Raw genomic sequence first — 137,656 nt, 5'->3', positions numbered from 1 at the left:
TGCCCCGACTGTGCCCTGTGCCCCAACTTCCCAGATCAGCACCCAGATCCGCACCATCACCGAGGAGATCAGAGATGGGAAGGTCATTTCCTCCCGGGAGCATGTGCAGGCCCGCCCGCTGTAACCACCCCTTGCCCACCCAGACAGGCTGCAGGAAGGACACCCTGTGGCTTCTGGCTCTGAACAACCCCCCCCCCCGCCTTCCCCAGGGGCTCCCCGCTCAGCAGGTTTTCTGCCAAAATACCTCTTAGACTGTGTTCCTCCACTTAATTGCTTTTACGATGTGCAAAACTAGGTTTTCCTGGAAATTTACCCAATAAAGTGTGTTCTCTTGGCATAGCAAACTCGGCTCTCTCTATTCTCATGTGGGTAGTTAGTGGGGGATGTTGAGGGGGTCATGGATTGCGGCAAAGTTACGGGTTTAATTTAAGGTCCTTCTTTGTTCTTGCTGATATGGGGTTCTTGGTAATTATTTTGTTCTATTAAAAAGAATGCTAAGACGAAATAGAAACAGACCAGAACAATTCATAGGATACGTCATAGCTTGAAAAATATTACTTGTATAGTTTCTAAAATTATCTACAAAAGCTTATCAAGAAGATAACACATTCAGCTCTGGCTTATGCGTCCTGCCTTCCTTTGGGCAGTGACTTTTGTCCCAGAAAATACTTGGTTCTCTGCCAAAGGGACTGGTTATGATGTGCCCACCTGCTCAGAAATGCCTATTCTCTTGCCATTTCTGAGCCTTGGTTTGCTCACTGTAAGAGCCAGACTGACTTTGGAAGTTTCTTTCCTTATCCACTTTGTATTTTTCTTTCTTTCTCTGCTTGTATTTCCTTCCTCTCAAAAACCTTTCTTTGCTCCCTTCAATTTGCCAATGGAAAAGCATTTATCCACCCACCCACCCATCCACTCACCTGATCATCCATCCACCCATCCACTCACCCACCCACCCATTATGAGACATCTAGAATCCCAGCACTGTGCTTAACACTATACAGGTTTCAAAAGTAATTCAAGGCAATTTTGCCCCCCTCCCCATCCCAGAGCTTAGTTTCCCTGGCAAGATAAGGTTGAAACATAAGACAATCCAAGGACATCGGTAAATGGAAGACCAGCGGATCAACCACCAGTCACTGCCATGGGCAGTGGGAGTTGGGAGGGCCTAGGAGGGCAGGAGGAGGGAGCAGTCTTCAGGGAGAAGGCCAGGCTGGGACTAGAACCCAGCTTCAGTAGTGTGGGGCTCAGGTCTTGAGCCGGACAGTCTGGGGGTCTGTCTCCCAGGGAAGGCTGAGTGGACACTGGGTGACATTCAGCACCCTGGAAGTCAGCATCCTACTGGCCACGGCTGTGCTGCAGGGTGTGTAGGAGCTATGAGGAGAGGGTGCACCTCAAACGGTTGGGCAAATGCTAGGTCTGTCGGCTCTGCTGTGCACAAGCTGTGTGGCCTTGGGCAGCCTCCTGAAACTTTCCAAGTCTCAGTTTACTCATCTGTTAAATGGGGGTATTGGTGATGCTGCTCTCATGAAGTTGTGAGGAGTGATTGAGAGAATGTATGGGGAGAGCTCAGCAGGGGGTCCAGGGGAGGAAACCCCCTCCTGGGCAGCTTAGGTGAGGTTGCCTGGTAGACCAGGCCCTGGCTGCTGCAGCTTCTCTGTGTCCCCAGGGTGGCCCTTATTGAGCCCAGAGTACACGCCCGGGACACTGTGACTGAGTAAGTCTTGGGTGGAGCCCTGTAAACACCCAGGCAGCACAGCTGGCCTCCCAGCTCAGCGTGTCCTTTGCATCAGGGCATGGATTTTCAGGGAGGGAGCCTTGGGCCCAGGGTTGGGCAGGTGCAGCACGCCAGGCCCTGGGGTGTGGGAACGGCATGGTGACTCACGAGGACTCTCTATCTGGGGCCTGGACACAGGCACCTGGCCTGTGGCATGATGTCCTGTGGGCTCAGAACTGTCCACACTGCCAGGCAACAGTGCTCGGCCTCGCCGGTCAGGGCACAAGATGCCGCTGGCTTGGGCCCTGCAGTGATGGCAGCGGCTGTCCTGCCCCGGAGCAGTTCTTGGGAGCGGGTGCTGTTCTAAACGCCTCACGCTCAGGTCGTCCCCACCACAGCTGGAGGAGGAAGGGATTCACATCCATTTTCCATTTCCAGAGGAGAACGCAGAGAGACTGAAAGAAGTCACGCCACACGGCTGGTACGCGGAGGGAACTGAAATCCCCAGCAGGTGGGATTTGAGCCCACGGAGTACTCATATAGCCACGAAGCTGGGCTGCTTCTCCAGGGACACAGGGGCTGTTGCCATCCCCAGTTCTGCCCTCCCCTCTCTCACAGAGCCCACGTTGTCTGGCCAGGGGTGTTATTCTGGACAGAGGTGGAGGTGGGTCAAGAGGGTGAGGTCAGGCGTGGGCGTCTCAGCTGGTGGCACTTCAGCGAGCTCTCATTGGCCCCAGGCTGGGAGGATGGGGTGAGAAGATGGGGTGAGAAGCTGTGGGGTGAGAAGCTGGGGTGCACAGGCAGGGGATGAAGCCAGATGAAGGTTGGGAAAGTGCTGAGGTCTTGCCTGAGTATCACTGTGGCGGGCTTCCGGTGGTTTCCCGATGGCACACGCCTAAACAAGCAAGCATGGCCCCCAGCCCGGAGGACATCAGGAGGCGGGTTCTCGGACTTCACCTGATGAGGCCTATCTGCGTCCACCTTGCCCTCTGCTCAGCCACCAGCTCCTCTTTCAGGTTTTATTTGCTTGGCAGATTAGATTTGCAGTAAAAATAGCCTCCCCCACCCCAAGTCAACCTTTCTGGGTGTCAGACCAGAGAACTGTAGCGGAAATAAAACTGAAGATCAGTCTCTCTGAGCCTTCCAAGGAAGCCTGGGAGTCAAGGTTACTCCCCCTGTTCCCACAAAACCAGAAGAAAAGGTGTTTCCATTTTCCAACCAGGGCTGGAGAAGACATACCTTCCTGCACGAGGGAGGTGTCGCCACATAAATCTGAAGCTGCATGATCAGAACAGATTTCCTGTAAGAAGGGGAGAGAGGGTGAGTCTGGTGGGGCTCTGCTGTGTCCGGGGTGACCAGCTCTCCCAATTTTCCCAGGACTGAAGGGCTTTTACCACTATCACCTGGGGAAGCTGGGATGGCTGGTTACCATCACCATATTTTCTGGCCATTCTAGAACCTTCTGTGTCTGCTTGGGTGTGAGGCCCTTGCCTTCCTGCACCCACAGACTTGCTTTTCTAGGGCCCAGGAGTCAGTCCGCAGCCTCCTTTACTCCCTGGGGGCCCATAAAAGGAGACAATGCGGGAGAAAGTCAGGATGGGGCTGCGCTCCCACACCCTTTAATGAGGAGGCTGAGGTCTGGCCTGATGACAGTGCCCTTTGAAGAACTGACAGAGACTTGGTCTTCCCGGCGACATGGGGTGGTGGAGATGAGTCTCGACTCAGCCACTAGCCCAACGGGGCTCCTTTTTTACGAGGCCGGGAAATGTTCACAGAAAGCTAAAGAACAGGTTAATGAGGGGTTCTGATAGAAAGTGGTATTAACTTTAATGAGGGGAAAACACTTTGTAAAGGCCAACGCCCACTGGGGCAGAGATATAAACTGGGCGCGAGGACCTGCGCTCCCATTGGGGGTGTCGACTCAGAGCTGTCATCGTGTCGGGGCTGCTGAGATATGGCTTCCAAGTGCCTCAAGGCCAGCTTCTCCTCGGGGTCTCTCAAGGGCCCAGGCGGGGGCACTCGCATGTCCACCATGTACTCCAGCAGCTCTTGCAAGCTCCCGAGTCTCGCCCGCGGGACCCGGAACTTCTCTGCGTGCTCGGCTGGGGTGGGCAGGAGTAGTTGCAGGGCCGCCAGCTGCCTCCCTGCTCTCTGCCTCCCCTCCGGAGGCTTTGCCACCAGCTACAGCCTGGGAGGGGGCTGGTTTGGGGAGGGCATCCTCACGGGCAGTGAGAAGGAGACCATGCAGTCCCTGAACGACCGCCTGGCCAGCTACCTGGAGAAGGTGCGCCAGCTGGAGCAGGAGAACGCCAGCCTGGAGAGCCGCATCCGGGAGTGGTGTGAGCAGCAGGTGCCCTACTTGTGCCCTGACTACCAGTCCTACTTCCGCACCATCGAGGAGCTACAAAAGAAGGTGAGGGTGTGGTGACTTCGGGGTCTCCAGCACTGACTGGAAGCCAGAACGTCTGTGGTGGTGGCGGCCACCTTCCCCCCGAGCACGTCAGAGGTCTCACGCTCACACCTGTGGGTCCTTTCTTCCTCCTGGTAAACCAGGGAAGGGCATATGACCAGCCCCCTCTGCAGATGTGAACACTGAAGCCCAGGCTGGCTAAGTCACTTATTCAGGGGCACCTAGTTGGCATGAGTGGACCCAGAACTTAAGCGCAGATTCTATGGACTAACCGGTCATGTAACCTTTCGTACCACAACCTACCTCTCTGTTAATTTCTTCACTTTTCTTTTTTAAGGTCAGGGGTTGAGTTTGTGTGTTTGGTGAAGATCAGCCTTCTAATAACTAGCTCAGGCAAGGAAAAGCTTCTCAGAAGTTTCCCACTTGTCCAGCCCACATCCACGAGCGTCCTGGGGCTCCTGAGAGGGACCATTTATGCCGGGGCATCAGAGGGTGCTGTTGGTGCTGGCTTGCCCTGAGCCCCCTGCAGACTGGGAGTTAGATAGGAGAACTCCATGCCAGCCCTTCCCTGCAGCATTTCCAGGCCTCCCTCTCTCAGACCCAGGTTACAGGGGCCAGACCAAAGCACTGTGGGGACCGTGGGTGTTTCCCATCACGGCTTCAGCCTCCTGGAGCCTCATTTGCCAAGAGCCCAGGTTGGGTGACCCCATCCCTCCAAGGGCATCCCAGGCCTGCTTTGGGGACCTCTAAAGAGCAGAAAGTCCTTCCTTTCACTCAAGGCACTTCTTCATCCCCCAGACCCTGTGCACCAAGGCGGAGAACGCCAGGCTGGTGGTGCAGATCGACAATGCCAAGCTGGCCGCGGACGACTTCAGGACCAAGTGAGTTGTCCTGCTCATCCTTTGCTTGGGGCTGGTAGAGCTGCATGGGAGAGAAGCCTGGACTTGGGGTTTTGGCTGCACAGACTTTCTGAGGCACTAAGGCAGTACACACAGCACCAGGCAGCCTGGGGTGGGAGACGACTTCGATATAAAATGGAAATGAGGCTTCAGGGGTCTCGTCTCGTGGGGTATCTGCTAGGTACGAGATGGAGCTGTCCATGCGGCAGCTGGTGGAGTCGGACATGAATGGCCTGCGCAGGATCCTGGATGATCTGACCCTGTGCAAGGCTGACCTGGAGGCCCAGGTGGAGTCCCTGAAGGAGGAGCTGCTGTGTCTCAAGAAGAACCATGAGGAGGTGAGTGTGTGGGGGGAAAGTGAGCATGGGGAGGAGGTGAGCATGGGGAGGAAGTGAGCATGGGGAGGAGGTGAGCACAAGAGCAGGTAGGCACATGTGGGAGCAGGTGGGTGACAGCGCTGATCCTGGTCTGTGCCACAGGAAGTGAACTCCCTGCGCTGCCAGCTCGGTGACCGGCTCAACGTCGAGGTGGATGCTGCTCCGCCTGTTGACCTGAACCGTGTTCTGGATGAGATGAGGAGCCAGTATGAGACCCTGGTGGAGAACAACCGCCGGGACGCCGAAGACTGGTTCACCACCCAGGTGGGCACTGGAAATGGTGTGGGAGACATGGGCTGGGTCCCGTGGAAATGACTTTGGGGCTCTGAAGCCAGAAACCTGGGCCTGAGTTCCAGCTGTTTTGACCTCACTGTGCACCTCGGGCAGGTCGCTGTCCTCTCAGTTAGTGTCCTCAGGCATGAATGAATGGGTTGGTCGGGGCGATCTGGAAGGTCTTTCTTGGCTCATGATGCCACACAGCCTCTGGAGAGCTCTAATGCCCAGTACCAGGGTTCCTGAGTCCCAGGTCCCCAGGGGCCCCCAGGTTCCTCACAGTTTCGCTGTGTGAATGTTGCAGACCGAGGAGCTGAACCAGCAGGTGGTGTCGAGCTCCGAGCAGCTGCAGACGTGCCAGGCAGAGATCATCGAGCTGAGACGCACGGTCAACGCCCTGGAGATTGAGCTTCAGGCCCAGCAGAGCATGGTGAGGCCCAAGGCTGGAGTGGGCTGCCCAGGTCAAAGTCAGGGCACACTGGACCTGTTCTCCTCGCTCTGACCACTTAGCCAGCCGCAGAGGTGCAGTTCTTGAGCATCATGGATTTTCTGTGCAGAGAAGAGTGAAGGCCCAGCCCCCACTCACAAATGTCCCAACGGACAAAGATAGGAGGCTTGTAGCAACTGACACATCCTGCTGCAGCTCCTGTATTTGTGTGTGCAGAAACAGTCTGAGTAACTATGGCTCCTGGGGGTTATCATTAGTGGGGGAGATACTCTAGATCAGGGAGGATTCAGGGGCTACTCGGTTCTGTGGTTCATCCTGATGTCTAAATTTTCATTCTTGTATTTGAGGTCCTTTGAGATCCAGATGGATTTGGTGCATTTTATTTGCTCCTTCTCTGACCCCTAAATTCCTTTCTGACACATACCTTGCCTCACAGAGAGATGCCTTGGAGTCCACCCTGGCAGAGACAGAGGCTCGCTACAGCTCCCAGCTGTCCCAGATGCAGTGCATGATCACCAATGTGGAGTCCCAGCTCGCTGAGATCCGGGCTGACCTGGAGCGGCAGAACCAGGAGTACCAGGTGCTGCTGGACGTGCGGGCCCGGCTGGAGAGCGAGATCAATACATACCGGGGCCTGCTGGAGAGCGAGGACTGCAAGTGAGTATTGCTGCCCACTGCCTTCTAAAAGCAATGCATGCGGTTCTGGGGAGGCAGCATGGAGCCTGGGAAGAGCCCAGCATCCAGAGTCAGAGCCCTGGGTTTTAGTTCAGAGCCCTGGGTTTTAGTTCTGGTCTTGTTACAATTTCACCAAGTGACTCTGGCAAGCCCCCTTTCACTCTGGACCACTGTTTCCTCATTGGAAGAAGATGTGATTTTAAGGTGCTCTGAGTGATTGAGAACAGCAACTGGAGAATCGTTGCAATCTGACCTTTCTGTCTTTCTCCTAGGCTCCCTTGTAACCCGTGTGCTCCTGACCACTCGCCCTCCAAGGCATGCCTGCCCTGTCTTCCTGCGGCCCGCACAACCTGCAGCCCCCGCCCTATCTGTGTGCCCTGCCCTGGGGGCCGGTACTGAGAGCAACTGAGCCAGAAAGCCAAGGCTATGGTCTCCAGGCCTTGGCCTCTATTCAACCCTAACCCTCAAAACCTAACCCCCCTTCTCTGGGCAGAGCCCGGGCCCTGGGCCTGGCCTTGGAAAGACTTATTGCAAATATACATCTCAAAGTTCCTCAAGTCTGTCACTCAGGCTCCAGCCCTAAGGCTTCAACTCCTCATCATTTCAACAGGCCCAGGGTCTCAGACTGCCTCCTGGTCGGGCTTCCCTGTGGGTGCTGTTTCAGTGGGTTTGAAATGCGATGGATGATGTCCATGAGCACAACAATAAAGCATGCTTGCTCTCATCACTCTGCTCTTGTTGCTTTGTGTCTCTGCAAGGGGAAGGAGTGGCCCTTTGGCAGATGAGTGGGGGCTGTTTGATCTATGACCCTGGGAATGGCAGGGCCTCTAAACCCCTGTTCAGAGTAGTGGAGAGGGGCCCACCATGGAGATTGTTGCTCAGTTTTCTGTTGAAGAACTTTCTCTAAGACTCCAGGATGATGACAGGCATTATCAAACCTCTCCCACAATAGCCTTAGTGTACCTGGTCATCTAGATCCCAGAGGAGGAAGACAAAGCTGAGAGCCTCTCAACCAGGGTGAAGCATCTCAGACTTGATCCCCCCGCACCCTTGGTTGTTATAAGGGCAGTTGTGGAGCCCCACGCCCAGGGGCCTTTGGGAGCATGTTCACACCCACCCCCTTCGTCCACTGTGCTCCATTCATGTAATCCTTCCCCTTCAGCAGCCCTCTTAACAGCCCTTTCCTTGCTGCTCTATGTGCCTTGGTGTCCTGTGGCCGTGATCGGTGATGTTATGATGTGGCAGTGACCTGGGGTGTCTGTGGCTCCCACACAAGAGGGGACTTAATGGATGCTGTGTTGTCTGTGTTGACAGCTCCATTGGCCATCCCCTGCCTCTCCTCTCCTTGGGCATCTCCTCCCTGAGACACAGTACTAAAGCTAGCTCAATTAATAACTCTACAATGGCCTTGAAGTGTTCAAATGAAGAGTCACATGACCCTCCTTATAAATTGAAAACTAGATATGATTTAGCTTAGTGACAAAGGCACATCGACAGCCAAGGCAGCTAGAGGCTTGGAACTGCACCATGTGAAAGCCAAGGAAAGTTCTCGAAGGGAGTTAAAAGTGCTACTCCAGTGAACACGTGAATAATAAGAAAATGGTACAGCCTGATTGCTGATAGGGAGAAAATTTAAGCAGTCTAGATAGAAGATCAAATCTGCCACAACATTTCCTTAAGCCAAAGCAAGACCCTAAATTTCTTCAATTCTACGAAGGCTGAGAGAGGTGAGGAAGATCATCTAAAATCATTTGAATTATTGATTAGCTAGCTTGTCCTAGTGTATTTGGTTATGAGGAAATCAATTCCAAACAAATCATAATAGGTAGCAAAGAAGGGGAAATTATGCACTCTGTGTCTGGTCATGTTCACACAGCTTTGATTATGAGGAAGCATTCTAGTTATTGAACTTTAAAATGATGTATCTGAAAATCGCCCCATAGCTTCTCTACCTTGAGTTGATAGGACTTGATGGCCTTCCCCCGCCCTCACTAACACTTCGAGGAACATATGAAAATTAAGACAAGAACTTACATCCCAATATTAAATCAATATTAATGTGCGTACATTAAACCTGGAGTGTGAGAGCCCACAGCATTGAGCAGGACTGAAAATCAGAGGTGCTGCATGGTACTTTCCCAAGGAATGCCCAGGGCTTCTGTGCCTGGAGACACCTGCTCCTTGTCTCCTGGCTTAGCTAATCTCGGGGGTGGCAGGAGCTGATACACAGCAAGGACCCAAGTGAGTCCTCCCTGTCCATTGCAGAAAGTGACAGCAGGGTCTGATCTAGCCTGTCAACCTCAGCCAGTCCAACCTTAGCCAGTCCAACCTTAGCCTATCCAACCTCAGCCTGTCCAACCTCTGCCTGTCCAACCTCTGCCTGTCCAACCTTAGCCTGTCCAACCTCAGCCTGTCCAACCTCTGCCTGTCCAACCTCTGCCTGTCCAACCAATAATCAACCTCTCAACAGCTCCATACGTGTAGGTGACCAACAAGGGAGAGGACCAGGAGATGGAGCATCTTCCTTGCAGAGATGTTCATGATATTGAATTCTTTCCCCCGAGTAGGGTCCTTCCTCTTTCTCAATAATGTCCAGCTAATAAAGTATCCCTGATTCATGGGCTTTCTCCCTGTGCCTCCAGTTCACTCTTTCTTCCCTGATATTATTTCTCCTGCTCGGTATGACGATGATGCAGGTTAAGAAGCTTCAGCAGATCTTTCCCTGGATTTATACCACTGCTGGTATCGATGCAGCTTCTGTCACCCACACATTTCCTTGTTAGGGGGCCAGGCCTCTTCCCACAGGGAATGCTCTCATTAATTGGAGCAGCTGTTGGCCCATGGGATTGTGGACTTTCTCAGGGTGGGAGTGGGCGGGGGTGCAGGTGGCCAGGCCACCATGGTCTCCTGGAGCCCCGCCCTGATAATGAAAGCCCAGACACAGAGCTGGTCCTTTGAAGATGTGTCCTGAAGCTCTGCCCTGGTGGTCAATGACAGGAGCCCAGAGTCCTGCGTGAGCCAAATGACATGCTTGGTCCCTTTTATGAGGAAAAGAACTCCTCGTTGGAAACTCAATTATAAATTAATTAGCAGCTTCCTGTGGGGCTCAGGATCAACAGTAACACCCCCCATGATGACTTTCTAGCGTGAGCCCCCTCACTCCAAGGGTATAAAAAGGCCTGAGCGGATGGAGTCTACAGACGCTGGTGATCCCGGGAGCTGCAGACAAGATCTATCCAACATGACATCCAGCTGCTCACCAGCCTCCGTCAAGAGCTGCCCCCGGCCCTCCTCTGTCTGCTCCAGCAACATGAGCTGCCGACCCGAGCTGTGCCTGGGCTACGTCTGCCAGCCCATGACCTGTGTGCCTTCTGTCTGCATGCCCACCAGCTACCGGCCAGCCAGTTGCTTCCCCAAGACCTACCTCTCCAGCTCCTGCCGGCCCAGCAGCTGCCGGCCCACCAGCTCCATGGGGACCTGCAGTTGGTTCTGTGAAGGGACCTTCAATGGCAATGAGAAGGAGACCATGCAGGTCCTGAACGACCGCCTGGCCAACTACCTGGAGAAGGTGCGCCAGCTGGAGCAGGAGAACGCCAGCCTGGAGAGCAAGATCCAGGAGGCCTGTCAGTCCCAGGTGCCCACCATGTGTCCTGACTACCAGTCCTATTTCAGGACCATCGAGGAGCTGCAGCAGAAGGTGAGGGCCCGCAGTGAGCAGACTCTCTGGGGAGGCGACCGGAGTGGCTGCCATTCCAGATCTGAATCTCGTGAATGACTAAGCTGTGTTCATGGAAAAGAGAGTCCCCAGGGCAGAGGAGCCTCTCATGATCTAGCACTCAGGCACAGCCCTGCCTGCAGAAGGAGGCTGGGGTCTCCTTTCAGTTCTATTAGTGGTTTTGAGAGTATGGCTTTGGGGGGGTCCCTTCTCTTCTTGAAGCCTCAGTTTCCTCTTCTGGAAAATGGGGATAATAGTGGTCCTTGTCTGATAGGGCTGTTCAGTGTACCCATGGGTTGCTGCAGGTAAGTGCTCGGCAGGGCCCCGGCACAGGTGCCTTTCCAGGAAGTGTTAGTATTCAGGACTAGCGCCAGTTCTGGACTAGTTCTGTCACGTGAATGACTTCAGACTGAATGAGATTCTTTCCCTCCACATGGCTCACTGCATTTCGGAATCAGAAGACCCAGGTGCTCAGAAAATAAATCGCAAGTTCTCCAAGGCTGGCAGTTCACTAAACAGCCCCCAAGTTCCAGGGAAAGGGCTTCTGCAGGGATGGGTGCCAGGCTGCTGAGCCCCCCCGCCCCAGGCTATCATATTCTCATTCAGCTTCTTTTTCTTTCTTCTCCGCCCGGACTAACCCTGTGTGTTGGCCCCCAGGTTCTGTGCACCAAGGCCGAGAACGCCAGGATGGTCGTGCACATTGATAATGCCAAGCTGGCTGCCGATGACTTCAGGACCAAGTGAGTTTGGCCAGGGGCAGGGCAACCCTCTCCCTGCACATGCTGGGGGGCAGCTTTGCATTGGCTTCACAGGGAGTGGGCAGAGCACTAGCAGTTCAAGGTCTTCCCTGGGTCTGCGCTCAGTTCCAGCCCTCAGCGGCTGACCCTGTCTCCTCACAGGTACGAGACGGAGCTGGCCCTGCGGCAGCTGGTGGAGGCTGACACCAACGGCCTGCGCAGGATCCTGGACGAGCTGACCCTGTGCAAGGCTGACCTGGAGGCCCAGGTGGAGTCCCTGAAGGAGGAGCTGCTGTGTCTCAAGAAGAACCATGAGGAGGTGAGTCCCCAAGTCGAGCTGAGGTGGCCCTTTAAGGCCGAGTGGGAAGTGTGTGTGGTTTGGGGCCATTCCCAGGCCTGCCACATACTGCTTCTGTGACTCTGCCCATTTACTTGACCTTTGTGAGCCTCCTCTTTTGTAAAGCAGGGATAAGCCTATCACACACAGTTGCTGCAAGGAGTAACGTCGGTTATGGGCACAAAGCCCCAATCACCTGGTCAGTGCTCAGAAATACCGGCAACCTCCTCTCTGCATTTCCTAGCTCTGGGTGATGCCAAAGGCTGTGGCCATTGTATTTGCTTTGCTCACAAGAGCTGCACACAGGGGTAGGTGGTCTTGGGGCCAGAGCAGACTTGTGTTCTTGAATGCCCCATGCCATGGCCTGTCCCTCCTGCTGGGGGGCCCCATCTGTCTTTTCTAAGAAGAGCTGAACTGCAGTATTTTTTTATTTTTCCTATCCCCGTCCTTGTTTTACCTCTTCTCTTCTGCTTGCTTATGATATACATTGTCCAAAAGCCCCAGGTCAACCCTTTACTTTCTGATTTTCCCTGGACTCCTGCAGGTCCCTGGAGGGAAGGCCCTCCCCTGGCATCTGTGTGTGCAGCGCCCACCTGAGCTTTGGAGTTTTTCCTTCTGCTCTGGGTTGACTCTTAACCTCCTGACTTGAGATCTGCAGGAGTAGGTGCTCTGAGTCCTGGCTGAGTTCCTTTGGCTTAAGTGTAGCGCAACTATCAGTCACCACCCACTCCCTGCGCACCCTAAGGCGCCTGAGTCATCCCATTTGAATCAGAGAACTGGGAACTGCACCAAAAAGCCACTAATGAGGCTTACTGCACGCTCCGCAGCCTCAGCGACAACTTTCTCTCTCTGGCAGCGAAGCCTGGCGAGATGCCTGCTTTAACTTGGGCCTGGCACTAAGGGAAACTGGGTTCCTGCTGCCCTCCTTCCCAGATGAACACACACTGGGTGGGGGGAGGCTGGAAAAACAGGGGCCCAGGTTCCCCATTTTAGCTCAAATGGACCAAACAACTCCTGCTGCTGTTCTTGGCTTCTGCCTAAGTGACCAGAGGACTGTGCTGGGACGCAGCTCCCATCAGGGGTGTCCAGCTGGAGCAGGGAGGCCCTGAGCTAGTGGGGAGAGGACGCAGGTCTTTGGGGTCCCTCTAGCACAGCGACATTGAGCATCTTTGGAACCAAGCACTTATGTCTTCGTGGGGCAGAAAGCTAGAATCCTGTGACTTCCCACTTGCTCGGGACTCCTGTGCCTTTTCAGGAAGTCAGTGCTCTCCGCTGCCAGCTTGGGGACCGCCTCAACATCGAGGTGGATGCCGCGCCCCCCGTGGACCTGAACAGGATGCTGGAGGAGATGCGGTGTCAGTACGAGACCATGGTGGAGACCAACCACAGGGACGTGGAGGAGTGGTTCAACATGCAGGTGGGCCTCTCACATGGGGGTGGCCGCCCAGTGTCCCCGAGGGGGCACCCAGCTTCTCCTTCTCTCCCCCTTGCAGATGGAGGAGCTGAACCAGCAGGTGGCCACGAGCTCCGAGCAGCTCCAGAGCTATCAGTCAGACATCATCGACCTGAGACGCACGGTCAACACACTGGAGATCGAGCTGCAGGCCCAGCACAGTCTGGTGAGTCTTGGCAGGGGGTGCTCTCTGGCTCTGCCTCCCAGTCTGGGTGCAGGCAGGAGGAAAGAGGGGGAGGAGGCCCAGATCCAGTCCCCAAGGAGGCTTGTTCTCAGCTTGGCCTGCCCTTCCAAACCCGTGCTCCTTGGGCGTACCTGCAGTTCTCCATGCCCAGGCTCCTCCCTGGATAAGTTCAGCTGGAGTCTCTGGAGGTGGGACTGGCCTGGGCATTTTTCAAAGGCTCCCATAGGACTCTAAGGTGTAGGCAGCCTTGAAGGCCACTGCTCTAATGGTGTTCTGCTGGAGGAGCCTGGAGGACCTCAGATCCAAAAGAATTTCGGATTACCTGGACCTTCAAACCCTAGTCTGGTCATTTACCAGTGGCTAAATCATGATACATTCCTTAATCTCTCTGGGCTTGAGTTTTCACAGTGGCTTAGGTAGGGAGGAGTCATTCCCAGCCCCAACGAGTGACTTGGCTCTGGATCCTTTCTGAACCAGGGCGTGGAAAGCAGTTCTACCTCTTATAGCCATTTTGCTATCCTTTTGCATTAGAGGGACTCCTTAGAGAACACCCTGACCGAGACCGAGGCCCGCTACAGTTCCCAGCTGGCCCAGATGCAGTGCATGATCACCAACGTGGAGTCCTCACTGGCTGACATCCGGGCTGACCTGGAGCGGCAGAACCTGGAGTACAAGGTGCTGCTGGATGTCAAGGCCCGGCTGGAGTGCGAGATCAACACGTATCGGGGCCTGCTGGAGAGTGAGGACTGCAAGTATGTGGGCCCCGCTGGGGCTGCACAGAGACACGTGTGCGAGGGCCGCGGAAGTTTCTAGGAAGGTTCTGGTCTCCCATGAGCTAGACCTTGTCATGACCATGGCATGGTTAGGAAGCTGGTATGATCTGGAGGCAGCCAGGCAGGTATTCGTGCTACCACCCCAAACCTGGCCCCTTGGAGACTCCCTTCCAAGTAGACAAGCCCCTTTCAAGTGCCTACCATGTGCCAAAGGCCTTGAGAGATACTGAGATAGATGATCCAAGTGTTGTTGGGTCTCCTGATGATCCAGGAATCTGAATTTCTTTTAAGTGTTAACTTCTCCTGATTTTTGAATATTTTAAACAAATTAATGAAAAGACAGTATTAACCAAATCAAAACACATTCCAGGCTTGATGCGGCCCCTGAAGCCTGCCCAGTCTCAGGGCAGGGCATCACGGTCTCCATCCAATGTCCAGTGTGTTGTTTCTGTCCGCCTCTGAGCTTGCCCTTTCCCTTTGGCCTTGCAGTTCTGCTTATGAATTCATCTTATCCAGCACAGCCTTAAGACCTTCTCCGTGCTAGTCTGCGTCCATGCATGGCACCTGACCTGAATGCCTAGTGGCCAGACAAACCCACTAGGCCTTGGATGAGGCCAATATGGATGAGATACAGGCTACCAGAGGGGGATTGGAAGGGAGAGATCAGGGGAGGCTTCAAGGAGGGAGCTGCTCTTCATCCTCTGTACAAATGGGAGCCACTGCAGGTTTCAGTTAGGAGAGGGCAATGATTGGATTTGTGTTTGTAGATCACTTGGTCACTAAGTTGACGATGGTCAGTTGAGGCAAGAGTGGAGTTGGGAGATAAGGTAGGAGGCCACATGGGTGAAGATGATAGCGGCTGGGCCTGGAGCCTCCTGCATCCAGACTTGCTGCTGGGTTGGGTTTCTCTGACGCTGCCATTCTTTTGCAGGTTGCCCTGTAACCCGTGCTCCACTCCCTCCTGCCCGCCGTGTGCGCCGTCCCCTTGCCTGCCCCGCACTGTCCTTGTGCCATGTGTGCCCTGCCCCCAGGGCCGCTACTGAGGACTCTCAGGGCAGTGGATCCTGGACGGGGGCAGCAGGCTGACACAGCCCCGCCAGGAGGAGGACCAAGCAGTGCCAGGAGTTGGGCCACCTGCAACATACCCTGGTGCCACAGGGGGCACTGTAGCCCCCATCTCTTAGGTGCTGCCTCTCATTTCATGGGCAAATTATTCTCTTTGCTGATGTTTCTGGTTGTCTCTGCTGCTTTGAAGAGCCTGTATTCTGTGTTAATGGCAAATAAGGCCTCATTCAGTGGCCCTGCAGAGGCACCTTTCTCTATTTGTCATTTAGGCTGCTGTATCAGCCTAAATGTATCATAGAATTGTATGAGCCCAATTCTACTTGGTTGGGTTCAAGAGTAATGTGGCTAAACTTTATATTTTTATGCCCCTTCTGCTTCCTTAAAGGCTTGAGAGTTGTTCACTGAAAGACTTGCTAGTCACAAACCAGTTAAAAACAGGCAATTGATCCAGATCCAAGTGATGAAAGAATAAAGAGAGGAAGGAGATAATCATGCCAGAAACGGAGGCCAAACTACTGTAACTGGGATTAATACTGCAATAACCCCACCCCAAGCCTCATTACAGCCACTACAATGGGATCACTCATTCGAAACAGACCTAATCCCAGTGTGTGCGAAGCCCCACTCCTTCCTAAACGAGGGCCAGATGAGGATGATGCAGCCATTTCTACCACTTCCAGAGCACTTGTGATGCCCCTGGCACTACACCAGGCTCTTACATAAACTCAGTCTTCATGGCCACCTGTAAGGCAGTGTCATTTCCCTCTCAAAGGTGGTGGACGGAACTGTGGAAGAGGTTTAGTCAGTGGCCTGAGGTTATAAAGATTGGAACTCAAGTCTGGCCACTGCCAGCAGCTTTATCCTAACCACTCTGCTACACTCCCGAATGCCTGCCTAGCAAGAGCTCACGCAACAGAGATTGCGAGAAAGTACTAGTTTGGGGGAGAGAAGAAAAGCCTCCACGTAGCTGGGGGGATCGAGATAGCCTTGAGGGATGAGTAGGATGTCTGTAGAGCAACAGAGCCATGGCGTGTGGGGTCTGCAGGAAAGTCCTCCTAGGAGGCCGCAAGTGGCCCTACTGGGGAGCAGGTGCCTGTAAATACTTCTGGGAAGAAAGCCCAGATGGCCAGGAGGTATCAGATCTTGGGGGGCCTTTGTACTCCCCAAAGAGTCTGGATGGCAGTGGGAGGGTGGCTGCGGGATCTGAGCCTGAGGATGACATGACTGGAGTGGTATTTTAGAAGAGTAGACAGGTTGGCTGAGAGGCAGGGAGGAAACCAACTAACAGAGGGTAGAAGAAGCTGACAGGGTCTCAACCAAGGCAGTGGGTGGGGACAGAAATATAAGGGATCTGGTTGGGAGACTCAGTGAAGGGCTGACCTGGCACAGGATTGGTCAATGGCAGAGAGAGAAGAGAGCCAGGAACAGCAATCCCGAACCCCCCTTCCAAGCACATAGTTCTTCCTTAATGAGCTGAGGTGATGCTTCTAATAAGGATCTGCCCTCTGGACTTGCCAAGAAATGATGAGAAGCAGATTGGACCCTGCAGCTGCCCAGGGCTCTTGGACATGATCCTGCATGCACGCCTGGCAGACAGGGCCCAAGTACCCTGCTGGGCCAGCCGAGGTTGCCAGTTGGAGGTGGGGGTAAAACTTCAATGAGCTGGAAAACCCAAGGAGAGGGCTTTGGGCTAACTGGATGTTCTGCTGACTGCGACCAGCGATTCTTAACTTCAATCCTTGTGCAAAACTTGTCTAGAATGTACTCAGTCTGATAAACAATAGAGTGGACAGAACCTCTCTCTCGGTTCTAGAATCCTAGGGCTGTCTGCCCAAAATGGTAACCACTAACTGTAGAGGGTGATTGAACTTTTAATTCAATAAAATGAAACATCCGTTGCACCAGCCATATTCCCAGCGCTCTGTACGTACGTACCTAGCGGTACCACACTGCAGAGGACAGGTAGAGGGTGTTCCCACTGCAGACAGTCGTGTTGGACGGTGCTGTCTGAAACTGTCAGAATCGCAAGGAGCCTTACAAGGATCTGCTTCTTCCTTTCACAGATGGGGAGTCTAAGGCTGGGCGGGCTGGAAAGACGTACCCACATACACACAACCACCAGATGGGAACAGAAGCCAAGTGTTCTGAAGCCAGGCCTAGCAGGTCTTCGAGCGCTTCTTGCTTCTCTAAGCACCTGACGTTCATTATTGTTTCAAGCTAATAAATAGTCTCCCTTTCCCTTCTTTTGATGTCCCTAAGAACAGCAAAGTTTTTTTCTGAGATGCTGGAACTCTCTCCTGGGAATATAGCTCCCCTTTCAAAAGCAACTAGCAGCCACCACACTCTTCATCCTTTGAGGCTCCAGAGGGCACAGACCTCAGGCAGTGGCCAGGGCTGCAGCAAGAGCTATCACATGGGAGTTGCTGGCTGGGAGTCAGCCCCCACACCCTTTTGGGACTTCTGTGGGCAGATATTGTCCAGATCTAACCTGGCCCCCGTTTCCATACCTGTGTGTCCACTCTGACTTGCCAAGACCTGTCTGCCACCCCTGTTCAAGCTTTTTATATGATACCAAGTCCAGGGGCTCAGGGTCTAGAGAGCGCCCCCTGTGGGGCCGGTGGCAGCCACGCCCTGTGTTTGGACAGTATTTCCACACAGGTCAGGGCGCCCAGGCCCTCCTGCCTGGCCCATCTGCTTATTGAAGTGTTAGGAGGCACAGGGTGTGGACTCTGGGAAACGTCTATGCCCACCAGAACCTTCTCAAAATTGGACTCAGGGCTGTGATAAGGGAATTCAAAGAGGAACTGTGTCCTCATATCAAAGCATTTGGATTTAATGAACTTTGGTTTATAGGAAAACTGAGGCAGGGCCATGGTACAGCAATAAAACCTCCACATATTTGATGTTTGGGAAACACTCCCATAGGCAGCCGGATCCTCCCGAGTATGGGCTGGGAAAGAAAGCTCCTGTGTTTCAAAGATGCAACTTTCCCGGAGTTCATTACATTGTCTGGGCCTCACTGTCCTAGAGTGTGATTCCCATCTGGGTGGGAGTGTGGCCCACGGATAGAACCACCTTCAGGGAAGCCCCGATGGCCAGAGGACCATGGTTCTGGGGTTCCCAGAGAGAAAGGCCCAGGACTCAGACACCGTGACCGGCAGGCGGGGCGGTGTGGGACTGAATTATTCCTAATAGTCCTCTTCCTTACCTGTAAACCAGTAACCAAACACGCCAGCAAGCATCTTGCCATAATGGAAGTGGTCAGTGGCTGTGGTCTCAAGAAACCGGGCTAATATTCCCCTTCCACTGCTAATGTGCTGTTGATCCCGGCCCAACTCCCAGCCTCAATGCACCCAGTCTCTTCCTTCTCCTTGGAAATGGGGATAATTCTACCTGCTTTAGAGTCCTTGGGAGAGAAAGCAGTTTGGATGCTACGGAGATGCCCAGCACAGTAGTATAGAAAGATCCACCCCCCTCTGCCCCCATCAAAGGTGACATTGAAGTGCCCTTATGCTAGAAGAGCTCATGGAGAGGCAAGCTGGACAGAAGGCCTCTGGCTTCAACGTTCAGCCTCTGTTTTGACCAGTGCCAGATGAGCTGGACCTGCGCCAGGTGGTGGAGGTTGACACAAGCAGCCTCACAAGCTCCTGGATGGCAATTGGGGTGTCCTAGAGCTCAGCAAAAATCCCCCAGGGAGGAGCTTCTGTGTTTGAAGAAGCCTGAGCAGGTGGGTACAGGCGGCTGAGAAGTGGCGGAGGCCGACTGAAGGAGGCTGGCCAGGAAGAAGCACAGACCTCCTGCTGGGATTTGCACTTGGGCACTTGCCTTCTTCAGCTGACCTTTACCCTACTCCCAAGTAAAGAAGCAGGGCCGGAATCTGGGAAAGGCAGTACTGCAAAGGCCCCATTTTAGGGCTAAGGAAACGGAGGCTCAGAGAGAGGAGGGGACCGGTGCCAGCCAGAGGTCACTGCTTAATGGGGTGGGGGGGGTCACCACTCAATGGGGGGTCCACTCTCTGGATGCAGAGGGCATCAGTGTCAACCTCAAACAAGGGCAGGGAGTGTCTGCAGTAGACAAGGCGATGCGGAAAGTCTTTTAAAGACTGGCCTTAGTTTGTGGGAAATGATTACAGATGCTGGGTTCAAAGCCTCCAGAAAGAGTAGACATGGAGGGTCCTTTGGACATGCAAAGGGGGCATTTTACAGATGAAAGCAGGATGGTCAGAGAAGGGTAGTGACTGCCCCACCCACTTCTCTGTGACCCCATCTCAAAAACAAATTTAAGATGATTTTAAGAACAACTCTGTGTGGGTGTCACTCTTGCTGAAAAGCTAGAAAATGGGGGTGGGGATGAGGCCACTGAGTTCATGGAGAGAGATGCTAAGGAGGCGGCTGGGGTCTCACTGCTCACCGAGGCTGCAGCTCCCGGGTCCTCACCATGTGGGCGAGCAGCCGCAGAGTGAACACAGTGTCCCTTCCTTTTGCGTCCACAGGAGGTCCCCACACTGACACAGCCCAGCAGATCTCGACTTCCTTTCCTTGCTCACAGACGTGATGCCGAGAGGAAACAAACATTAACCGCGGGGCGGCTGGCCACGCCCTGCAGGCCCACACTGAAGAGCTGCAGCATCTGGTTAGTTCCTTCAGCTGAGCATCCCTAGCCGGAGCTGGTAATGTCTTGGGTTGTCTTGGTCTTACTGACAAGGTTGAGGGGTTGTAAAGGCCGGAACAGGACACAGTGCAGGTTTTCCGATCCCATGCAGACTGGGTAAAGGAGGAGTCAGAGTCCTCAGTAGTTTTGCAGGTTTTTTATTTGGGGTTCACCAGGCATATGACAGGCAGGGGTGCTGCCAGCCTCCCAGCCCCCAGCAAGTCTTTGCTCTATCTGGGCTTTCTGGCGTTCATTCTGCTGCTTCTCGGCTTCTCTTTCGGCTTCTGCTTTGGCTTCTACTGCTGCTGCTGGCGTCCCCGTGACGCCGCCCTTAAAAAAGCACAGTCTTAGCCCAGCTGAATCCCATCTACCTCTGCCCACACCCTACTCCAGGTGCCCGCCATCAGGCATGCATTCAGGACAAGGATCCATCATCTATCCTGATGGCGGAAGGGCAGAAAAGCCTGATATTTTCTTTACCCTATAGGGGTTTATGCTCGTTAACCTCTGCACTACCAGCAAGCACAGGACGGGTTCACTGTGGATTCGGGAAGATGGGTCAAGAGAGTCCTGGAGCTCTCAGTGGATTTTACAGTGCTCTCAGGGAACCAGGCACACCAGGCAGGGAGCCTGGCATGCAAAGAGGCAGGCACAGGCCGTTGGAGGTCGGCGGGGAGCTGGAAGGCAGGCAGGCAACTGAGCTGCCCAGCACCTACAACCTTTATAGTCTCTCTGGTGTTCTCTTGTGGTCTCACTTCTCTGGAGTTACGCTGATTGTTCTCTCGCAGCTGCCCTTATATCCCTGGCCTCTGGGCTCTACGCATGCCCACACCATACTCCAGGTGTCCACAATCAGGCACACGTACTCTGCGCCCATGCTCTCAAGGGCCCAGGTGATAGCCACAGAGGCTAGTGGAGTAAAAAGCCTGATTAATCCATTTACCCTACAACCTCCTTGCCCCTTTCATTGATATTCCAGAAAGACTGCAGAACTCGCCGTGTGAGGCCGAGGACTGCTTCAGCATGGAGCTGGCCCAGATGCAGAGCCTGATCAGCACCGTGGAGGAGCAGCTCAGGCCTGGGCTGACCTGGAGTGGCAGAACCAGGAGCACCAGTTGCTGCTGGATGTCAAGGCCTGGCTGGAGAGCAAGATCAGCACATTCTGGAACCTTCTGGAGAGCGAGGACTCCAAGTACTGGGAAGCCAAGGACAGTCCTCATTTACAAGCATTGGTGTTTGCGGTCCCTCCAGGCGGAAGGCGTCAGACCACCTTGAGCCCATCACCTGCTCAGGGGAGTGGTGTCTCCTCTCTGCCACTGCTTTGCTCCCTCGGGGCCCCTGCTCTTCTTGCCCTTATCCTTACTCTGAGCAACTTCTTTTCCATGCAGTGACCTTGAACCGTGGGGAGGGAGGGCAAGGAGTGTGTGATTGGCACAAAAACAATGAGCTGGGCACTTTTTCTTTAACTGAGTCCACACATGTGAGAAGCCCTGCCTTAAGTGAAAAAAAATGCTACTTTAATTAAAAAAAATCTGGCTTGGCTCCCCCATGGCCTCATTGACCCCAGTCCACCTGGGGTTGTGCTGTAGCTGAAGGAGTGGACATGGCCCCAAGGAAATGGCACCCCAAGTGTCCCATTTTATAGCCAAGGCAACTGAGGCTCAGAATGATGGCATCGAAGCGCTTGTGTTGCAGAATTTATTCACAGTGTCCCGTGCAGCGAGATCGCCTATGTCTGCTGCTTGGTCTGCTAATCTCCGAAGGGCGCTTTCTCTCTCCCGACCAATTTCAGGTGCCCTAGAGATTTCTGCAGGGTGAGGAATACCACCAGCACTAGCCGGCGTTTGCTGAGTGCTCTCCTGGGCCCCAGAGGCTAACAGCCCCGGGTCTGTTATTTCCCCTCAGCCTTAGAACAATCCATGAAGACAACATCACTGTCCCTATTATCAGATGAAGTTACGGGATTCTGAGACCTTAATTTGTGCCCAGCCACAGAGCTAGTGTGAGGGAGAGACAGGACCAGCTCTCTGAGCTGCTGGGCTTCCTGTGCCAGGGGGATCCTTCAATGCACACGCTTCTCACCCTTTAGGCCACACACCAGGGTGTCCTGCAGCCCACGCCTGGCGCTCAGGCAGTGGAGCCCATCCTGTGCACCCACCAGAGGCCACGCAGGGGGTCTGGGACTCTTCTGACACTGCTGGTGAAAGGGAGGTGGGGAAGGAGAGACTTACCTGTGGCAGAAGCCCACCTGGCATACGTGTCCTTCAGAGGTGGGCTTCCCTGCAGCTTTGCAGATTCTCAGGAGAATTAGACACACATTTTGGTTTCTGAGATTTCCTTCTGGAGCACTTGGCGAGCTGCATCGCTTGCTTCTGGTTGCTGGCTAAGAAATGAAATGAAGGTGCATGTTGAGCTGTGTGGACTGTTGTCAGGTGATTTCACCGAGTTACAGTGGGCACAAGTCCAGTGGCTTTAAACTAAGGCTGTGACTCATTGATGGTCTATAGGGTCATTTCAGTGGGTTCTGATCAGAGAGAGAGAGAAAGAGGAAACCGTAATAAAGAGAAGTATCTGTATGTGATCCTTGGCTCTGCTTACATGTGTGTATCTTGGGTTGCAAAAGCTACAGAACAATTCATTCTTGGGTTGTGCTCAAGAGTTTAAGCACGTGGTTGTTCCCGAGCTTGCATTTATGGGGATCTGGGGGCCAGAGAGCCAGCGGACTGTTTTGGGCCACACAGTCAGAGAAGGCAGCGCTGGGAGCAGAGCCTCTACAGAAACACCCAGGCCTGTCCCTTTTTTTTTTTTAAAGCTTTATTTTATTTATACAAGAGCTGGGGTACAGGCCAGATGCATGGGAGGGAGAGAGGATTCACCAGAGACAGAGCAGGGAACAGAACAGGCAGACTGATGAAATACACTGATGAGGAGAGCAGCGGATGAGACAGGAGAGGTCTGCCTCGCCATGTGGGTTTCTCCCTGGCCTGCCGGGGATCGAACTCGTGCTGCAGAGGCTGTGGATTGCTTCATAGTGCTTGTGCCACCAGGGAGGCCCATACACCAAACTTTTAAAAGCGGGGTGATGGTGATGGTTGGAGACCCTGAAAAGGAAGGGAGCTGACATTTATTAAGTGCTTATTCTGTGCTAGATGCTACGTTGGAAGGTCTACCTACCCAGTGTATTTTACTCCCACCTTTGAGTAATGGCTATTGTAAATGTGTCGGCAGCCTGTCACCCCAAGGAGAGCCGGAGTCTTCTGAGAATACCTGTTTACTCTGCATGCGGAGTTCCAGGATGTCAGAAGTTCTGCAAACAGAACTTCTTCCCAGAATTGACTCCTGTTGTTTGAGGACATACTGGCTTGTGTGCATGTTCCCTACTAGCTAGAAAAACTTGTTCCAGCAGTAACGTATTAATTGGTATATGCAACAAAGAGAAACCCCACCAACTGGGAGAACATTTTTGCACCCAACACTAATGATAAGGACTGATCACAAAAATCTGCAAAGAGCTGATGAGACTCAGCAACAACAAAGAAAATAATCCAGTCAAAAAATGGGCAGAAGAGCTAAAAAGAAACTTCTCTGAAGAGGAAATGCAAATGGCCAACAGACATATGAAAAAATGTTCAACATCACTTGTAATCAGGGAAATGCAAATCAAAACTACCATGAGATACCATCTCACACCAGTGAGAATGGCACATATTAAAAAAACTAGCAACAACAAATGTTGGCGAGGATGTGGAGAAAAAGGAACTCTTGTGCACTGTTGGTGGGAGTGCAAACTGGTCCAACCACTATGGAGAGCTGTGTGGAGATTTCTGGACCTACTAAACATAGAGCTTCCATATGATCCAGCAATTCCACTCCTAGGTATTTACCCAAAGGACACAGAAACATCAATTCCAAAGAGCACCTGCACCCCTATGTTTATAGCAGCACAGTTTACAATAGCTAAGCTTTGGAAACAACCCAAATGCCCAAAAATAGATGACTGGGTCAAGAAGATGTGGTACATATATACCATGGAATATTACTCAGCATTCAAAAAAGATAAACACATGCAATTTGCAGCAACATGGATGGCACTGGAAGGGATCATGCTCAGCGAAATAAGCCAAAAAGAAAAGAAAAATACCGGATGGTCTCACTCATAGCAGGAATCTAGAAAACTTAAATAAGGGACCAGGAAAATGAATATAAGAAAGTGAAAATCAAAATCAACAAAAAACTATGAACCAGAGACACTTGTTGGGGGGTGGGGGGCGGGAGGGGAAGGATTGGGGTCAGAATGGGGCGTTTGCAATTGTATGGGGGAATATAAAAATAAAATTTAATATTTAAAAAAAAATAATTGGTATATGCAAAAACACAATTGCGTGCTATTTTCTCATTCTCGTGTTCATGTTCATGTCTTCAATAAAAGCTCGGGCTGGGACAGTGAAAGGCAGAGCTGCTCTTGATGGCACTCTCCAGCCTCCCCCTGTTGCAAATTCATTTAGAGTCTGAGTCTTCGTTAATAGCAGAGAACTTCATTGGCCGTCCGGCTGTCCATGGCAGTGCTGTCTGAACAGGGTCCTGAACCCTGAAACCTCAGAAAGGTACGTGTGGTAAGTTTGTTCTCCAGCTAACCTCTATAGTCATGGTTGCGACTGACTAAGAGGGGATTTTTTCAAGGTTGGGTAACAAATGGGGCGGAATTCGTCTCATCATCATTATAGAACCCTTTTAAAATGCCTTTTAGAACAGAGTGGAGCCACTGTCTCCACTGACAGCTCAAATGAGCTATTAGATTGGGTCATTTAGACCTCTCCGTGGTTTCCAGATGAAGGTGTTTTGGATACAGAAACTTGGGAATGAATCGGTGAAACTTTGAGAAGTCATCTAAACAAGGTATGAAAATCCCTACTGTAGCTTTTCCAGCGTGGCCCCTGGTATGAACGGCTCTAGAATCCTTGCAGGAAACTTTAAAAAAGGAAACTAAACAAACATAAGTATGAGATACTTGATATTCCTCAGCCTTCGATAGCTTCAGAACCACTAAATGAAAGGGACAATTACCCTGCCAGTAAAAGCCCTAAAAAATAAATGGTCGCATAATAATCCTTTTCAGAAGGAATCAGTTGCTGGTTTAACTCCCTTAGCAAAAGCAAGGAAAGAACAAAAGACAATATGTTCCAGAAATGATCCAGAAATGGCTTCTGTATTGATGGCCTTTCTGGTACAGGAAATGCCCGATCCTAATGACCCTAATCAAGTGCTACAGCAGCATCAGTCTTTTGACCTGCAACTATTAAAGTCACTAAGAGACAGTGTTCAGGAAAATGGAGTCCAAGCCCCTTTCACTTGGGTTATTCTCGATTCTTTTCAACAAATTTGACTGCCTCCTTTCGATTGGCACATGGTTACAAAAGCAAGTTTGACTGGTGGGGCATACTTACAATGGAAGGCGAGTTTCAGAGACTATACACAAGAACAAGCCAGATTAATCAGCAAAATTACATCAATATTTCTTTTGAACAACTTACAGGCAGTGGTGCATGGTTGGATTTAAACCAACAAACTTTATATGACCACCAGGCATATCAACAGGTCTCTTTAGCAGCACATAGAGCCTGGCAGAGCTTGCCTGAACCCAGGGAACTGGATCAGTCTTTCTTGCATATATTGCAGGGGCCCCCTGAATTTTTTGCTGATTTCCTGGATGGACTGACAAAAGCCATCAGACATCAGGTTACTCACAGTCAGGTGGCCGACATTTTGATTAAGCAATTGGCATTTGACAACGCAAGTACCGATGTTCGAAAAGCCCTGGCCCCTATAAGGCAAAAGAACTTAAGTGATTATATTTAAGTTGCCCGAAACATCGGCACACAAGAACAAAAACAAGGGGTTTTCTCAGAGCCCTTAAGAGTGCTTTCTGCTTGAAGACTAGGACACAATGCTTTAAGTGTAAGAAATTTGGACACCTACAAAGATATTGCCCTCAGAAAACACAAGCCTTTAAGCAAGGAGGCGGGACTGTTGCGAAGAAGGAGCTGCATCAGGCTTATGTCTTTGGTACAAATAAAGCAATCATTGGGCCAATCTACGCCACTCAAAATTTGATTTAAGGACAGCAACTGCTTAGATCAGTCAGGAAATGGGTGGAGGGGCTTCGCCTGGGCCCTGAAAACAATGGGAATTTTCCTGGTACAGATGCAATATCCAGTTAGCAACGGACAGTTGCATCGCTTGCTGGATCCACAAGAGGAAGCACAGGGTTAGATTTCTGCTGCCGGTGGCATGGACTTTACAATGGCCATGGGCATACGAAAAGTGCCAGCAGGAATTTATGGTCCTCCACCTACCAGAACAGTAGGAAAAAGTGGGCTAAATGCAAAAAGAGTGAATCATTCCAGGGGTAATACATGAAGATTACACTGGGAAATTCTGGTTTTATTTTCTTAATTTATTTAATTTAATTTAATCATCTCTATATATTTTACATTATTCTTCCCTTTTGAACAATGCATGCTTTCTCCTCTTAGGTGTAGTCCCCACAAAATTCCCACCACCAATTCACCCGTGCACCATCACCATAGTCCATTGTGTAAGAGCACATTCTCTTCCCCTTTTGATTCCTCTCACTCCTACTTACCTGCAGAGTGTCTCTGATTAATAGTTGCCTGTTAATTTTGTTTTTTCATTTATTATAATTGTTTTTTTCTTGGTCCCTTATTTGGTTCCCCTACATTCCTCCTATAAGTGAAACCATCTGATATTTTTCTTTTTCTTCTGACTTATTTCACTGAGCATAATCCTTCCACCTCCATCCATGTTGCGGCGAATGGAATGACTTTATCTTTTTTGACTGCTGAATAGTATTCCATTGTGTATATGTACCACATCTTCTTGATCCATTCCTCTATTTTGGGCATTTGGGTTGTTTCCATATCTTACCTATTATAAATAGTGCTGCAATAAACGTAGGGGTGCAGGTATCATTTTGAATTAATGTTTTTGTGTCCTTTGGGTAGATTCCTAGGAGTAGAATTGCTGGGTCATATGGAAGCTCCATTTTTAGTAGTTTGAGGAACCCCCACACAGCTTTCTATAGTGGTTGGACCAGTTTGCATTCCTACCAGCAGTTTAGGAGTGTTCCTTTTTCTCCACATCCTCGCCAACATTTGTTGTTTCCTGTTTTTTTTATTTTTAATATGTGCCATTCTTGCTGGTGTAAGGTGGTATCTCATTGTGGTTTTACTTTGCATTTCCCTGATTACAAGTGCCATTGAACATTTTTTCATATACCTGTTGGCCATTTGCACTTCCTCTTTGGAGAAGTGTCTTTTTAGCTCTTCTGCCCATTTTTTGACTGGATTATTTACTTTGTTTTGAGTTATGTGAGTTCTTTGTAGATCTTTGTGACCAGTCCCTTATCAGTAGTATTGTGTGCAAAGTTTTTTTCCCATTCAGTAGTGTGTCCCTTTGTTTTGGTTAATTTCTCTTTTGCTGTACAGAAGCTTTTTAATTTGATGTAGTCCCAGCTATTCATCTTTTCCTTCACTTTCTTTGCTTTGGGGTTGTGTCTTTAAACATATTACTGAGATGTATGTCATGTAGTGTTTTGCCAATATTTTCTTGTATATATTTTATGGTTTTAGGTCTTATGTCCGTGTCTTTTATTCATTTTGATTTGGTTTTTGTGCATGATGAAGGTAGTAGTTTAGCTTCATTTTTTGCATGTTGCAGTCCAGTTTTACTAGTAACATTTATTAAACAAACTCTCCTTGTTCCATTGCATATTCTTTGCACCCTTGTCAAAGATTAGTTGTCCATAAATATGTGGGTTTATTTCTGGGTTTTCTATTCAATTCCACTGGTCAGTGTGTCTGTTTTTGTTCCAGTGCCATACAGTTTTAATTATTATGGCTTTGTAGTATAGTTTGAAGTCTGGGAGTGGGCATTTCTTTCTCCTTTCTCCTTCTTTTTGGTCAGGAGAGCTTTGGCTATTTGAAGTTTTTTTGTGTAAGAAATGAATGAATGTTCCATATGAATTCCATCAATATTTGTTCTATCTCTTTGAAGAATGTCACTGAAATTTTTATTGGAATAGTGATGAGTCTGTAATTTGCTTTTAGAATGACCATTTTGATAATGTTAATTCTTCTGATTCATGAGCAGGGGAGGTCTTTTCATTTCTTTGTCTTTTATTTCTTTTAACAAAGTTTTATAATTTTCTTTGTATAGGTCCTTCCCCTCTTTTGTTAGGTTTATTCCCAGATATTTGATTATTTTTTGTTTTAATTATAAAAGGGATGGTTTTCTTTTCAGGGTTTATTTCTAGTTTGATGCCATTGTGATCAGAGAATATAGTTGGTATGATTTTGATCTTAGTGTATCTGTTGATGCTTGTCTTGTGTCCTAGTATGTGATTGTTCTTGGAGAATGATCTGTGTGCACTTGAGAAAAATGTGTACTCACATTATTTTGGGTGCAGATGTCTGTTAAGCCTATGAGGTCTAGGTCTTTATTTCAAGCTGTAGTGTCCTTACTTATTTTTTGTCTCATTGATCTGTCCATTGGTGAGAATGGTGTGTTGCAATCTCCTACTACATGTGTGTTTTCTCTAATGTCTGTTTTCAGAGATGATAACTGTCAGATATATTTTGGTGCTCCTTCATTTGGTGATATATGTTTTAAATTTAAATTTTTTTTTATTTTTATATTCCCCAAACAATTGCAACCCCTTTATTTTGACCCCAATCCCTCCCCCCCCGCCCCCTCCCTCATAAAGTGTCTCTGGTTCATAGTTGTTTGTTGATTATGATTTTCACTTTCTTATAGATATTCATTTTCCTGGTCCCTTATTTAAGTTTTCTAGATTCCTGCTATGAGTGAGACCATCCGATATTTTTCTTTTTCTTTCTGGCTTATTTCGCTGAGCATGATCCCTTCCAGTGCCATCCATGTTGCTGCAAATTGCATGTGTAATTTGGTGATATATGTTAATGAGAGTTATGTCTTCCTGATGTATTGTCCCCTTGATCATAATGTAGTAACCATTTATGTCTCTATGATGTGTTAGCATTAGCCCCAATCAGAGGTTGGTTTCCCCAATCTTACATTATTCACCATATGGAGACATATGCATTGTTTCTAAAGCCTCTAAAATGAGCATGTATTTCAGATCATTGAACAAAGCCTTTCAGAATATGGTCTTATAGTAGCTCCTGAAAAAATTAAAAAACAACCACATTTTCTTATTTAGGATATTTAATGGACTCATGTACATTCAGGCCTCAAGAAGTGACTGTGAACATAGAACATTAAGTACTCTTAATGCTTTTCAAAAGTTACTCGGTGACATTAATTGATTTGACCTCTACTTGGCATAACCACCAACCAGTTACAACCTTTGTTTGACATTCTGCACGGAGATGTTTATCCCTCATCTCCCCTCACATGACTAAAAAGGCCCAAGAGACTATACAAATAATTAATAGAGCAATATAAAATATTCAGTTATCTCTCATAGATTATGCACTCCCTGTACATGCCTTTGTTTTAACTACTTCACAGCTGCCCACAGGCTTACTTCACAATTCCATGCTGATTTGGCAATTCTTGAATGGGTTCATTTGAATAGCCAACCACGGTGTTTGTTAACCCCTTATACTAAGCTTATTTCCATCCTTATTGCTAAAATGCATGAATAGATATGGCAGTTAATCGGTCCATTAATATTTTATGGACATTTGATACCCAATGGCAAATTTCCATGGCCACGTTCACTGTAGAGATAACGTCACATTATCCTTCTCAAAAGCTTATTCAGTTTTTTATGGTAACACTGTTTGTGGTGCCATGTGTAACTCACACACAACCACTCTGTGGTGTGTTAACGCTGTTTCCAGATGGCACATCTCGCGGTAAGTCTGCATATTGGATTCTTACTACACATAAAACTGAAGCTTATTACCTACCTTCAGCCCAAAAAGCTGAACTCTATGCATTGTTTATGGCATTTAGAGATGTTCCTGGCTCTCTTAATATTGTTTCTGACTCCAACTATGCTGTCAGGGCCGTATCTGTTCTTGAACCCGTTTGTGTTAAAAATCCCAAAGATGAACAATTGTTGACCCTGTTTCATGACAAGCAGAGGTGTATCAAAAATCACTTTTCTCCCTTTAATATCACTTATATACATGCCCATTCTCCTCTGCCACTCCTGAAGGCAACTCTCATGCTGACGCTCCTGTTGCATCCATCTTTCAGCATGCATCTTATCCCAAATGCACTCTCTTTGCTTGAACCGTTTCAGGCCTCTTGCACTCTCAGGCATCTTATATCTTTCATGCCTGTGGCACTTGTGCACGTTTATCCCCTATTATTGTCACCCCGAGAACATTGCGTTGGAGACTATATTCCAATGAACTTTGGCAAATAGATGTCATCCATCTTCCTTCCCTTGGAAAACAATATTTTGTTCATGTGACTGTTGATATACATTCTAAGTTTTATGGGTTCTGCTTTGTCAGGAGAATCTTTTAGTCATGTACACACTCATTATCTTTCCTCCTTTGATGTTATGGGGGTACCGGCTCTTATTACAACTGACTATGGACTGGCTTATACTTCTAAGGCCTTTGCTTCTTTCCTCCACCTATGGGGTGTCTCTCTTAAACATGGCACTCCTTACAACCCTCAAGGTCAGGACATAGTTGAATGTTACAATGCTATCTTAAAGCTTATGATTCAAAAACAACAAGGGAGAATAGTATCCCTTAAACCAATGGACGTATTATCTCAAGCCATTATTACTTTACATTTTTCACAATTGGTGATGACGGCCTTACACCAGTACAATGGCATTTTTCTTCCCCCAAAGCCTCTGAAGAGTACCTGCTGGAACACTGGAAGGGTCCCGTGGATGGGCGATGGAAAGGACCATCTCCGTTGCTGACCTGGGAACAAGGTTATGCTTGCGTTAAAAACAATGACATTTGTGTTTGGGTTCCAGGTCACAGTATAAAAGCCTTCAATGAATCCCAAGGTGGTAGAAGGGATGAAACGCCTGCGATTACATATGTGACCCAAACCACCGTGCCTCCGACCCAGAAAGTTTACCCAATGATGTGGGGTCAGATCAAGAAAACATCTGATATCGTTACTGGAGCACTTCATAGGTTGGGACAGCCTGTGACACCAGCTAATACGTTCTTCATGCTGGTTTCTATCATCAGCACACCGGTTTCTATCATCAGCGCACCGGTTTCTATCATCAGCACACCGGTTCCTATCATCAGCACACAGGTAAGTGTGCTGTATGGTATTGGGCACAAGTCCCGCGCCCTGCTATTGCCCATACAGTTACTTGGTTTGATACACCACTCTCAGTATATCTAAATGATTCTAGTTATTTACCCGGTCCCTTATTAACCATTGGGTTCTGTAATCAATGGGCTTATAATTTCTCAGGATTAGCCTCACAGCCTCCCTTATGTGTATCCAATACTAATACCAATTGTTACCATCCTGGTTATCAAACTGGTTGGCGTTTGTCCCTTGAAAGCAGGAGAGACAGGCTAAGCTGATTTTTCTTACTGGGATGGGTTCTTCCACATACACAGAGACTAACACCACTTTTACACTTGGTGTGTTCGAAATCGACCACTTGGTGTGTTCCAAAGACAATGGGAGCCAACAGACCAGCTTTTTCAATGGTCAGAATGGTTACTTCACATTCCCAGAACATGAGTGTGGCTGGGTGAGAAGTGGTTGATTGGGGTCCTCATGGAGAACTAAGAGACGGTGAAACTCGCACCCTGGGATGGGGGCTGGAATAGAGACAAAATCTTCACAACCCTTTTGGCACCACTCCACACTCTTACAATATGATGATTTGGTCCCAAGGTGGGTTATCATCTCCATTGTTAAAAACGGGACACGGACCTATGCAGAACTCTGTCTGGAAGCTAGGTCTGGTACAGTCACCCCTACATGTTTGGGATGGCTTACATCCCACTGAAGAAGGAAACCTTACTGGTATGAACATTACCTTCCAAAAGGAAACTTTTTTTCTGGCTGTGTGCTTAATCCATATGTTGTGTTGTCAGGAAATGTTTGCGTTAGTTATAATGCATCCTATTCCATGTATCATGTTGCTGCACTGATTGTTATCCACACAACGTATTAATCAGACAAATTGGGAGTCTGATCCAAATATCACATTCTTTTTTTTTTTAAAGATTTATTTATTTTTATACAAGAGCTGAGGTACAGGCCAGAGGCACCGGAGGGTAAGAGGATTCACCAGAGACAGAGTGGGGAGCAGAACAGGCAGAAGGACCAAAATACACTGCAGAAGGGAGCAGCGGGCACAACAGGAGAGGTCTGCCACACCATGTGGGAATCTCTCTGGCTTGCCTGGAATTGAACCCATGCTGCAGAGCCTGCAAACAGCTCCACAGCGCTGCGCTCAACCCACTGCACCAGTGGGGAAGCCCCAAATATTACATTCTTAATACTGAAATGGCCAGTAGCCACTTGGGTTCTAGTTGAAATCCAGGAACCGTGGCAAGAGACCCCCTCTGTCGCATTTATGCAGAAGTCACTGCACTACTTAAAACACTGCACTAAAAGATTCACAGGGTAGTTGATGCAGGCATTGTTATCCTAGGCAGCATCATCGCTGCTGCAGCTGCTGCTGCAGCCCTGCATGAGCAGGTACAAACCTCTGAGTATCCACAAAAAGAAATTTTACAGAAACTTGGGAAACCCAAATTCATGTTGACAAAGAAATCTTAGGCAAAACACAGCAATTAAAAGATTCTATTATTTGGTTAGGTGAACAGTTTCAGGATCTATGATGGCCTCAATGTCTTCAATGCCATTATAATGTCACTCAGTTTTGTGTTACTTGTATCAAATATAATGAATCTGAAATTTGTTGGAATCAGATTAAACACCATTTATTAGGACTGGCCCCTTTTCACAATGCTTCCTTGGATATCTTAAAATTGTAGTCACAAGTTCTTGCTATGGCCACAGCCCAAACACCCACCTTTGAAAACTCTGACATTTGGGAAGGATTGGCTGATGGTATTTCTAAATTAAACCCTTTTAAATATTTTTCTACACATGTATATGGCCTACTGGAAATGGTCATAGTGCGTATTCTTTTCTCTTTTTTGTTATGTACAGTCTGTCAAGTGAGATGGTGAATATTGATTTGTCAAGAATAGGCTTTGCCAAAATTAGTTATGCTTACTCTGCTTCAAAAACAAAAAGGGGGACATGTTGGGTGCCTGTCACCCTACAGAGAGTCTTCTGAGAATGCCTGTTACTGTGCACACAGAGTTCTAGGATGCTAGAAGTTCTGCAAACAGAACTTCTTCCCAGAATTGACTCCTGTTCTCTGGAGGATGTACTGGCTTGTGTGCATGTTCCCTACTAGCTAGAAAAACTTGTTCCAGCAGTAATGTATTAATTGGTATATGCAAAAACACAACTGTGCACTATTTTCTTGTTCCCTTGTTCATATCTTTAACAAAAGCTTGGGCTTGCAGAGTGAAAGGCAGAGCTGCTTTCGATGGCACTCTCCCCAGACTTCCCGGGCTGCAAATTCATTTAGACTCTGAGTCTTTGTTAATAGCAGAGAACTTCATTGGCTGCCTGGCTGTCTGCCATATAAATGTTCATCTCAGAAAATGACACATTTAAACAAAAAGTACTTGGTTGAGGTTAGGCAGCTCAGAAGCTGAGTTTCTGGTATTTTCCATGGAATACACCTATTACCATTGCTATGAAATAACAGAAAATATGTGTACTGGTCTTTGCTCCCTGTTCTGGACACAGAGCTCCTTAAACCCTTATAATTTCCTAAGTGAAAGAACACTAGAAGCATCTTTTGTTCTAATATTTGGTCTTTGACCTCTGTTCCTGAGATAGTGCTCTTAAGTCCCTTAAAACTTCCTGGTAGTCAGGAGTGTCTTGTTCTAATGAGGTGACTCTTGGTGGGCTTCTGGGTAGCTTCCGAATTTGGGGTGGTCACAGAAACACCAAACTATAATTAGAATGTTGGCCCTTTCCATTTCACCCCCATCCTCTGGGAAGTAGTGAGGGGCTGGAAACAGAATTAATGATCTGTCATGTCTATGTCATAAAACCCTAATATGTAGGTTTCAGAGAGCTCTCAGGTTGCTGGATAGTTGAAGGTCCTGGGGTGTGGTGCAGCCAGAAAGGCAACGGATGCTCCCTGTCACTACCCACACACCTTGCCCAATGCGTCTCTTCATCCGCTGTCCATCTGTATCCTTTACCATGGTCTTCATCATAGACCAGTAAGTAAAAGTAAATAATCACCTGGGTTCTGTGAGCCATCCCAGCAAATTATCAAACCCAAGATGGGGATCGTGGGGACCTGAATTATAGGCAGTTGTTCAGAAGTAGAGTTGACAACCTGTGCCTTGCTGGCATCTGAAGTCCTTGACTTTTGGGTCTGAGTCCTTGACTTGGGGGATCTGACAAGAACTCCAGGTAGCTAGTGTTAGTATTGAATGAAATTATAGGACCTCTCATTGGTGTTGCAGAGAATTGCTTGGTGTCTAGAAACCCACAGAAACCAATGTGTCTGGTGTCAGACACATTAAGAGTGTAAGAAACTAACAGGGGTGTCTCTTCTAGATGGTTGCAAAAGAAAACTAGTTTCAGGGTTGAACTGCTCTTGGGTCACCATCAGGGTAATGGGAAGAATAGTGGTGGAGTAGCAACAACTACGCATGAGCGTGGTACACTTCCTGTGGCCCAGTGTGGAGCTTTATCACAACGCCCCAAGGGAGGGGCCATGTCTTTTGTAGATGTCCTCCTAGTGTCTAGACTATGTCATAGTAGGTGAAATAATAACATTGATAAATGAATAACCTTTTTGGATTATGAGGCTGCATCTAAGAAATCAGGTAATAAAATCCCATCTAGTTGGAAGTAAAAAGATTTTCTCTCTTTTTTTTTTTAATTTTGTGCTTTTTTTTAATAAATCTTTTTTTTTTAAGATTTATTTATTTGTTTATACAAGCACTGGGTACAGTCAGAAGCGCGGGAGGGTGAGAGAATTCACCAGAGCCAGAGCGGGGAGCAGAGCAGGCAGAAGGACCAAAGTACACTGCTGAGGGGAGCAGCGGGCGGCAGGAGAGGTCTGCGCGCCATGTGGGACCCTCCTCTGGTGGCCGGGGAGCAGCCGGGGATCGAACCGGTGCTGCAAAGGCTGCGGGCAGCTTTGCAACCCGGTGCTCCACCGCTGCGCTACCGGGGAGGCCCGGAAGTAAAAAGATTTTCTCATTCATCAAAGCCTCAAGAATTGTAGACCTAGAATAATAAATTGATATGCTCAATTTCTTCTCTAAGTCTCCAAGCTTTTGTTGGCCTATAAAATTCTTTGGTATCCTTTGCTACTATGTAAGAGGCATGGTGTTTTAGGGTCTAGCCATAAGAGTTGTCTTCAATCTTTGCATCCACTGCAGTGTGTGATGGGTGGTTTTCCCACACAAGGCACAGTCCCAGATGCTCCCAGGCATCTTCCTGTGGCAGGGTCCATGGTGTTAGAAATAGCAGGCTGCAGGTTAGACATGACATCCAGTTCTTAGCCTGCAAGTCCATACCTTTCTCTCTTGCTGGTTGAGATACACCTGTCTATATCAACAAAGAGAAAATTGCATCCCAAGACCACGGCTGTCTGCGGTAAACTACCTACCTCTAGAGAATGGTCTTTCTAAAGGTAGAATCAGTGCAGAGAACTTTGTACGCACAGGTGATGGAAGGAGGTCGAGGTCTCCCATCCCATGCTCTGTAGTCACCATCTCTGTTGTTGATCCCAGCTCATATTTGGTCACCAAGGCCACAGGGACTCCTTTTAAAGGGTTGAGAAGAAAGGCAGTCTGAGGTATGAGGGTGAGGATCCTTATTCTGTACTCACCCTTTTCATAAAAATGCAAATCAGTGCAATCAAGCAACTTTACAGAGGGACTCACACCATTGGCGTCATTATGCAAAGCAGCATACTCATTAGAAGCCCAAGTGAAGACCATGGTCAAGTGCTAACAGAGAGGAGCATCACCAGGACATATAAAGTGTCAACAGTGATGTTAGGAAGGAACAAGCATCAGCAGTGATGCTGCGTGTTTTGAGATGGAAATCATGGGTTTTAGCCAATGGAATGAATCCTGCCTGAAATAAGTTCAAAAAGTTGGATTTTATTTAGCAAGACTTTAAAAGTCTATTTCTCTGGTTTATAGAGAAGCTTGTCGCTATGTGGTGGGGTGGGGGAATGTAACAAAGGGCTGTTTGAAGATGTAACCTATGCAGATTGCACCCAGAGGCCTCTGAAGGAAGGGGTGGGCTGGCCTGGTGATGTCTCCTAATTATGGTGTCTGTAAAGGGCTGTTCATAGATGAGCCCTGAGTAACCCTTAGGTCAGAGCTGACCACTTGTTACCTTTTCAATCTAGACAGGATTCTCAAATTCAGTATTTCTTCTTGACAGAATGACAATGAGCATATATTTCACCTTTACACATCTGCTGCTGATGGAGAGGTCTGTTTTGCTTTTGCTCAATGGTCAGAATACAGATGTTCATTTTCTTAAAGATCTGCTTACAAGCATGTATGGGGCTCTTGCTTTCTCAGTCCTAGGAGCTATTTCTCTCTTGTCACAGTTTCCAGATAACACTTTGGAACTGTAGCCATCAGCTGTCTTGGTTTCTTGGTACCAAGAAACGAGCAGGGCCTGGGAGTTTGAATAACCATTTTTTGAGAGCAGATCTTTCTCCAGGGCATCTTCCTGAATGTTCTTTAGAGAAACTGCACCATTTTATTTTGATATCCCAACATCTGTGTTTTCTGATATACAAAGAGAATAAAATAGTGTCAAATTCAAATCTTATCTCTTAATTTCAACTTCTTGCCCAGTTTCTAGATCTTTTTTTTTAAAGATTTATTTATTTCAGGGAGACCGACAAAATACACTGCTGAGGGGAGCAGCAGGCGCTGCAGGAGAGGTCTGCGCGCCATGTGGGTGGGACCCTCGCCCTGTGGCCGGGGATCGAACCGGTGCTGCAGAGGCTGCGGGCAGCTTCGCAGCCCAGCGCTCAACTGCTGCACCACCAGGGGAGGCCCAGTTTCTAGATCTTTCAATCCTTCTTCATCTTGGCAATGACACAGTTGGAGGATGAGGTGGGGGTTAGGTGAGAAGAATAAGACTAGAAAGAAACTGTTACTGAGAAGAGGATTTGCCACATTATAATGGGGTTGATTTTAGAAAAATGACTTCACATCTATGATTCCTCAACGCTGGCTTCCCCCTCCTCCTGCCTTCTTTTCTCCCCACTCTCCCTTTCTCCCCTCTTCTTCCTTTCCTCTCCGCCCCCAACACTGGGGTGGGTGAGACTACCCACCACACAGGATGGTAGGAAAGACTAAACAGTATTAACTGTCAAAGCCCTAACGTGTGCTGTAGGTGCTCCACAAAGGACGTCAGAACCAGGGAAGTAAAAGGCAGGGAGAGGCCCATAGTGGCTGCAATAACTCAGTGTCCTTTGCGTTTCATGGCCAAGTTCTTCTTTGGGGTGCAAAATGACTGTTGCTGATTTTGATTTGTTATCGGTTTCCTGAGCTCACATTTCTTGGTCTGGATAGACCTGGCTTCAGGGTCATCTTCATACTGAAAAACTTCCCAGACACCCTACTGAGAACACCTGTGGCTACCTGAGCTATGGTTGCTTCCTGCTGGGGGGGACTCTATCCTGCTTAACTGTGCGTCAGGTTCGTGGCACGGAACTGACACACAGGATGTTCCAGGGAGGTGGGTTGAATGCATGGAATCATCTCAGCCTTATTGCCCTTGAGAGTGAGGCAAACAACTGAAGAAAGAAGGCACGCAGACCTTCTCGACAACCCAAACCATAATGTCTGCTGAGAACTAGTTTCCTCCCTGCACAGGGCGGGTGGCTGAGTCTTAGTCCAGGCCAGTGTCCATCCCTCCCGCAACTGCAATGACCAGCAGGAACGTTAAGCCTTTGTGTGGGCACATTGACAAGGAGGTCAACCCCAGCCAAGGTACAGACATCTGATGCTGAAAGGACTTCTGTTCTTTGAAAAATAATAAAATGCTTCTGACCTCCTACCAACAGCAGCCTGATATCAAAGAACCAAGAGGCACCTCACTCATTAACATTGCTAATGAGACGAGCAACTCTTAGTGGTAAACTCGGCAGCTGAGTAACAGGGTGACGGCACCGCAGCAGCAGAGAATCAAGGCACTGAGGTCAAAGCATTGCGCCAACACCCACCCGGGATGGGGTATAAAAGGGCCGGGAGGGAAGGGGGTGTCAGACTCAGTGGCCCGGCCTTTCCAGCTCTTCGGAACCTCCTGTGCAGCCTCACGCAGCAGCATGACCTCCTCGTACATGGGCTTATCCCACAGTCTGGGCGGCGCCATGCTCCCCGGACCAGGGAACGTCTGCCTCTCGCCCGCCGACCTTGCGGGCCCGCCTGGGGCAGACACGGCCTCCATGTGCCTACTGGCCAACCTGGCACACGCCAACCGGATCCGCGTGGGGTCCACCCCCCTGGGCCGACCCAGCCTCTGCCACCCCTCGAGCTGCCACAGCGCTTGCCCCCTGCCAGGCACCTGCAACATCCCTGGCAACATCGGCAGCTGCGGGGCCTGTGTGGAAGGCAGCCTGAACGGCCACGAGAAGGTGACCATGCAGTTCCTGAACGACCGCCTGGCCAACTACCTGGGGAAGGTGCGCCAGCTGGAGCGGGAGAACGCGGAGCTGGAGACCAAGATCCAGGAGTGGAGCAAGTGCCACGAGTCCACCCTGTGCCCCGACTACCAGTCCTACTTCCGCACCATTGAGGAGCTGCAGCAGAGGGTGGGGCCGGGTGGCCTGGGCGGGGGGCTGGGGTGAGGAGGGCGGAAACACCCCAAAGTGGCAAGGGGCTGAGGGGCTTGGGTTCTCTGCGGCTTGAGTGTAGGCACCACACAGAGCTGGGTGCCCAGTAGGATGTTTTGTGTGAGCGCTGTCCTCCTGGTCTCCGCAGATCCTGTGCAGCAAGGCTGAGAATGCCCGGCTGGTTGTCCAGATCGACAACGCCAAGCTGGCTGCAGATGACTTTAGAACCAAGTAAGTCAGGCTGGAAGGGGCTCTGAGTGGCCCTTCCATGCTAAGTCCCCACACCCAAATACTTGTTGGATGAGGGGACCACTCACTGTCCTGGTTCTTCCTCCCTAAATTGAATTTCATACGGGGAGGGGAAGCCACTCAACAGATGGCTCAGTGTCCAGTTTCATCTACTGGGAAGCCTCATCTGTCATGAGGCTTTCCACTATACAAAGATGATGGGTAGAAAAATAGTCTAGCACAAAGAATGAGGGAGCAGATCAATGAGCAGACACCCAGCTATTGCTTGTTTTCAATAACTGTTAATCAATAGCTCTTAAAATGGTGTGCAATGGTGTAAGATACAAGATTTCAGTCAAGTCAATCTTTTCTGAGCCAAAGTTGCTCCAGTGCACAGCGATAGAATGGTAAGTACTGTGAATACTTCACCGGACCTGGAGGGGACGTCTGCGTCTAGTTCATTTTGGCCAGTGTTGAGCTCAGTGAGCAAAAAGGGTCAGGTTGGTGGAGGAGGTGCAACTGGAACATTCACCGAGGGAGGTGAAGGGGCTTTCCTTGCCTCTGTTGACCTTGACCTCCTGTGATGGAAGGTACCAGAGCGAGTACTCCCTGCGCCAAGTGGTGGAGGCCGACATGTGCGGGATGCACAAGCTGATGGATGACATGACTTTGGCCAAGGCCGACCTGGAGACCCAGCAGGAGTCCCTGAAGGAGGAGCAGCTCTCTCTCAAGAGCAATCATGAGCAGGTCTGGTCCTGGGGCTGCAGGTGCAAGGGGCTGGTGGGGGGGGCATTGGGTAGAAAAGGCAACACCTCCCAGCTCCTGGCTCCAGGTCAGAAACTGGGCTCAGTGGGCACTGGACTAGCAGAGTCAGAACTTGGGCTCAGTGGGCACTGGGCTAGCAGCTGAGTCTGGGTCTGACAGGCAGGAGGAGCCTGTGGGTTGTGGCTGGGGAGTTTCTAACCTCACAAGGTTTGCATTATGACTTTCGGAAGGTCTCCAGATGGGTTCCCGCCTGGGACCCTGCGCAAACTTTGCACATCAGGGTGTGTGGGGGGCTGCCCCCCATGCTGCTAGTCAGGAGGGGTGGGGGCTGCTCTGGCCAAAAGCTCCTTTGACACTTTGGGTGTGGGTCCTCCTGTGCCTGCAGGAAGTGAAAATTCTGAGGTCTCAGCTCGGGGACAAGCTGCGCATTGAGCTGGACACCGAGCCCAGCGTGGACCTGGTCAGGGTGCTGGAGGAGATGCGGTGCCAGTACGAGACCATGGTGGAGACCAACCGCCAGGATGTGGAGCAGTGGTTCCAGGCGCAGGTGAGGGGGCGCTCCCGTGAGGGCAGCAGGCAGGGGCCTGGCTTCCATGTGGGCAGGGGGTGACCCTGCCTGTGTGCCCTTGTGCTTCAGTCTGAAGGCATCAGCCTGCAGGCGACGTCCTGCTCCAAGGAGCTGCAGTGCTGCCAGTCGGAGATCCTGGAGCTGAAGTGCACGGTGAACGCCCTGGAGGTGGAGCGCCAAGCCCAGCACAACCTGGTAGGGTCTCCTTCCCCTCCCCATGCTGCCACTGCCACACACCCTGGCCTCATAGCACATCACTTAGAAACCTTGCCAGTGAGGTCCATTAACAATAGAGTTCAGGATCTGGGCCTCCGTCCCTGGGGCAGGTGTCTTAGAGTCAAGGTTATTTTGACCCTGAAAAATGATTTCTATTAAAAGTCAACTCCACTGATGCAGAATAACGTGTGGAGGTTCTGGCCCTCATTGCACAAAGTGTCTGGGTGTCTGCCTGATGTCGGTGTTGAGGACAGAGGAGTGAATACAGCACTATTCTTCCAGTTAGATTTCCTTTTCTTTTTTTTTTTTAAGATTTATTTATTTATGCATACAATAGCTGGGATACAGGCCAGAGGTGTGGAGGGTGAGAAGATTCACCAGAGGCAGACTGGGGAACAGAACAGGCAGACTAACTGAAATACACTGCTGAGGGGAGCAGCAGGCGAGACAGGAGAGGTCTGCTGCGCCATGTGGGTCAGTTCCCTGGCAGGCCGGGGATCAAACTCATGCTGCAGAGGCTGCAGATTGCTTTATAGTGCTGTGCTTAACCCCTTGTGCCACCAGGGAGGCCCCTTCCAGTTAGATTTTCTGGTAAATGTTATGGTCTCATAGCCTATGATTTCTCTGCAGCTCTGGGAATGTCCTATGCCTCTTGGGAATTTGCCCCAGGCCTGTGGAATTTGGCCATGATTTTCTTGGCTGAATATTGGGGCTCTGAGTACTCTTGCCCCATTATTTCCCATTGTAGAAAGACTGTCTGCAGAACTCTCTGTGTGAGGCTGAGGACCGCTTTGGCACGGAGCTGGCGCAGATGCAGAGCCTGATCAGCACCGTGGAGGAGCAGCTGGCCGAGATCAGGAGTGACCTGGAGCGGCAGAACCAGGAGTACCAGGTGCTTCTGGATGTCAAGGCCCGGCTGGAGTGTGAGATCAACACATACCGGAACCTTCTGGAGAGCGAGGACTGCAAGTATGTGTGATCTCGGCACTCCTTAACTAAATCAAATATCCAATTCTCATGAGATCCCCAGGTTGAAAGCAGTGCTGTCTGTGATGAATGGTTCAAAGCTTTGTTTTGCACTTACACTTTGCACTATGGATAGAACTGGAGGGAATGGTGAATTCACAGTGGCTGTCATTTCCTGGTGTCCACTGGGGTCGCTTAGGTTACCTCTTGACCAATGAGAGCAGAAATATGGCTGTTTCTCCAACATAACTTTTGACGTTAGATTTAGCTTTTCCTTTCTGAAATTCTTTCTAGTATTTTCTATCCAGTAGGAGAGAACATGACTTTCATCTAGAAAAGGTTAAGTTCTAGAAGACAGTTTGGAGATCACCTAGGCTGTCCCTCAGGGTACACAGTTGGGGTGAGTGGTCCAGGAATCTGTTGGGGTCTTCTGTTGTTTTGGAGCGGGGGATCCCGCTCCGTGCTGATGCACATCACTGAGACCTCCATTCATTTCCCTCCGGTAGCTTCACTCACTTTTTCTATCTCTCTGCAGACTCCCCTGCAATCCGTGCTCCACCCCACCCTCCTGTGTGCCGCCGCCCTGTGTTTCTCGTCCAAGCTGTGCTCCCCGCACCACTTGTGGGCCTGGTTCAGTCTGTGGAGCCACCACTGTGTGCCGGTTCTGAGTGCCTATGGACCAAGCAGGGTGGTTTAGGCGACAGGGATGCCCAAGGAGAAATGGCTGCTACACATTTAGGAAACCTGACTTCCAACTATGGCTGAGTCTGCTGCTGTGAGCCTGTCCAAAGACCAGGGGATTCCAGGAAATGTGGACTCTGGCTTGGTAGTCTTCCTTCCCAGCTCCTGTTTCCCAGAGGAGCTCTCTGTCTTGGTGGCTGGAGCATAACCACCAGTGATGGCTCAGAGATCTGATTGCAGGGTCTTGGAGAGCTACAAGGAAGAGCGGGGCTGGAAGAAGTATCTTGGGGTGAGGACATGGAATCATCCACAGTTGTATTTGCAACTCAGGACACCAATTTTAACTTAAAAATTTCTAATTTGTGACCAGGCCAATGAACAACAAACTTTATTGTTTGGGGTTCTCTGCATTTACTGGATGTAACTGTTTCTAACCTTTCCAGCCCAGGACAAGGGTCCCTAGAACACTGCTTATCTGGCTCCTTCTACTCTCATTCTCCTTGTTCTTGCCTCCAAAGTTGGTTCCATTTCCTCTCTAGCTTCCGTGGGGACGTCCCTTGTATCAAATCTGAGTTCTCTCCACTTGGTGTTCGACTGTCTCTTGCTATGTAAAGGGAACTTTCAGATGAGGAAATCACTCCTCTCTCCATCAGTCCTGACTACTGTTGAGCTAGATCCCTCTCTTCACCTAGTTTAGCCGTAAAATTTGAGCAGGGACTCCATTTTCTCTAGTTCTTGGCCACTCTGGACACACGTTGGGCATAATGATTTAAGGCTTATGGAAAACATAGTACACTATTTGGAAACTTTTCATACTCGCTTACGTTCTACACTTCTACTGCTTGACTCCCCACGGTCACCCTCCCTCTCTGCACAGTCGAGCCTGCTCCCTGGACTGCCAGGAAAACTCTGCTTGCTCTTCCTCCTCCCTGGAGTGCTCCCCCCTTTCTGAAATGATCTCCCCTCTTCCTTGTTCTTTGGTCTCAGCTGAAATGTCATTTCCTCCGAGAACTCTTGCTACACTGGGCTACACTCCTCTAGCCTCATCGTGCTGTGTCCTGCTTACTTTCACCATAGTGTCTCTCAACACTGAGATTGCTTACTTACCCATTACTTTCTCTTTAAAATGATTCTGGAGGTTAGCATTTGTCCACTCCTGCTCCCCCAGAGCCTACCCCCTGCTTGGTACAGAATAAACGCTCAATAAACATCTGTTGAAAGAATGAATGCTTCTAGTTCTGACTTGATTTCTGATTTGTTGTGGGGCATGAGAATTATTACTTAACACACCTAGGCCTCAGCATTTTATCCTGCTTTAGAATGGGGATAAGAGTACCTTTCCTAGTTATATGCTAGATCTGTCATGGAGTCTAAGTGAGAGAGCAAAAATTAAAATCCCCTGAAAAGGATAAAGCACCAGTGCAATCTCATCTGGAGCCAAGATGGTGTAATGGTTAGGAGTGTGGGTGCTGAGCCAGACCGGCTGGATCAAAGACTCGCCCTGGGCCTTAGGCCTTTCCCTTTAGGCAGCTAAAATTAATTTCTAGCAGCTAAATTCCACCAGGAACGGAATGGCGCACCTAATAACTTGCATTCCAGAGCTAATTGTAGTTCAGTCTTTCTATTAGTCCAAAGAATAAGAAATCTTTGCTTTGAGGGGTATATTCTTCTAGCAACTCCCTTCCATTGAGTCCATCTAAAGAGAGGGCACCCAATTTCATGGGTCCTTTCATTTTCTTTCTTCCCCTTTGGGTTCACTGTTGGCACCCCATGATGGAAGAATGCCCCTGAGTCCCACGAGGCACTTGGCAACTCTAAGGGCCACTGTGATTCCTAGCGCTTCACTGGGGGGCACAGACCATGCTAGTTAGTGGTCCTGATATCTAAATGTGGTCACCAGATGGTTGCAAAAATACCTCATGTCAGCCTCCCTGTCCAATCTTGAGGTTTCATAAGAGAAAAAGCAATTTGGAGCAATGGAGATGGGCTATTGGCCCCCAGAGTCAGGGTGAAGGCTGGCGGTATTCACACCAGCCTTGCCTGCCAGGGTAAGGAGCTGCCACTTTGCGTTTGTGGGCATGGTGGTGAGGGACACCCTTCTGGAAGACCTCTCTTGATATCAAGTGACCATTTTATCTGAAGTTGATTGGGCTCTGTTGGGACCAGGAAAGTGAGTTTTTTTAGAAAACGGCTCATTGTCCCTCTGTGATCTGCGCTTGAAAGCTCCCTCTGCAGGGCTGATTTTTCTCTAAGAAGAGAAATGAAAGACATGGAAGCTGGAGTGTGGGTGCCCTCCTTGGGACCACTTTTTGGAGAGACTATCTCCTGCTTCAGCCTCCGGACCATACCTGATGAATTTCTTTACCCATAACACCAACATCTGTATCACGCAGAGCCTGCTTTATTCCCTTCCTTCTTCGATGGTTGACAAATAAATATCTGAGAGTAACTACACAGTTTTAAAATGGAGTTTTATATGGTGGTGGTTTCCTCCTGCCTGATGCTACATGTGTCTCTTCCCTTTGAGGGCAGAATGCCACTCAGCAGCAGGCTCATAGGCAGACATTATAACTGCCTTTAAAGTAGGAATCAGAGGCCTGGCTGGTGGCGCAAGGGGTTAAGTCTCAGCACTATAAGGCTATCTGCAGCTACTGTATCACCAGTTCGATCCCCGGCCAGGGAGCAACCCACATGGCGAGGCAGACCTCTCTGGTCTCACCCACTGGTCCCCTCAATAGTGTATTTTAGTCAACCTGCCTGTTCTGCTCCCCACTCTGTTTCTGGTGAATCCTCTCACTGCACCCCCACCTTTGGCCTACACTCCAGCTCTTGTATGCATAAATAAATAAAAATAAATCTTTAAAAAATAAAAAAAATAAAGTAGGAATCAGTAAAGCTCACAGAGGTTAAATAGCTTGACTACAGATGTGCAATTAGCAGGCGGCTGAGCCAGGTTTTGGAGGTGTCTTCGAGGGAGCTCTCGCAGTAGGGAGGTTTCTCAAAAGACTGAAAATGGATCTGCCCTGCGATCCAGTAATTCCACTCCCAGGCATCTATCTGAAGAATATGAAACACTAAGTCAAAAGGAAACTTGTACCCTTATGTTCATTACAGCAGGACTTAGGATAACCAAGATATGGAAATAAGTGCCCACAACATGAGCAGATCGAGAAGAGGTGGTGTATACACCATGGAATACTACACAGTGATGCTTGCAATCAGGGAAATGCAAATCAGAACTACAAAGAGATACCATCTTACACCAGTGAGAATGGCACATATTAAAAAAATAGCAACAACAAATGTTGGCGAGGTTGTGGAGAAAAAGGAACTCTCCTGCACTGCTGGTGGGAGAGCAAACTGGTCCAACCACTATGGAGAGCTGTGTGGAGATTCCTCAGACTACTAAAGATAGAGCTCCCATATGATCCCGCAATTCCACTCCTAGGTATTTACCCAAAGGACACAGAATCATAATTCAAAAGGGCACCTGCAAGCCTATGTTTATAGCAGCACTGTTTACAATAGCTAAGCTTTGGAAACAACCCAAATGCCCAAAAATAGATGACTGGATCAAGAAGATGTGGTACATATACACCATGGAATATTACTCAGTAATCAAAAAAGATAAACTCACGCAATTTGCAGCGACATGGATGGCGCTGGAAGGGATCATGCTCAGCGAAATAAGCCAGAAAGAAAAAGAAAAATACCGGATGGTCTCACTCATCGCAAGAATTTAGAAAACCTAAATAAGGGACCAGGAAAAAGACTAATTATAATAAAGTAAAAATCAAAATCAACAAGCAACTATAGACCAGAGACATGCTACAGTCGGGGGCTAGGGGGGAGAAGAGGGATTAGGGCCAGAATGAGGGGGGTGGGAATTGAATGAAAATGCATACATTATGCAAAAATGAAAAATGATGTAAGAATTATGTAAAATAAAATAATTTATTAAAAATACTACACAGTGATGGAAGAAGGTAAATCCACGCCATTTGTAGGGACATGGATGAAACTGGAGGGCATTATGCTAAGCAAAGTAGGTAAGAAGAATGACAAATACTAGATGGTGTCACTTATATGTAGACTATAGAGAAACCAGACAAAGGGTCAGGTAAAGTCAAACTTAAACACCAACTTTTGAAAGCTGACCATAGAAATGAGGTATCCAGAGTGGGGAGGGGCAGACGTGAGAACAAGGGGGGAGGGGCACAATGGACTGTGGGTGCTTTGGTGGTGGGAGCACTGCAGTGACAGCACCTGGGAGTGGGGAGATCCTATACTTCCCAAATATTCACAACTATGTAACCAGCAGCACTTCAATAAAATGTAATAACAAACATAAAAGGAGACCTTGCAACGTGAGTGTGAGATGTCCTGTGCCCCAGTCAGGGTCACGGACACAGTGTAGCCAGGGAAGGGGCTAGACCTTGATGCACTCTGCATCAGTCTCAAAGGACCCATGTTAGTCACTCTCTGGTTCACTAGCCTGCTCCCAGCTCACTGCTGCCTGACTCCTTCTTAATGCCTCATCTGTGGCCAACATTCCATGGGGCAACTTCAGCATCTGGCAGGAGCAGAAGGTGACTTTGGGAGGGTGTGTCATCAGGAGAGAAGGGCTGTTCCTAGTGGTGTCAAACCAAGACTGTTGGTTCTGCTGTTAAATAGTTTTTTTTTCATGAAAGCACATAATTACATAATTCAGTGTTCTTGACTTTTGATGCTCTGCAGGACTTTCCACATTAAGGTATTCTTTGACAAAAATAAATCTCCTAATTTGATTTGTTAGGACCACATCATTTGGAAGTCAAATTTTTGATTGTTGGTGCAATATGCTGTAGTTTGGCTTTACCTTCCTACACTCATTCATGTATTCTTCATTCACCCAGCAGAACACATTTGCTGCTGCCACCATGCCCAGGGCTGTGGAGGGTCTGCTGAATATGCTGAGTGGGGCTTGCACCACAGCTGAGTTCTTTTAGCCATTTCTGTTCATGTTTTCTTTAACTGAGAATTTCCTGTGCTGGGAATTAGAGAGATGAGCAAAGAAAGAGTAATAAGACAAAGTTCCTGCTTCTAAAGTTCTCCCAAGTAAACCAATAACAAAAGACACCACGAGAGGGTCACATTCAAGGTAAACTAAGGATTCAGTGTGAGTGAAGAAGAGGAAATGACCAAATATTCCAGAAGCTGGAAGAAGCCTCCACTTGAAGGATAGTCTTAAGCTGAGAAACATGAACTTTCAGGGATAGATGTGATCTTCAGAATGGTTCAGAATCAGAGTATTTAATAATGAATCTTCAGTGTGCAAAAAGGAGATTTGTCCATACTTCCCGATTTTTACTGCTTAAGATGTATGAAGTGGGTCAAATAAATAGTCTACAATGACTTATTCAGAATTTAGTATTTTTCCAACTTCTTTAATCAATAATTCTCCATGTTCCTGCAACTGTATTTGTCTTCTTTCCACTAACCATACTTTTACCCCTAACTGTCTCCAGTCAGAACAGCAAAGGTTTCATCAGCTCAACACACACAAGGAGTTGTCCTCTGAGAATCTCAGTGGAATGGACTCAGCACATGGAGGAGAAATCCAGGGGGTGCTAGGAGAGCAGAGAGGGTTCCTGGTCCAACATGCCAAGGACCTTATTGGACAGAATCACCCCTCAAAGATGAGAGTGTGAGGGCTCAGAGGGTCTTCTGAACAAACTCATTCAGCACCAAACTCATGGACTCCTTAAGGAGCCCAAATGCTCACAAAATACCAAGCAATTTCTTTTTCACAGATAAAAGACAACTTACAAAAATGGTACAAGAAGACCATCCCAACCATAAAAACTTGGAACAGAGCAGAACGCAACACTGTGCAAGTTGTCCTTGTCCATAAATTAATTTCTATGCATTCAAAGTGAAGTGGGGGAACATTTTGAGGATCTAGTGGATGATTCTGACTGTATTTCTTTGGAAACCTGCTGCTCTTTGAACAGCAGTGGTCCTAGTAGCCCTCAGTGATTTGGATAAGGGACAGCTTAGCAGAAGGCAGGGAAGAGCCCCGAAAGTCCATAGCCTGAGCAGATGAGAGCATGGGCTTGTCTGGCGTGAGCACAAATGTCCTGCCCTCTAGCTAGAAGAACAAAGAGGAGGGGAGAGGTGCTGGTGGGTCCCTGCTTGCCTTGCTTCTTCTCCCAGGCTGGGATACAGAGTCTAGGGTAGGAGGATAACAGATTTGGGGATTTAGGAGCAGAAGGGAGTGGTCCTCTCTGCCCCAGATAGAACCTGGGGAGGCTCCGAGACCCTAGGGGAGAAATGTTCATGGGGAGTCTGGGCAGAAAAGCCTGAGAAACTATCCCAGAGAACCCTATAGTTGACAAATGACCTTGTGCTTCAGAGAGCAGCCGAACAGAACAAACAGAGACCCAAGAACTCAAGTGGCATGTGGATGAGATGACGATGATTCTCGACATCAGAGAACTTTGGCAACTGAGAACCAGACTGGAGAACCCGCCTAGGTCTTGTTCCTACAATGTAGATGGATGAAAAATCCACGGACTGATCCCTGCCCACCATTTCTCCCCACCATTGTGGGAAAAAGACTGCTAGAGCTTGGGTAACCTCTTGGAAAGGGGTTCTTAAGATGACCGAAATGTTTCTTCCATGTGTAAAAAGAGTAAAAACCACTGGGGGGGAGGGTGAAGATTGAAAGTACCATTTGGTTTGAATAGAAGAAAATCAAGTTATGTATTTTTCATGCCTGACTTCAGGATCTGAGATTCATTCCTGCTCTAAATGCCAGTCTGCTCATATCCCCCTTGGGTAACTATAAAAGGTAACTTTTGGGGTGTCTTGCTGTGCACTTGTCCTTTTCTTCATCATATATCATAGCTGTCATGTCTAAGTTAGTATATGTATCTCTCCCTCATTATTTGTGATGGCTGCAATTTTCATTATTCGGATGCACGACAATTCATTTACCCAGGCTTCCATGGATGGCATTGAGTGTCTTCTCAGTCTGCTCAGACTCCCAAACTATTGTAATGAATATTCCTGTTTTCCTTGTACATGTGTCTAGACAAGTGTGCCTGTAGGATAAAAGTCACAGAAGCAGGATTACTTGGTGACAGGTCTCTGCACGTGTGATTTCAATAGATGTTGCCGAACCACCTCGCAAAGAAGCTGCACGGAGTTCAACAGTGTCTGTTTTTTGATAACTTGACAACATCATGACTTTTTGATCTTGAAAACTTAAACAACTAACTTAAATAAGTACCAAATGGTAATTTAACAAGCATTTTGAATTTTGTCTGATGTGAGCATCTTAACCTATGATTAAAAGCCACTTAAAATAGCTAAAGCATTTGGTGTTTGAGGTGCCATTATTTTAAATGGTTTACAGATATCAACTTCTTGAACACTAAAGCCAATCTAGGAGCTGCTGCTATTTACTGCCTCTGTTTTGCATATGCAGAAGCCATAGCCCAAGGAGGTCAAGACACCAGGCCAAGCTCGCACAGCTAGTAAGGGGTACAGCCGGAGCCTGAGTCCAGATGGATCACCTCCAGCGCTCTTGGACTTAACCACTTCACTCTGTTGTTTCGAGGACTTGGTAATGGGCCCTAGCAGGAGAGAATAAATGTCCTGCCCTAGACTGCAGATACAGCGACCCTGACATCAGGGGATGAAGGTGAGGGGAAGAGAAGATTGGTTTTGTCATTTAGTCTTTGATGACGTGGGAGCCTGGACAAGAATGAAGCATGATGATGATGGTGATGATAGATCCTTAAAATCAAACTAAAAGTTCCCAAGTGACTAAATTATAAAATCCCACTGAATAGGAAAGACAGAGGTGATTTTTCTTCTTTTTCAGTCTCTTAAGGAGGACTTTGAAAGTGCACAGATGCCCCAGGGTCCTTGATCTTGCCCAGAGCGTCTGAGGCATCACAGGCACGCTGTGCCAGGATGGACCACTTGTCATGGCGCAAAGTTTTTTCTGATGCTACCCATACAGTGGGCTCTACCTGTGAGCAGCTCCTGTTTCCTTAGGTATCTTCCGAGTCTGCCCCTGCAGTGGACAGGTGGTTGGAGGGTGCCCCAGCCATGTCTGTGCCAGCTTTGCTTTCTCTTTCACTGAGCTGCATCCATATGTCTGAACACCATGACATGAAACAGTGTTCTGGGCCACTTCCCTTGAAGAGAGATTGCAGCGCCTAATCTTTGTCCCCTGTGAGTGAAGGAGGTGGCCAGTGGCTGCACTCTGCCCTCCTTGTTGCCAGCACTTCCTTCATGCAATTGGCTCACACTATCCCTCAGGGTGGTGACTCTTTATGGGGGAACAAAAGGAGGAAGTCTGGGGGTCTCCAGAATGGGCTCCCCTCCCGCTACATAACTGAGTGTATATCAAACACCCTCTTCACGGCTTCTACTTTGTGCAGAACCATGGCCCTAGAGAGGAACAGGTAGCCCTGGGGGCTTGATGCCAGACTGACCATGCAGAGCTCAAGCTGGGCTCCAGAGTGAGCCTCAGAGCCGGGGATGCAAAGTTTCAGCTGTGAGACCAAAGAGACAGCAGGTGATCTGTGTTCTGAGAAGGCAGGATCCTTCTCAGTCAGTGGGACACAGCCTGCCAAGGAATGGGGCCAAAAGATGGAGCCTACTTAGGAAATCAAAGGAAATAATTTTAATGGCCCAGCTCTCTGGATGAGAGTGTTGCTATGTGACGAGGTGGTGGTGGTGGAAAGAAACAAAGGGGGTGTTTGAAGATGTAACTTATGCAGATCAGCCAGAGGCCTCTGAAGCATGGGGCAGCCTGGCCTGATGACATCTCCTAATGATGGCCTCTGTAAAGGGTTATTCAGGATGGCCTCAGGGCAGGGACACTGCTGACCCAGAGCAGGGCTCCTTTGGGGAAGAATTCCAGATCCCTTTATTCTATCTTGAGAGAATTCCAAGAAGCCAGGATTTACCAACACTTCCATCTATCGCCTCCTGTCTGTTTTTCATGTGGATGCAAGTTTTTGAATTTTCCTTCAGAAGGGACCTATTTATACCCTTTTAGGGTCCTGTCCCATCAGAGGGTCCCTAAGGACGCTCTGTCCTTATGCGCCTCTACTCTCTTTCCTCCACTCTGGATGGACAGGTCTCGCCCCACAGCCTTGTCCCTCAGCTCTAGGAGAAATCGCTGGGATCTGAGATTTATCAGACTCTCATTTTTGAGTCTATTTTTTCTGTGTGCATTTTACTGTCCTGTCTGTGTAAGCATCAAAACATCTTCCTTGGCTGGATCGCAGGATCCTCAGCCATTTTATTTCTTTTCACCCCAATGTCCTGCCCAGTAACCAAGCCTTCCACACAGCTGCCTCATGTCTTCCACTTGCTGCTGTTCCTTTGAGATAACAAGGAATCCTCCGAACCCACTGTCCTTCAGAGGACCGGGCGGAGTTGGGGGGCTTGATGCACATCAGCCCGCGCAGAGCCCCGACCGGGGTCACAGTAAGCGCTAGAGCGGGGTTCTCTCCTGAGCCACGTCACAGGCAGATCTCACCGGGGGTCCTGAGAGGGGAGAGAGTGAGGGCGAATTGGCACTGCTGATGCGAGAAGGAATGACCCCCAGCCCACGGATCAGCTCTGGGATCAGACAATGGACCCCAGGTTCCTTCGGGCCACACTGAATCTGGGAAGGGCTGCCCCACGGGGGCTGAGGAATCAACAGGAAAGCACGGTCTTCATCATCGTTACAGCCTCAGTAAACATTAGTTCTGGAGCTTTCGCTGAAATATCCCTTGAAATCTGGGCCCAGTTTTCCTTTTTCTGGATCAAATACGGTTTTTGTTTGTTTGTCACTAGCTTCCCTCTGGATACACCTGGGTGAGGAGAGTGGCTGCTCTGTCTTTCACTAACTCATTGCTCTGTAGTTCAAGTTTGTTCAAGACAGCCTAAGAGTTTTGTGACCCTGTTTTCTCTTGAAGAACAGGGGTCACTGCAAGTCCAGGACTAGCCCCTGCTTATGGGGGATGTAAGAAACATGTGGGAAAAGCCAGTGAACGAAAGTTGGTTCTGACTGGTCAATCCATAAATACTTAGCACCAGTGTTTCTGGATGTATTGACACGCGATTGCTCCCGGGGGGAGTATGCCTTGCACCTGCTAGAAGATAGAAGAAGACATGGGGGTCTCTCAGCCAGAAATATCAATGGACTTATCAGTGTAAGGAACTGGCATTTCTCTTCAGGGGTAGAGCTGGCAGAGTCCAGGCACAGATGAGAGAGCCACTGGGTCTCAGAGACTCACCGTCTCCCCTACACAAATCACAGACTGAGAGATTTGCCCCTTCAGCGTGGCCACATCCACGCATAGACTGGCCCGGCTGAGCAGGACAGAGGCTGAATTACTGCTGCTGACTGTTGAGTAGAAATCTGAATCTGTGACCTCTCATGAACTGACAACCTGATATCAAAAAGCCAAGGGCACTTTAGATTCATTAACATTTCTAATGAGACGAGCAACTCTTAGTGGTAAACTCGGCAGCTGAGTAACAGGGTGACGGCACCGCAGCAGCAGAGAATCAAGGCACTGAGGTCAAAGCATTGCGCCAACACCCACCCGGGATGGGGTATAAAAGGGCCGGGAGGGAAGGGGGTGTCAGACTCAGTGGCCCGGCCTTTCCAGCTCTTCGGAACCTCCTGTGCAGCCTCACGCAGCAGCATGACCTCCTCGTACATGGGCTTATCCCACAGTCTGGGCGGTGCCATGCTCCCCGGACCAGGGAACGTCTGCCTCTCGCCCGCCGACCTTGCGGGCCCGCCTGGGGCAGACACGGCCTCCATGTGCCTACTGGCCAACCTGGCACACGCCAACCGGATCCGCGTGGGGTCCACCCCCCTGGGCCGACCCAGCCTCTGCCACCCCTCGAGCTGCCACAGCGCTTGCCCCCTGCCAGGCACCTGCAACATCCCTGGCAACATCGGCAGCTGCGGGGCCTGTGTGGAAGGCAGCCTGAACGGCCACGAGAAGGTGACCATGCAGTTCCTGAACGACCGCCTGGCCAACTACCTGGGGAAGGTGCGCCAGCTGGAGCGGGAGAACGCGGAGCTGGAGACCAAGATCCAGGAGTGGAGCAAGTGCCACGAGTCCACCCTGTGCCCCGACTACCAGTCCTACTTCCGCACCATCGAGGAGCTGCAGCAGAGGGTGGGGCCGGGTGGCCTGGGCGGGGGCTGGGGTGAGGAGGGCGGAAACACCCCAAAGTGGCAAGGGGCTGAGGGGCTTGGGTTCTCTGCGGCTTGAGTGTAGGCACCACACAGAGCTGGGTGCCCAGTAGGATGTTTTGTGTGAGCGCTGTCCTCCTGGTCTCCGCAGATCCTGTGCAGCAAGGCTGAGAATGCCAGGATGGTTGTCCAGATCGACAACGCCAAGCTGGCGGCGGACGACTTTAGAATCAAGTAAGTCAGGCTGGAAGGGGCTCTGAGTGGCCCTCTCTTCTATTTCCAAGTGTCCAGCATAGCACAGGCTTAGAGTAGGTGTACAAAAAACTACCGTGGACTAGAAATGAATGAATCGATGAATATCCATTCATTTTTTCCTCTCCAAACCATAATTTAACCAGTTACTAGAATTGATCTTTATATAGGATGGAAGAGAACAAGAAGATCAAAACAAGAAGAGGGAGTATAGTCTCAGTTTGTTAGGTCCCATGTAATTCTATTCCCATAACTACAGGATAAGAGGATGTTGTGCTAAAACCAGAAGCAAAATCAAGTTTTTGCAAGAATGAGCTTTTAGCGAACAGGTCATCGGTAGACTCACTCACTAACTCCTGGCCAAATCCATCAGAGGGAAGAAGTGTCATTGCAGTTCCTTTGTATTAAGCATTACAATCGAAGGAATGCAAAAGGCAGGAGCATGAGATATAATCAATCCAAGGTAACAGCAAACTCTAGGTCTGGCTGACTTACTTTGAAGCCTTTATTTTCCCTGGTGCTTTTTCATTCTCCATTATGGCAGAACGAATACTGCATTTGAGGTCTAAACATTTAGGTTGAGTCTAAGTGTTGGCCATTAATCAAGGTATATATAATCCGGGATAACCCACAGATTGTTTCTGAGCCTCCATTTCCTATCTAGTTAATGGGTATAATAACCCTTGTCCTGGCTATGAGCCCTCAGCTACAGGATCAAACACAGTGAAGATTGATCGAGTGAGCAAACAGGGTCAGGTTGGTGGAGGAGGTGCAGCTGGACATTCACCGAGGGAGGTGAAGGGGCTCTCCTTGCCTCTGTTGACCTTGACCTCCTGTGATGGAAGGCACGAGAGCGAGCACTCCCTGCGCGTGGTGGTGGAGGCCGACATGTGCGGGATGCACAAGCTGATGGATGACATGACCCTGGCCAAGGCTGACCTGGAGACCCAGCAGGAGTCCCTGAAGGAGGAGCAGCTCTCTCTCAAGAGCAACCATGAGCAGGTCTGGTCCTGGGGCTGCAGGCGCAAGGGGGTGGGGGGGTGTTGGGTAGAAAAGGCAACACCTCCCACCTCGTGGCTCCAGGTCAGAAACTGGGCTCAGTAGGCACTGGACTAGCAGAGTCAGAACTTGGGCTCAGTGGGCACTGGGCTAGCAGCTGAGTCTGGGTCTGACAGGCAGGAGGAGCCCGTGGGTTGTGGCTGAGGAGTTTCTAACCTCACAAGGTTTGCACTGTGACTTTCAGAAGGTCTCCAGATGGGTTCCCACCTGGGACCCTGGGCAAACTTTGCACATCAGGGTGTGTGGGGGGCTGCCCCCCATGCTGCTAGTCAGGAGAGGTGGAGGCTGCTCTGGCCAAAAGCTCCTTTGACACTTTGGGTGTGGGTCCTCCTGTGCCTGCAGGAAGTGAAAATTCTGAGGTCTCAGCTTGGAGACAAGCTGCGCATTGAGCTGGACACCGAGCCCAGCGTGGACCTGGTCAGGGTGCTGGAGGAGATGCGGTGCCAGTACGAGACCATGGTGGAGACCAACCGCCAGGACGTGGAGCAGTGGTTCCAGGCGCAGGTGAGGGGGCGCTCCCGTGAGGGCAGCAGGCAGGGGCCTGGCTTCCATGTGGGCAGGGGGTGACCCTGCCTGTGTGCCCTTGTGCTTCAGTCTGAAGGCATCAGCCTGCAGGCGACGTCCTGCTCCAAGGAGCTGCAGTGCTGCCAGTCGGAGATCCTGGAGCTGAAGTGCACAGTGAACGCCCTGGAGGTGGAGCGCCAAGCCCAGCACAACCTGGTAGGGTCTCCTTCCCCTCCCCGTGCTGCCACTGGCACACACCCTGGCCTGCTAGCATGTAACTTAGAAACCTCACTAGTCAGGTTCATTAACAGTAGTGAGAGTTCAGGAGCTGGGTCTGTCCCTAGGGGAGGTATCTTATAGTCTAGGTTAGTTTGACCCTGAAAACTGGTTCCTATAAATGTCATCTCCACTGCTTCAGAAGAAAGTATGGAAGTTCTGGCTCTAATTGCACAATGACTGCCTGATGTCAGTGTTGGGGTGAGCAAGGGGTGAACATGGCACCATTCTTCCAGTTAGATTTTTTGGTGAAATGTTATGGTCTCATAGCCTGTGATTTCTCTGCAGCTCTGGGAATGTCCTGTGTCTCCTGGGAATTTGCCCCAGGCCTGTGGAATTTGGCCATGATTTTCTTGGCTGAATAGTGGGGGCTCTGAGCACACTTACTCCATTATTTCCCATTGTAGAAAGACTGTCTGCAGAACTCTCTGTGTGAGGCTGAGGACCGCTTTGGCACGGAGCTGGCGCAGATGCAGAGCCTGATCAGCACCGTGGAGGAGCAGCTGGCCGAGATCAGGAGTGACCTGGAGCGGCAGAACCAGGAGTACCAGGTGCTTCTGGATGTCAAGGCCCGGCTGGAGTGTGAGATCAGTACATATCGGAATCTTCTGGAGAGCGAGGACTGCAAGTATGTGTGATCTAGGCAATTTATGGTTAAGTCACATAGCTGTCAGGTGGTTGGTCAGAGATAACTGAAGCATTGGAAGTAGAGCTCATGGGAAGGACCAGCCTCCCATGCATGCAGGCTCAGTACCTCCCTCACCAACTCTGGTGGGGCAGATCGTAACTGCTGATAGTGTCATGTAAATGATTTTGGGTCCCTAACTAAGCCAAGTGCCCCCACAGTTCTCTGGATGTGGGAAGACATAATGGAGATGGGGCCACTCATGTAGATTTTCTTGGGCTTTGTGTCTTGTTTGTAGCAGACCTGCCTTTTAGTCTTTTGTTCTTACCCATTGCGATGATGCAGAGAATGGGTAGCCTTGCAATTCCTGTGCCTAATGCTTCCCCCTCTCTCCCCCTGCAGACTCCCCTGCAATCCCTGCTCCACACCTCCCTCCTGCACCTTCCGTCCAAGCCGTCCCCCACCTGCCTGTGGGTGTCTGGCAGCTGGTGGCACCTGCACTGAGTGCAGAATCTGAAGGTCTGAGTCCCAGTGTAGGAGTCAAGGCTGGTGGCGCTGGGGCTGGGATTGCCCCCACCTCTCCTAGTCTTCCTTCCACTAAGGCCAAATCCATTGGAGGGATTTTCACTGAATCAAAGGGTGTCAGATACTTCGAAGCGGTGGCTTTCTGTATGTGCCTTAAGCTGTATTTCTCTTTTTAGTTGCGTTGTTATAATTGTCTTTCACTGAAGTTATTGTTTTTTCCCTGTGTCTCTTCTGGGGTTTGGTTTCTCCTCTAGTGCTTCAGCATCTCCTAAATTGTAACTGGGCTCTTGTATTAAATGGTCAATAAACCTCCTTCTGATCAAGTGCTGTCCTGCTGGTGTTTGTAGTATCTACGGTGTATAAAGAGCTTTGGTCCCCAGGACCATGGGTGTTACTGGCTCCAACATATCACTGCCAGGATCCTTCTGGGGCCCCAGGGTCTGTGCCTCTGGTCAAGGCCTTGCTGACATGGGACATGCACTCGCCTTGCCCGTGATCCTGCAGGCTGGTGAAGGGAAGCAACGTCGGGGCCAAGTTTGAATTCCTTCAGAACAGCTCAGAACTAACATGTCCTTACTGTGCTTTTGGCACCTTCTGCCTCGTGGTATTTGATCCAAGAACAAAATCACACAACTTAGAGCTCTAATCCAGTCCGAGGGAGGTGGTGTTGAAAACCATCTCTGCCAAATTGCCAAGTTTTTTGTCATTCAATTTGACCCTTTTCATGGAGGCGTGGAACTCCTGCCTGCCTGCTTGGGCGTGGAGGCCCAGACTGGTCCCTGGGGACAGTTGTTGGGGTCCCGGCCCACTTCTAGGATGTATTTTTCTCTAGAGACACTGCTGCTCACACACACCAGGAGGTGTGTGTCACCTCCTCTGTGCTGCCTTTGAGCTGCTGTGTTGAGGGTGCTGAGGCAGAGCACCCGAGGGCCTGCTCACTGCGGTCTTGCACACATCCACTCTTAGGGTCCAAAGGCTAAGGGCTCCCTCTGGTACCAAATCCCATGCATGGGAATGGGGCGGGGGGATCCTCTCACCTGCTCATCACGGTCCTCTGCCTGCCCCCTACACTGCCCCCGCATGAATTGGGTCAATATGGGTGTAGCTGTGGTGTCTGGTTTCGCTTTGGCCACAATAATTTCAACCAGGCTGATGGATTATTTTTCTTCCTCTGAGACTTTTGCTCCGTTGGCTGGGGACCAGACCCCCTTTTGAGCCAGCGAGTAAGCACCGAGTCCCTGAGTCTTTGGTGTGGGAGCCCCACTGCCGACGTGCTGACTTGCCCTATTTCTGTCCAGGCTTTACGTAAGATGCCTCTGCAGACCCCTCCGCTCATCGCCTGTTTTCAATTCCAAATGCCATTTCCCCCCCAGTCCCAGCTAAGTGGAAAGGAGCAGGGTGGCTGCTGTGGCTGCTGGCAGTTCTGGGAGAAGACCCCCACTTCTGCCACCCCCCACCCTGCTCTGCACTGGGAAGTCAAGAAAATCGCGGAGGAATTCTGGACCCTGGAACAGGGACATTTGTTTGTTTAGATCTTTTTTCCCTCGGGGGTCCATGATGTGTGATACCTAAAGCCCCACCTCGCCCTCTGCTCATCACCGTCCTTCGTCTTCCTAAGAACCAAACCAAATCCATCCCGTCCCCTGGCGCGTCTCACGCTCCTCACAAGCTCTTCCTGTTGAGCCACTTTGTCTTCGATCATCTAATTCCATGACTCTCAACCAAGGGCCCTCACTTAAAAAATATAGAAAAGAGCTCTTCAGTTTCTCATTTCACATTGCTTAAATCATACACTATGTTGTAAATCAAAGTTACGAAGATAAAAAAGAATACAATTAACATAAATTGATAAATGTTCCTGGGGAAAAAACGTAAATACAGAATTCCTATCACAACTCAAAGACAGCTCATTGGTGGTGCAGCTTGTGCTTGTTTTCAAGTGACACTCCCTCCAATCAAAATATTTGCTCTGTCGCCTGCTTGGAGAATGCACAGGCCACCACCCCAGGTGCAGGGGAGGGGACTTCCCCATGCAGCGTGGCTGCTGCTGTTCAGGTGTCAGCCCCCAAGCTAACTCAAGCCACTCCATCTGCCAGGCTAAGGCAATCTTAGCTCTAGCAGAGTTTCTCTAGGCATCCCAAGATCTCAGGCTGGTCCTGCCTGGCTCCAAACCTTTACTCTGACCCTTCTGGTGGGCCGCCCCCCTCAGCTGCATTTCACACTCACAGGTTCCAAACTTGAACTCAGTCTCCCCATCTTGAGCCATTTATTTGCCTTGACACCCCAGCTTCCTTTCATACCCCATGACTGTCTCAGCAGGTGATCCCAGGGACACTTCTGGGGTCTCCACTGCTTTGATCCCCACATGCAGGAGCTGGCCCAGCCACACACACTCCTTTCATTACCTCCCTTCCTCTCTGGGCATGGCTGCCGGTGGGCTCGGTTTCTGTCACCTGCTGCAGGAATCCTGGAAGATCCTTCACGTAACATTCCTTTCACAGTTCTGTGTTAAACACTAGAGAGCAGTCAAAATGAAATGCAGCATTCCCACCCCAGGGTGCACACTGGGCACGGACTGATTTTCCTCAAGTGCTTCTTTGATGTCCTCCTTTGCCTGCTCAGAGAACCGAGTTCTGCCCCGTCGCATTCCCAGCTCTCCAGCTGAGCTTGTGGCCCAGGGCAGGGATTTGGTACCAGTTTGATGGCTGAATTGAATAAATCAATGGAGTCAGTGGACATCTGTGGGTGCCGTCCAGGGCCGTTGGTGTGGTGTTCTGGCTATCTGGTGGAGTGAGTAGTCGCAGGCTGGAGCAGACCCGAGCTAGTGAGCCAAGGGCTGTGCTTTCCATCATGGTGAGCTCAGACAAGTCACCTACCGGCTCTGAGCTTGGTTCTGTTTTAAAATTCTACACGGGATGCAAGTTCCAGACCAAGTCTCCTTGATGCTCCCTGCATTTCCAACTCTCCGTGACCTGTCCCTTCTCTGGTGGGGAGGACTAGCTTGATCTCTGTGGCTTGAGAGGGTTCTCCTGGGATGGGGGCTCACTTGTGATGGGCCACCTGGAGTAGGCCCCTGGGATGGGGTGTCTTGGTGAATACTACCCAGAGCTGTACACAGACGTGTCCCCATGGGCATTGCTGATTGCAAAGGGGACCGTGGCTGGGAGGGGACCATGACTGAAGAGATGGTGGCACCCATGTAGCTCGCACAGAGGCCTGGCCAAGGTTTGCCAGGTAATCTGCTGGCAGCCTCCTAATCCAAACTCACTAGAAATTCTAGTCTAGGACTCCTGCTCAGTGTGATAGGGACTATCAGGAATGTAGTCAGGGGAACATGCTCAGGATGTGGAGGAGACTTAGAGCCACGTAAATGAACAGCCAGGAATGAGAGGCCTCACATCCACCACAGACATCTGACAGTCTGCCATGTGGCAGGAAGACTGGATTTCTCCTCTATGGGACCTCATGGGTAGGACTGGGAAGTGAATTAACCAAAGAACAAACCCTGACTTACTTGCTAGCGTAGCATCATTGGCCAGCACCAGGGCCTGCTTGGCACAGAGTAGGTACTCAGTAACTATTTGATGAATGAATGGAAGAACAAATGAAAGCAACTGGCAGAAATAACAGGAAGGCAGACGTGTCTCTGCATAAAGAATGTTTTGAAAATCCCTTGTGTCATAACTGAGCTAGCAGTCATTTAGCTCTTGATTCCAGAGTCTTACACAAGGCCTAGGAAGTTGTGAGTACCAGGGGCAAATTGGCCAGTGATGGGCTGGGGCATCGTGCTAAGTGTGGACTAGGCAAGGAGTGAGAGGGAGGTTATCAGAAGGGATTTAGATGTAGGGCTTTGAGATGCTCAGGGAGATAGGAGATTTCACATCTTAGAGCCAGAGGAAGCCTGTCCTGCTGCCTCCAGGGCCTTCCTGGGGAATCAGCTCATCTTGGGAATGGGGTCAACAGAGCGTCTTCATTAGCATAGCCTGGAAGCTGGCTGGCTGCCTGTCCCAGGCTTATTCAACCACTGGCCCCTGGTTTGTTTGTGTCAGGAATAGAGGCGGCCATAAAGCTTCTGCAACTGAGTGTGTCTGAAGATTAAGGAAATTCAAATTTATTCTAGAGTCTCCCAAGTAATGGACAATCAAGGTAGGTCATTTCAAAGACGTGTGAGATGTTTCAAAAGATGAAAGATCAAAGTTGGTGAGTATCTTCTTAAGCAAGGAGAGGAGGGACTCGGTGGGGGAGAGAATTAGTTTCTAACAAGAGAAGATGCCCAAAAAGGATGGGAGGTGCCTGAGAACAGACTCCATAAAGCACTCACCACCTTTATTAGCTCAGAGACTCCAGTCACCAGAACATTATTTTTTAGGAATTAATGAATCAATTAGCTTCACCAGTTTCCCCTTCACTTCCAAAACTGTTGATCTGTTCCACCCCTGCCAACGTCAGGATGGTATATTGTATTTTCATTTTAATTCAGTTCAAAATTCTTTCTCATCCATTTTCTTCTTTGACCCATAGGTTATGGGAAAGTGTGTTATTCAGTCTTCCAACACCAAAATCAATTTCAAATTTAGTTTTCACTTTCCATTGGTCTGGCCCAGAGTTTCTCCCTAATATTTATACAGGAATCTTCCATCTCTTTCCTGTTATTTTTTTTGTCAGAAGGAGCCTGGCTTTTGATTTTTCCTCATATTTGAGGAGTCAGATTCCAGGGCAAATGCCTATCTGACTGGTTTTTACCCGAAGAATAGATTAAAAATGGTTCTGGCATTCAGGGCTTCCCACACCCGGGCTAACCTGAGCACAGCTTGCTGGTGCCTGCAGCTGTGACTGCAGCTGGAGTAGTTTCCCCAATGTGTTCGATTCTGTTGATTGGGGTTGCTGGGAATGCTCGCTCCTCAACCTCTTATGGAAACTGTCAATCAAAACACAGTGAAAATGCTTCCTCATCCATAGCCTTTTTCCTGTCTCTGAATGAGCTTGCTTCTAATCGAAATCTTTTCTCTGTGCTCTCTCTTTCTCGCTGTTTCTCTCTCGCATACACCCCCTCTCTTATTGCCTTTATAGCATCAAGGTCATTTACTTTCATCCCTCTTATTAAAATCTACCCCCCTCCATCCAAGCAAACCCCGCAGCACCCCGCCTCAGCACTGTACCCTATCTGCTGAAACAAACTGACTGTGATTTTCCCCTGTCCTCAATGTACTGACTGATTTATATTTCAGACTTTACCACAGTGGGAACACTGCCGGGGGGGGGGGGTGGTAACAATACAGGGGCGAGAGAGGCTGGGGAAACCTTAGGAACCTTCTCTGCTTCCTGATGACCTCACAGACAGCAGAAGAGGGAAGGAAGAATTCATGGCCACAGAGCATCGGCTGCTTAAGACTTGGCTTCCTCTGCATCCCCAGACCTTGCAGGGACAGGAAGCATCCTGTGTGGGTTACGGCCTCTTTCATGAGCTCATTAATGCTTTATAGGAGACAAAATCACTGACTAATAGAGTGATTGTATAAGAATCGACATAAATATTAATGAGGAAAATGCCAGTTTCTTGCACCAACACCCACGATAGGTCTATATAAGATGTAGGGGAGAAGGAAGGCTCTGCTTCAAGCAAATCCAACCGTGGGCAGAGCAGGAGTCTGACCTTTTACACCATGACTTCTAACTGCTGCAGTTCTCTTGGCGGGCAGGTCTCAGAGCCCAAGGCGGCCCCCATGTGCCTACTGGCCAACCTGGCACACGCCAACCGGATCCGTGTGGGGTCCACCCCCTTGGGCCGACCCAGCCCCTGCCATCCCCCGAGCTGCCACAGCGCTTGCCCTCTGCCAGGCACCTGCAACATCCCTGGCAACATCGGCAGCTGCGGGGCCTGTGTGGAAGGCAGCCTGAACGGCCACGAGAAGGAAACCATGCAGTTCCTGAACGACCGCCTGGCCAACTACCTGGGGAAGGTGCGCCAGCTGGAGCGGGAGAACGCGGAGCTGGAGACCAAGATCCAGGAGTGGAGCAAATGCCACGAGTCCACTCTGTGCCCAGACTACCAGTCCTACTTCTGCACCATCGAGGAGCTGCAGCAGAAGGTGAGGTTTGTGGTGCTCCAGATCAGGGGGATGGCCAGCTGGGCTAAAGCTGGTGTACTGCCTTTTGTAAATAAAGTTTTATTGACACATGTCCATGCTCATTCATTATGCTGCTTTTGTGTTACAATGGCAGAGTTGAGTAGTTGGGATGGAGACTCATAGTGTACATTATTATTTATCCCTTTCCAGAAAAAGGTGATGGAGTAGTCGCCCTAAATTTTTAGGGCCTGAATTGGCAGTGGAAATAGCCACGGATATTTCTATTGATTGTGGGAAGAGAATCTTCTAAGTGAAGGTCAATGGGAATATGTAAAGAGCGAGGCATAGGATCTGACTGTCTAGGACTCTGAGTTTATGTTTTACTTCATTTCAGTACTTCTAATTTCTAAATCGTATTTGCAAAAATAGTGCAATCTAAATGCTGGCGCAGTGCAGGGAGGGAGAGGGCTTGCTCGGATGTCCCCAGCAGGTCAGTGTACCTGCAGGGAGCAGGACCAGCCCTTGCCTGTCTGCTGCCCTCTGTTACGAGCACAGTGCTTCGTGAGAGTCTAAGTCTGTTCAAAAGAAGATCAACTCTAGTCATTTGTGGCAACGTGGATGGAGCTGGAAGGGATATGCTAAGCAAACAAGTCAGAAGGAGAAACACAAGTACTGGCATCACTTTTATGTGGAATAGAGAGAAACCAAACAGAGAAGCAGAAAAAGTCAAACTTGAAAACTAACCCTTGAAAGATGGTCAGAGGGGGAAGGGAGGCAAGAGGGGCGAGGGCCAAGCACAATGGATTGGGGGTGCTTTGGTATGTGGTGGCCGGCCCTGGGGAGGAGAACCTATCCTCACAAAACACGATCAACTCTATAAACCAGCGGCGTTTTAATAATAATAATATAAAAGGAATCTGCGTCTGGGTTTTGGAGACGGAAGATAAAGAACACCACAATGGAGCAACAGAAATCTGCTTAGAAGAACTTTGGGGAGGTGGACCAACTGGCCCAAGGGGCTTCTTATTAAGAAAGGATCCACCTCATTTAAAACTTTCATTACCAGCTCACTGTTCTTATTCCCCCAGATTCCAGCTCTCGTTTGTACCAGGCTCAACACAATAGCCGGCCAAATAAAGTGGCGTCTTTATGTTCAGTGGTGTCACTTTCTCTCCTGGCTCTCGCACACCCCCAACCTGGCTCCTCACCCACACGCTTACATGTTTGGGAGTTTGTATGGTCCATGGCGGTGCTGTAGATTGAATGGCAGCCAGTGGGACTTTGACCCCAGGCCACCAATGGCTCTGCAAACAGGCAGCCACTGAGCCTACTTTATTCCCCCAGATCCTGTGCGTCAAAGCTGAGAACAACAGGCTGGTCGTGCAAATAGACAATGCCAAGCTCGCTGCAGACGACTTCAGGACCAAGTGAGTTGGGGTAGGACAGTCAGGAGCAGCTGCCAGATGCCAACCCTGGCTTCTCTCTTGGGATGCACCTGGCATCAAAGGTGTCATTGGCCAACGTCCCGGAACAGTAGTCACAGGCAGAGAAGATAGGGGGCGTGAAAGCCAAGATCTTGTAGATGTACCCCCTCCCCTAACCTACAGCTGTTTAGCTTTCATAGTTGACTGCAGGATTTAGCCGCATTGATTGTGAGGGCCCGGTGAGGCCCAGCAGGGGCGGCGTCCTGTTCGTGAGGACACCGAAGCTCAGAGTGGTGAGGTCACCTGCCGAAGTTGTGTGGCTGTGGGGTGCAATATTTTTAACAAACTCTGTTAACTCAGTAGGCGTATGCTTCCATGCTGCAAATCAGCAACTTGTGAGCACTAATAACCCCCCTTGACTCATGCTCTATACTGTACGGTGGAGCACGTGAAGGTCAAGGGCTAGTGCCCCTGAGAAGGTCTGACCTGGGAGCCGGGGGGCCTTACATTTTACCTTCTGTAGAGCCTCACCCCTCCAGTGCTGAATAAAGCCTATTCTGGCAACTGGGATTCTAATCAGAGGACACAGCATCCATCACGGGGGGAGTAGACAAGGGCCTACAGTGACCACGCTTCTGCCTGGTTACTCTGTCATCTCCCTTTTGGCCATTAAGCCACAAGGGCAGGTGCTGGCTGTGTCCATCCGGTATCCTCACTGTCGGCCACTCTGCCTGGCTTGCCTAGGTGCTTAGTGCCGAATGAGTGGGGGCCCCACTGCTCTCTGGGCTCTGAGCGCATGGCGCATGAAACACAGAGGGACAGAGTGGAGTGATGCTGTCTGCTGGGCCCTCTGCTCTCTGACCTGGCCTGCCCGGCACAGGTACGAGACCGAGCACTCGCTGCACCAGCTGGTGGAGGCCGACGTCTGTGGCCTGCGCAGGGCACTGGATGACTTCACGCTGGCCAAGTGCGACCTGGAGACCCAGCTGGAGTCCCTGAAGGAAGAGCTGCTGTGCCTCAAGAAGAACCACGAGCAGGTACATAAGCCTTTGTGTGGCACAGGGTGACTTTCTGGTGGTGAACGGAGGCTCCTTTAGGGGAAGAAATGAGGCTCTTCCTGCTCAGGCTGGAACCTTCAGGGGTTGGCCTTGGTCACACCGTCAGCCATGGCAGGAGCCTGCTCTTCAGCCACAGCCTCTGGAGCTGCTGGGGTGGTACAGTGGTGAGGTGGGGGGGACTCATCCTTGGAGGGCACAGGGAACCCCGGGGGGGATGGGAAGTGAGGGAGAAGGCTTTGCATGGAGTGCAGTGGGCCCCAGGGCTGGGACATTCTCCTCCTGTCCCCGCAGGAGGTCCACACTCTGAGGTGCCAGCTCGGGGACAAGCTGCGCATTGAGCTGGACACTGAGCCCAGCGTGGACCTTGTCAGGGTACTGGAGGAGACGCGGTGCCAGTATGAGACCATGGTGGAGACCAACCGCCGGGACGTGGAGCAGTGGTTCCAGGCGCAGGTGAGGGGGCGCCACGAGCAGGCAGGGGCTCGGCTTCTGCTCCAGTCTGTGAGCTGATTTGTGTTGTTTGACCCACTGTGCTTCAGTCCGAAGGCGTCAGCCTGCAGGACATGTCCTGCTCCGAGGAGCTGCAGTGCTGCCAGTCGGAGATCCTGGAGCTGAGACGCACCGTGAACGCCCTGGAGGTGGAGCTTCAGGCTCAGCACACGCATGTGAGTCCCTGTGTGCGTGGAGCCTCAGCGTGGCTCCTGTTCCGAGCAGGTGCTCCCGGGCTCAGCACATACCTCGCTTACATGTAGAGCACAGCTCAACCTGGCCTGTGCAAGGACGGGCTTATAGATGTTTCCTCAGATGCTGAGGAAATGAACATTAACTGTGGGGGAGGGTGCCATGCCCTGCAGGCCCACACTAAAGAGCTACAGCACATCCTTTGTTCCTTCACCTGAACATCCCTAGCAGAAGCTGGATTGTCCTCCGGGCTGGCAATGTCTTGGGGTGTCGTGGTCTTACTAAAGTGGCAGAGGGGTTCATGCTCTTTAACCTCCTTCCCCCTTTCACTGATATTCCAGAAAGACTGTCTGCAGAACTCGCTGTGTGAGGCTGAGGACCGCTTCGGCACGGAGCTGGCCCAGATGCAGAGCCTGATCAGCACTGTGGAGGAGCAGTTGGCCGAGATCAGGAGTGACCTGGAGCGGCAGAACCAGGAGTACCAGGTGCTGCTAGATGTCAAGGCCCGGCTAGAGAGTGAGATCAGCACTTACCGGAATCTTCTAGAGAGCGAGGACTGCAAGTATGTGCCCTGAATTTGTGTCATTGTCACTGACCTTTAGGAGCGGCCCAAAAAGAGGGGTGGCACTGCAGACCCCAGTTTTGGGGACACATCTTATTAACCATTAGCTTGGTGAGTGGCCAGGTGCAGAGGCCAGCAAGTAGGAATGCTTAATTGCTGCCCATTTTGCTGGTGCTCTGAGGTGCTGGTCACCCTGGGGACTCCATGCATTTAGGTCTTGCTAAATTCTCCCTGGAAGAAGTAATCCAGTAGTGGGAATTCTTTATTCTCAGCATTTAAAAATCTTGCCAAGGGCATTAGCACCTATTCTCTCATTGTCCTCAGTGTTGTGAGAAGCTAGGATGCTCTGTACACCCCTCCGGGCAGTGAGGGACAAGGACAGGAACTATTGAAATGAAAAGAGTGACTGGTGACTGGCCTGTTCTTGCTCAGCCAGCCTTGCTGTCCACCATGCCCTTCCTCTCCATGTGGGAGAAGACGTGGGGGCGGGGGCACAGGGCTCTGCCACCTCTATGGTGCACTCTAGCCAAGTCGCTGCCACCTTTCAGGCCTTGCGTGACCTCTAAGGTCTAAAATCTCCTTTTGCTCATGTGTCTGTCTGTATGCTTTCATTTTTCATGCACTTCTCATGCCAATGTTGCAAACATCCTTTTCTCTCTGCAGGCTCCCCTGCAACCCGTGTGTGACCCCAGCCTCCAGCACTCCATACCCAGTCCCCGCAGCCTGTGTTCCCTGCTCTCCCTGCCTCTCCCGGACACCTCGGGCCTCCTGTGGGCCCTGCTCATCCTCTCGGTGCTGAGGGGAAATATCTGCGACCCTGGGAGCTTCCCTCCCCAGGCCTGGCACCCTGGCCTTTCTTGCTCAGCCAGCCGGGCAGGAGACAGAAGCCAGGCAGCCCTTCTCTGTGGGGGGGCTTTCCAGTTCAGAGGCTGAGCCCCCCTGGAGTTGTACTTCCCCCTATTTGCTCTCATCTTTTGCCTCCTGGTCTCTCTGAGATGTGGCAGGAAACCTTGTTTTTATTTTGTTAATAAACCACACCTGCAGCATAAGGAGCCGGTTCCTGCTGGTCTCAGCATCTCCTTCCACATGGAGAGGGTGGCTGGTGGCTTCCTAAGCCAGCTCTGCCCATGGGAGCAGCGGTTATGGATCTGGGGGATGGCAAGGCCAGTGAGGACCGCGGTGGAAACGCAACTGCAGTTTTTGACTTGACCTGCCTATTGCAGAGCCGGTTCCGCAGAGCTTTTAAAATATAGACACAAAATAAAATTTCCCTTTTATCTGGAGGAAGCCCTCTGCCCTCACGCAAAGTTAAAGGTCTGGTTGGAGGTTCTGCTAGATCCCCCTGGAAAATTATACTTGAAATAAACTTTGGTGACCACTTGCCCCATGTGAACAGGGCACTGTGCTGGGGCTCTGCAGACGCTGTGACCGTGGGTCCCATAAAACCCTGCAACAAGGGGGCGGCTCTTACTGTTCTCAGCTGGTGACTGAGTCAACATTTGAACCCCAGTCTCTTTGAACAGGATCTGAAGCCCAGGCTTGGGAAGCTTTGAAGGGGAAAAACATTAACCACCAGAAGGTGTAGGGCTGTGGTTCTAAATCCTGTCCTCCAGATGGTAGCACCGGCATTACCTGGGAACTGGCTGGAAATGCAAATTTTGGGGCCTCGTCCCAGATTTTCTGAATAGCAGTCTGGTTTGTGGAATCTTCTGGGTAATTCTATACACCCTCAGGTGTGAGAATTACTGTTTTAAGGATTTATTTGGGGAGTGATTCTCTGTGATTGGCCCGATCCTCTGTAGAAGGGCTTGGCCTTCTCCTGATAGAGTCCACAGGCAAGTGATCCTTCACGCATTTGCTAATTGCCTCTGCTAATTGTCGAGCTGTCAGGTGATCAATGTAGCAAATCAAGCCGACCTGCCCAAGCGCCCACAGGCTCCACTGGCAAGTCCCTCCAGCATCTTCCCAGCTTGGGACTGGCAGACAATAGACACACGAACCAGAGTGGCCAAGCACAGTCTGTAGAAAACAGTGTCAGAGACAGCCAGCAATGGGAAGCAGTGATCCCTGTCACTGGAGGCCTTTACCTCTGGCTGGTGGGGTGTGGAGGTTACTCAGGCATCTGATGGTGTTGGATGAGATAGTTGTAGAGGGTCTTGTAGCCCCCCAATTTTAGGACTCCCTGCTTTCTAGGTCTTATTCATCAGTGAAATCACAGTGGTCGAGAGGAGCCAACACACTGTCGCTGCCCCTGGAGTCTCTGTATCAGAGGGACTCGTGGAGAAATTTACAAGGTCCAGCTGATGGTTCTTGAGTCCAGCCTGATGCAGGAGAGAGCACAGTTCTAAGCGCCAGGGGCGGAGAGAGCTTAAGCCAGTACTTGGCTGTTATGCCTCCAATTGCTCTGAAGCCCCGCCTCCCACCAGTCAGACACTGTCTGTGTAGAAAGGATAGATTTGCTAGGGGAGCATCAGGACTCCCACCGTGGAGGCTCTGTAGGGGTCAGATGCTGTCACATCTCACCTTCGCTTCACCTCCACTGCACCTCTGCTCAATCCCCCAAGCACTGGGGGTGTGTGGGCACAGGCAACACAACCTCAAGGCACTTGCCTAAGAGTCCGATCCCAATAAAAAAGAGCAATCTTGATCAGTCTTAATTTAGCACCTAGCCCAAACACCTTCACCTCCGCCTTTGTACTTAAATAGCTCCTTTCATCCAACAAGTTCAAAGCTGTCTAACAAAGTAAAGCCACTTATTCTTGCACCATGACAGAGGAGGCGAGCACAGTTCTTCCCATTTAAGGAGAGAGAGAGAAGGTGAGTCACGCAGGGGCTGAGGATTCTTCTGGTGATATGAAATGAGTCAGTGGGGCCCTGGGGTAACTGACCTGTGTTTTCTTAAGTTCACATCCAATGCCTCGACTGTCATTTATAATCAAAAGCTTAATTTTAACGAGACATTGTGTATGCGTGAGTGTGAGTGTGGGTGTGTGCGAAAAGGTTGGGTTCCTGGGAAGAAATGCTGGGTAGATGTGATTATTACGCTTGGGGAGGGATGAAGAGCTTCCCCGGAAACCAAACAATCCTTTAACCACCATCACCACCATTATCCTTTTCATTATTGGGCCTCCTGTGGGCTCGATCATCACCGTCATCACCACATTTCCTCATCATCATCACTGCCACTGAAGCTCATGTTCATGGAGTTCCTACTATGAGCCAGGCACTGATCTAAGTTCTAGATAAGCTTGTATGCATAAACCCATTTAATCTTGACAGCAATCCTACGAAGTCAATGCTATTATTATCCCGATTTTGCAGATGGATGAACCAAGGCTCAGAGAGGTTAAGTAACATGTCCAAAGTCACACAGCTACTAAGTAAAGGCAGGCTTCAGAACCAGGCAGTTTGTTCCCTGCAACCGCGCTCTCAACTACTCTGTACCTTACAGAGGCCAAGTCACAGATTGTGCCAACAGGCTGACAGAACCAGAATTCCCTAATGTTTTGATTCTTTGTCCTTGAAAGTGAGTGTTTATGCGACAGGAGTCTTTCCTGAGAATTATGCCATAAAATTATGGCATGAAAGGTGGTGCAAGGAATGAAAGTTCCATAGTATCTTAAATTTTAGGATCCTAGAAATTTTAATGATGGAGAATCAACAAAGAAATCCAATCCCTCCACCCTACACCATTATAAGAACCACTTTGTTAAGAAGACATGAAGAATAGTCAGAACCCCCTACCTATATTCACTGTTTTACCAATAATATCGTTATCCAAGGGGGCCTCTTGTGCTGATGGCACAAGGGGTTAAGATGCAGCCTATGAAGCTACCCACAGCCACTGCAGCACGAGTTCAATCCCCAGCCAGGGAGCTACCCACATGGCGCAGCAGACCTCTCCTGACTCGTCTGCTGCTTCCCTCAATAGCGTATTTCAGTAGATCTGCCTGTTCTGTTCCCCACTCTGTCTCTGGTGAATCCTCTCACCCCCCGCACCTCTGCCCTGTACCCCAGTTCTTGTATGCACAAATAAATAAAAATAATAATAATATCATTATCCGATATAAGCATGTCCTCTAACCCCTGAGAGAGGCAGAAGGGGCTTCACACTCCCCTTTTGCAGGGAGAAGCCCAAGGTTAGAGGTGGGTGATGTCCCCCCAGGTCCCACAGCTGGTCTCACGCAAGCCTATGTCTTCTCAGTCCTGGCTCAGTGCCTTTTCCTGGCACCCACTGTTAAGGACCTTGTTGGAGGTAGGTTTGGATGAAACTTCATGTTCAGACCCACTCTCAAATCCTGGGGGAAGTGGCTGAGGTAGATTTTACAGGGCAAAGGCATGCCAGGGCCTGGGACTCTCCCCAAGGAGAACCTTCTGGTGCTCTCTCCCGTGCTCCATGTCTTCACCCAAACACATTTCATATTCAGTTATGGGCTTTCTCAGCTGAGGGTCCCCATTTACCCTGATTTTTATACCCAAATCTCCATTGTTTCCTTTATTTCTTTTTCCTCCCTGTTCCCAAACTTCCTATCTCTGTGCCTTAGTCACCCTCATTGGCCTCTAAGATTTTCCACCAGTAAGTACCTCCCCGCACAGATGTCTCTGATCCCTACAGCCCCTACAGATGTCTCTGATCTCGAGGGTGGCAGGAGGGTGTCTGCTCACCAACAGGTACTTAGCACCTCTGTGTCCCTCTACGAGTCTCATTTCTTGTCTTTCCTCTTCTACTTGCTTGGCTTAGCACTGCCTCTTGCTTTCTTTTGCCCCATACACTTCCCTGCAATCTTCTTCACGGCCGTGACACTACTCTCCATGCCACATATCCTGCAGCGCTGCCACAGGGGCCGAGCTTGGGCATTCCCTGCCACCACCCTGGGATCTCCAAAGCAACAAGAACCAAATACCAAAGTAACTAATTACCAGGCCTGGATGAAGAAAAGATTCTTAAAGGGATTAGGATTCTAATAAGATCAGTTGTTTCAATCCTACCTCTGAGTCATTTCGACAGTGGGGATATATCTCCTTGGGGATACAGGTAAATAGTCTGTAAAGGCCACATCCTTCATCACCTGGGTTAGGATCATGAACGAGTTGGACTGGAGTTTGGGACAGGAATAGGTATGAGAAGGAGGGGTGGTGAGGAGGGAAGAAATTGTTTTGGGGTGAGGGGCCAATCATATTACCTTGTGTTAGGTTTAGCTGTGGGTTTCTCTGTACTCAGCAGAGCTGAGGGCCCATGGAGTGTAGGGACACACCACCATCTCACCCCCTGCACCCCTCCCATGCCCTCACCCCACTGCAGTCAGCTCTGGGACCATGCCTGGGGCTTGGCAGGTATTCAATGAATGACCACTGCCCTCGGTGCCATATATGCATTTTTCCAGTTACATAAAACGCAAACTGCATCATACCAATACAAAAGCCACTGCACACCAACTAGTGGCTTACTGATCATACTGTGCCATACTTTGACGTTCTGGATTTTTGATTTTTTTATTATGCTTTATATCAAGTCTATCGCTGCATGAGTAAAAACAAATACTTTATACAGCTTTTAAATGCAGTAATATTTCTTCAAAAAATTATCTCCTGTAAATAAAAAATTATTCCAAATATCCATCTTGCACCTGTTTAATATTTTAGCTTCTCACCTTGTTATTCCTCATGTTTTTGGGATCTACATTCACCTTCCTTTTCAGCTTAGTCTCATGCCCAGATACAACGACTGCTCCATAAATATGTTAAATCATATTGAACTAAATAAAGAAGTGGATTTGATAGCCCCTCAGCTGCTCAGTTTCTCTCTGAATAATTAAAATTTGCAAAATTTAAATTAGGAAATCAAGATAAGTGTGGTCAACTCCTAACCTGTGTGAGGTCCTGAAGACCTTATACCCCCAGAGACCCTATTTCCCCACTGATTCAAGAAGTAGACTCATTCTTGACATTTTGCAAACACTGCCAGAAAGAAGCCAGATTGACAAGGTGCTGAGGCATTGCTTACTCACCGGCCAGCCTGTCTTCTCTCTCCATCCTGAATTCTTGTGCCATTTCACGTGCAGGCAGCCATCTGGGCAAAAAGGAATGTCCAGGAGCAACCAGCAGGTGACAGGGTAACCTGTTCTTCCAGCATCTGCTGCGCGTTGCCGTTGGGCGGTGGCCTGAAGCCCGTGCTCCTGGCGTCCTCGCTCCTCTCCACACGCCTTCCTCGCTCAGGAACAGGGAGTGTTGCCCATTTTAACTTAGGCTGCCTGGGTGTAGACAGCTGTACATTTCTCAATCGCAAGTAAGTGTCAAAGTGGATCATGGAGGTGATGTGTGGGTGACCTGTTGGAACACTGCCATTTCTTTTAGAGGTTTCGGAAGGCATGGTCCCCATCGGTGGATCTTTACTGAGTCATTTGCATTTCTATCCTGCAGACCACGCTCTGTCCATCAGTTCCAGTCTCCTGCTCTCCTTCTCAGCTATGCATCCTCCAGCCCCCTCTGAACATGGGCTGGCTTCCTCTCATCAGGTGGCTCTGTGTGGTGGTGGGGATTCCTTCCAGGTTTCTTCCTCGCCTCTTCTTCAAGTTCTTATTATCTCTTTGTCTCCAACGCTTTCCATTTCTCTGATTTCTGTTCCTCGCCTGCAGATTGTAATTTTGCTTGTTAGTTGACTTAATGCTCAAATCTCATGCGTAGAATCTAGCTGTTCTCCTTTGACGAAGCCTGCACGATGCTCACTGGCCAATCAGCAGAGGATGGAGAATGCGGCTGGCATTGAGCCTGTGCTCCTGGCAAAAGCTCCCTGTGTGGGGAGCAAGGCAGGGTGAGGGGACATCTCCTTGCTGGGAAGCAGTGCTTTGGAGCCGGCTGGCCAGAGATGGGGAGCAGAAGGCCTGTGCTGTTTTCTGCGAACCGATGCTCATCAGTCGGATTCACAGGTCTTTCCATTAGTTCCGCGCCCAGGTGCAGTGCGAAAGAGTTCCCTCCGGCAGCCGCCGCCTGGCCTTGCATCCTGCCTCTGCGGAGTCTCGGGATGCCTCCCTCAGGACCCACCTTGTTCTCCCTCCTTAATTGCTTTGGAGGAAAACAAAGAAATTTTGATTTTATTGTAAGACCAGGGCTTCTTTGTAGCGTGACGGGACTTTTCATCTGAATGGCATTATAATAAGCGGCAATAATGACCTTGGAGAGGGTAGATGAAGGACCATTTATCTGAGACTCAAGCAGAGGGCCCCATGAGTACTATCATGAAAGGCCGATGGGGAGAAGGACTCCAATAAGTTGTCAATAAAACGGGAGCTCTGGCTGGCAGCCAAAGCCACAGCCGAGGTTGGGGTGCTGCTGCCTGAGATGCGGGTGATGCCCGATAGTTTCTATAGTTACGCAACTTTTATATACTCAGAGCTTCAGGCACCCCTTCCTCAGACCTTTGGTGCCGTCCCTCACCTCCCAAATCAACCCCAAATGACTCCAAGCTTGTCTTGCAAAACCCCCTGCACATTGTGTGTCTCAGTGTCTTCTTTCTCAGCGTGCAGGTCCTTGGATTCCAGCACACAACTGCACAGCCCTCCCTTCTACCTTTCAGCTGTGGTCCTTAAACCAGGCTGCACACACCCCAGGGTGGGGGTGGGAAGCCCAGGCCCCTATATGGTGCATCTGCCTGGTGTGTCAATTTTATTTTGCAAAAAATCGAAAGTTTAACCAGATATTTGGAAACAATTTTCTATGTTAAAAACAACATGGGCATATTAGGGGAGACGAGGCCTATTCTTAGGATGTTTTAAGATCGACTGCATAGGTTTTGTGTTTGAGGAGGGCCTTTCTGGGCTGCCTCCTGATGGTCACTCGGTTCTAATGCTATGGACAGTCTGGTGGGGTAGCCTGATAGCCTCATTCCTTTCTCTCATGCCTGCCTCCAGATACTGCTCATAAGTAGTTTAAGTTCAGGTGGGATGTCTCAGTTTGTATTGTTTCCAGCTGTCAATGTCACAATCATCTCTTCTTCCAGAAACTTTCCTGTTCTCAAATTATTTTTAAATTCCTCTATACTCTTTTAGGTGACATAGAGGAGGTTTTACACAAACCACTGCTCAGCCGTGGCCCAAGCTAGTCTGTACCCAGGGACTCCGAGTCTCCTAATGCATGGGGTGCCACATCATTGGGGGATCCTGCTCTCAGAGCAGATGGAGGGGGGCCCACAGCTGCTGCTTCACCAACTTCTTCTCGACCCAAGCCCAGTTCCTCCCTAGAAACTCCTGGTGGGCCAGGACAAGGGCCTGATTATGGGTTTAGAGGATCATGTAACACAAGAGTATGCAATTGGCTGGGGACCAACTCCCAGTTAACAAAGGAGATATTTGGGTTAGACCGTGTGGCTTCTTTGAAGGCCTACCACAAAACTCTGATTTCATGGGTGTGCAGCCTGCAAAGGAGTCCTGACTTAGCAAGAAGCCCAAGTAAAGAATTTTATGGGACAAGGGACTCTTCTGGGAAAAACAAATAACAGACTGAAGGGAAGGGCATTTGAACACCAGTGAGGAAGTAAAAAGAAAAAAGACATTACAGACTGTGCCCACACCCTCTTTGGAGGGGGTATAAATGCTCCCCAGAGGAGGAAGCCCACAGCTCCGTGTCTTAGAGAACTCGGAATCTACCTTTAGTCGGGCCCTCTGCTCCCTCCCAGCACCATGCCTTACACCTGCTGCCTGCCGAACCTGAGCTGCCGCTCCAGCTGTGCCTCTCGGCCCTGCGTGGCCCCCAGCTGCCATGGCTGCACCCTGCCCGGGGCCTGCAACATCCCCGCCAATGTGGGCAACTGCGGCTGGCTCTGTGAGGGCTCCTTCAATGGCAACGAGAAGGAGACCATGCAGTTCCTGAACGACCGCCTGGCCAGCTACCTGGAGAAGGTGCGCCAGCTGGAGCGGGAGAACGCCGAGCTGGAGGGCCGCATCCAGGAGTACTGCCAGCAGCAGGTGCCCTACGTGTGCCCCAACTACCAGTCCTACTTCCGCACCATCGAGGAGCTCCAGCAGAAGGTGAGGGCCTTGTGGTCATCTGAGCAAGGGGAGGTCTCAGTCTGGAGGAGAACTGTGCTTCTTGCTTCTATCCATCATGATTCTTGCTTCCCCTTTTAACCTTCAAAATAGCTTTTTAAGCCAAAATGTCTATTTCCTGTCTCACTAAGCTATGTGTCACCCCCAGATCCTGTGCACCAAATCCGAGAACGCCAGGCTGGTGGTGCAGATTGACAACGCCAAGCTGGCTGCGGATGACTTCAGGACCAAGTGAGTTACTCAGAATTGACATGGTGCCCACTATTTTTATTTAATTTCTAATTAAACAAAAGGGATTTCTGTAGCTTTACTGAACCACTGTTCAATCCAGTGAAGGATTTGGCAGAGGATTGAGGTGGGGTGAATGGGAAAGCAAAAGAACCACAAAATAGATGAGACCTCAGATCAACGTTTGGTGTTTCTTTCTGGATCGCTATTGGGTCTAGAAACTACTCTCCAGACAGCAGGAAGACAAAGCAAATGGGGGATCGAAGCTCATACCTGTGAGTCTTCACGGTCTGTCAATTACTGCCTGATCCTGTCCTTGTGCAGGTACGAGACGGAGCTAGGCCTGCGCCAGCTGGTGGAGTCGGACATGAATGGCCTGCGCAGGATCCTGGACGAGCTGACCCTGTGCAAGTCGGACCTGGAGGCCCAGGTGGAGTCCCTGAAGGAAGAGCTGCTGTGTCTCAAGAGCAACCACGAACAGGTGAGCCCAGAAGTGATAAATAAGGGAACCTGAGTCAGCTTCCGGCTGAGGGTGGCCTTAGAGAGATGGAGTGGGGAAATCGGGAGTGTGAGGCTGAGGGTGCCTTTATATTTGTCCTCTGAAGACACCAAAACTCACGATGTGAGAATGAATCTAGAGAAGGAAGCATCCAAGCTCCCACATAAAAAGTCCCCGTCACTCGAGCTGCAGCCTCCGCTGCGCGTCCCAGGGCCCCTTGGCTTGTCTGGGTTTCTGGACTGCGGAGTGGGTGGCAGCATCTCAAAGGCCAAACATCACACCCATGAATGGGAGTCTCCAGCCTTTCTGTTTTGGTCAAGAGTCCTCTGGGGCTCCTTCCTTCGGGGACGGACCACGGCCTGGTCTTACTTGATGGCCAGAATGATTTGATACACTCTCTGAAATTGTACAGCCAATTCCTTTTACGATGAGGTCATCTGCAGCCAGTCTGCAAATTGGGAAGTTGGGCATTAGGCCCTCCTTCCGCGGTGTCTAAAAGTCCTCAGAACACTATTTGAATGAGAGCACCAGGGCCCAGTCATGGGGGCCAAGGGATATGTGCTTTGAGATTTCATGACCGCTCCGAGAACAGTCTCTTCTTTTTAGGAAAGAGATTAATGGCTCCCACCAGCACTGTCACCTCTTAGTGCCCCCCTTTGTTGAGGACACTGACCCTTGTATTTTCTTCCGCCTGCAGGAGGTCAACACCCTGCGTTGCCAGATTGGAGACCGCCTCAATGTGGAGGTGGACGCTGCCCCCAACGTAGACCTGAACCGCGTGCTCAACGAGACCAGGAGCCAGTACGAAGCCCTGGTGGAGACCAACCGCAGGGACGTGGAGGAGTGGTTCACCACCCAGGTGGGCCTCTCAGCCCTGGGCATGTGGGAACCCAGGCCCCAGGGGCCCTGCAGGTGGGGTCTGACCCCAGATATCCCCTTTGCTGTTGCAGACCGAGGAGCTGAACAAGCAGGTGGTGTCGAGCTCTGAGCAGCTGCAGACGTGCCAGGCGGAGATCATCGAGCTGAGACGCACGGTCAACGCCCTGGAGATCGAGCTGCAGGCCCAGCATAACCTGGTGGGTGTTGTCAGTGCCTTGCCGGAAGTGGGAAGTCGGGAAATGGGAGTCAGTGGGATGCCTTTCAGGCCGCCCTCTCCCTTCTAACGCTAGCTGCTTGTGGCATCTTTGCAAGCCTGGGTGAGAAACCCCTTCAGGAGTGACTGTGAGATGTTTTCTATTCCCTACACAGAGAGACTCCCTGGAAAACACCCTGACAGAGACAGAGGCCCGCTACAGCTCCCAGCTGTCCCAGGTGCAGTGCATGATCACCAACGTGGAGTCCCAGCTGGCCGAGATCAGGAGTGACCTGGAGCGGCAGAACCAGGAGTACCAGGTGCTGCTGGACGTGCGGGCCCGGCTGGAGTGTGAGATCAACACATACCGGGGCCTGCTGGAGAGCGAGGACTGCAAGTGAGTACCCGTCTGGAGGCACTAGCTGGAGCCAGGCTCCATTTCCTTTGGGTTCCAGGTACAGACTGTAGGTCTTGGAAAGGAAATGATGCCTTCGCACCAGACATGCCCAAACAACTCCGAGAACACAATGAGGGCATCATTAAAAATGAAAAATGGCGAGACTTGCTGGATGTATGAACTGATAATGTATAGCCAGTTCTTAGTATTCCTCTGTGGTAACACCGACAGGAGAGCAATGCCTTGTCTTGCATGTTGGGTACTGAGTTGTGGAGAGGGTGCATTTCATCCACAGCCTCATCTGCCTTTCTTGTTACTGCCAGGCAGGCTGGCTGAGGCGTCTCCCCATTCTGTAGGGGAAGAAACGGACTCAGAGAAGTTAGGTGACTTGCCCAAGGTCACCTCTGGGGATGACAGTGTTGGGACTCAGGGCCTCTGAGTTTCTGTCTGGTGCTTTGACACTATCTGATGGGGACACCACTAGCAATTTGACAGAGCTTCTCGGCAGCTGAGCCTGCGGCCTTCTCTGTGTAAGGCCCGGCAGTCTGTCACTCCCGGCACATAATACAAACCTCCCTCAATTCATCTTTCCTGCCTTTCTTTTCCCCAGGCTGCCCTGCAACCCCTGTGCCACAACCAACGCCTCAAGTTGCGGCAAGTCCCTCGGGCCCTGCACCCCCTGTGCTCCCCCTGCTCCCTGCACACCCTGCGTCCCCCGGCCCCGCTGTGGGCCCTGCAACTCCTTTGTGCGGTAGAGCCCAGGCGCTGCCAGAGGAGCACAGAGGCAGGCCCAGCGTCCCAGAGTGTCCAGCAGGATCTGGTCCATTCCACGAAAAGCGTCTGAAAACAGTTTGTAATGCTGGAGTCGGCCCAGTGGGGCAGCCAAGAAACTCGCCCAGCCTCCGCCCCCCTTGACTTCCTTGGGGCTGTCCCATCTTTGCTTGCCCAGAGCAAGTGCCAGTGCCCTCCCTTGGAGCCTCCTAATAAACTTCGTTTCCCTGGCATGCAGATGCCTTTCTCATTGGTATTCATTTGTTTCGCCGCGCCCACCACTTGAGCTCTCTATAAAAAGCCACTTGAAGGTCAGACCATAAAATGGCCTGACTCTTGGAGACAGAAGCCCTTCCATGCCTGGCGGGCAGATGGCGGGCCTGGTGCCCTGGCCCTGTGGGTGAGGCAGGGTGGCAGGTGGCAGGAGGAAGGCAGAACTCCCCAGTGCAGTGGTCCTATCTCCCCTTGACTTCCCTTGGGGGTTCCCTCTCTCCTGTCTGGACCTGGACAGCTAGAGCTGATTGTACCCAAATTTGAACCCTGAGTTAGGGGCTGGAAAGAGGCACCGGGAAGCTCATCTTCCCAGCAGTGTATTCAGTCCAGTGTCACCTGGTTCCTGGTCCTGGCTGCCTCAGGAACGCCCAGCGGAGGGACCCTCGGGCTTGCTGGCGCACACCTGGAGTAGGGTGTGGGAATGCTTAAGTGGGCGGACCTGGGCTGAGACTGGGCTTATAAGGGTGGTGTCACGGGGACGCCAGCAGAACGAGAAAGAGCGACAGAATGAGAGGAGAATGAGAGCAGAACCAGCAGAAGAGCAAAGGAGAAGCAAAGACATGACGCCACGCTTATAAGCCCAGTCTCAGCTCAGGTGTGCCCACCCATGCATGCCCACACCCTACTCCAGGTGTCTGCCGTCAAGCATGCCTGTCGGACCGCAGGGATCCATCATTAATGCTAATGGTGGGAGGGCGGAAAAGCCTGACAATATTTCACTTACCCGACACTTGCCCACCACATCCCCCCTTCCCCTGCACGAGTGGGTCATCGCCAGCCTGGGCGCAGCTGCCTTCCCTGACTCTGGGGCTGAGAGACCCATTAACCCTTGCCTGATACTTGGCTTTTCTTGATTCTATTCAACCAGTGCCTGTTGAAAACCTACAGACCCCGGGTGGTGGGGAGCGGAGACACGTGAGGACACAGACCTGGCTACAGGTTATTTTCAGTTTGCTAAAAGGGATAAAACTAGTCCCTAGGGAGTGCTGTTCTGAGGCACAGTCCCCTAGCGCTCGTGTTGTAAGAGAATCTGGAAGGCACGAGTGCTGGGGAGTGAACGGCATCAGCCTTCGGCAAGAAGGGCATCTTTCTTTCACTCTTTGAAGAGCCACAGGTGATAAGCATTGACTTGCAAGCCTCAGGGACCATTTCGATGTGGAGGGATCAGAGACCACTCAGGTTTCTGTCTTTTCCCACTAAACCTGCTTGTCCATCAAACCAGGCCTCCTGAGGCAGGTGTCGGACCCCACTTTGGTGAGACACAGTCTTGTTCATTGAAATAAACTAATGGATTGTGTGTGTGTGTTGATTAAGCAACTACTTATTCTTTCTACCATAACTTCTCCCCTTGATCCTCATTTTCAAAGTTCAAGTTCAGGAAAAAATCAGATTTAAACAACTTGCACTTGGCTTGTGAGAAGCCTCTGACCTGGAATTCCTTCTCTGCTGTGATTTACCTCCTGTCTGTGATTTTCTCCGAGTCCAAGGCCAAGCTTGGCTAATTTTGCTTTTCCTTCATCCCACATCCCACTTACATATATGATTTCACAATACAAAGATAATACTAGTAGCTGTGGTAGGTAGAATAATTCCCCTCCCACCCCGAGCCTGTGGAAAGGTGTTTATGTTCTAATCCCAAGAACCTGGGATTATACCAGGTTATCACAAAGGGAAATTAAGGAAGCAGACGGAAATTAAAGTTGCTCGTCAGCTGACCTAAAATGCGGGAGATTATCCTGGATTATCTGGTGTCCCCAGTGTTCTTCAAAGCGGAAGAGGGAGGCAGAAGAGAGTGAGAGGGAAATATGACTGTGGACGCCAATGAGAGTGATGTGATATGAGAAGGACTTGACTTGGTATTGTAAGAGTTGAAGATGGAGGAAGGGGGCCACGAGCCAAGGAATGCAGGCAAGTTCTAGAGTTGGAAAGATAAGGAAATGGATTCTCCCCAGGAGCTTTGGGAAAAAACCCCACATTTCTGCCAATACCTTGGATTTTTTTTTATTGTGGCTCTCTCCATCCATCCATCATAAAACTAACAATTTAACCATTAATGTACAACTCAGGGCCTTTAAGTCTGTCCACACTGTAGTGCAACCATTCCCACTATCTCTCTTCAGAACTTTTTCAACAACCCAAACTCTGAACCTTCTCAATCCCTCTGCCCCAACTCCCTGGTAGCTTTGCTTTTACTTTATCTAGGAATGAATTCTAGGTTCCTCATATAAGTGAAATCATACAATATTTGCCCTTTTGTGTGGGGAGATTATCCTGGATTGTCTGATGGCCCCAATGTTCTTAAAAGTGGAAGAGGGAGGCATGCTATTGCAAATGTCAGAATTTCATTCCTTTCTAAAATTTTTAAAAAAGATTTATTTATGCATGCAAGAACTGGGGTACAGGCCAGAGGTGTGGGGGTGAGAGGATTTACCAGAGACAGAGTGGGGAGCAGAACAGGCAGACTGACTGAAATACACTGCTGAGGGGAGCAGCGGGCGAGGCAGGAGAGGTCTGCTGTGCCATGTGGGTAGCTCCCTGGCCGGGGATCGAATTCGTGCTGCAGTGGCTGCCGATAGCTTCACAGGTTTCATCTTAACCCCTTGCGCCACTAGGGAGGCCCAGAATTTCATTCCTTTTAAAGACTGAATAAAATTCCTCTGTGTGTGTCTATGACATTTTTGCTTGACCATTCATCCATTGATATTGGGTTGTTCATACATTTTGGCTCTTGTGATGAATGCTGCTGTGAATATTATACACATAAATCAGTTCAAATTCTTGTTTTCATTCTTCTGTGTGTGTACCCAAAAATGGAACTGCTAGATCATATCGTAATTCCATATTTAATCTTCTGAGGAGCTACCATACTGTCTTCCACCATGCTTGTGCTATTTAAAATTCCCACTAGCAATGTGCAAGGGTTATAATATCTCTACCTCATCTTCAACACTTAATTTTTTTTTGGATTGTTCATTGTTAGTGTATAAAAATGCAGCTTGAAACTTTGATTTGAAACCACTGAGTGTAAAATCATGATTCTGAACTTATATCAGACTTCTGACCTCTAAGACTTTCTGATAATCAATTTTAGGCTATTAAATTTGTGGTAATTTGTGACAGCAACAACAGGAAACTAATACAGCTCACATCTCTTGAACATCAACTGTAGGTTAGGCAAATACTAGGAGCTTATCTTAATCTTGCTAACAATGCTGTAAATTAAACCCATTTTACAGGTGAGGAAGCTCATCCCTGGAAAGTGCTCAAAATCACAATTGGTTATTGGCAGTTTCATGATTTGAAACGTGTTCCATCCATAGCTGTACATAAGATACTGCTATAAAGTATGGGGCATGATTTTAAAAATCAGAGCAGTGTTAGCTCCATTTTACCTTTGGGGGAACTGAGGCTCAGTTCTTGTCTTGTCCAAGGATACAGAGCTGATGAGAGGCTAGTCGAGTCAATGACATTCTTTAAATTTGTCCCCTAACAGGGGCCTCCCCGGTGGCACAGTGGTTGTGTGCTGGGTTGTGAAGCTGCTTGCAGCCTCTGCAGCGCCGGATCGATCCCCGGCCACCAGGCGAGGGTCCCACATGGCGCGCAGACCCACTTTGTCAGTCTGCCTGCTCTGCTCTCCCCTCTGGCTCTGGTGAATTCTCTCACCCTCCCGTGCTTCAGACTGTACCCAGTGCTTGTATAAATAAATAAATCTTAAAAAAAAAAAAAGTTGTCCCTTAACACGAATTCTAATTTTTGACAAATCTTTTTACATATTGGCTTCTGAGTCAATTATGAGCCACAACCATATGGAGGTTTTCTTTTTTAAAATTATCTAACTTAATTGTTTACCTTATTTACAAGGCTTCTCTTTGAGTGGTTCCCAAAGAATTCTGTCACGTTTCTTAAAAACAAAAATCTCACCTTGTATAGCTACATCTTAATTTGGTAAATAAATGCTGTTCACATCACTTTACATACTTCCCCGTGGCTTTTGAATTGTTTCCAAATGCTCTGTCATCGTCATCAAACACACACCAGGACTGTGGTTCTCAATCTTGGTTATGCTTTGGAATCACCCAAAGGGGAACTTAAAAATGCTGAGGCCTGAGTTCGCCCTCAGAAAGTCTGATTTCACTGGTCTGGGAGGCAACCTGGGTACTGCTGGGGAATAGGGGGCTCGTGGGGGGAAGTGAGGACAGTGGGGGCAGTGGTTTAGGCTCGACAAGTGCTTCTAACAAGTCGGAGTCTGGGTTCTAGTTCTGACCATCCTCTCATCAGCTCTGTGTCCTTGGACAAGACGCACAGCTTTTCTGAGCCTCAGTTCCCCCGATGGTAAAGGGAACAATCTCTTCTGTACCGGCTTTATATACTGACCGGGAGGATCGTGCAAGAGTGTGTTTGCAGAAATACTTTGTATACTACGTGTTTTTATTAGGGTTATCAACCATTTTGGCTGTCACTGAACTCACAAATAGCTAAGCTTCTTAAGGGTGGATAAGTCAGGTCATTTTTCTGTTTTATTGGTCTTATTCCCAACCATAGAATTTAATACTGCTCTGTTGTCTCTCCTACCACTGCTTCTTCTTTAAGTCCCCCACCTAGCTCTGCCCTGGGAGTACATGCTCTGCTTAGCATTATTGGATACTCCTTGGCCCCGGGCTCATCTTCTGATCCCTTCTCAGTTGGCTTGTCCAGTGCTCTTGGGGGACCTGCTTGTTGGCTCCTGGGCTGTCCTGGTCTGAACACTTAGCCCACTGGGGTGTCATTCTCAGATATTTTGACCTTTCCCCAGGCTTATGTCCCAAATATTTTTGCCAAGTGTTTCCTTTTTTGTTTCCCCAGAAATTTTATATTTGCTATTTTTCTGCTTTTATATCTGGGGTCAGTGCCATTGCTTGTGATCTCCAGGGCCAGAGGCTGCTGCCAGCATCTACAGAGAGAGCCGGGCTGGGAGTGTTTAGCATTTTCCTCTATAAAAGCCTATCCTTTTACTTCCAGAAGTCATGTGTCATCACAAGCTTGTGGGGTTTGTCACTTTTTAACCCTCAGTTACTCAGGAGCAAAGCTATACTCAGGAAGCCTGGGTGTGGCTCCCTGCTGGTGCACAGAGCTGGCGCCTGAGTCGGGACCCCGCCCCTGTACTTTCTCCCAGCGTCTGTTTGGTGAACCCTGGCCTGGCCAGGGTCTCGTCTAACTCACAGTAAGGTGGGATGTGCCTGGCAGACTTCAGCCTTCTTACCTGAGTGATTTTGGACACATTAAATTTATTCCCAAAGTCTCAGATCCTTTATCTCTGACACCCAAGGTTTGGGGAGAGGATGAAACACTATGTGGGAAGAGTCCTCGCAGCCTCCCTGACTAGCAGGTGATCAGCTGATATTCATTTCCTTCCTACCTCACTGTCTGGGCCTCACTTTCCTCCTTCATCAATTCTGGTCCTTCTAGCTTTAGAATTCTTTGATTTAGCAAACAACTTACCTCTGAGATGAACTTTTATTGGACTAAAAGCTCAGGGCTAGGCAGGCGGGCTTTCTCTCAGAATCTAAATCACCTTAGGTCATGCAAAAACAAGGCAATATAATGTCTGATTTGGATATATCAATCAACTATACAAAAGGACAGCCAGTTCCCTGTGGCTAAAATTGAACGGTGTAACTCAGTCTTCATTCAAGAGGGTACCATAGAGAGTACTGCTTGAGCAGAGAGGCCTTTGAAGGACTGATGTTGTATTTGGGGGGTGGGGACAAGGTCCCAGTTCAAAAACTATAGTTTAAAACCTATCAAAAGAAGGCAATGCAGGCCTCCCTGGTGGTGCAGGTGGTTGAGCGCCGCACGGTGAAGCTGTCTGCAGCCTCTGCAGCGTGGGCTCTATCCTGGCTGGCTGGAGAGAAACCACTGTTGCTCCCCTCAGCAGTGTATTTTGTCAGTCTGCCTGTTCTGTTCCCCACTCTGTCTCTGGTGAATCCTCTCACCCTCCCACACATCTGGCCTGTACCCTGGTTCTTGTATAAACAAACAAATAAATAAATAAATAAATCTTTAAAAAATAAAAGCAAAATTCAAACAAAACAAAACAAAACAAGAAGGCAATGCAATGGGCAGAAATGAATCTAAGATTTCCTTCCCCTCACAAAATCACTGAACTTTCTGTGCCAAACAAATTCGCATTGTGTTCAGGTCTTAAACTGACAACTCAAGTTGTCAAAATCCCAGCTCTGACTGGATGTGTCTTGGGAAAATTCTAAGCCTTTCCCAGTTTGTTTCTTTAATTTTAAAATGGAATAATTTTATAGGCCTATGTTATAGGGTGGTTGAAAGGATCAAATGAGATAAGTACCATAGCGCTTAACACTTTGTTTGGCACAAAATAAGTACTTACGAAATGACACCATCATCATCGTCATCACCATAACCATCAACACTGCCGTCATCACTATTATGAATGCTTGCACAGAGGGCCAAGCCTGGCGGAGCCCCAGCGGGTAGGCAGAGCCCAGCATCTGAAGGGAGCTTTGGTGCTGATACACCCAACCCAAAAGATCAGAGAAGGGACAATGGGTCCTCTGCCATGTTCTTATTCTAAATTAATACTGGAAGTTACATTCTTGTTGACTATTTCTGGGCCCCTAACACTTGCAAGGTGCATGAAGTCTGGTCACCCTCGCTACTGGGTAGACCCGCTACTGGGTAGCAACGTTGGCTCAACAAAATGGAGTTTTCACAGAAATTCCCCCCAGAGCCCTCTGGGCTCACCATAGGATGGAGGAAGTTTACAGAAAAACACATCATTACCCCGCTCCCCATTCACAGTCACACACAAGATCTTATTCAGTGTTCCAAACAAACTATGAGATGGGCAGCACTTTTATGACTTCCAGTGAAGATGAAGAAAACAAGTGGCAATAAAGGGAACTCACGTCTCCGGGCTGCGGCCATCGGTAGTAAGGAGGTGGGCCCAGGCCACTGAGCTTCAGCGTGTATTTTCCTGCTCCTTTCACCCGGCCTTTGAAATCCAGACACATGCTTTCAATGACTTACATTGTGTTCTATACATAATTTGGGGGGAATTTCTTTCTGAACCCTGATTTCATACATAATTTGGGGGGATTTCTTTCTGAACCCTGATTTCATTTCTGTGCAGAATAAAGGACAGATAGAGTGACAGGGAGCAGAAGGCAAGATGGAGATGCTACTTAGTTAAGATTCATCTCTGGACTATAGGGTGACTCCTGAGAGCTTGGAAGAGTTCTGAGGTGTCTGGTCCCAGGGGTGGGGGCGGGGGAGATGTGCACCCACCAGAGATCGTGTCCACTTCTAGGAGCTGACAGAATCATTCTGCCTGGGGGGCATCGCAGGCTGGAAGAGTCACACCCCTAGTTGTGTTAGACATTCCCAGAGACTTTGAGATAAGGGCACCGTGGATGCAAAGTGACTCTGGATGCCTCATTGTGGTTTTCTTTGCTTCTGAGTCTGAAGCGTTATTGATGCTTCAGCATTCATCCCCGAGCTCGCTCAGTGGACTGCAACTAGTGGAATTTTCCTTCTAGAGATTTCTTCTCTTTCTCATCTTTAGGGAGATTGTTGCTTCAGTGCAGATTTGTAAACTTTTTTTCTGTAAAGGGCTAGAGAGCAAATATTTTAGACTTTGCAGGCCCTGTGGTCTCGGTTGCAACTACTTAGCCCTGCAACAGGTATAGACAAGACCCAAGTGAGTGGACAGGACTGTGTTCCACCAAAACTTTACAGAAAATGTCAGCAGGCTGAAGTTGACCTGTGGGTTATAGTCTCTAGTGACCTCTGCCTTAGTACCATCGGTCAGGCCGACTCCAACCTTTTCATGCATTGACAGATTCCCTAATCCCCTACTAATGTCTCACGGAGTAAGGCTCAGGACTCTTGTGGCTAATACAAGGCGAACTCAACACTGATGGAAAGTGCCTCATGATTTCCAATGCTAAAGGCTTCGCTCTGAAGCCTGTTTTTTCTTTCTTTTTCACTCACCTCCTTATGCAGAGTCGGAAGAAGACTTCAGGTCCAGGGAGTCTAATGGCAGAACCTCACGGGTGAGGAGTCCCTGATTTCCAAACAACTCCACCCCAGTTCCTGGCTCTCCTTTCCTCTGAGTAATGGGGAGACCATTTGGGGCTGGCATGATTCTGCTTTCTTTGAAGCCATCTGATGAAACTGATTTCACCAACTACTAGCTCTCAGGAGGAATGTGGTGTGTCACAAGCTGAATGGGCTAATTTTATGGGATGAGGGGGACTCTTTGGAGGAATCTACCTAACATATTTTGTAGAAAAATTATCTGAAGCACGAGGAAAGGGAAGTTGGCTATCTGCCAGGCCCCCACCTACCATTAGGGTATAAAAGGACCATGGAAGAAAGAGAGACTCAAACCTCACCCGCATCTACCTCTCTCAGCTTAACTGCCCTTCTAGTCCCATCCCAGCACCATGTCTTACTCCTGCTGCCGCTCCAGCTTGAGCTGCCACTCCAGCTGTGCCTCCCGGCCTTGCGTGCCCCCCAGCTGCCATGGCTGCACCCTGCCCGGGGCCTGCAACATTCCCGCCAATGTGGGCAGCTGCAGCTGGCTCTGCGAGGGCTCCTTCAACGGCAACGAGAAGGAGACCATGCAGTTCCTGAACGACCGCCTGGCCAGCTACCTGGAGAAGGTGCGCCAGCTGGAGCGGGATAACGCCGAGCTGGAGGGCCGCATCCAGGAGTACTGCCAGCAGCAGGTGCCCTACGTGTGCCCCAACTACCAGTCCTACTTCCGCACCATCGAGGAGCTGCAGCAGAAGGTGAGGGCGCGGGCCAGGTGAGGTCACAGAAGTTGCTGGCTTGGTTCGCAAGTTCAAGTGGTCCTCACAGTAGAGTCTTGTTTTCAGATCCTGTGTGCCAAGTCTGAGAACAGCAGGCTGGTGGTGCAGATCGACAATGCCAAGCTGGCCTCTGATGACTTCAGGACCAAGTATGTTGAGATATTTGGGTCAGGTGACCTCCGAGGCCCCTCTGGTTCTATCACGGCCTTTTGGAAGAGAGAGAAAGTTACCTCCCACTTTTCATATGTCCTGTGCAGGCTGGCTATGTCCAATCAGGTTTAAACAGAGGTTTACACTCTTGCAGTTTTGTGCTTTCTGAAAGGCCTTAAGCCTCCAAACTCAAGAGATTTAGTCTGCCTCCAGCCGTCAAGCCAACTCCAACCTCCCGTGCACTGACAGATTCCCTAGTCCCCAGCTAATGTCTCACTGAATAAGCCTCAGGCCCTTGCCCCAAATACAGGGTGAACACAATGCTGAAGAGGCAAGCAGAGCGGGGAGAAGACTCTTGGGCGATAGACTGATTTGGGGGTAGATTAACCAACACAACTGAGAGGAGACAAAAGACTCCAACTCCTGATTTCCCCGGGTCCCTTCTGGTTCTGGGGCGCACCAGGGTTCTCTCCGGCCTGCCCATGCAGAGCTTCGGGAAACCATGAAGAGAAGCTAAAAGCACGTAGTCCAGAGAGCCCGGCCGACCATATCCACATGCGGGATGGGGCACGGGATGGGGCGCGGGATGGATCTGACTCTCCCTTCCTCTCAGGTACCAGACAGAGCACTCCCTGCGCCAGCTGGTGGAGTCAGACATCAACAGCCTGCGCAGGATCCTGGATGAGCTGACCCTGTGCAAGTCTGACCTGGAGGCCCAGGTGGAGTCCCTGAGGGAGGAGCTGCTGTGTCTCAAGAAGAACCACGAGGAGGTGAGTGAAAAAGAAAGAAAAAACAGGCTTCAGAGCGAAGCCTTTAGCGTTGGGAATCACAAGGCACTTTCCATCAGGCTCCCTGGCTTGGGACCCTGCTTTGGAGAACTTAAGTGAGCCCAGAGCTCTGTCCGATGCTCTAGTTGCATCTGGAAGCGAGGTGGGCCGCTAATTGTCAAGCTGCTGGGTGAGGATTGAGCAGGTTTTAGAGACACTGAGGAGGGCAGAGGGATGTCTATTTACCGAGCCCTGCTCTCTGCTAGTCACTTTAAGTTCCTGGATTTGGTGATAGGGATGGAGGGGGAAAGAGATGACAGTCTGCATGCAAAGACAGCTACACCACAATAGGGACAGGGCAATAAATCCCAGGTGACATGCAGGACAGCATGCTCGGGGAACAATCCAGAAGGAGAGAGGGAACGACACAGGGGCATGTCATGGGAAGGAGGAGGGTATTAACACTTGCATGTACCAATCTGAGGGTGGAGGCTAAGCAGAGCCTCAGCAGGGCAGCGAGGGTGCATAGGACTACTGCCTCCCTACTGGCATGGCGGGGCAGACATAACCTACAGGGATGATGTGAAATGAGGTGCAACCTGCAGGTGCAAGGAACTGGGGCCCTTATTGGAAAAACAAATTTGTTTCAGTTTTGTGGGAAAGAATTTGGTGTGATCCCTATGGGGCTATTCCCCACAACGTCTGGGTCTGCCCTGGGAATGATCAGATACTCCTTTGCGGCATTACGGGCAGGGTTGTGATCTTTTCCCTACAGCAGGAAGATAGCACATCCATTTCTGTGGGTTCATTTCTTCTTCTTCCTCCTGCAGGAGGTCAACACCCTGCGTTCTCAGATTGGAGACCGCCTCAATGTGGAGGTGGACTCCGCGCCCACCGTGGACCTGAACAGCGTGCTCAACGAGACCAGGAGCCAGTACGAAGCCCTGGTGGAGAACAACCGCAGGGATGTGGAGGAGTGGTTCAACACCCAGGTGGGCCTCTCAGCCCTGGACATGTGGGAACCCAACCCTGGGGGCCCTGCAGGTGGGGTCTGACCCCAGAAATCCCCTTTGCTGTTGCAGACCGAGGAGCTGAACAAGCAGGTGGTGTCGAGCTCCGAGCAGCTGCAGACGTGCCAGGCGGAGATCATCGAGCTGAGACGCACGGTCAACGCCCTGGAGATCGAGCTGCAGGCCCAGCACAACCTGGTGGGTGTTAGCAGTCCCTGCCAGGAAGTGGGAAGTCAGGCTATGGGTGTCAGTGGGATGCCTTTCAGGCCACCCTATCCTTCCTAACTCTAGCAGCTTGTGGTGTCTTTGAAAGCCTTTGGGAGAAGCCCCTTCAGGAGCAGATGTGACATTGCTGTGAACAGCAGATAAAGTGGCTGTTCTTTATTTTTCCCACACAGAGGAACTCCCTGGAGAACACTCTGACTGAGACCGAGAGCCGCTACAGCTCCCAGCTGTCCCAGATGCAGTGCATGATCACCAACGTGGAGTCCCAGCTGTCTGAGATCAGGAGTGACCTGGAGCGGCAGAACCAGGAGTACCAGGTGCTGCTGGATGTGCGTGCCCGGCTGGAGAGTGAGATCAACACCTACCGGAGCCTGCTGGAGAGCGAGGATTGCAAGTGAGTAGGACGCCAAGGTCTCTGGGTGAGCGTGGTGGGACCACCAGGCACCAGGCACCAGGAACATACAAGTTGGCCCTATTTTCCATCACCGGTCAGCACACATCGCCGCAGATTCTGCTCTGACAGTTATGCCAATGTGGAAAGCACAGGAAGGGCACAGCCCCTGCCTCAGAGTGACAGTGCGGAAGGGTGGTGGGCGATAGTGACTCAGCAGTTGCTATTGGGTGAGGCAGATAGTGCCAGGTTCCAAGAGAGCTGAGCAGCATGAGGTAACATTTTCAAGAGCAGTTTTCTGTCTGTCCATCTGGGCCAGGGGAGGGCTTGGGGAACAATCCAAGGTGACTGCAGCTAAACCAACTGAGAATTCACAGGTTGTGTGATCCAGCCCCTTAGGGCTTCTTCCCCTCCTCTCTCTGATCCATTCTAAACCCCTGTGTCCCTACAGCCTTCCCAGCAACCCCTGTGCCACCACCAATGCCAGCGGCATCTCCTGCGGACCCTGTGGCAGCTCCTGTGGGCCCTGTGTCAGCGCCCCACGGAGTTGCTGCTAAATAAAAACTTGCATCCTCTTTGAAGACGTTAATGAAGCCATTTAGATCATTCATAGAAGAGGTTCCCAGTCCTGCCTTTGCTGGAGTTCATTTATCATTTAGAAATCTTGTCATTCCACCATGATATTTCTAGATCTAGATGAGCCTTTCAGATCCAACAAGCAAAGGCATATACCAAGGACTTGGTATGTCTGGTGACTTCCTCCTGGTGAAGGCTGACTGTTTCTGAAGTTGGTCAGCTCCCAGTAATCTCAGCTCCAGCTGCTACTTCAGGGTGTTTCCTGATGGGATTGTGTTTCCTGCTTTCTTTGCCTCTTTGGTATTCTTTGGAATGCAAAGAGGCTACTTCATTAACTTCCCAATAAACTTTATTTTCCTGGCATAGTAAATGTGTTTCTCATTCATATTCATGCATTGTAAAGTACTTGTCATGGCTGTCTCATGAAAACAACCCCTCATTAGGAGGATGAATTAGGTCAAATGACCTCTAGTCATTGTAGTCCCCCGGTAAATTCGGATGGAGTCAGAGGAATGTCCTCCTGGGGACCTCCCAGTCCCATCAAAGGAGTCTGGGAGAAAACCTGGGCTTCAACATTAATGACCATCTTACCATGGTGCAGGGCCTTCAACAATTTTGAGAGTCCACTTTCAACTTCACTGCCATCTTCATGGTCATCCTCATCACTGGATTTTTCTGTTCCCTTTTTCCTATATGGCCCAGAGACCAGCTTCTGCAGAGACTGCTTAAAGAGCAGCCACCCTCTCCTCTCAACCTATTGGCTGCGCCTGCATTTCCAGTAGGGTTACCTGCTCTCTTACAAAATTCACTTTTTTTGATCTCCTTGGCCAGAACATTGGGTCCTCTGGATGTACCTCGGACTACCCATTCTATGTCTCCTGATTAGTCGACCTGCCCCTTTCTGTCCAAAATAGATGAATGCCTAACTCCTCAAAGCAGGGCAGATGAAGCCAAAAGATTCCCGGGTGTCTAAAGCACCTCTGGCAGAACCACAAGAAAGGATTTAGGCAGGTCCCAGAGAACTGGGACTGAGGGAGACCCAAAATTAAAAATGTATCATACAATCCACCATGAGTCAAGATGATGGCTGCATTATCTGCCAAAACACTAAACCACTGGGACCAAGGACCAGGAGTGGCCTCATTGCATGTCTCTTGTTCTGCTCTGCCACACCTCTAATATATACATATATCTGCAGTGCTCCTTCCTCCTTCCAGATGCCCCCTGTAGGGTAAGGTAAAAAAGTATGAGGCTTTTCTGCCCTCCTGCCATTAGGATTGATGATGGATCCCTGTGGTCCTGAATGCATGCCTGATGGCGGGCACCTGGAGTAGGGAGTGGGCATGAATAAGTGGGTACACCTGAGCTAAGACTTTGCTTATAAGGGTGGCGTCAGGGGATGCCAGCAGAAGGAGAACCACAAGAGAAGCAGAAAGCAGAAGCAAGAGCAGAGAGCAGAGACCATGATAGAGTGAAGAGCCAAGACAGAGTGAAGACTTGCTGGGGGCCCGGGAGGCCTACCAGCCTCCCGGGCCCCCAGCACCCCTGCCTGCCGTGTGCCTGGTAAATCCCAATAAAAGCCTGCAAAAGCCACTGAGGGCTCTAGACTCTCCTCCTTTACCCCGTCTGCTTGGATCAGTGAGATCCTGCTCCGTGTCCTGTCCTGTCCCTACACCCCCGTTCTGGGAATCTGATTCAAGGCCTCTGATGTTGGTGACATGGAAGTAGGGGCAGGGAAAATGGCACCTGTTCCCATGTTGATGTTCCCATGGGAGGCACCACATCCATGGTGATGTGTTGAGCAACCTTGAGATGCATTCTGTAATAGTATCAGGCCACCTCATCACATTCACTTGCCTGAAAGTTAGTTTTGTGGAACTGGTAGTCTTGTTACCCACTGTTTTACCCAACACTTTGTACAAAGGCCCTTTAAATGCAGGGAGCTGTCTCTCCTTACCTTCTCCTCCTTCAAGTTTAATCTTTCCTCTAGGTCTTTGCTCATATTGATCAAGTTCTTCCGAGTCTCTTCATCATTTCATTTCCTGTTAGTCCAAGAAAGGCCAAAGCACATTAAGTCTGCCAATAATAAGCATGAATCCTATCCCACCCACCACCAACTTGCATCATTTCTGAATTTTATAACTCCCAATTCTATAGGCCACTAACTCACTTACTCCTTCAATTTGACTCTATTTGACACAACTGCATTCAATCATCTATTGTGTGTGCTGGTACTGTGCGAGTGGTGGGGACAAACAAATAAGTAAATCCTGTCCTGACACATGTTTGCAGTCTAGACTGGTTGAGACAAAGAAAGAATCTTCATAAAGCTAAGCATCAATATGGAGCACATAAAGATAAGCATAAAGAATGAAGAATATTGGATGTGTGAGAGAGTGATGAGAAAGGGAACCAAGAAGGAGCCAGCCCTGGATCTGGGATTTATAAAATATCTCTCTTCCTGCCTTATCGACTATCGGCCCTTCAAAAAAACATAGTATCTTTACCAAATTTAAGCTTCATGTAAAGCATAGAATACTATATGAGGAATAAATAAGGAACAGTGACACTAATGAGGATTCATGAGGTTATTAAAACTTTATATACTTCCCATAGTTCCAACTTCAATCAACTATGACTGTATGATGTTATCATAATTCTGAAAAAAAGCTTGATGGGATGTGTTTGGACAATTGAATGTGTATAGGTCTGAGAGGACGGAAAGTTTTCCCAAGCATAAACTTTGGCAGGGAAGAAGACCAGGAAGCAGGAGATGTGTTTGAAACTGACAGACCGATTCCCAGCCTGGAGCAGAGGTTAAATATGCTAGTGGTGGAAGATGAAACTGCAAAAATAGTTTGGAGTTGTAAGGAAGTGCTTTGTAAGGAAGGTTGCCATGTCCGTGATCAGGCACTCATGTCCATCAGACACTCATGATATCAGAGCTATCATGTACAGGCTGGGTTGTGATGGGTCCAGGAAGTTGGTCAAGATGGATGGGAAGAAGGAAGATCAATTAGGGAGCTATGAGAGAGAACAAAGTCTGAGATAAGTGGAGGTGAGGGCATAAGCCAAGTGTGGGTGGATTTCAGAGGGGCAGTCTTGGTTATGAACATGGATTGGAGTTGAGGAACAAAAAGAGAGAAGGAAGAAACTGGTACTGATGCAATACCTGCTTTGGGTCAACACGGGTCTCAAGGTGTTGACTCTGAGAAAATGAAACAATAGTGGTTCTCCCTTGAAGAGAGTTGGGAGAGATGTTGTGGAATTACCTGGATAGTAATAGTTGTAGAGATTGATCGAGGAGCAGATGTTGCAGCAACATGGATAAGGGATCATTAAGTTGGTAATAGCAGGAGTTAAATTGAATAACTTGTCTATGTAGTTGTTGAGAGTTGTATGAAGAGTTGGAAGAACTTTGGGAACCACTGGAGGAGATGACAGAATGAGGCTCCAGCTTGGTTTTTCCCAGTTTCCACGAACAGAGAAGACATTTATTCATCAGTAGATGGAAAAGGAAGGAGAGAAGCAACTGAAATGACACAGAAGTCAAAAGATCAGAATTCAGTGAGGGAGATTTCAATTCAACAAATCCACTGGATAGTGTGATGTGGAGCTCCCAGGCCCTCACTGGAACTGGGTCTGTAGGAACAGAGGAAGAAGCTCTATTTTAGTGGCTCTTTCACAACTGTCTCAAATCTCCAGCTTGACAGTGAACTTAATGCAAAGGTACAATAGAACATGTTCCAACTATGGAAGAATGCTACGTCCTATTGTCTGTGTATTGCTAAAGGTATTTAGCATCCACTTGTCACTTTGATCTGCAGATTAGTCACATGAATAGGTTTTCATTCCTTTCTGAGTGATGCCTGGATCCAGCTTTCTCAGAAGACTAGGATCATGAAATTATATTGTCCAGGATTGTTTCAAGTTTTTTTTTGACTCCACTATTCTAGACGGTGTGGAGTTAAATATGTGCTCATGAAACTTGTATTTTTCTGACTTGATTTGACTGGAACCCATCCCCATTGGTGGACAAGGATCGAGTTTATACAAGAGAATCAGTGGTGACTCTTGAGAGGTTTTATTGAATGACTCCTGAATCCCATTTTGAGATGTCTGTTCCTACTCAGTCAATCTGACTACTGCCTGGTTCATTTCTTGGTTTTCTCCTTGTCCCACACTGGAAACCCTGCCTGAGTATCTCCTCAGAGCTAAATCTGTTGGTTTAGTTCCTGGGATTACCATCCCAAACTCTACCTTCAACGTAGTGAGGCCAACTGCTTGATGAACTGGCAGCCTGTGGAAGGTCTATGTGTCCCATTCTTATAAGCCGCCCTAATGGGCTGACCCAGCATGGTGGTGTTGGTGTTAAATGGTTTGTCTGATTTTCAACTCTCCATCTGTCTTTGGCATAAGTCAGTCTTCTTGGTCTGTGTGAAGTGATGAGACTCTTGGCCTTTCCTTGCTAATTGTACATAATAGAATTAATATATGAGTGGGCCAATATGTTTCTATGTATTTTCCAAAGAACACATTCTACATTTGTCATGGTGAGAATTTCAAGTACCTGGCCATCAGAGAAGATGGTTTGGGCAAGGGAGAGGGAGGCCTCCCAAGTCCTTAAAATCCTCACAGCAGACCTTCTCCATGGTTAAGTGCTTCTGGTGAGTTTGCGTATCATCTCTACCATGGAAAAAAACTTGGTTTTCAATAATAACTAACATCCTTGAACCTCAATGATAATTTGTTCACATCTTAAGGCAAGAAGCCTTATTACTGCGTCTGCCACAATTACATAGGCAGGTGTTAGCCTTTCTGCTTGTTAGGATTTGATTTGCTCATCATCTTTATTTAAGGTTCATTGACTAGAGACAATATCCTTGCTTATGTAAAGGGAAGAATTCATAGTACATAATAAGTAGAATAAATGAACCACAATTGCTTTCTAGAATTCCTGGAAAGTTAATTGAGACTTGACTCTTTTCTCAATAGACCTATGAGAGGACCTGTAGTCCTCTCAACCATCATCATCCAGATATGGGAACAGTATCTCTAGTCAAGCTATGATCATTGTTACTGCTACTCAAGATGTGGGCACAGTTAAAAGTTATCTAAACACTGCCCTCCACTTTTGAGGAGAGGATACTTACCTTGGGGTTTTCCCATCCCTATTGCATTATGATTATGTGGCCCTCCGAGGCCATATTGACCAGTGTACCTCAAAGTATTCCTTTCCAAATTCTTTAAAAAAGTTTCATTGTCTAGATTATTCTTTGAAGCTTGGGCATAGAAGGGCAGAAAGAGAAAAGTTGATGAATCTAGTTTTTGTTTTATGATATTTTGTCTCATCTGATAGGACTTTAAATCAGTTTGGAACTGATTTGAAACCAACACAGCCATTCTTCATCTCTCAAATCCAAAGGGCCAGGCAGGAGGGGCAGAGTTGTGAACTGTGCACACGGGTGAGGATGTCAGCACTTCAGGGACATCACACATTTATTCCAAAGCTGCTGTCTTTAATGAAAGCTTATTTGAAGCTCCACCTTGGCAATGAATTTCAGAGTTGTCTGAGTAAATGGGCATTGATAGTCTATAGTCATAGTGTGTCACTAACCCAGGAAAGAACCTACTCAGCTTGGTGGTTCATTCCACACACTAGTTTCAAATGATTGCTGCTGGTTCCAAAATTAACACTCTCAGAAGATGAATATTTGTGTTCATGAGGATAACCAAGAGGAAAGTACCCCAGGCCATGAGCACAAAACTGCAAAAGGGGGATCTAAGAATAGGGGCTATATGGGAGGTATAGGCACGTGGCTTCTAGCATCTTTCCAGCATCTTTTCTCAGGAGGCCTGAGAGGTTGCACGCCAGATCTCATAGTTCCCGATGGTCTGGAATGGCACAGGCAGACCAAAAGTGCCGACGGTCCTGAATGGCTGTAAGCACGCCATCATTGGATTGGTGACTTTTAGGGTCATAGCCCATGCGGAACGGGGCTCAGTTGTTTCTATGTCAAATGAACCTTGGTTCTCTTGCTCCCCAGCTTACATATTGTCCTTTCCACTGAGTAGGTGTCCTTCCATTAGAATAGAAATGACCCATCGCTTGGCCTTCTACCCTACCTAGAGAACAGGTTTGCTATTTCGTGGCCTGTGCCAATCCCAGACAGGAGGTTGTGTGCGAGCAGTTGAGTCCTATGAATCTCAATCCACTTGTGCATGATTGCACTCCAGGCCTGAGATGGTTGGAAGAGGGGGGAGCAGAGTGATGGGGAGCGAGAAGTTGTTGGAATTGGCAAGATCAGGGCCTGAGGCTTGGTGCTTCATCCACATACCCTGCAGTGTTTTGTTATCTTTAAAGATTTATTTTATTTATTTATGCACACAAGAGGTAGGGTGTAGGCCAGAGTTGCGAGCAGTGAGAAGATTCACAAGAGACAGAGTGGGGAGCAAACAGGTGGATCTACTGAAATACACTGCAAAGGGGAGTAGCAGGTGGGTAGAGGAGAGATCGGCTGTGCCATGTGGGTAGCTCCCTGACCAGGGCTCTAACTTGTGCTGTAGTGGCTGCAGATAGCTTCATAACACTGCATCTTAACCCCATGTGCCACCAGGAAGGTCCCCTATATCCACTGCAGGATTGGGTGAGGAGTGAGGAGATCATGCATGTCAGGCACTTAGCACATGGTACCTGGTAAGCAGGAGCCTTCCCGGTACGGCTTACCTGCTGTGTGTGCCTCACGCAGAGTAGGTTCTCCCAAGTGAATGCTCTGTGAACACTGAATAAAAGCAGAATGGCATCTGGAAGTTTCCTGCAGCCTTTTGGGAAGAGGGCAGAATTGCTGCCTCCTGGCCTGGATGGCAAAGGACATTTGCTGGATGACCTTGCAAGTCCTATGTCCACCTCTTCCAGGGCCCGTGAATACCCTGATTTCCAGGTGCACTTCCTTGGGTGGCTTTCCTCACTGAGGATGTGCTGGGGAGGTTTAGACCCTTTCTCATTTAGAAGAGAGAGGACAGAAGTATCCCCAAATCTGGGGGACAGTTTTCACCCTAACACAATGCCTGTGAATAAGCACTGCTGTTGGCAAGGAAACGGATTGGTCACCTTGAAGCCAAACCATGAAGATCTTACTTAGCCAACTGGCATGATTGGTCATGAGTCCTGACTTAGCAAGAAGTAGAGTAAAAGATTTTATGAGGTAAAGGACTCATGGGAGTCAGCTAAATAACAAGTGGAAAAATAGGTAAAGAGGAGAAAAGGTGGTAATTCTTTTTGTGTGCAGTTGTCACACCCACTGTGGCAGAATATAAAGGCCTGGAGAGGACCAGGGCTGGTATCAGAGTGAAGGAACCAGGTTTGGAATCTCACCTACACAGCCTGCTCCCTGCTAGCACCATGTCTTACTCCTGCTTCCGTTCCAGCATGAGTTGCCGCTCCAGCTGCAGCTCCCGGCCCTGCGTGCCCCCCAGCTGCCACTCCAGCTGTACCCTGCCCGGGGCCAACATCCATGCCACCGTGTGCAGCGGCGGCGCCTTCAACGGCAACGAGAAGGAGACCATGCAGTTCCTGAACGACCGCCTGGCCAGCTACCTGGAGAAGGTGCGCCAGCTGGAGCGGGAGAACGCCGAGCTGGAGAGCCGCATCCAGGCGCACTCTCAGCAGCAGGTGCCCTACATGAGCCCCAACTACCAGTCCTACTTCCACACCATCGAGGAGCTCCAGCAGAAGGTGAGGAGGGTGCAGGTGCCACGTGCGTCATGCTGGACTAGTTCTTCCAATTGAACATAGAGAAATCGGAATGGATGTAAGGCTGCAGAAAGCTAATGTTGAGAGTGGTAAGGGCACAGAAATCACTGGCTTGGATGCAACAGATCTAGTGGTCATGGAAAAGGTACTTGGGAGGCCCCACGAGGGCAGGATACAGACTGGGCATAGGGTCAGGCCTTAGAACAACCTGTCACGCAATCTTACAACCTATTTGAGTCTTCAGTTCTATTATGATATCCTGCTTCTGTTTTCAGACGCACATGATTTATTTCTTACAGTTAGAATTTTCCTGAGTTAATCCTCAAATATTCAAAGATTTTCAATACTTTGGCAAGAGACTGTGTGTACTGGAAAGCAAAAGAGCTACTGACTTTGGAAGCCTCACTAATGTGCATGGACACAGGTACACCCACTGTGCAGGCGGCCAGGCAGGTGGGACTTCAGGGCCAGATGCGCAGATGCAGAAGCAGCAATAAGCAAAGAGCCAGCACGGCATAGGTCAGGGAGGGCTTCCCAGAAAAGGCAATATCTGATCAAGGTCAGAAGAAGGCACAGGAGTTTACATCCAATTGCACAGTTTACATCCCTGGACTCTCTGAGGGGACGGACTGAGCACAGGCCTGTGTTTCTGGTCAAATGAGTGCCAGCAGGGCCACGGCATTTGAACAAGAGGCAGTCATTCGCCCACCTTTATCAAGTGCCAGACTCAGTGGAGACTCAGGAACAAGGGATGAGTACCGAGTAGGTCTCATTCTGTGGAAGTTCACAGTCTAATGTGGAGAGAAATGTGGGAACAAATGGCCAGAGGGAAGGTGTTAAGCACTGGAACCCGTGACGTGTGAAGCATGTTGGAACATGTGGAGGAATCACAGGAGTCAGGAGGGGTCGGAAGGGGGTTATGCTAGGGGTCTTGTGGTGGGTGAGGGTGTCCAGGGCATTCCAGGTGGCGAGAGCAGTGCAGTGCAAAAGCAGGCACAAGGGCACCAGGAGGGAGAGTGCAGAGGTCAGCAGGGCTGGAATGAAGGTGGTGTGAGATGGGGCAACCAGTGTGCCCTGGTTTGCCAGCAAATTTTCTGGGTTTAGCACCCTAGGTGCCCCCTAGTTCTCAGCAAACTGGGACCCTAGGTGAAACTTGCTGCCCAGGGTGCTCAGTCACTGCAGGAGCCAGAGACAGACCAACGGAAGAACTCACGACAAAGGCCACATTCTCCCGGACTGGTCTAGCTTTGGAATGGCAGCCCTATAATGGAATCCGCATTTTCTCTCCATCCTGCGAATCTGAGAAGACTCAAGCTATTTGGAAGGGATGTGGCTGAAAGAAAATACCTTGTCATTTTAGGGCACTGGGCATCCTTAGCATGACTTACTTGTTTTCCTTCTGCAGGCTTATATTTTCATATTTATTTATTTTAAAGGTTTTCTAATTGAAGTAACTGCACTATTAATCATGTAAGTTTCAAGTGTTCATTGTTGAGGGTCAGTAAGTGTATAGATGACATTAATATATGCTAAAAGTCCTAGTCTATCCTTCATTATGCCCTTGTTTCCTGATTTACCCACCCCTTCCCTCTTCCCTATGATCATGATTTGGTCTTTTTCAAAAGTATCACTCATCCCATGGTTCCTGTCCCTAGATCCTGTACGGCAAGTCCCAGAATGCCAGGATGGTGGTGCAGATCGACAACGCCAAGCTGGCCGCCGATGACTTCAGGACCAAGTGAGAACTTAGAGCTGCCAGAGCAAGCCAGACATGCACAGGCCAATTGCGAAGGGATGGACTCTGTCCTGGAGGCTGCACGCAGAAGCTGCCTGGGGTGGCCTTAGGAGGAAGCTTGATTTGGGTTCCTCAGGTTAAAAGTCAGTCTCACTGATGCAAGAATTCTATGTTTTCAGTTTAGTTTCAGGGAGTGTAAGAAACACCCATTCTTTTTCTTTTTCAACTGAATGTTTGGATTAAGTCAAAATGAATTTCATACACGTGTCTATGTCACACCAGCCCATCAGAAAAAAGTTACTAAACCTCAAAAACAGGAGGCAAAATCCATTTTGGGGAACCAACTCTTCTCGGTTCGGCTATGACACTCCACAGAATCCTATGCTTTTTTATGAGCCTTTGTAGTTTACAATGGGATTTTCCCGATGTTGTATCTTTGTCTTCAGGATGATTCAATAAAGCATTAGTTGGGTCCCCAATTTACGGATCAGGAAACCCAGGCTGAGGGACGTCAGGGAATTGCTCCGCAGTCCAGTGGCTGAATCTGAGTGACGTCTGACTCAGTGCTCTACGCCCAGCACTAGGTGCTTCAGGGCGAGTGGGCAGACGAGATTTCTCAGACAGACAAGATGATGGGGCTTAGTTGATGCTGACCTTGAATGGGCTTCTTTACAGCGCAGTTAATACTGGATTGAGAGTAAGCAGAGGCACCCACCAAGGCCCTCCTGTGGTTGTCACGGAGAAAGTAGTTTGTTTTTTTTTTTTTTAACCGTTTCCCCTTTCAAAACACTAAAAGTTTCAAAATACAAAGAATTTGACTTGGTCAGTCAAGTTCAGGGAAAACACTCTTCCTCTATGACCTCTTTTGACCTTTGCGTGAAGGTATCAGACGGAGCTGGGCCTGAGGCAGCTGGTGGAGTCGGACCTCAATGGGCTGCGCAGGATCCTTGATGATCTGACTCTGTGCACGTCTGACCTGGAGACCCAGGTGGAGTCCCTGAAGGAGGAGCTGCTGAGCCTCAAGCAGAACCACGAGCAGGTGAGCGATTTCCAGCCTTCAGTCCCCTAGTATTGACAGTTCCATTCACTCCCCCCCCTCCACAGTGGGATAAGGTAAGTGCTGCTAAGCACCAAAGAGCTAATATGATATTTTTCTGGTTATAAAGCAGTATGGCCAGTGGATCTATTTCTACTTGGGGTCATCGGTGTGCCTATTGTCACACAAAGTTCTTTAAACTACTTTCTACCAGTGGGTGGGATCTATTATACTGAGATCATATGACAGGAAGGTTACCAAGCTTGGACAGAGGCAGCCAACTTCTCTGTAATGTGTGTCACCTAGATAACATTACCCAAGCTGGCTGGCTGGCTGGCTGCATGGGAAGGTGGGAAAATTGAAGGAACTCAAACAATAGTTGGTTTGGACCTCATGGCTGAATGTATAATAAGAAATCAATTCAGTTCTCCAGCATGGGATCTTTTGATGAACAGGAAACACCCCTCAGCACTGTGTGAAAGCAGATCACACAGAAGAAAGAGTGGACTTAAACTATGTTGACTCTGGAATAGCAAGACACACTAGCAAAGGTCTAATCCTCCAGCTTATATAGATGAAGAAAGAGACTCAGACAGGAAGTCTGAATCACAAGATGTAACTTAGTTGGGCTTTACATGAACTGGGCCTTCAGCTCAAGTTTCTTAAACTCTAATGCAATTCTCATTCCACTACAGTGAACTCTCTCAGGAAGAGTTAATTCATAGACTTCTTCCTGTGGGTTCATTCCTTCTTCTTCCTCTTGCAGGAGGTCAACAGCCTGAATTCCCAGATTGGAGACCGCCTCAATGTGGAGGTGGATGCTGCCCCCAACGTGGACCTGAACAGCGTGCTCAATGAGACCAGGAGCCAGTACGAAGCCCTGGTGGAGAACAACCGCAGGGATGTGGAGCAGTGGTTTGCCACCCAGGTGGGTCTCTCAGCCCTGGACATGTGGGAACCAGGTACTGGAGACCTGCAGGTGGGGTCTGACCCCGGGTGTCCCCTTTGCTGTTGCAGACCGAGGAGCTGAACAAGCAGGTGGCGTCAAGCTCCCAGCAGGTGCAGACGTGCCAGGGTGAGATCATGGAGCTGAAACGCACGGTCAACGCCCTGGAGATTGAGCTGCAGGTCCAGCACAAGCTGGTGGGTATTGTAAACCCCCGATGGGAAGTTGGAAAACGAGTATCAGCGGGATGCCCTTTGGGCCACTCTGTCCCTCCTCACGCTAGCAGCTTGTGGTGTCTTGTCAAGCCTCTGGAAGAAGCTCCTACAGGAGTGACTATGAGACATTCTCTATTCCCCACAGAGGAACGGCCTGGAGAACACCCTCACTGAGACCGAGTCCCGCTACAGCTCCCAGCTGTCCCAGGTGCAGTACATGATCACCAACGTGGAGTCCCAGCTGTCTGAGATCCGGGCTGACCTGGAGCGGCAGAACCAGGAGTACCAGGTGCTGCTGGACGTGCGTGCCCGGCTGGAGAGCGAGATCAGCACCTACCGCGGCCTGCTGGAGAGCGAGGACAGCAAGTGAGTAGGACACCAAGGTCTCTGGGTGAGCGTGGTGGGACCACCAGGCACATATAAGTTCGCCCTATTTTTCTTCACCAGTCAGCACACATCAATGCAGGGTCTGCTCTGACAGTTATGCCAACGTGGAAAGCACAGGAAGGGCACAGCCCCTGCCTCAGAGTGACAGTGGGGAAGGGTGGTGGGCAATGGTGACTCAGCAGTCGCTACTAGGTGAGGCAGATTGTGCCAGGTTCCAAGAGAGCTGAGCAGCGTGAGGTAACATTTTCGAGAGCACAGTTTTCTACAACTTTCCATCTGGGCCAGGGGAGGGCTTGGGGAACAATCGAAGGTGACTGCAGCTAAACCAACTAAGAATTCACAGGTTGTGTGATTCAGCCCCTTAGGGCTTCTTCCCAACCCCTCTCTGATCCATTCTAAACCCCTTTGTCCCCCCAGGCTTCCCAGCAACCCCTGTTCCAGTGGCAACGCCAGCGGTGGCTCCTGCAGACTCGGTGGCATCTCCTGTGGGCCCTGTGGCGGCGCCCCAAAGCGTTGCTGCTAAATAAAAACTTGCATCCTCTTTGAAGATGTTAATGAAGCCATTTAGATCATTCATAGAAGAGGTTCCCAGTCCTGCCTTTGCTGGAGTTCATTTATCATTTAGAAACCTTGTCACTCCACCGTGATATTTCTAGATCTAGATGAGCCTTTCAGATCCAACAAGCAAAAGCATATACCATGGACTTGGCATGTCTGGAAACTTCCTCCTGGTGAAGGCTGACTGCTTCTGAAGTTGGTCAGCTCCCAGTAATCTCAGCTCCAGCTGCTGCTTCCAGGTGTTTCTTGACGGGATTGTGTTTCCTGCTTTCCTTACCTCTTTGGTATTCTTTGGAATGCAAAGAGGCTACTTCATTAACTTCCCAATAAACTTTATTTTTCTGGCATAGTCAATGTGTTTCTCATTCATATTCATGCATTGTAAAGTACTGTCATGGCTGTTTCATGAAAACAACTCCTCATTAGGAGGATGAATTAGGTCAAATAACTGACCTCTGTCATTATGTTCCCTTGGTAAATTCTTTTTTTTTTTCTCAAAGATTTATTTATTTATGCATACAAGAGCTGGGGTACAGGCCAGAGGTGCGGGGGTGAGAGGATTCACCAGAGACAGAGTGGGGAACAGAACAGGCAGACTGACTGAAATACACTGCTGAGGGGAGTAGTGGATGATACAGGAGTGGTCTGCTGCGCCACGTGGGTTTCTACCCGGCTCGCCAAAATTTAACCCGCACTGCCGTGGCTGCAGACAGCTTCAGAGTGCTGTGCTCAAGTGCCTGTGCTACCAAACCCTGGTAATTTCTGATGGCGTTAGAGAAATGTCCTCCTGGGTATCTCCCTGGCCCCAACAATGCAGCCCATGGAGAATCATAGGCTTCAACATTGATGACCATCTTACCTTGGTGCAGAACTTTTGGCAATTTTGAGAATCCTCTTTCAACTTCAGTGTTTTGTCCATGGTCAACCTTTTCATGTTTTCTTCTCTTCCATTCCCCTACACGGGCCAGAAACCAAAGAGCAGCCACCCTCTCCTTTTAACTTCTTGGCTGCACCTGCATTTTTTCAGTAGGGACTCCATCTGTCCTGCGAAACTCACTTTTATTGATCTCCTCTGCCCAGAACATTGGGTCCTCTGGATGTATCTTGGACTACCCATTCTATGTCTCCTGATTAGTCTACCTGCCCCTTTCTGTCCAAAACAGATGAATGCCTAATTCCTCAAATTGGGGCAGCTGAGACCAAAATTTTCCCAGGTATCTAAGGCAGCTCTGGCAGGAAACACAAGAAAGGATTTGAGCAGGTCCCAGAGAACTGGAACTGAGGGAGACCCCAAATTAAAAATGTACCACATAATCCACCATGAGTCAAGATGATGGCTGCCATTATCTGCAAAAACACTAAACACGCCTGGACCAAAGACCAAGAGTGGCCTCACCGCATGTCTCTTGTTCTCTTCCCACCCCCAATATACACATATAGCTTCAATGCTCTTTCCTCCTTCCTAGCTGCCCCTATTCTGGGAGTCTGGTTCATGGCATGCTGGGGGTTGTAGTCCAAGGCCTCTGATGTTGGTGACATGGAAGTAGGGGCAGGGAAATGGCACCTGTTCCCATGGTGATGCTCCCACAGGATGCACCACATCCCATGGTGATGTGTTGAGCAACCTTGAGATACATTCTGTAACAGTATCAGGCCACCTCATCACATTCACTTGCACTGAAAGTTAGTTTTGTGGAACTGGTAGTCTTGTTACCCACTGTTTTACCTAACACTTTGTAGAAAGGCCCTTTAAATGCAGGGAGCTGTCTCTCCTTACCTTCTCCTCCTTCAAGTTTAATCTTTCCTCTAGGTCTTTGCTCATATAGATCAAGTTCTTCTGAGCCTCTTTGTCATTTCATTTCCTGTAATTCTAAGAAAGGCCAATTCTTATAAGTCTGCCAGCAACAAACATGAATCCTATCCCACCCAGCCCCAACTTGCACCATTTCTGATTTTTTTATTTTTTTAAGATTTATTTATTTATACAAGAACTGGGGTACAGGCCAGATGTGCAGGAGGGTGAGAGGATTCACCATAGACAGAGTGGGGAACAGAACAGGCAGACTGATGAGATACACTGCTGAGGGGAGCAGAGGGCGAGACAGGAGAGGTCTGCTGTGCCATGAGGGATTCTCCCCTGCTGGCTGGGGTCAAACCCATGCTGCAGAGGCTGCAGACAGCTCCACAGTACAGCGCTAAACTGCCTACACCACCTCGGATGCCCCATTTCTGAAGTTTTAAAACACTCAATTCTATAGGCCACAAACTCATCCACTCCTTCAATTTGACTCTATTTGACACAACTGCATTCAATCATCTATTGTGTGTGCTGGTTGTGTGGGTGCTGAGGACAAACAAATAAAGTAAACCCCTGCCCTGACGCATGTTTGCAATCTAGACTGGTTGAGACAAAGAGAGAATCTTCATAATGATAAGCATCAATATGCAGCACATAAAGAATGAAGAAAATCGGATGTGTGAGAGAGTGATGAGAAGGGGATCCAAGAAGAGTCAGCACTGGATCTGGGATTTGTAAAATGTTTGTCTTCCTGCCTCATCGACTATTGGACATTCAAATAAGATAATGTCCTTACCAAATTAAATTTAATGGAAACCATAGAATACTCTTTGTGGAATAAATAAGGAACAGTGACACTAATGAGGATTCATGAGGTTATTAAAACTTTATATACTTCCCATAGTTCTAACTTCAATCAACTATGACTGTATGATATTACCATAATTCTGAAATAAAGCTTGATTGGATGTGTTTGGACAATTGAATGTGTACAGGTCTGAGAGGAGGGAAAGTTTTTCCAAGCATAAACTTTGGCAGGGAAGAAGACAAGGAAGCAGGAGATGTGTTTGGAACTGACAGACCACTTCCAAGCTTGGATCAGAGGTTAAATGTGCTAGTGGTGGAAAATGAAACTGTAAAAATAGTTTAGAGCTTGTAAGGAAGTGCTTTGTAAGAAGGTTGCCGTGTGTGCTATCAGGCACTCGTGTCCATTAGACACTCATGATATCAGAGCTATCATGTACAGGCTGGGTTGTGATGGGTCCAGGAAGTGGTCAAGATGGATGGGAAGAAGGAAGATCAATTAGGGAGCTGGTGAGAGAGACCAAAGACTGAGATAAGTGGAGGTGAGGGCATGAGCCAAGTGTGGGTGGATTTCAGAGGGGCAGTCTTGGTTATGAACACGGATTGGAGTGGAGGAACAAATCAGAGAGAAGGAAGAAACTGGTACTGATGCAATACCTGCTTTGGGTCAACATGGGTCTCAAGGTGTTGAGTCTGAGAAAATGAAACAATAGTGGGTCTCCCTTGAAGGGAGTTGGGAGAGAATGACTAGATTTGAGAGAGATGTTGCGGAATTACCTGGATAATAATAGATGTAGGAATTATTGAGACTGTTGAGGAGGAAGCTGTTAGAGTTGGAAGAACTTTGCGATCCACTGGAGGAGATGACAGAATGAGGCGCCAGCTTGGTTTATCCCAGTTTCCAAGGATAGAGAAGACATTTATTCATTAGTAGATTGAGAAGGAAGGAGAGAAGCAACTGAAATGACACAGAGGTCAAAAGAAGTCAGAGTTCATTGAGGGGATTTTCAACAGAACCCCAGTCAAGGGAGATTTCAATTCAACAAATCCACTGGATAGTGTGATGTGGAGCTCCCAGGCCCACCCTGGAACTGGGTCTGTAGGACACAGTGGAAGAAGCTCTGTTTCAGTGGCTCTTTCACAACTGTCTCAAATCTCCAATTCAACAGTGAACTTAATGCAAAAGTTAACAGAACATGTTCCTACTAAAGAAGATTGCTACATCTTATTGTCTGTGCATTGCTAAAGGTACTTTAGCTGCAGTCATCTCTTCGACCTGCAGACCAGTCACATGAATAGGTTTTCATTCCTTTCTGAGTGGTGTCTGAATCCAGCTTTCTCAGAAGACTAGGATCATGAAGTGATATTGTCCAGGATTGTTTCAAGTTTTTCTTGACTTCTCTATTCTAGACAGTGTGGAGTAAAAACAAGCTCATGAAACTTGCATTTTTCTGACTCAGGAACCCATCCCCATTAGTGGACAAGGGTTGAGTATAAGAGAATCAATGGTGACTCTGGAGTGGGTTTGTTGAATGAATCCTGAATCCCACTTTGAGGTGTCTGTACCTACTCAGTCCATCTGACTACTGCCTGGTTCATTATCATGGTCTTCTTCTGCTTGTACCACACTGGAAATCCTGCTTGAGTATTTACTCAGAGCTATATCTGTTGGTTCAGTTCCTGGATTACAATCCCAAACTCTACCCTCAGTGTAGTGAGGCCGACTGCTTGATGAACTGGCAGCCTGTGTCCTGTTCTTATAAGCCGCCTAAGGGGCTGGCCCAGCATGATGGTGTTGGTGTTAAACGGTGTGTCTGATTTTCAGCTTTGGCATATGTCAGTCTTCTTGGTCTGTGTGAAGTGATGAGACTCTTGGCCTTTCCTTGCTGACTGTATATATTAAAATAGAATTAATATATGGGTGGTCCAATATGTTTCTATGTATTTTCCAAAGAACACATTCTACATTTGTCATGGTGAGAATTTCAAGTACCTGGCCATCAGAGAAGATGGTTTGGGCAAGGGAGAGGGAGGCCTCCCAAGGCCTTAAAATCCTCACAGCAGACCTGCTGACTCTTCTCAATGGTTATGTGCTACTGGTGAGTTTGCATGTTTTCTCTGCCATGGAAAAAAACCTTGGTTTTCAGTAATAACTAACATCCTGGGACCTCAATGGTAATTTGTTCACATCTTAAGGCAAGAAGCCTTATTACTGCGTCTGCCACAATTACACAGGCAGGTGTCAGCCTTTCTGCTTATTAGGATTTGATTTGCTCATCATCTTTATTGAAGGCTCATTGACTAGACAATATTCTTGCTTATGTAGAGGGAAGAATTCATAGTACATAAGAAACAGATACTGAAAGGCAATTGATTTCTAGAATTCCCAGAAAGCAACTGAGACTTGGCTCTTTGCTCAATAGACCAATGAGAGGATCTGTAGTCCTCTGAATCATCATCATCTAGATGTGGCAATAGTATCTCTAGTCAATATGTGATCATTGTTACTGCTACTCAAGATGTGGGCACAGTTAAAAGTTATCCAAACACTGCCCTCCACTTTTGAGGACTGGATACTTAACTCTGGGTTATCCCATCCCTACTGCACTATGATTATAGGGACCGCCACGGACCGCCACAATGTATTTCTTTCCAAATTCTTTCAAAAGTCCCATTGTCTAGATTAGTCTCCTTTAAAGTTGGGGCACAGAAGGGGAGAATGAGAAAAGTTAATGAATCTAGTTATTTATGATATTTGATCTCATCTGATAGGACTTTAAATCAGTTTGGAACGGATTTGAAACAAACACAGCCATTCTTCATCTCTCAAAAGTCAGAGGGCCAGGCAGGAGGGGCAGAGTTGTGACTGCACACGGGAAGTATGTCAGCACTTCAGGGACATCACACGTTTATTCCAAAGTTGCTGTCTTTAATGAAAGCTTATTTGAAGCTCCACCTTGGCAATGACTTTCAGAGTTGTCTGAGAAAATGGGCATTGATAGTCTATAGTCATAGTGTGTCACTAACCCAGGAAAGAGCCTATTCAGCTTGGTAGTTCATCCCACACACTAGTTCCAAATGATTGCTGACTTGTTCCAAAATAAGCACACTCTCAGAAGATGAATATTTGCCTTCAATGAGGATAAGAAGTACCCCAGGCCATGAGCACAAAATGCAAAAGGGGGGATCTAAGAATAAGGGCTATATGGGAGGTATAGGCAAACGGCTTCCAGCATCTTTCCTGCTAGGAGGCCTGAGAGGTGCACGCCAGATCTCATAGTTCCTGATCCTCTGGAATGGCACAGGCAGACTAAATGTGCCGATGGTCATGAGCTGCCGTGAAGTACAGGATCACTGGATTGGTGGCTTTTAGGGTGACAGCCATGCGGAACGAAGCTCAGGTGTTTCTATATCAGATGAACCTTGGTTCCCTTGCTCCCCAGCTTAGGTGATGTCCTTTCCACTCAGTAGGTGTCCTTCCATTAGAATAGAAATGACCTTTGGTTCTTCCTAGAGAACAGGTTTGCTATTTTGTGGCCTGTGCTAATCCCGGAGGGGGTTGTACGTGAGTGGATGAGTTCTATGAATCTCAATCCACTTGTGCACGATTGCATTTAGGCCCGAAATGGTTGGAAGAGGGGGACACAGAGTGATGGGGAGTGAGAGGTTGTTGGAATCGTTGAGGTCAGGGTGTGTGGCTCTGGGGGCTTGGCAGGCTCTCTGAAGCTTTGTGCTTCATCCACATATCCTGCATGTTCTTTTTTTTTTTTTAGATTTATTTTATTTTTTAATCATACAAGAGCTGGTGTGTAGGCCAGGGAGGTGAGAGGATTCAGAGAGAGTGGGGAGCAGAACAGGCAGATCTACTGAAATTTACAGCAGCGGCCTTACTGAAGAGGTCTGCTGAGCCATGTGGGTCTGCTCTCTGGCCAGGGATCGAACTATTGCTGCGGTGGCTGCACAGCTTCATAGTGCTGCGTCTTAATCCCTTCCACCTCAGAGAGGCCATCTACATCCCCTGCAGGTTTGGGTGAGGACTGAGGAGATGGTGCCTGTGAGGCACTGAGCTATGGGAACCTGGGAAGCAGGAGCCATCCCAGTACAGTGTACCTCTGTGTGCTTCACGCGGAGTAGGTTCTCCTGAGATGAATGCTCTTTGAATGCTGAATAAAATCAGAATGGCTTCAGGAATATTTGTGCAGCCTTCTAGGAAGAGGGCAGAATTGCCCCCTAGCCCCGGTCTGGAAGGCAAAGGAAATTGGGCTGGATGACCTTGCAAGTCCTTTGTGACCACCTCTTCAAGGGCCACCCTGAACAGCCTGATTTCTGGGTGCACCTCCTTAGTGACTGAGTCCTCACTGAGGATGTGCCGGGGGAGGTTCAGACCCTTTCTTGTTTAGAAGAGAGAGGCACAGCAGTGTACCCACTCTGGGGGATAGTTGACACCCTAACACAATTCCCTGTGAATAAGCACTACTGTTGGCAAGGTAACGGGTTGGTCACCTTGAAGCCAAATCATGAAGATCTTACTTAGCCAACCAGCATGGTGGTGGCGAGTCCTGACTTAGCAAGAAGCCAGAGTAAAGGATTTTATTAGTTAAAGACTCATGGGAGGCAGCTAAATAACAAGTGGAAAAATTGGTAAAGAGGCGAAAAGGTGGTAATTTTTCTGTGTGCAGTTGCCACGCCCACTGTGGCTGAATATAAAGGCCCGGAGAGGACCAGGGCTGGTATCAGAGTGAAGGAACCAGGTTTGGAATCTCACCTGCACAGCCTGCTCCCTGCTAGCACCATGTCTTACTCCTGTTGCCGCTCCAGCAGCGCCTCCCGGTCCTGCGTGCCCCCCAGCTGCCACTCCAGCTGCACCCTGCCCGGGGCCAACATCCATGCCACCGTGTGCAGCGGCGGTGCCTTCAACGGCAACGAGAAGGAGACCATGCAGTTCCTGAACGACCGCCTGGCCAGCTACCTGGAGAAGGTGCGCCAGCTGGAGCGGGAGAACGCCGAGCTGGAGAGCCGCATCCAGGCGCACTCTCAGCAGCAGGTGCCCTATGTGAGCCCCAACTACCAGTCCTACTTCCACACCATCGAGGAGCTCCAGCAGAAGGTGAGGGCGCAGGTGCCACGTGCGTCGTGCTGGACAAGTTCTTCCAAGTGAACCTAGTGAGATCTAAATGGAAGTAAGGCTGCTGAAAGCTAATGTAGAGAGTGGTGGGCATAGAAATCACTGGATGCAGTAGATCTAGTGTTCTTGGAAAAGGTACTTGGGAGGTCCCATGAGGGCAGGAGACAGACGGGGCATACAACAGGCCATAGAATAACCTGTCACGGCAATCTTACAAGGCTTCTTAACCTAAAACCAGACTATTAGATTCTTCAGTCCTATTTGATTCCCTGCTTCTGTTTTCAGAGCTATAGGATTAAGCAAAGATGCAACTGATTAATTTGTTGCAGTTAGAAATTTCCGGAGTTAATTCTCAATATTCAAATATTTTCAACAATCTGGCAAAGACTGTGTGTACAGGAGAGCAAAAGTGCTGTTGACTCAGGAAGCCTCAATAATGTGCACGGACACAGATGTACTCACTGAGCAGGCGGCCAGGCAGGTGGGACTTCAGGGCCAGACATGAAGATGCAGAAGCAGCAATAAGCAAAGAGCCAGCATGACATAGGTTAGGCAGGGCTTCCCAGAAGAGGCAATATCTGATCAAGGTCAGAAGTAGGAGCAGGAGTTTACATCCAATTGCACAGGCCCTGGACTCTCCGAGGGAACTGACTGAGCACGGTCCTGTGTTTCTGGTCGAATGAGTGCCAGCAGGGCCAAGGCATTTGAACATGATGAAGTCATTCGCCCACCTTTATCAAGTGCCAGACCCAGTGGAGACTCAGGAACAAGGGATGAGTACTGAGTAGGTCTCATTCTGCGGAAGCTCATAGTCCAATGTGGGGAGAAATGTGGGAACAAATGGCCAGAGGGAAGGGGTTAAGCACTGGAACCCATGATGTGCGAAGCATGTTGGAACATGTGGAGGAAGCACAGGAGCCAGGAGGAGGTGGAAGGGGGTTACGCTAGGGGTCTTGTGGTTGGTAAGGGCGTCCAGGGCATTCCAGGTGGCGAGAGCAGTGCAGTGCAAAAGCAGGCACAAGAGCACCAGGAGGGAGAGTGCAGAGGTCAGCAGGGCTGGAATGAAGGTGGTGTGAGGAGGGGCAACCAGTGTGCCCTGGTTTTTCTTTGAAAATCAGGGTTTAGCTCTCCCTAGCTCTAAGCAAACTGGGACCCTAGGTGAAACTTGCTGCCCAGGATGCTCAGTCACTGCAGGAGGCCAGAGACAGACCAAGGGAAGAACTCACGACAAAGGCCACATTCTCCCTGGGCCTCCCCTGGTGGCGCAGTGATGAGTGCTGGGCTGCGAGCTGCCCACAGCCTCTGCAGCGCCAGTTTGTTCCCTGGCCACCGGCTGAAGGTCCCACAGAAAAAAAAAAAAAAAAAAAAAAGAAAGGCCACATTCTCCCGGACTGGTCTAGCTTTGGAATGGCAGCCCTATAATGGAATCCTCATTTTGTCTCCATCCTGCAAATCTGAGAAGACTCAAGCTATTTGGAAGGGATGTGGCTGAAAGAAAATACCTTGTCATTTTAAGGCACCGGGCATCCATAGCATGACTTACTTGTTTTCCTTCTGCAGGTTTATATTTTCATATTTATTTATTTTAAAGGTTTTTTTATTGAAGTAACTTTGCACTATAAATCATGTAAGTTTCAGGTATTCATTGTTGAGGGTCAGTATGTATATAGACCACATTAAGGCATGCTAAAAGTCTTAGTCTATCCTTCATTATGCCCTTGTTTCCTGATTTACCCACCCCTTCCTCTTCCCTATGATCATGATTTGGTCTTTTTCAAAAGTATCACTCATCTCATGGTTCCTGTCCCTAGATCCTGTACGGCAAGTCCCAGAATGCCAGGATGGTGGTGCAGATCGACAACGCCAAGCTGGCCGCCGATGACTTCAGGACCAAGTGAGAACCTAGAGCTGCCAGAGCAAGCCAGACATGCACAGGCCAACTGCGAAGCGATGGACTCTGTCCTAGGGTGGCCTTGGGAGGAAGCTTGATTTGGGTTCCTCAGGGTGAAAGTCAGTGTCACTGAATGCAAGAATTCTGTGTTCTCAGTTTAGCGTATGAAACCACCCGTTCTTTCTCTTTCAACTGAATTTATTGAGGAAGTTCAAAAGTCAATTTCATACACATGTCTTAGTCACATCAGCCCATAAGAAAAAGTCATTAAACACAAAAACAGGAGGCAATATCCAGTTTGGGGAACCACTTTATTGGTTTGGCTATGACACTCCAAAGAATCCTTTGTGTTTTTATGAGCCTTTATAGTTTACAATGGCTTTTTCCCGATGTTGTTTCTGTGTATTCAGGATGATCTGATAAAGCATTAGTTGGGTCCCCAATTTACGGATGAGGAAACCCAGGCTGAGGGACGTCAGGGAATTGCTCCGCAGTCCCAGTGGCTGGATCTGAGTGACGTCTGACTCGGTGCTCTGCGCCCAGCTCTAGATGCTTCAGGGCGAGTGGGCAGAGGAGACTTCTCAGACAGACAAGATGATGGGGCTTAGTCGATGGTGACCTTGAATGGGCTTCTTTACAGCGCAGTTAATACTGGATGGAAAGTAAGCAGAGGCGCCCACCAAGGCCTTTGCTGTTGTTGTCAGGGAGGAAATAGATTATTATTTTACCGTTTTCCCTTTCAAAACACTAAAAAAAATAGAAAATATTATATTTGACTAGTTCAATCATGTTGAGTTCAGGAAAAACACTCTTCCTCTTTGACCCCTCTTGTTCTTTGTGTGAAGGTATCAGACGGAGCAGGGCCTGAGGAAGCTGGTGGAGTCGGATCTCAACGGGCTGCGCAGGATCCTGGGAGAGCAGACTCTGTGCACGTCTGACCTGCAGACCCAGGTGGAGTCCCTGAAGGAGGAGCTGATGAGTCTCAAGCAGAACCATGAGCAGGTGAGCGAGTTCCAGCCTTCAGTCCCCTAGTATTGACAGTTCCATTCACTCCCTCCCGCGGGATACAGTAAGGCCTTGTTAAGACTGAAGAGCTAATATGATATTTCTCTGGTTACCTAAAACAGTATGGCCAGTGGATCCATTTGTAGTTGGGGTGAGACAATTGCCCAAAAATCACACAAAGTTCTTTAACCTACTTTTTACCAGTGGGTGGGCTCTATTATCTTCAGATCATGTGCGAGGAACATGACCAAGATTGGACGGAGGCAGCCAACTTCTCTGTAATGTGTGTTACCTAGATAACATTACCCAAGCTGGCTGGCTGGGAAGGTGGGAAAATTGAAGGAACTCAAACAATAGTTGCTTTAGACCTCATGGCCGAATGTATAATAAGAAATCGGACTCAGTTCTCCAGAACGGGACCTTTTGATGAACAGGAAACACCCCTCAGTACTGTGTGAGGGCAGATCACAGAAAAGAAATGGGAGGAATTAAACTACGTCTCTCTGCATCTAAGCTGGAATAATTATAAACCAGTACCATGCAGGATTTGTCAATAAACAGAGGGAAAGTCAGAGAGAAACAATAGAATCCTGGAATAGCAAGACATACTAGCAAATGCCTAATTCTCCAGTCTTATATAGATGAAGAAAGAGACTCAGAGAGGAAGTTTGAATCACAAGATGTAACTTATTTGGGCTTTACATGAACTGGGCCTTCAGCTCAAGTTTCTTAAACTCTGATGCAATTCTCATTCCACCACAGTGAACTCTCTCAGGAAGAGTTAATTCATAGACTTCTTCCTGTGGGTTCATTCCTTCTTCTTCCTCCTGCAGGAGGTCAACAGCCTGAATTCCCAGATTGGAGACCGCCTCAATGTGGAGGTGGATGCTGCCCCCAACGTGGACCTGAACAGCGTGCTCAATGAGACCAGGAGCCAGTACGAAGCCCTGGTGGAGAACAACCGCAGGGATGTGGAGCAGTGGTTTGCCACCCAGGTGGGTCTCTCAGCCCTGGACATGTGGGAACCAGGTGCTGGAGACCTGCAGGTGGGGTCTGACCCTGGGTGTCCCCTTTGCTGTTGCAGACCGAGGAGCTGAACAAGCAGGTGGCGTCAAGCTCCCAGCAGGTGCAGTCTTGCCAGGGTGAGATCGGGGAGCTGAAACGCATGGTCAACGCCCTGGAGACGGAGCTGCAGGTCCAGCACAAGCTGGTGGGTATTGTAAACCCCCTGATGGGAAGTTGGAGAATGAGTATCAGCGGGATGCCCTTTGGGCCACCCTGTCCCTCCTCACGCTAGTAGCTTGTGGTGTCTTGGCAAGCCTCTGTAAGAAGCTCCTATAGGAGTGACTATGAGACATTTTCTATTCCACAGAGGAGCTCCCTGGAGAACGCCCTGACCGAGACAGAGGGCCGCTACAGCTCCCAGCTGTCCCAGGTGCAGTACATGATCACCAATGTGGAGTCCCAGCTGTCTGAGATCCGGGCTGACCTGGAGCGGCAGAACCATGAGTATCAGGTGCTGCTGGATGTTCGTGCCCGGCTGGAAAGCGAGATCAGCACCTACCGCGGCCTGCTAGAGAGCGAGGACAGCAAGTGAGTAGGACGCCAAGGTCTCTGGGTGTGCAAGTGGGACCACCAGACAACAGGCACATACAAGTTGGCCATATTATCCATCTCCGGTCAGCACACGTCGATGCAGGGTCTGCTCTGACTGTTATGCCAACGTGGAAAGCACAGGAAGGGCACAGCCCCTGCCTCAGAGTGAGCAGTGGAGAAGGGTGGTGGGCGATAATGACTCATAGCAGTCACTACTGGGTGAGGCAGATTGTGCCAGGTTCCAAGAGAGCTGAGCAGCGTGAGGTAACATTTTCAAGAGCAGTTTTCTGTCTGTCCATCTGGGCCAGGGGAGGGCTTAGGGAACAATCCAAGGTGACTGCAGCTAAACCAACTGAGAATTCACAGGTTGTGTGATCCAGCCCCTTAGGGCTTCTTCCCCTCCTCTCTCTGATCCATTCTAAACCCTTGTGTATCCCCAGGCTTCCCAGCAACCCCTGTTCCAGCGGCAATGCCAGTGGCCGCTCCTCCAGACCAGGTGGCAGCTCCGGTGGGCCCTGTGGTGGCGCCTCAAAGCGTTGCTGCTAAATTAAAACTTGCATCCTCTTTGAAGATGTTAATGAAGCCAGTTAGATCATTCATAGAAGAGGTTCCCAGTCCTGCCTTTGCTGGAGTTCATTTACCATTTAGGAACCTGGTCACTCCACCGTGATATTTCTAGACCTAGATGAGCCTTTCAGATCCAACAAGCAAAAGCATATACCATGGACTTGGAATGTCTGGAGACTTTCTCCTGCTGAAGGCTGACGGCTTCTGAACTTGGTCAGCTCCCAGTAATCTCAGCTCCAGCTGCTGCTTCAGGGTGTTCTTGATGGGATTGTGTTTTCTGTTTTCCTTGCCTCTTGGTATTCTTTGGAATGCAAAGAGGCTACTTCATTAACTTCCCAATAAACTTTATTTTCCTGGCATAGTAAATGTGTTTCTCATTCATATTCATGCATTGTAAAGTACTTGTCATGGCTGTCTCATGAAAACAACCCCTCATTAGGAGGCTGAATTAGATCAAATGACTGACCTCAGTCATTGTAGTCCCCTGTAAATTCGGATGGAGCCAGAGGAATGTCCTCCTGGGGACCTCACAGTCCCGCCAAGGGAGCCCATGTAGATAACCTGGCCTTCAACATTCATGACCATCTTACCTTGGTGCAGAGCCTTTAACAATTTTGAGAATTCTCTTTTAAAGTCACTGCTATCTCCACAGTCATCCTCATCACTGCATTTTTCTGTTCCCTTTCTCCTGTATGGTCCAGAGACCAAAGAGCAGCCACCTTCTCCTCTCAACCTCTTGGCTGCACCTGCATTTCCAGTAGCGACACCTGTTCTCGTGCAAAGCTCAGTTTTATTGATCTCCTCAGCCCAGAACATTGGGACCTCTCGATTAACCTCGGTCTACACATTCTATATCTCCTGATTTTCTATCTGCCCCAAATAGAGAATGCCTAACTCTTCAAAGCAGGGCAGTTAAGGCCAAAAGCTTCCCAGGTGTCCAAGACACCTACGGCGGGTCCCACAAGAATGGGTTTGGGCTGTCTGAGAGAGCTGGGATTGCGGAGGTCCAAAATTAAAAATGTACCATACCATACTCATAGCATGGTGGCATGAGCCAAGATGATGGCTGCCATTCTCTGGCAAAACATTAAACCCGCCTGGACCAAGGACCAGGAGTGGCCTCATCCAGTCTCTTGTTCTTCTATGCCCTACCTCCAATATATACATATAGCTTCAATGCTCTTTCCTCCTTCCTAGCTGCCCCATTCTGGGAGTCTGGTTCATGGCATGCTGGGGGTTGTAGTCCAAAGCCTCTGATGTTGGTGACATGGAAGTAGGGGCAGGGAAAATGGCACCTGTTACCATGGTGATGCTCCCACAGGATGCACCACATCCCATGGTGATGTGTTGAGCAACCTTGAGATACATTCTGTAATAGTATCAGGCCACCTCATCACATTCACTTGCACTGAAACTTAGTTTTGTGAAACTGGTAGTCTTGTTACCTACTGTTTTACCCAACAATTTGTAGAAAGGCCCTTTAAATGCAGGGAGCTGTCTCTCCTTACCTTCTCCTCCTTCAAGTTTTAATCTTTCCTCTAGGTCTTTGCTCATATAGATCAAGTTCTTCCGAGCCTCTTTGTCATTTCATTTCCTGTAATTCCAAGAAAGGCCAATTCTTATAAGTCTGCCAGCAACAAACATGAATCCTATCCCACCCAGCCCCAACTTGCACCATTTCTGATTTGTTATTTTTTAAGATTTATTTATTTATACAAGAACTGGGGCACAGGCCAGATGTGCAGGAGGGTGAGAGGATTCACCAGAGACAGAGTGGGGAACAGAACAGGCAGACTGACGAAATACACTGCTGAGGGGAGGAGAGGTCTGCTGCACCATGAGGGATTCTCTCCTGCTGGCTGGGGTCAAACCCACCCTGCAGAGGATGCAGACAGCTCAACATTGCAGCGCCAAACTGCCTACACCACCACGGATGCCCCATTTCTGAATTTTTAAAACACTCAATTCTATAGGCCACAAACTCATCCACTCCTTCAATTTGACTCTATTTGACACAACTGCATTCAATCATCTATTGTGTGTGCTGGTTGTGCGGGTGCTGAGGACAAACAAGTAAACCCCTGCCCTGACACATGTTTGCAATCTGGACTGGTTGAGACAAAGAGAGAATCTTCATAATGATAAGCATCAATATGGAGCACATAAAGATGTGCTTAAAGAATGAAGAAAATCGGATGTGTGAGAGAGTGATGAGAAGGGGATCCATGAAGAGTCAGCACTGGATCTGGGATTTGTAAGATGTCTCTCTTCTTGTCTCATTGACTACTGGCCATTCAAATAAGATAGTATCTTTACCAAATTAACTTTAATGGAAACCACAGAATACTCTATGCGGAATAAATAAGGAACAGTGACACTAATGAGGATTCATGAGGTTATTAAACTTTATATACTTCCCATAGTTCCAACTTCAATCAACTATGACTGTATGATATTACCATAATTCTGAAATAAAACTTGATTGGATGTGTTTGGACAACTGAATGTGTACAGGTCTGAGAGGAGGGAAAGTTTTTCCAAGCATAAACTTTGGCAGGGAAGAAGACAAGGAAGCAGGAGATGTGTTTAGAACCCACAAACTACTTCCAGCTTGGATCAGAAGTTAAATGTGCTAGTGGTGGAAGATGAAACTGCAAAAATAGTTTGGAGCTTGTAAGGAAGTGCTTCGTGAGAAAGGTTGCCATGTGCGTGATCAGGTACTCATATACATCAGACACTCATGATATCAGAGCTATCATGTACGGACTGGGTTGTGATGGGTCCAGGAAGTGGTCAAGATGGATGGGAAAGAAGGAGGATCATTAGGGAGCTGGTAAGAGAGACCAAAGAATGAGATAAGTGGAGGTGAGGGTATAAGCCAAGCATGGGTGGATTTCAGAGGGGCAGCCTTGGTTATGAATGTGGACTGGAGTTGAACAAATCAGAGAGAAGGAAGAAACTGGTACTGATGCAATACCTGCTTTGGGTCAACACGGGTCTCAAGGTGTTGAGTCTGAGAAAATGAAACAATAGTGGGTCTCCCTTGAAGAAAGTTGGGAGAGAATGACTAGATTTGAGAGAGATGTTGTGGAATTACCTGGATAGTAATAGTTGTAGGAGTTATTGAGACCATCGAGGAGGAAGCTGTTAGAGTTGGAGGAACTTTGGGAACCACTGGAGGAGATGACAGAATGAGGCTCCAGTGTGGTTTATCCCAGTTTCCAAGGATAGAGAAGACATTTATTCATTAGTAGATGAAGAAGGAAGGAGAGAAGCAACTGAAATGACACAAAGGTCAAAAGAAGTCAGAGTTCATTGAGGGGATGTTCAACAGCATCCTGGTCAAGGGAGATTTCAATTCAACAAATCCACTGGATAGTGTGATGTGGAGCTCCCAGGCCCACCCTGGAACTGTGTCTGTAGGATACCATGGAAGAAGCTCTATTTCAGTGGCTCTTTCACAACTGTCTCAAATCTCCAACTTGACAGTGAACTTAATGCAAAGGTTCAACAGAACATGTTCTGACTAAAGAAGATTGCTACGTCTTATTGTCCGTGTATTGCTAAAGGTACTTTAGCTGCACTCATCCCTTTGACCTGCAGACCAGTCACATGAACAGGTTTTCATTCTTTCTGGTCCTTGAATCCAGCTTTCTCAGAAGACTAGGATCATGAAGTGATATTGTCCAGGATTGTTTGAAGTTTTTTTTGACTCCTCTATTCTGGATGGTGTGGAGTTAAAAACAAGCCCATGAAACTTGCATTTTTCTGACTCAGGAACCCATCCCCATTAGCGGACAAGGGTTGAGTATAAGAGAGTCAATGGTGACTCTGGAGTGGGATTGTTGAATGAACCCTGAATCCCACTTTGAGGTGTCTGTACCTACTCAGTCCATCTGACTACTGCCTGGTTCATTATCATGGTCTTCTTCTGCTTGTCCCACACTGGAAACCCTGTTTGAGTATTTCCTCAGAGCTAATTTATTGTTTTAGTTCCTGGATTACCATCCCAAAATCTACCCTTAACGTAGTGAGGCTGCTTGCCTGATGAACTGGCAGCCTGTGTCCCGTTCTTATAAGCCACCCTAATGGGCTGGCCCAGCATGTTGGTGTTGGTGTTAAACGGTGTGTCTGATTTTTACTCTCCATCTGTCTTTGGCATAAGTCAGTTTTCTTGGTCTGTGTGAAGTGATGAGACTCTTGGACTTTCCTTGCTAATTGTACATATTAAAACAGAATTAATATATGGGTGGGCCAATATGTTTCTATGTATTTTCCAAAAAAAACATTCTACATTTCTCATGGTGAGAATTTCAAGTATCTGGCTATCAGGGAAGATGGTTTGGGGAAGGATGAGGGAGGCCTCCCAAGGCCTTTAATACTAAAACAGCAGACCTACCCTGACTCTTCTCCTGGTTCAGTGCTCCTGGTGAGTTTGCATGTTTTCTCTGCCATGGGAAAAAAACATGGCTTTCATAATAACTAACATCCTTGAACCTCAACGGTAATTTGTTCACATCTTAAGGCCAGAGCCTTATTACTGCGTCTGCCACAATTACACAATTACACAGGTGTCAGCCTTTCTGCTTGTTAGGATTTGATTTGCTCATCATCTTTATTGAAGGCTCATTGACTAGACAATATCCTTGCATATGTAAAGGGAAGAATTCATAGTACATAAGAAACAGATACTGAAAGGCAATTGATTTCTAGAATTCCCACAAAGTAACTAAGACTTCTTCTAAATAGACCAACAAGAGGATCTGAAGTCTTCTGATTCATCATCATCTAGATGAATGTTCAATACATGATCATTGTTACTGTTATTCAAGATGTGGGCACAGTTAACACTGCCCTCCACTTTTGAGTACAGGATACTTAACTCTGGGTTCTCCCATTCCTACTGCACTATGATTATAGGGACACCTAAGTCCATACTGGCCAGTGTGAAACAAAGTATTTCTTTCCAAAGTCTTTCAAAACTCCCATTGTTTAGATTATTCTGGGGTGTAGTAGGGGAGAATGAGAAAAGTTAATGAATCTAGTTATTTGTTTTATGCTATTTATTCTCATCTGATAGGACTTTAAATCAGTTTGGAACTGATTTAAAACAAACACATCTCTCAAAAGCCAGAGGGCCAGGCAGGAGGGGCAGAGTTGTGAACTGTGCACATGGGTGAAGATGTCAGCACTTCAGGGACATCACACGCTTATTCCAAAGTTGCTGTCCTTCATGAAAGCTTATTTGAAGCTTCACCTTGGCAATGACTTTCAGAGTTGTCTGAGTAAATGGGCATTGATAGTCTATAGTCATAGTGTGTTACTAACCCAGGAAAGAGCCTACTCAGCTTGGTGGTTCATCCCACACACTAGTTCCAAATGATTGCTGACTGGTTCCAAAATAAACATACTCTCAGAAGATGAGTATTTGCTTTCAATGAGGATAACCAAGAAGAAAGCACCCCAGACTGTGAACACTAAACTGCAAAAGGGGGATCTAAGAATAAGGGCTAAATGGGAGGTATAGGCACGTGGCTTCAGCATCTTTCCTGCTAGGAGGCTTGAGAGGTTGCACGCCAGATCTCATAGTTCCCGATCCTCTGGAATAGCACAGGCAGACCAAATGTGCCAATGGTCATGAGCTGCCATGAAGCAGGCGATCATTGGCTTGTGGCTTTTCGGGTGACAGCCCATGTGGAACACAGTTCAGGTGTTTCAAATGAACCTTGGTTCCCTTTGCTCCCCAGATTACATATTGTCCTCTCCACTCAGTAGGTGTCCTTCCATTAGAATAGAAATGACCTTTGGTTCTTCCTAGAGAACAGGTTTGCTATTTTGTGGCCTGTGCTAATCCCGGAGGGGAGGTTGTGTTTGTGCGGTTGAGTCCTGTGAATCTCAATCCACTTGTGCACAATTGCATTTAGGCCCGAGATGGTTGGAAGAGGGGGACACAGAGTGATGGGGAGCCAAGGTTGGAATCGGCGACATCAGGGTTTGTGGCTTTGGGGGCTTGGCAGGCATTTTGAGGCTTCGTGTTTCATCCACATATCCTGCACGTTCTTTTTTTTTTTTTTTTTTAAGATTTATTTTTTTATCATACAAGAGCTGGTGTGTAGGCCAGAGGTGTGGGGGTGAGAGGATTCAGAGAGAGTGTGGAGCAGAACAGGTGGAGCTACTGAAATATACTGCCGAGGGCAGCAGTGGGCATACAGAAGAGGTCTTCTGAGCCATGTGGGTCTGCTCTCTGGCCAGGGATCGAACTGTTGCTGCAGTGGCTGCAGAGCTTCATAGTGCTGCGTCTTAATCCCTTACACCATCAGAGAGGCCATCTACATCCCCTGCAGGTTTGGGTGAGGACTGAGGAGATGGTGCCTGTGAGGCACTGAGCTGTGGGAACCTAGGAAGCAGGAGCCATCCCAGTACAGTGTACCTCTGTGTGCTTCACGCAGAGTAGGTTCTCCTGAGATGAGTGCTCTGTGAACGCTCAATCAATCAGAATGGCTTCTGGAATTTTTGTGCAGCCTTCTTGGAAGAGAGCAGAGTTGCCCCAACCACCGGTCAGGATGGCAAAGGCCATTGGGCTGGATGACCTTGCAAGTCCTTTGTGACCATCGATTCAGGGGCCCCCAATACCCTCATTTCCAGATGCACTTTCTTGGGTGGCTTTCCTCACTGAGTCTTCACTGAGTCCTCACTGAGGCTGTGCCGGGGGAGGTTCAGACCCTTTCTTGTTTAGAAGAGAGAGGCTCAGCAGTGTCCCCACTCTGGGGGATAGTTGACACCCTAACACAATTCCCTGTGAATAAGCACTACTGTTGGCAAGGTAACGGGTTGGTCACCTTGAAGCCAAACCATGAAGTATCTACTTAGCCAACCAGCATGATTGGTGACGAGTCCTGACTTAGCAAGAAGCCAGAGTAAAGGATTTTATTAGTTAAAGACTCATGGGAGTCAGCTAAATAACAAGTGGAAAAATTGGTAAAGTGGAGAAAAGGTGGTAATTCTTCTGTGTGCAATTGCCACGCCCATCGTGGCAGAATATATAAGGGCCAGAGAGGACCAGGGCTGGTATCAGAGTGAAGGAACCAGGTTTGGAATCTCACCTGCACAGCCTGCTCCCTGCTAGCACCATGTCTTACTCCTGCTGTCGCTCCAGCATGAGCTGCCGCTCCAGCAGCACCTCCCGGTCCTGTGTGCCCCCCAGCTGCCACTCCAGCTGCACCCTGCCCGGGGCCAACATCCATGCCACCGTGTGCAGCGGCGGTGCCTTCAACGGCAACGAGAAGGAGACCATGCAGTTCCTGAACGACCGCCTGGCCAGCTACCTGGAGAAGGTGCGCCAGCTGGAGCGGGAGAACGCCGAGCTGGAGAGCCGCATCCAGGCGCACTCTCAGCAGCAGGTGCCCTATGTGAGCCCCAACTACCAGTCCTACTTCCACACCATCGAGGAGCTCCAGCAGAAGGTGAGGGCGTGGGTGCCATGTGCGTCGTGCTGGACAGGTTCTTCCAAGTGAACCTAGCGATATCCGAATTGAAGTAAGGCTACTGAAAGCTAAGTAAGGCTAATTAAAGTAAGGCTACTGATAGTGGTAAGGGCATAGAAATCACTGGATGCAGTAGATCTAGTGTTCTTGGAAAAGGTACTTGGGAGGTCCCACGAGGGTAGAGTACAGATTGGGCATAGTGTCGGGCCTTAGAACAACCTGTCACGGCAATCTTACAAGGCTTCTTAACCTAAAATCAGACTATTGGATTCTTCTGTCCTATTATAATATCCTGCTTCTGTTTTCAGAGCTTATCGGATTAAACAAAGATAATTTTTAAGCAAAGATAATAAATCAGATTAAGCATCTGATTTATTTGTTGTAGTTAGAAATTTCTGGAGTTAATTCTCAATATTCAAAGATTTTCAACAATCTGGCAAGAGACTGTGTGTACAGGAGAGCAAAAGAGGTGCTGATCCAGATGTCTCATTAATGTGCACGTACACAGGTGCACCCACTGAGCAGGCGGACGGCAGGTGGGACGTCAGGGCCAGACGTGCAGATACAGAAGTGGCTATATGCAAAAAGCCAGCAAGGCATAGGTCAGGGAGGGCTTCCCAGAAGAGGCAATATCTGATCAAGGTCAGAAGGAGGAACAGGAGTTTACATCCAACTGCACAGGCCCTGGTACTCTGAGGGAACGGACTGAGCACGGTCCCGTGTTTCTGGCCAAATGAGTGCCAGTAGGGCCACAGCATTTGAAAATGATGCAGTCATTCACCCACCTTTATCAAGTGCCAGACTCAGTGAAGACTCGGGAACGGGGGATAAGTACTGATGAAGTCTCATTCTCTGGAAGCTCACAGTCTAATGTTGAGAGAGACGAGAGAAAATGGCCAGAGGGAAGGTATTAAGCACTGGAACCCGTGACTTGCGAACATGTGGAGGAACATGTGGAGGAAGCGCAAGAGCCAGGAAGGGGAGGAAGGGGGTTCTGCTAGGGGTCTTGTGGTGGGTGAGGGCATCTGGGACATTCCAGGTGGCAAGAGCAGTGCAGTGCAAAAGCAGGCACAAGGGCACCAGGAGGGAGAGTGCAGAGGTCAGCAGGGCTGGAATGAAGGTGGTGTGAGGTGGGGCAACCAGTGTGCCCTGGTTTGCCAGCAAATTTTCTGGGTTTAGCACCCCAGGTGCCCCCTAGTTCTCAGCAAACTGGGACCCTAGGTGAAACTTGCTGCCCAGGGTGCTCAGTCACTGCAGGAGGCCAGAGGCAGACCAACGGAAGAACTCACGACAAAGGCCACATTCTCCCGGACTGGTCTAGCTTTGGAATGGCAGCCCTATAATGGAATCCGCATTTTGTCTCCATCCTGCGAATCTGAGAAGACTCAAGCTATTTGGAAGGGATGTGGCTGAAAGAAAATACCTTGTCATTTTAAGGCACCTGGCATCCATAGAATGACTTATTGTTTTACTTCTGCAGGTTTATATTTTCATATTTATTTATTTTAAAGGTTTTTTTTTTCATTGAAGTAACATTGCACTATAAATCATGTAAGTTTCATGTATTCATCGTTGAGAGTTATTATGTGTATGAACGACATTAATATATGCTAAAAGTCCTAGTCTATCCTTCATTATACCCTTGTTTCCTGATTTACCCACCCCCTTCCCTCTCCCTCTGATCATCAATTGGACTTATTCAAAAGTATCACTCATCCCATGGTTCCTGTCCCTAGATCCTGTACGGCAAGTCCCAGAATGCCAGGATGGTGGTGCAGATCGACAATGCCAAGCTGGCCGCCGATGACTTCAGGACCAAGTGAGAACTTAGAGCTGCCAGAGCAAGCCAGACATGCACAGGCCAATTGCGAAGGGATGGACTCTGTCCTGGAGGCTGCACGCAGAAGCTGCCTGGGGTGGCCTTAGTAGGAAGCTTGATTTCGGTTCCTCAGGGTGAAAGTCAGTGTCACTGAATGCAAGAATTTCGTGTTCTCAGTTTAGTTTGAAGGAGCGTATGAAACCACCCGTTCTTTCTCTTTCAACTGAATTTATTGAGGAAGTTAAAAAGTGAATTTCATACACATGTCTTAGTCACATCAGCCCATAAGAAAAAAGTCATTAAACACAAAAACAGGAGGCAATATCCAGTTTGGGGAACGAACTCTTCTCGGTTTGGCTATGACACTCCAAAGAATCCTTTGCGTTTTTATGAGCCTTTATAGTTTACAATGGGATTTTCCTGATGTTGCATCTTTGTCTGCAGGATGATCAGATAAAGTATTAGTTGGGTCCCCAATTTATGGGTGAGGAAACCCAGGCTGAGGGACGTCAGGGAATTGCTCTGCAGTCCTAGTGGCTGAATCTGAGTGACGTCTGACTCGGTGCTCCGCGCCCAGCTCTAGGTGCTTCAGGGCGAGTGGGCAGACGAGACTTCTCAGACAGACAAGATGATGGGGCTTAGTTGATGGTGACCTTGAATGGGCTTCTTTACAGCGCAGTTAATACTGGATGGAAAGTAAGCAGAGGCGCCCACCAAGGCCTTTGCTGTTGTTGTCAGGGAGGAAATAGATTATTATTTTACCGTTTTCCCTTTCAAAACACTAAAAAAAATAGAAAATATTATATTTGACTAGTTCAATCAAGTTGAGTTCAGGAAAAACACTCTTCCTCTTTGACCCCTCTTGTTCTTTGTGTGAAGGTATCAGACGGAGCAGGGCCTGAGGAAGCTGGTGGAGTCGGATCTCAACGGGCTGCGCAGGATCCTGGGAGAGCAGACTCTGTGCACGTCTGACCTGCAGACCCAGGTGGAGTCCCTGAAGGAGGAGCTGATGAGTCTCAAGCAGAACCATGAGCAGGTGAGCGAGTTCCAGCCTTCAGTCCCCTAGTATTGACAGTTCCATTCACTCCCTCCCGCGGGATATAGTAAGGCCTTGTTAAGACTGAAGAGCTAATATGATATTTCTCTGGTTACCTAAAACAGTATGGCCAGTGGATCCATTTGTAGTTGGGGTGAGACAATTGCCCAAAAATCACACAAAGTTCTTTAACCTACTTTTTACCAGTGGGTGGGCTCTATTATCTTCAGATCATGTGCGAGGAACATGACCAAGATTGGACGGAGGCAGCCAACTTCTCTGTAATGTGTGTCACCTAGATAACATTACCCAAGCTGGCTGGCTGGCTGGCTGGCTGGGAAGGTGGGAAAATTGAAGGAACTCAAACAATAGTTGCTTTAGACCTCATGGCCGAATGTATAATAAGAAATCGGACTCAGTTCTCCAGCGTGGGACCTTTTGATGAACAGGAAACACTCCTCAGTACTGTGTGAGGGCAGATCACAGAAAAGAAATGGGAGGAATTAAACTATGTCTCTCTGCATCTAAGTTGGAATAATTTAAACCAGCACCATGCAGAAATTGTCAATAAACAGAGGGAAAGTCAGAAAGAAACAATAGAATCCTGGAATAGCAAGACACACTAGCAAAGGTCTAATCCTCCAGTCTTATATTGATGAAGAAAGACTCAGACAGGAATTCTGAACCACAAGATGTAACTTAGTTGGGCTTTACACGTACTGGGCCTTCAGCTCAAGTTTCCAAATTTTTTTTTTTTTAAAGATTTATTTATTTTTTTACAAGAACCAGGGTACAGGCCAGATGTGCGGGAATATGACAGGATTCACCAGAGACAGAGCGGGGAACAGAACAGGCAGAATGATGAAATCCACTGCTGAGGGGAGCAGGGGGCGAGACAGGAGAGGTTCGCTTCACCATGTGGGATTCTCACAGGACAGCTGGGATCCAACACATGCTTCAGAGGCTGTGGAGAGCTTCACAGTTCGGTGCTCAACTGCCTATGCCACCACGGAGGCCCATGTTTCCGAAATTCTAATGCAATTCTCATTCCACCACAGTGAACTCCCTCAGGAAGAGTTAATTCATAGACTTCTTCCTGTGGGTTCATTCCTTCTTCTTCCTCCTGCAGGAGGTCAACAGCCTGAATTCCCAGATTGGAGACCGCCTCAATGTGGAGGTGGATGCTGCCCCCAACGTGGACCTGAACAGCGTGCTCAACGAGACCAGGCACCAGTACGAAGCCCTGGTGGAGAACAACCGCAGGGATGTGGAACAGTGGTTTGCCACCCAGGTGGGCCTCTTAGCCCTGGACATGTGGGAACCAGGTGCTGGAGACCTGCAGGTGGGGTCTGACCCCGGGTGTCCCCTTTGCTGTTGCAGACCGAGGAGCTGAACAAGCAGGTGGCGTCAAGCTCCCAGCAGGTGCAGTCATGCCAGGGCGAGATTGGGGAGCTGAGACGCATGGTCAGCGCCCTGGAGATGGAGCTGCAGGTCCAGCACAAGCTGGTGGGTATTGTAAACCCCCTAACGGGAAGTTGGAGAATGAGTATCAGCAGGATGCCCTTTGGGCCACCCTGTCCCTCCTCATGCTAGCAGCTTGTGGTGTCTTGGCAAGCCTCTGTAAGAAGCTCCTATAGGAGTGACTATGAGACGTTCTCTATTCCCCACAGAGGAGCTCCCTGGAGAATGCCCTGACCGAGACCGAGGGCCGCTACAGCTCCCAGCTGTCCCAGGTGCAGTACATGATCACCAACGTGGAGTCCCAGCTGTCTGAGATCCGGGCTGACCTGGAGCGGCAGAACCATGAGTATCAGGTGCTGCTGGATGTGCGTGCCCGGCTGGAAAGCGAGATCAGCACCTACCGCGGCCTGCTAGAGAGCGAGGACAGCAAGTGAGTAGGACGCCAAGGTCTCTGGGTGAGCGTGGTGGGACCACCAGAAAACAGGCACATACAAGTTTTCCCTATTTTCCATCACTGGTTAGCACAGCCGCAGATTCTGCGCTGACAGTTATGCCAACGTGGAAAGCACAGGAAGGGCACAGCCCCTGCCTCAGAGTGACAGTGGGGAAGGGTGGTGGGCAATGGTGACTCAAAGTAGTCGCTACTGGGTGAGGCAGATTGTGCCAGGTTCCAAGAGAGCTGAGCAGCGTGAGGTAACATTTTCAAGAGCACAGTTTTCTAGTCTGTCCATCTGGGCCAGGGGAGGGCTTAAGGAACAATCCAAGGTGACTGCAGCTAAACCAACTGAGAATTCACAGGTTGTGTGATCCAGCCCCTTAGGGCTTCTTCCCCTCCTCTCTCTGATCCATTCTAAACCCTTGTGTACCTACAGCCTTCCCAGCAACCCCTGTTCCAGCGGCAACGCTAGTGGCGGCTCCTTCAGACCCGGTGGCAGCTCCTGTGGGCCCTGTGGCGGCGCCCCAAAGCGTTGCTGCTAAATAAAAACTTGCATCCTCTTTGAAGACGTTAATGAAGCCATTTAGATCATTCATAGAAGAGGTTCCCAGTCCTGCCTTTGCTGGAGTTCATTTACCATTTTGAAACCTTGTCACTCCACCGTGATATTTCTAGACCTAGATGAGCCTTTCAGATCCAACAAGCAAAAGCATATACCATGGACTTGGCATGTCTGGAGACTTCTTGCTGGTGAAGACTGTTTCTGAAGTTGGTCAGCTCCCAGTAATCTCAGCTCCAGCTGCTACTTCCGGGTGTTTCCTGATGGGATTTTGTTTCCTGCTTTCCTTGCCTCTTTGGTATTCTTTGGAATGCAAAGAGGCTACTTCATTAACTTCCCAATAAACTTTATTTTCCTGGCATAGTAAATATGTTTCTCATTCATATTCATGCATTGTAAAGTACTTGTCATGGCTGTTTCATGGCTGTTTCATGAAAACAACCCCTAATTAGGAGCATGAATTAGGTCAAATGACTGACCTCAGTCATGGTAGTCCCCTGATAAATTCGGATGGAGCCAGAGGAATGTCCTCCTGGGGGCCTCCCAGTCCCGCCAATGGAGCCCATGCAGAAAACCTGGCCTTCAACATTCATGACCATCTTATCTTGTGGCAGTGCCTTTGAGAAATTGGAGAATCCTCTTTCAGCTTCACTGCCATCTCCACTGTCATATTCATCACTGGATTTGTGTTCCCTTTCTCCTTCATAGTCCAGAGACCAAAGAGCAGCCACCCTCTCCTCTCAATCTCTTGGCTGCACCTGCATTTCCAGTAGGGACACCTGCTCTCCAGCGAAACTCAGTTTTGATCTCCTCAGCCCAGACATTGGGTCCTCTGGATGTACCTTGGACTACCCATTCTATGTTCCTGATTAGTCTACCTGCCACTTTCTATCCAAAATAGATGAATGCCTAACTTCTCAAAGCAGGGCAGATGAGGCCAAGAGCTTCCAAGGTGTCTAAGGCACCTGTGGCAGGAACCACAAGAAAGGGTTTAGGCAGGTCCCAGAGAGCTGGGACTGAAGGAGACCCAAAATTAAAAATGTACCATATAATCCACCATGAGTCAAGATGATGGCTGCATTATCTGCCAAAACACTAAACCTGCCTGGGCCAAGGACCAGGAGTGGCCTCACTGCATGTCTCTTGTTCTTCTCTGCCTACCTCCAATATATACATACAGCTTCAGTGCTCCTTCCTCCTTCCCAGCTGCCTCCACTCTGGGAGTTTGGTTCATGGCATGCTGGAAGTTGTAGTCCAAGGCCTCTGATGTTGGTGACATGTAAGTAGGGGCTTGGGAAATGGCATGTGTTGCCATGGTGATGGTGCCATGGATGCACCACATCCATGGAGATATGTTTAGCAACCTTGAGATGCATTCAGTAACAGTATCAGGCCACCTCATCACATTCAATTGCACTATAACGCTTTGTCAAACTAGTAGTCTTGGCACCCATGTTTTACCCAACAATTTGTAAAAAGGCCCTTTATTTATTTTTTTCAATTTTTTATGAATTATTTTATTTTATATAATTCTTACATCATTTTTCATTTTTGCACAATGTATGCATTTTCATTTAGGTTATATTCCCCATACTATTCCCATCCCCTTTTTCTGACCCTAATCCCTCTTCTCCTTCACCCGCTCCCCACTGTAGTGTGTCTCTGGTTTATAGTTGCTTGTTGTTTTTGATTTTTATTTTATGCAATTAGTCTTTTTCCTGGTCCCTTCTTCAGGATTTCTAAATTCCTGCTATGAGTGAGACCATCCGGTATTTTTCTTTTTCTTAGAAAGGCCCTTTAAACTCAGGTAGCTGTCTCTCCTTACCTCTTCCCATTTCAAGTTTGATCATTCCTCTATATTTTTGCTCATATCTGTAAAATTCTTCCATAGCCTCCAGATCATTTCATTTCCTCTAATTCCAAGAAAGGCCAAAGCACATTAAGTCTGCCAGCAACAAACATTAATCCTATCCCACCCATCCCCAACTTGCATCATTTCTGAATTTTTAAAACTCTGCATTCTATAGGCCACTAATTCATTTACTCTTCAATTTGACTCTATTTGACACAACTGCATTCAATCATCTATTGTGTGTGCTGTTACTGTTGGGTACTGAGGACAAATAAGTAAACACTGTCCTGACACAGCATGTTTGTAGTCTAGAGTGGTTGAGACAGAGAGACAATCTTCATAATGATAAGCATCAATATGAAGCACATAAAGATGCACATAAAGAATGAAGAATATCGGATGTGTGAGAGAGTGATGAGAGGAGGCTCCAAGGAGCCAGCCCTGGATCTGGGATTTGTAAAATATCTCTCTTCCTGTCTTATTGACTATTGGCCCTTCAAAAAACATAGTATCTTTACCAAATTTAAGTTTCATGTAAATCACAGAAGACTATATGTTGAATAAATAAGGAACAGTGACACTAATGAGGATTCATGAGGTTATTAAAACTTTATATAATTCCCATAGTTCCAACTTCAATCAACTATGACTGTATGATGCTATCATAATTCTGAAATAAAGCTTGATGGGATGTGTTTGGACAACTGAATGTGTACAGGTCTGAGAAGAGGGAATGATTTTCCAAGCATAAACTTTGGCAGGGAAGAAGACCAGGAAGCAGGAGATGTGTTTGGAACTGACAGACCGATTCCCAGTCTGGAGCAGAGGTTAAATGTGCTAGTGGTGGAAGATGAAACTGCAAAAATAGTTTGGAGCTTGTAAGGAAGTGCTTCGTAAGAAAGGTAGCCATGTCCATGATCAGGCACTCATGTCCATCAGACACTCATATCTGTGTATTGCAAAAGCTATTTTAGCTGCACTCATCCCTTTGACCTGCAGACCAGTCACATGAATAGGTTTTCATTCTTTCTGAGTGGTCCCTGAATCCAGCTTCCTCAGATGATTAGGATCATGAAGTTATATTGTCCAGGATTGTTTCAAGTTCTTCTTGCTGTATTCTTAGACTGTGTGCAGTTAAAAACGTACTCATGAAATTTGTATATTTCTGACTCTATTTGGTCTGGAATCCATCTCCATTGGTGGACAAGGATCAAGTATAAGAGAATCAATGGTGAAGTTGAATGAACCCTGAATCCCATTTTGAGGTGTCTGTACCTACTCAGTCCATCTGCCTGGTCATTACCCTAGTCTTCTTCTGCTTGTCCCACACTGGAAACCCCATTTGAGTAATTCCTCAGAGCTAAATCTGTTGGTTTAGTTTATGGATTACCATCCCAAACTCTACCCTCAATGTAGTGAGGCCGACTGCTTGATGAACCGGCAGCCTGTGTCCCGTTCTTATAAGCCACCCTAACGGGCTGGCCCAGCATGGTGGTGTTGGTGTTAAACGGTGTGTCTGATTTTCAACTCTCCATCTGTCTTTGGCATAAGTCAGTCTTCTTGGTCTGTGTGAAGTGATGAGACTCTTGGTATTTCCTTGCTAACTGTACATATTAAAATAGAATTAATATATGGGTGGGCCAATATGTTTCTATGTATTTTCCAAAAAAACCAAAAAAACATTCTACATTTCTCGTGGTGAGAATTTTAAATACCTGGCCATCAGGGAAGATGGTTTGGGGAAGGGTGAGGGAGGCCTCCCAAGGCATTTAAATCCTAACACAGCAGACCTGCCCTGACTCTTCTCCATGGTTCAGTACTCCTGGTGAGTTTGCATGTTTTCTCTGCCATGGGAAAAAACCTTGGCTTTCATAATAACTAACATCCTTGAACCTCAATGGTAATTTGTTCACATCTTAAGGCCAGAAGCCTTATTACTGCGTCTGCCACAATTACACAGGCAGGTGTCAGCCTTTCTGCTTGTTAGGATTTGATTTGCTCATCATCTTTATTGAAGGCTCATTGACTAGACAATACCCTTGCTTATGTTAAGGTAAGAATTCATAATACATAATAAGTAGAATAAATAAATGGCAATTGCTTTCTAGAATTCCCGGAAAGTTAACTGAGACTTGACTCTTTTCTCAACAGACCAATGTGAGGACCTGTAGTCCTCTCAACCATCATCTGGACATGGGAATAGTATCTCTAGTCAATATATCATTGTTATTGTTATACCCAAGATGTGGGTATAGTTAAAAGTTATCTAAACACTGCCCTCCACTTTTGAGAACAAAAAACTCTGGGTTATCCCATCCCTACTGCATAATTATAGAGACCCCCCCAAGGCCATATTGGCAAGTGTGCAACAATGTATTCCTTTCCAAATTCTTTCAAAAGTCCCATTGTCTAGATTATTCTCCTTTGAAGGGGAGAATGAGAAAAGTTAATGAATCTAGTTATTTGTTTTATGCTATTTATTCTCATCTGATAGGACTTTAAATCAGTTTGGAACTGATTTGAAACCAACACAGCCATTCTTCATCTCTCAAATCCAAAGGGCCAGGCAGGAGGGGCAGAGTTGTGAACTGTGCACATGGGTGAAGATGTCAGCACTTCAGGGACATCACACGCTTATTCCAAAGTTGCTGTCTTTCATAAAAGCTTATTTGAAGCTCCACCTTGGCAATGACTTTCGGAGTTGTCTGAGTAAATGGGCATTGATAGTTTATAGTCACAGCGTGTCACTAACCCAGGAAAGAGCCTACTCAGCTTGGTGGTTCATCCCACACACTAGTTCCAAATGATTGCTGCTCGTTCCAAAATAAACACACTCTCAGAAGATGAGTATTTGCCTTCATTGAGGATAACCAAGAAGAAAGTACCCCAGGCTGTGAGCACAAAACTGCAAAAGGGGGCTCTAAGAATAAGGGCTATATGGGAGGTATAGGCACGTGACTTCCAGCATCTTTCCTGCTAGGAGGCCTGAGAGGTTGCACACCAGATCTCATAGTTCCTGACTGTCTGGAATAGCACAGGCAGACCAAATGTGCCAATGGTCATAAGCTGCCATGAAGCACGCGATCATTGGATTGGTGGCTTTTAGGGTGACAGCCATGCAGAATGGGGCTCAGGTGTTTCTATGTCAAATGAACTTTGGTTCCCTTGTTCCCCAGCTTACGTATTGTCCTTTCCACTCAGTAGGTGTCCTTCCATTAGAATAGAAATCACCTTTGGTTCTTCCTAGAGAACAGGTTTGCTATTTTGTGGCATGTGCTAATCCTGGAGGGGAGGTTATGTGTGAATGGTTGAGTCCTATGAATCTCAGTCCACTTGTGCACAATTGCAGAGCAGGCCTGAGATGGTTGGAAGAAGTGGACACAGAGTGATGGGGAGCGAGAGCTTGGTGGAATCGGCAAGATCAGGGCTTGTGTGCTGGTTCTGCCATGCAGGAGCTCTGGGGGCTTGGCAAGCTCTCTGAGGCTTGCTGCTTAATCCACATACCCTGTATGATTATTTTTTTAAGATTTATTTATTTATGTATACAAGAGCTGGTGGGTAGGGCAGAGTTGTGGGGGGCAGGGGTGAGAGGATTGACCAGAGATAAAGTTGGGAGCAAAACAGCAGATCTACTGAAATACACTGCTGAGGGGAGCAGCGGGTGAGACAGGAGAGGTCTGCTGCACCATGTGGATCAGCTCCCTGCCTGGGCAATGAACTCGTGCTGCAGTAGCTACAGAGAGCTTCATAGTGCTGGTCTTCACCCCTTGCACCTCCAGGGAGGTCCCCATTACACCCTGCAGGGTTGGGTGAGGAGTGAGGAGATAGTGTGTGTGAGGTGCTTAGCTATGGGTATCTGATAGGCAGGAGCTGTCCCAGTACAGCATACCTACTGTGTGCCTCACGCAGAGTAGATTCTCTGAGATGAATGCTCTGTGAATACTGAATAAAAGCAGAATGGCATCTGGAAGTTTCTTGCAGCCTTCTGGGAGGATGGCAGAATTGCTGCCCCCTGGCCTGGGTGGCAAAGGATATTGGGCTGGATGACCTTGCAAGTCCTTTGGGACAACCGCTTCAGGGGCCCACAATACCCTCATTTCCAGATGCACTTTCTTGGGTGGCTTTCCTCACTGAGTTGAGTCCTCACTGAGAATGTGCTGGGGGGAGTTCAGACCCTTTAACGTTTAGAAGTGAGAGGCACAGAAGTGTCCCCAACCCTGGGGTACAGTTGTCACCCTAACACAACGCCCTGTGAATAAGCACTGCTGTTGGCAAGGTAATAGGTTGGTCACCATGAAGCCAAACCATGAAGATTTTACTTAGCCAACCGGCATGATTGGTGACGAGTCCTGACTTAGCAAGAAGCCAGAGTAAAAATTTTATGAGGTATAGGACTCATGGGAGGGAGCAAAATAACAAGTGGAAAAATTGGTAAAGAGGAGAAAAGGTGGTAATTTTTCCTGTGTGGTAATTTTTTCAGTTGTCACACCCACTGTGGCAGAATATAAAGGCCCGGGGAGGACCAGGGCTGGTATCAGAGTGAAGGAACCAGGTTTGGAATCTCACCTGCACAGCCTGCTCCCTGCTAGCACCATGTCTTACTCCTGCTTCCGTTCCAGCATGAGCTGCCGCTCCAGCTGCAGCTCTCGGCCCTGCGTGGCCCCCAGCTGCCACTCTACCTGCACCCTGCCCGGGGCCTGCAACATCCCCGCCTCCGTGGGCAGCAGCAGCTGGCTCTGCGAGGGCTCCTTCAACGGCAACGAGAAGGAGACCATGCAGTTCCTGAACGACCGCCTGGCCAGCTACCTGGAGAAGGTGCGCCAGCTGGAGCGGGAGAACGCCGAACTGGAGGGTCGCATCCAGGCACACTGCCAGCAGCAGGTGCCCTACGTGTGCCCCAACTACCAGTCCTACTTCCGCACCATCGAGGAGCTGCAGCAGAAGGTGAGGGCATGGGCGCCTTGTACGGCATGCTGGACTAGTTCTTTCAATTGAACATAGCATATCCAAATGGATGTAAGGCTGCTGAAAGCTAATTTTGAGATTGGTAAAGGCAGAGAAATCAGTGGCATGGATGCAACAGATATACTGGTATTGGAAAGATTTTTGGGAGGTCCCACGAAGGTAGAGTACAGGCTGGGCATAGTGTCAGGCCTTAGAACAACCAGTCATGGCAAGCTTACAAGGCTTCTTAACCAAAAACCAGAATAGTTGATTCTTCAGTTCTATTATGATATCCTGCTTCTGTTTTCAGAGCTTATAGGATTAAACAAAGATGCACCTATTTATTTCTTGCAGTTAGAACTTTCTTGAGTTAATCCTCAAATATTCAAAGCATTTCAACACTTTGCCATGAGACTGTGTGTACAGGAAAGCAAAAGAGCTGTTGATGCCAGAAGCCTCAATCACGGGCACGGACACAGGTGCACCCACTGAGAAGGTGGCTAGGCAGGTGTGACTTCAGAGCCAGACGTGCAGATACAGAAGTGGCTATAAGCAAAGAGCCAGCACGGCATAGGTCAGGGAGGGCTTCCCAGAAGAGGCAATATCTGATCAAGGTCAGAAGGAGGAGCAGGAGTTTACATCCAATTGCACAGGCCCTGGACTCTCTGAGGGAACGGACTGAGCACGGTCCTATGTTTCTGGCCAAATGAGTGCCAGCAGGGCCAAGGCATTTGAACATGATGCAGTCATTTGCCCACCTTTATCAAGTGCCAGACTCAGTGGAGACTCAGGAACGGGGGATGAGTACCAATGAAGTCTCATTCTCTGGAAGCTTACAGTGTAATGTGGAGAGAAATGTGGGAACAAATGCCCAGAAGGAAGGTGTTAAGCACTGGAACCGTGATGTGCAAAGCATGTTGGAACATGTGGAAGAAGCACAGGAGCCAGGAGGGGTCGGAAGGGGGTTATGCTAGGGGTCTTGTGGTGGATGAGGGCGTCCAGGGCATTCCAGGTGGCAAGAGCAGTGCAGTGCAAAAGCAGGCACAAGGGCACCAGGAGGGAGGGTGCAGAGGTCAGCAGGGCCGGAGTGAAGGTGGTGTGAGGTGGGGAAACCAGTGTGCCCTGGTTTGCCTGCAAAAATCTGGGTTTAGCACCGCAGGGGGCCCTAGTTCTCAGCAAACTGGGACCCTAGGTGAAACTTGCTGCCCAGGGTGCTCAGTCACTGCAGGAGGCCAGAGACAGACCAACGGAAGAACTCACGACAAAGGCCACATTCTCCCGGACTGGTCTAGCTTTGGAATGGCAGCCCTATAATGGAATCCGCATCTTGTCTCCATCCTGCGAATCTGAGAAGACTCAAGCTATTTGGAAGGGATGTGGCTGAAAGAAAATACCTTGTCATTTTAGGACACTGGACATCCTTAGCATGACTTACTTGTTTTCCTTCTACAGGTTTATATTTTTCATATTTATTTTAAAGCTTCTTTATTTGATTAACACTGCATTATAAATCATGTAAGTTTCAGGTATTCATCATTGAGAGTTAATATGTGTATGAACGACATTAATATATGCTAAAAGTCCTAGTCTCTCCTTCATTTAGCCCTAGTTTCCTGATTTACCCACCCCTTTTCCTCTCCCTCTGATCATGATTTGGTCTTTTTCAAAAGTATCACTCATCCCATGGTTCCTGTCCCTAGATCCTGTACAGCAAGTCTGAGAATGCCAGGCTGGTGGTGCAGATCGACAATGCCAAGCTGGCTGCCGATGACTTCAGGACCAAGTGAGAACCTAGAGCTGCCAGAGCAAGCCAGACATGCACAGGCCAATTGCAAAGTGATGGGCTCGGACCTGGGGTGGCCTTGGGAGGAAGCTTGCTTTGGGTTCCTCAGGGTAAAAGGCAGTGTCGCTGAATGTAAGAATTCTGTGTTTTCACTTGAGTTTGAAGGAGTATAAGAAGTCACCTGTTCTTAGCCTTTTTTAACTGACTGGACCAAGTCAAAAGTGAATTTCATACATGTGTCTTAGTCATATTAGCCCATCAGAAAAAGTCATTAAACCTCAAAAACAGAGGCAAAATCCATTTTGGGGAACCAACTCTTCTCGGTTTGGC

At 48.8% G+C, this 137,656-nt stretch overlaps 12 protein-coding genes across 12 annotated transcripts in view; all 12 read left to right on the top strand.

Annotated features, from left to right (window-relative positions):
- KRT36 (keratin 36) overlaps positions 1-347 on the top strand; it is a 3,818-nt gene extending 3,471 nt beyond the window's left edge. The window contains exon 7 of the mRNA XM_037492520.1: positions 1-347. This exon is cut by the window's left edge and continues 72 nt beyond it. Within this exon, the coding sequence (XP_037348417.1) occupies positions 1-124 (124 nt within the window). The 3' untranslated portion in view covers positions 125-347.
- A 3,321-nt stretch (positions 348-3,668) lies between these two features.
- On the top strand, positions 3,669-7,195 carry KRT35 (keratin 35). Its single transcript, XM_037492539.1, has 7 exons — positions 3,669-4,127; positions 4,923-5,005; positions 5,205-5,361; positions 5,503-5,664; positions 5,978-6,103; positions 6,558-6,778; positions 7,069-7,195. Exons 1-7 carry the CDS (start codon positions 3,669-3,671, stop codon positions 7,193-7,195), a joined length of 1,335 nt encoding a protein of 444 aa, XP_037348436.1.
- Positions 7,196-10,037: 2,842 nt separating this feature from the next.
- Positions 10,038-15,038, top strand: KRT32 (keratin 32). Its single transcript, XM_037493296.1, has 7 exons — positions 10,038-10,493; positions 11,169-11,251; positions 11,411-11,567; positions 12,841-13,002; positions 13,079-13,204; positions 13,754-13,974; positions 14,927-15,038. Exons 1-7 carry the CDS (start codon positions 10,038-10,040, stop codon positions 15,036-15,038), a joined length of 1,317 nt encoding a protein of 438 aa, XP_037349193.1.
- Positions 15,039-38,140: 23,102 nt separating this feature from the next.
- KRT38 (keratin 38) lies at positions 38,141-42,058 on the top strand. The gene is made up of 7 exons (XM_037495266.1): positions 38,141-38,626; positions 38,796-38,878; positions 39,466-39,622; positions 40,026-40,187; positions 40,278-40,403; positions 41,173-41,393; positions 41,926-42,058. Exons 1-7 carry the CDS (start codon positions 38,141-38,143, stop codon positions 42,056-42,058), a joined length of 1,368 nt encoding a protein of 455 aa, XP_037351163.1.
- A 10,716-nt stretch (positions 42,059-52,774) lies between these two features.
- Positions 52,775-56,510, top strand: LOC119231592 (keratin, type I cuticular Ha8-like). Its single transcript, XM_037493295.1, has 7 exons — positions 52,775-53,260; positions 53,429-53,511; positions 54,375-54,531; positions 54,931-55,092; positions 55,183-55,308; positions 55,776-55,996; positions 56,396-56,510. Exons 1-7 carry the CDS (start codon positions 52,775-52,777, stop codon positions 56,508-56,510), a joined length of 1,350 nt encoding a protein of 449 aa, XP_037349192.1.
- A 5,671-nt stretch (positions 56,511-62,181) lies between these two features.
- On the top strand, positions 62,182-67,110 carry LOC119232895 (keratin, type I cuticular Ha8-like). Its single transcript, XM_037495264.1, has 7 exons — positions 62,182-62,607; positions 63,931-64,013; positions 64,891-65,047; positions 65,360-65,521; positions 65,608-65,733; positions 66,091-66,311; positions 66,975-67,110. Exons 1-7 carry the CDS (start codon positions 62,182-62,184, stop codon positions 67,108-67,110), a joined length of 1,311 nt encoding a protein of 436 aa, XP_037351161.1.
- A 7,838-nt stretch (positions 67,111-74,948) lies between these two features.
- LOC119232892 (keratin, type I cuticular Ha1) lies at positions 74,949-78,551 on the top strand. The gene is made up of 7 exons (XM_037495262.1): positions 74,949-75,334; positions 75,501-75,583; positions 75,905-76,061; positions 76,777-76,938; positions 77,030-77,155; positions 77,328-77,548; positions 78,159-78,551. Exons 1-7 carry the CDS (start codon positions 74,987-74,989, stop codon positions 78,301-78,303), a joined length of 1,242 nt encoding a protein of 413 aa, XP_037351159.1. The 5' UTR covers positions 74,949-74,986; the 3' UTR covers positions 78,304-78,551.
- An 8,347-nt stretch (positions 78,552-86,898) lies between these two features.
- LOC119231591 (keratin, type I cuticular Ha4) lies at positions 86,899-90,517 on the top strand. The gene is made up of 7 exons (XM_037493294.2): positions 86,899-87,396; positions 87,484-87,566; positions 88,181-88,337; positions 89,165-89,326; positions 89,417-89,542; positions 89,743-89,963; positions 90,412-90,517. Exons 1-7 carry the CDS (start codon positions 87,049-87,051, stop codon positions 90,515-90,517), a joined length of 1,203 nt encoding a protein of 400 aa, XP_037349191.1. The 5' UTR covers positions 86,899-87,048.
- Positions 90,518-97,935: 7,418 nt separating this feature from the next.
- On the top strand, positions 97,936-103,133 carry LOC119232893 (keratin, type I cuticular Ha3-I-like). Its single transcript, XM_037495263.1, has 7 exons — positions 97,936-98,271; positions 99,945-100,027; positions 100,907-101,063; positions 101,827-101,988; positions 102,078-102,203; positions 102,367-102,587; positions 103,026-103,133. Exons 1-7 carry the CDS (start codon positions 97,939-97,941, stop codon positions 103,129-103,131), a joined length of 1,188 nt encoding a protein of 395 aa, XP_037351160.1. The 5' UTR covers positions 97,936-97,938; the 3' UTR covers positions 103,132-103,133.
- A 7,424-nt stretch (positions 103,134-110,557) lies between these two features.
- LOC119231590 (keratin, type I cuticular Ha3-I-like) lies at positions 110,558-115,931 on the top strand. The gene is made up of 7 exons (XM_037493293.1): positions 110,558-110,875; positions 112,705-112,787; positions 113,630-113,786; positions 114,623-114,784; positions 114,874-114,999; positions 115,162-115,382; positions 115,826-115,931. The coding sequence occupies exons 1-7, from the start codon at positions 110,561-110,563 to the stop codon at positions 115,929-115,931; spliced, it is 1,170 nt and encodes a 389-aa protein (XP_037349190.1). The 5' UTR covers positions 110,558-110,560.
- Positions 115,932-123,079: 7,148 nt separating this feature from the next.
- On the top strand, positions 123,080-128,730 carry LOC119231589 (keratin, type I cuticular Ha4-like). Its single transcript, XM_037493292.1, has 7 exons — positions 123,080-123,415; positions 125,173-125,255; positions 126,135-126,291; positions 127,421-127,582; positions 127,672-127,797; positions 127,962-128,182; positions 128,625-128,730. The coding sequence occupies exons 1-7, from the start codon at positions 123,083-123,085 to the stop codon at positions 128,728-128,730; spliced, it is 1,188 nt and encodes a 395-aa protein (XP_037349189.1). The 5' UTR covers positions 123,080-123,082.
- A 6,414-nt stretch (positions 128,731-135,144) lies between these two features.
- The window catches only part of LOC119231588 (keratin, type I cuticular Ha1-like), a 3,220-nt gene continuing 708 nt past the window's right edge, over positions 135,145-137,656 (top strand). Inside the window, exons 1-2 of the mRNA XM_037493291.1 lie at positions 135,145-135,543; positions 137,244-137,326. Of these exons, the coding sequence (XP_037349188.1) occupies positions 135,193-135,543; positions 137,244-137,326 (434 nt within the window). The 5' untranslated portion in view covers positions 135,145-135,192. The remainder of the gene's footprint in view (positions 135,544-137,243; positions 137,327-137,656) is intronic.

The sequence above is a fragment of the Talpa occidentalis genome, unplaced genomic scaffold, assembly GCF_014898055.3.
Source record: "Talpa occidentalis isolate TD23 unplaced genomic scaffold, MPIMG_talOcc4v2.1 talOcc4.7, whole genome shotgun sequence".
In the NCBI taxonomy this organism is placed as follows: Eukaryota; Metazoa; Chordata; class Mammalia; order Eulipotyphla; family Talpidae; genus Talpa; species Talpa occidentalis.
This window is presented reverse-complemented; position numbering and strand designations above follow the sequence as displayed.

Coding starts and splice junctions, on each gene's coding strand:
- LOC119232893 (XM_037495263.1), top strand. CDS start 97,939: ATGTCTTACTCCTGCTTCCGTTCCAGCATGAGTTGCCGCTCCAGCTGC. Junction 98,272..99,944: donor TCGAGGAGCTCCAGCAGAAG/GTGAGGAGGGTG, acceptor TCCTGTCCCTAG/ATCCTGTACGGCAAGTCCCA. Junction 101,064..101,826: donor TCAAGCAGAACCACGAGCAG/GTGAGCGATTTC, acceptor TTCCTCTTGCAG/GAGGTCAACAGCCTGAATTC.
- LOC119231590 (XM_037493293.1), top strand. CDS start 110,561: ATGTCTTACTCCTGTTGCCGCTCCAGCAGCGCCTCCCGGTCCTGCGTG. Junction 113,787..114,622: donor TCAAGCAGAACCATGAGCAG/GTGAGCGAGTTC, acceptor TTCCTCCTGCAG/GAGGTCAACAGCCTGAATTC. Junction 115,383..115,825: donor CTAGAGAGCGAGGACAGCAA/GTGAGTAGGACG, acceptor GTGTATCCCCAG/GCTTCCCAGCAACCCCTGTT.
- KRT35 (XM_037492539.1), top strand. CDS start 3,669: ATGGCTTCCAAGTGCCTCAAGGCCAGCTTCTCCTCGGGGTCTCTCAAG. Junction 5,006..5,204: donor GCGGACGACTTCAGGACCAA/GTGAGTTGTCCT, acceptor GGTATCTGCTAG/GTACGAGATGGAGCTGTCCA. Junction 5,362..5,502: donor TCAAGAAGAACCATGAGGAG/GTGAGTGTGTGG, acceptor TCTGTGCCACAG/GAAGTGAACTCCCTGCGCTG.
- LOC119231589 (XM_037493292.1), top strand. CDS start 123,083: ATGTCTTACTCCTGCTGTCGCTCCAGCATGAGCTGCCGCTCCAGCAGC. Junction 127,798..127,961: donor TGCAGGTCCAGCACAAGCTG/GTGGGTATTGTA, acceptor TATTCCCCACAG/AGGAGCTCCCTGGAGAATGC. Junction 128,183..128,624: donor CTAGAGAGCGAGGACAGCAA/GTGAGTAGGACG, acceptor GTGTACCTACAG/CCTTCCCAGCAACCCCTGTT.
- KRT32 (XM_037493296.1), top strand. CDS start 10,038: ATGACATCCAGCTGCTCACCAGCCTCCGTCAAGAGCTGCCCCCGGCCC. Junction 10,494..11,168: donor TCGAGGAGCTGCAGCAGAAG/GTGAGGGCCCGC, acceptor GTTGGCCCCCAG/GTTCTGTGCACCAAGGCCGA. Junction 11,568..12,840: donor TCAAGAAGAACCATGAGGAG/GTGAGTCCCCAA, acceptor GTGCCTTTTCAG/GAAGTCAGTGCTCTCCGCTG.
- LOC119231591 (XM_037493294.2), top strand. CDS start 87,049: ATGTCTTACTCCTGCTGCCGCTCCAGCTTGAGCTGCCACTCCAGCTGT. Junction 87,397..87,483: donor TCGAGGAGCTGCAGCAGAAG/GTGAGGGCGCGG, acceptor TCTTGTTTTCAG/ATCCTGTGTGCCAAGTCTGA. Junction 89,964..90,411: donor CTGGAGAGCGAGGATTGCAA/GTGAGTAGGACG, acceptor GTGTCCCTACAG/CCTTCCCAGCAACCCCTGTG.
- LOC119231592 (XM_037493295.1), top strand. CDS start 52,775: ATGACCTCCTCGTACATGGGCTTATCCCACAGTCTGGGCGGTGCCATG. Junction 53,512..54,374: donor GCGGACGACTTTAGAATCAA/GTAAGTCAGGCT, acceptor CTGTGATGGAAG/GCACGAGAGCGAGCACTCCC. Junction 55,997..56,395: donor CTGGAGAGCGAGGACTGCAA/GTATGTGTGATC, acceptor CTCCCCCTGCAG/ACTCCCCTGCAATCCCTGCT.
- KRT38 (XM_037495266.1), top strand. CDS start 38,141: ATGACCTCCTCGTACATGGGCTTATCCCACAGTCTGGGCGGCGCCATG. Junction 39,623..40,025: donor TCAAGAGCAATCATGAGCAG/GTCTGGTCCTGG, acceptor CTGTGCCTGCAG/GAAGTGAAAATTCTGAGGTC. Junction 40,188..40,277: donor AGCAGTGGTTCCAGGCGCAG/GTGAGGGGGCGC, acceptor CTTGTGCTTCAG/TCTGAAGGCATCAGCCTGCA.
- LOC119232895 (XM_037495264.1), top strand. CDS start 62,182: ATGACTTCTAACTGCTGCAGTTCTCTTGGCGGGCAGGTCTCAGAGCCC. Junction 62,608..63,930: donor TCGAGGAGCTGCAGCAGAAG/GTGAGGTTTGTG, acceptor TTATTCCCCCAG/ATCCTGTGCGTCAAAGCTGA. Junction 65,048..65,359: donor TCAAGAAGAACCACGAGCAG/GTACATAAGCCT, acceptor CTGTCCCCGCAG/GAGGTCCACACTCTGAGGTG.
- LOC119232892 (XM_037495262.1), top strand. CDS start 74,987: ATGCCTTACACCTGCTGCCTGCCGAACCTGAGCTGCCGCTCCAGCTGT. Junction 76,939..77,029: donor AGGAGTGGTTCACCACCCAG/GTGGGCCTCTCA, acceptor TTGCTGTTGCAG/ACCGAGGAGCTGAACAAGCA. Junction 77,549..78,158: donor CTGGAGAGCGAGGACTGCAA/GTGAGTACCCGT, acceptor TCTTTTCCCCAG/GCTGCCCTGCAACCCCTGTG.